Here is a 143522-nt window from a genome sequence, read left to right as displayed (position 1 = left end):
GGCACCACTTCACAGAGCCTGCAGCAGCGTTAAATAACTGTTTTAAGACGCGGTGCTCGACCTTGGATCTGTGGTTCAATTATGTGACTTCATATTGAGTATTATGGCATTTTATTTCCAGTATTATGCATACAACAACGATTTTTAAGATGTAAAGTGACTCATAGTCAATTTATGATAGTGTTATGAGAAAATTGCCAAGTTTTTTTGACATTACTGTACTCAGATGTGAGTTTGCAGACCTTAGAGTACTTGGTGGATATATTACAAAACAACATATGCCATCATATTTCTTTGGGAGTTTCAGAGCTTGAGACCACATTTACTGCGATTTTATTGCACTTAATTAGCATTTTTTGTTTGTGTAATCTGTTTACGACACAGAAACCTCACGGATAGTTCTGCTGCATTTTACAGCATCCCTCATCCTCACTGCAGCAAATGCTACCAGAAAAACAGCAAATCCTCCTTCTGTAAACTTGCTGCACTCATTATTACATCTCAGTTTCGTCCCCGGGTCATTTTCCTTTCGCCCAAAGTCGAATCTGCAGCAGCTGAGCGCCTTTAAATCATTTCCTGGTTCCCTTCCTCCTCCTCATCATCATCATCATGCAGCACCAGCAGCTTCTCCTCGCATGAACCCTTTACAGTATTCACTCTCAGCTCCTTGTGCGGTGCAGCATTTCGGCACAATCACACTAACGTCACCGCAGGCTACGTATGCTCCCTGTTAAATGACTGCACCAACGAGCTGATGTGCGTTACATGCAGGCTGATAGGAAGTGCATGGAGGTGCATCTTTGACCAAGTGCACCTACCTACCTACCACCATCCGGTCCCGTACAGTAAAGCCACATACACACTCACACAAACATCCGTGTCTCAGGTTGTTCGGACATCGCTTACCTTTGCTTGGATCCTCCTCCGAGTCGTCAGCCCTCCAAAAAGCCTCGTCGTCGCAGCAGCGGTATAAGCACCCTCCTCCTGCTGCTTCTTCTTCTTCGGTAGGGAGAAAGAAATCACAAGTTGTGCGTCTTCACGGAGGGATTGTGTGTCAGTGTGCGGCTCTCAGTGTGCAGACATGCCGGTTGTGTCAGAGTCAGGCTGCAGCGGCGGAGGAAGAGAGTGTATTCCTGCAGGACGAGATGAGAGCATGCAGAGGGAGAGAGGGGGAGGGAGAGAGGGAGCACATGAATGTAACATCACCCGAGAGCAGCTTCGACTTTATTTGCACGATTTTAACAGAAAATACACAGAAAATAGCACTTTATAAGGACCAAATTGCACCCTTAAAACTCCTGCACCTGCTTGGATTCATAGACAAAATAAATATCAAACCGGCATTTTTACAAAATTGTCTCCACATCCTCACAGTTTTTAATTAATTAGCTGTCACTCCAATAAGACATGCCTTTAAGGTCGGAGGTTGTTTTTATCGTCTCCTCGAAGACAATCTATCTTGAAGTAGCTGCTATAGAAATAGTTGCATAAAACACATAAATATCCCCCATAAAGGCAAATAACAGATTAAGACACTGCCCTAAACTAGGTAAAGTGAAATGCACATGCACATTTTTCACACAAATATGCTAAAATTTTATGATGTTATGTATTGGAGGTTTAAAGCTGCAGTGTTCTGGCCACGTGGGGGCAGCAGAGCAAGTTGTCAACACAAAATCCACAAATTATCCCCTTTAAACCTTTTAAATTTATACATTCAGCAGACAAAAAGTCTGAGTTAGCAAACAAAAAGTCCAATAACTCAGGTGTCTCTGTTTTTGGTCACCACCAGCTCCTTAGAGACCTATCTGGCTCTTTAGCTGCTCAATGCTCCATCATGTTCACCGCTAGTCGCTAACTGTGTCTGCTGTTGCTGGTGTACAACGATGAACGTGTTAAAGGGGCCATGTCTTTTGAAAGGATATTCTCATAGTGTACATAGGTTTCACATGTCTGGGTGTTTATTGTTCACAGTGAAAAATGCATAATTCCGTGTTTTTCCAGAATGACATTTTTAAAAAGCTTGTAGTCAAGTCGTTGTCAAGATTTCAACTTACCATTCTGATATATCTGATTCTGATATAATGACAAATAACCGATCCTAGAGCAGCCATGTTTTTCTACAACTTTGGAGTGACAGTGCAGTGCGGCCGCTCCCCCGCGTGGCATCGCACACGTGAAGATGCTAAGAGCAGCCACAGAGTCGGGATAAGATAAGATAAAACATGGATACATGGATAACTATCTTGGTAAGGGAATGACATTAACTTTAACTAGTCACTGATCATCTCTCTTGTAGTGACAATGAGGCTCTTGAATGGTTGAAATAAAAAGAGGCTTTGGAGGACCGTGTTGAGGCTTCTCTCAGCTAAAATCACGTCCTGAGGACATTTGAAACCTTTACATTCTTTTTTTCTCCGGCAGACCAGAGATCTACTTTGGTGTAATGTCAGCTGTCTCAGCGGTCCCTTGAAAATATTTTCTTGGCAGGCTGGAAAGACTCTGCACTGCAGCACTTAATGTGATGCTACAGCAGCCCACAGAGGTCAATATTGGGTTCTTCTCATTTCCCCTAAACAGATGCATCACCTGTTGTCCATATGCTCTCTTTTTAATAACTCGGGTTTTAGGTTTGCAGTTTTATCATGAATTTATATCAGTCATATAAATGCAGTACTTGTGATGCTTGGATGTTTATAGGACCAAACCAACAACCAAGAAAATCCTGACAAGCTATAAAGGTGTTTAAGGTGATGATGCAGTGTTATAGTAGCATGCCCTTGCCTTGTTATACTCCAGCAGACACAGTAGAGGACAAACATAAAGGACGGAGACGGTTATATTTATCACTTCAACCTAACCTTGTTGTTGAGGTTCCCCTAAACCTTCATCTCTAAGAAAAAAACCTCTCCTGCCCCTGCAAATGCTCAAATGTGTCCTTGCGTTTCCCCTCGTAGTAACATCGCCACTCTGCACACGCTGAGGCAGACAAGCAGAGAGCACAGGGAGGACCAAGGGGAGCTTAAACTGCTGTATCTCCCATCAATTAATCAGGACACAGGAGGCTGTGTCCAGTCAACACGCTGTGGCAAGAGCATCCATCACCCTGTTTATAGCCTAGAAACACACAAACACATGCACATACATACACACACACGCTGGCCACCATCTCCTCAGTAGTTTATTTTTTTATGTGACAATGATTTATGGCCTCTCGACTTTAAGGTCAGAAGTTTGCAATTTTTGCTCTTGACCCATATCCACTGCTCGAGAGTTTCAAGGCTGAGTGACAAAAATATTCCCTCTAACCGTGTTTCTTCACATCTTTCTACTCGACCTTTTACTTGTATGAAAATATGGGAAATTTCACTACCACTGCGCTACCACTGCACCCTGTCAGCCAGGATGGAGACACAACAATGTGTGTCAACCCAGTCCTTCAAATATGAATATATAAACAAGAAAGCGACTGCCAACATGCCAAATTTGAGGCTCCAAAAAGGTAGTTCAAGAACAATTGGGTCAAGATCAAGACATCTTTATTATCCACAGAGCGGCAAATTCTTGTGCAGCCAGCAGATGTACATTTAGTGCAACAATAAATACATAAAAGACAGCACAAAACAACATAAATAAGTTACATTTTATGTTGACAGGTAACACTGGATGACAGCAGGGACAAATTAGTTTTTAAATCTGTTAGTCCTGCATTTTGGCTGAATGTATCTGCCAACCGAAGGGAGCATACAGAACTCACTGTGGAGTGGATGGCTCCGGTCGGCCATTTTTGTGTATTTGCCTGAAGAATTGGGTCCATTTTTTTTTAAACCTATAACATAACAATTGATTAATGGAAAAAGTACTCGTAGTTCAAAGCAACTCAAACTTTGATGTAATATCAGTTCTTTAGTAAATGTTTAACTTTACATTAATACATTTGTTCTTACAGTTTTCCCATGAAGACAGCGGATGCATGTAACTGAAACAAGCAAGGAAGAAGATACCAGTGTTGTTTTCTGCATTATTGTAAACTAATGTGAGTTTATCAGCGTTACTCGTGCGCTCCTGTGGACGCTTTGCACTTTTAATAGCACAATATTCAAACAGCCAGGTGGTACCCTGGCACCACGCGCTGTTCTGTCTCTTTGTGTCATGTTATGTGAGGATTTCATTGTTGTTTCTTGAGTCTTTGTTAGTCTCACAACGGGAGTTCAAATGTTTGTTTTTCCTTAGTAGTCCACCTGTCAGCATGGGGCCTGTGTCCAGGTAATGAGTCACCGTGAGTGTGTGCCAAAACACAAGAAGTTAGACGTCTATGTCTGAGCTACTGGAATGGACAAACTTTTAAAACTCTGGATACACTGATGCTGCAGAAACCTATGAAACACGCTAACAATTACAGTGAATGTCATCTGAAAACTGCATTAGCATTTTATACCAAAAATATGTATGGCAGAGCTCCACAGGGACTGTATGCCATTCAAAAAAGGGCAAATTAACATAGCACTGCTGTCACACGAAAACACAGCTGGAGTGCTGCTTTTCTTGCTTGTCAAGAACGCACTTAGTTAGTCTGAATATTTTGAGGAAAATAATATATATTTTCTCTAGCATATCTGATAAAATAATAAAGTAATAAAAAGGGAAGATATCAGAGCTTGAAACTTTCACACCAGATCAGCATCAAACATTAGTGCACCTTTCACACAATGTAAATTGTTTAAAACAATGTATTATATTAAATTAAAATTAATGAAAAAATAAGTGATCATTGTAAGACCGCAGCTCCTGACATTTGGCTTGAAATTGTAAAACAGCACATAGACATTAATAACTATTACAAAACCTCGGGGGGAAAACCTGCTCATGTAGCTGTTTAGACCACTTCTCATGACCATGTAGGCGTTGCATATCCGGTTTTACATTGACCTCTCCCTGGCTCTGCACGTTACAATCACACATATGATAATCAATGTATAGTGCAGCCCAAACAGGAAGTGTGAGTCGCCTAAGGTGAGTTACGAAATACCTTGTTATCCACATCATAGTTAACAGTTAGTTTACACATTCAACGTTAGCTGAGCTGCCCCTGCTTGATGTCAAGGTTGTACAACACCATTAGATGGCTCTAAGGGGTTAGCTTGTTATTGAGGAGCTACACCCCTGATAGTGAAATTGGACCATCATTGGGTTGAACTTAAGTCAAATCAACACCCGAACTGTCCATTATCATTCATGGCCGCTAACAAACCCTTGCAGAAGATGCTAATGCTACATGTAAACAGCTCAATGGCTGCTCAATTCGGCTGCTGAATAAATTACCTATATTTTGTAATAAATATCTGAGCTTAACCACGCCCAATTTAAACTCAACAACAGAAAGACTTTCAGAAACTTAAATGACAATATTCGAATCCATCCATCTATTATCTATACGGCTTATCCTGTTCAGGGTCACGGGGGGCTGGAGCCTATCCGAACTGTCATTGGGCGAGAGGTGGGGTACACACCGGACTGATTGCCAGTCAGTCACAGGGCTGACACATTCAGACAGACAACCATTCACACACACGGGAAAATTAGGAGTGTCTTTGGACTGTGGGAGGAAGCCGGAGATGACATGCACAAACAAACAAACTCCACACAGAGAGGCCCACAACATCCAAACCAGGAATCGAACCAAGAACCTTCTAGCTGTGAGGCGATGGCACTAAGCTTTTACACGAACATTTAAATTCTAATTTTAGATACTTTAAGATGCTGCTGTTAAATACATAAGACACTAGTGATTCCTTAAGTGCGGGTTGCGGCATTCTTCCGTTTGGGAATGGCTCATGTGTGGCTATTGTTAGTTTGGGTTTCTGGTAGCTTTAAGGCAGTACAATACCGCTCTTGACAAAGGGTCATGTGTGCACAGCAGCAGAGTACTTCCAATCGTAGAAAAACTAACCTGTGTCTGCTCTGCTGAAGCTGCTGCCCCGGGACAAAGCGGAGCCGATATTGACATTCAGCACGGTGCAGGATGCTGAACTCCTGCCTGTTGGCACCGCTGCAGCCAAATGAAAGGTGGATTATGTCACAGGACAGCACCTTATTACCGATGCACCATTTCTTGAGGCAGAATGTCGCAAAAAGGGAGAGATTTAGGTTTCTGCATCAGTAGATCCTCATTGAATGGCCTTTTGAAATCCTTTCAAGTCCTTATGAATGCAATCAGTCGTAGTCACCTGCCATCAGCACCTGGTTGCTTATATTGTCTGTATTTTTTCTGCTAATATTAGTCTTTATGAGCTTATTTTCCCATAAACAAAAGGTAAAAGAGCTTATAGATTGTTTCATTATTCCAGTATCTCATTTAACAGTCACCTCTACACAAAGCTTTGCTGACAAAGAGCGACCAGTCTCACCTCCAGGCCCCTCTGATTCACGGGATCAACTACAGAGGCATGCAGCGGGATATTTAAGGGACATGTATCGAATCCCATTCATTGTGTTGCAATATGCAAGCCAGCAGAACGTCAGCTCAATGCCATGGGGACGCAGTCACTTTGAAGCCTCGAATTGTCTGAAGCACACTGATGCACGCGGAGAAAGGTTATTGAAAGGATGATACACGTATGCAGCGACAGCAACGTCCTTTGAGGTCTGATGCGTGAAAAACCTTTAATCATACATGCAGTAACACCGAGCTGACGGACACAAACGTGGGATCAGAAACAGACTCAGACGTGACAGTGCTATAGGATGATGGCATGACTGTTACTGCTGTGTTAATACAAACTGCTATGTGTCATTTAAAGGCGTAGTTCAAACATTTTAAGATAAGATAATCCTTTAGTGATCCCCAGGGGGAAATTCAGATGTTACAGCAGTACCAAGACAAAGTAGCAAGTCAGTGAATACAGTATAAAAAAATAAGAATAGATAGATGAATAATAAATACGAGGGATACATATAGAAATACAAGGTATATACAGCTGTTATACAAACAGGAGTAATTGACAGTATGGTATGAGCTCTAAGGTTTATGATATGGTACAATATAAGGTGCAGTTTGTAGTGCGTAAGTAGAATAACGGTAATGATTGACCCAGATGAAGTATTTTCCGTGTACGTTAAACTGGGTACATGCAGCAGCACCATTTTCTCTTCATTCAGCTTTATCGATGTAGTGAAAATTGCAGCTTTCATTACCAAGTGCAGCGACCTCGACTATATACTGTAATCATAATTGCAAAGTGCTTTACAACCCAGGTGGGACTCGAACCCACAATCCCCAGCTCCGGAGGCTGATGCCTTATCCATTAGGCCACTGGGTCTGCAAAATATGATTTGATTTGTCCATTGATTATTTACAGCCCTTTGACGGTTTAATCCCACTGCCCCGAGCTTGGCATGTGTTCATTAAATGAAATGATACAACAACCAGGCTTTGAGAGGAGCCAAGAGCAACTCTTAAATGTGTAGCTCAAGTGTTTTTCAATACACAATGTTCATTTGGCAAATGTCGGTCCTATTTTGAGTTAAATAGACAATATATCAGGGTATGCTTTAGGCTGTCTTCTGATTCACAAGTCGTGACCACAGGGACCTAAAGAACGCCCTTTTTAGTGTTTGGTTGTACTAAATTAAGACACTCTAAGGAGTCTACATTAAGTTTGAGGCCTGTTTTTTTACTAGCCAAAATTAGCATCCTAATAAATATCAGTTCAGTTCATGTTTGTAACAGTTTGAAATGTTTATTGCAGCAGCAGAACATAGCTTGTATTTGGTGTCCAGGCTCTGACCTCATCACTCCTCGCAGATTTATTTTACATGCAGAAATCTGAGGAGTGACAGATAGTATCTTAGACCCCTTAGCCGGGGCCTGCAGGTGGATGGAGAGCGCAGTACTGGTGCAGGGCAGAAGAGACCGGAAATCATGTAGCATAAATAAACCACCAAATTGGGAGGAAGTGGTTTGTCAGGTGACTGTCGAGCGTGATGCATGTCAAGTGTGAAATCAGTGTAGGTCGAATTGCCTGCCTGAACTTGCACGTAGGCATCGCTCCATTTAATATCAGTGTTTTGGCTTGACTCTCCAATAACAGTTGAAGTTGTCAAACAACATGTGAAAGTCTTCCCAGCACTTTGTCACCGTGCACAACCCAAAGAGCATTTCTTATTCTTTGTCACCAATTGCTACATTTGACCACATTTAGACAAATGATTGAACACAATTGTTTAGAATGGGAACAATTTATGGTTATGTATGTCTTTGTGATCAAAATATGTTATTCTCAGTTGAATCGTTTTACTCTCTAACATGTGCATCGATTTGGACTCACATGGAGTGGCCATCATGTTAGCGAGTCACTACCACAGGGACCTGAAAAATAGCTTGTTCAGCATTTATTTGTATATAAAGACTCTGAGGAGTAGGCTGTTCATTTTTAACTGACAGTACCCATTGTTATATTGTTGCTTAGCCAAAATTAGCATCCTAATCAATATCAGTTACCATGATTTAGTGACCATGGTGATAGTGATGTTGTTAGCTGTGTTTGCTACATCCTCTCCACTCTCCAGCTCCACCAAATTTGACCAAATATGGTTAAAAAAAACGAGATGGTGATCTACGTCCACTTCTTACAGGCTGTGCATCATTCATTATTGTACTCTCCACTACTCCACCAACAAACTAAGAAAATCAATGGGCCAAATATTCTGTCGTTCATCTTTTGGTTCGGCTCTTTGCGTCTGATGGCCGCCCAAGTCACAGTTGTTTCCATTGTGCCACCTCGCTTCTCTCAAAACTACCTCAGCTCATACTACGAACCTCTCTTCAGTCCTTGACTCCTACGAACAATGAGACCATGTACGCACCAACCAAAAGGCAACACAGAACCATTAGCCTTTTGTGCTAAGATAAGTAGCTTTTGGGACATTCTTTCACTGTATCTCCTTCAAATGAACTTTCACACATCAGCTGACTGGATTACCATCCTGCACGCTGGGCCGTCAATTTCACAAACGCCCTTGAAGCCAAGCGGACAGGGTTAAACTATCCGTCCCTATTAAGCGGCTGCTCTTAGCCCATATTCTCCTGTGGACCAGGCAAATGTCTACACAGTAACCGTCCCAAAATAGCACAAAGGACTCCTACATCACCGCCTGTGTGCTTTTAAAGGTACCTATCAAAGGAGCAGAGTGATCCACTTCACATCTGTGGAAAATCAAAAGCAACTTTTGAGGTTCTTGGTCTGAAAATGCAAATTAAGAGGATACATTTTATAATGTATGAACATGATTAAGTAAAAATTCCTTTCTAATTGACAGTAACTTAAAATCTGAAACTCTTTGTATCAGTGCTTCGTGAGTTCATGTCCTGGCCATGTCTTCAGTGCCTGCATGACTCTCTAATGCTGAGGCTCAGTATTCATATTTTAATACAATATTAATGGCTTCACAGTGTGTCCCTTCTTCTTCTTGCTCACACTTTGGAGCTGTATCGTCGCTAACGTTTCCTATATACTGTACTGGCTCGTATTCCTCCATGTGAAGGGCACAGTGGCCTCTGTCAGGCTCCTCTGTAGAGTCAGAGGGGAGGAGCCGTTAGCTTTGGATATTAGTCTTCTGTCCATCATCATCTCTGCTGCACTCTGAGCTCCCCAGAGACTCTGAATGAGGGGAAAAAGGAGGAGGCGAAGGGAGGGAAGAAGGAGGAGGGATCGCATGTAATTGTGAATGTGTGTGTGTGTGTGTGTGAGTGTGTGCATGTGTGTGTCCATCAACCCGTAGAGGACCTCCGAAGCCCCAGACAGAGGGAGGTGTGTGCTGCTGCAATGCGTAAAGGCATCAAAGCTTCACGGCCTCATGCAGCGCGCAGACTGACAGACTGAAACGCTGACTGACTGACTGTTTGACTGACTGCCTCTGGGATTTACAGCTGGCTATAAAGTGGTCTCTGAATGTCTTGCAGAACAGCTGATTAACAATCTGGCTCTTCAGGTCGGTCACACATCTCGTAACAACCACAGATAACACTACCGTGCTCGCCTACCGCAGAGTTAGCTGTGCACAAATAAAACTAAACATGATTGGAGAGGAGCCCCCTTCGATAACCTAGTTTCAAGTCCTCCTCAATACATGATCTTTTTGAAGTGAAGGTCCCATTAGAGTAAAATAGAGGATAAATCAGGCTATGCTTTAGGGTGTGGCTACCTTGTAATCGACGAGCTGCTACAACAGGGACCTGGAAAGGTGCATGTTTTTCACTAGCTAAAGTAAGTATCCAAATTAATATCAGTTTCTGTGAATTACAGATGCAGTTTGCTAACCACTGAAGTGCTAGCATTAGCTAATAATGTAGAAAAAAAGTCTTCCTCACCAGCTCCTCCTGTTTGTCCTAAATGGTCAATAATCCAAGATGGCACCGGTCATTATCCCAGACTTAGAAATGTAGCCTAGAATGGCATCACAGTGGCGTCCAGTTGGTACAGTCTATAGCAGTGATGCAGGATTAATTTATTGATAACCAACGCCCCATCATCGTAACAACAACAAAGAATAACTGAAGAAGAGAAATGTATTAAGTTCATGGCGTCCATTTCTGTTCCACTATACCTCCCTTAAACAGCTACTTCAGTAGATATTGAGAATACTTCCTGACTCCTACGAACAACATTGAGACAGTGCGTGCAGCAACTAAAGGCAACCCCCTCCCCCATAAAGAATATGTTGTATGCAGCTCATCTTTCACCACTACCAGAAATGGCTAAAGCTGGTGAAGTGAAACACTTGTAGTGTATTCTTATTGTAGATGTATTAAACCTGCTATGATTTAAAATAATGATGGCTATGTGTTCAAATCTGCATCAGAGTTGCTTTTAAAAAAGGAGCATTTCTTCCTCTTTCATATGTTTCATGACAGGTGTGACAGTTTTATGAAGCTCACACAGTGTTCCTTTCTTTATATGGGTTTTGTTCTATATATGTTTATGTGTGTGTGAGTGTTTGTGTTCATTGAGTTTTTATCCCGTCACTAGCACAAGAATTCTGGGTTAAACTTACTTTAATAATTTATCCAAGTTCTGTACTTATTTTTCGTAATCTGCAGCAGCATATATAAAAGAGCTGTAGCTCAATTCAACAGTATAATCACCTGAATAGGAGTAACATGGTTTTAACTCCAGCTTATTACTGCGCTAGCCATATTGTGGTGTCAGAGATCATTCATTCCCTGAGGTCCGGCAGCAGGCCTGAAGGAGTGCTGAAGGAAGCAGCTCAGCGTGACTACTGGAAACACTCCAGAGTGAGAACCCGAGGATCGCTTGTGTTTAAAACAAAAACAAGTTTAAAACCGGTAGATTTCTGTCTATGTGGGACAAAAGGAAAGGAAGGGTGCAGCTTGGGGACTGAGTCATAGCTTCGTCACAGTGCAGCAGGTATGGTCGCGCCGTCTGTCGATGGAAAAACATGACAGGTACTCAGACTCAGAGAGGACTCTGTGTCCTCCCTGTGCCCCGATGTCCCAGTCACTGGACTGTGTAGCCCACACACTCTGACTGCAGGATGTGAGCAGCGAAAACTCTCTCGCTGCCTTCACTTTCCTCTGTATCTTCCCCTGTACCTGTCTGAAATAGGAATAAAATACTGCAGGAGGCTAGGCCCCCCACTCTCCTCTACAAAAACACTTGGAAAGCATCCAGAGCAGAGCGCATCGTGCCCTAGAAAGCGAGTGCAGTAGAGCTGTCACGGAGCAATGCAGGGAAGAGGAGGACGTGACAGGACAGCGGGAGCTGGATTTACGCCCACCACACAACTAAATATGAGCACAAAGGTAGTGCGGTGGGTAGCAAGAACAGAGTATGTATTTATGTGAGTAGATTTAAGGTACATTTGTGTGGTATAAAACCTGCAACAATCCCTTAAGCTTTGAAAAAGTGTTATGCAGATGGAGCTACCCTGCCCTACTAACCTTCATGGGGTCAGAGAAGCTACAGTGACCGAGAACGACCTTAAAGCACTTAAAGAACTCGATCCAAGCAAATGGATGCACATATTTCCTATATTTATTTTTACACTCGTGACATCTTTAATCGGATGCTATAAAACACAGAGACAAAGGTACAATAAATCAGGCTTTGTCTGAGGATGTATCACACGTTTAAATGAAACTGTGGGCAAAGTGCAGCAAGTCAGAGGCCCTGTTTACACCTGGCATTAACATGTGTCTCTTGTTAATAGATCTCACTTCTCTGCGCTATATGCAAATAAATATTAAGATCATTTACATTATCAAAGACAATATATATATTTATAACCGTCCTACATGACAATCCATTTTATATGTTATATATTTTTAATGCTCAAATGCTTTATTGATTTCAGTATTTATTTCCACGTTAGCAGAGGATGTCAGCTGAGTTGGCAGTTCAATCGACAGCCCTTTTGACACTGAGGTTCCGCCTCAGCGCCGTGACGAAGCTCTGTCATCATGCTGCCTTTGTCATTTTACATTGGACCAAGCAATGCACAGGAAAAGCCATTCTGGTGTTGCATTAGCAAAACATGCGCGAGGTATAAACCAACAGCGCATGCTTCACAAACACACACACATGGCACTGTTCCGCCCTGCCGGCTCCGCTGTTTACACAGACGTCGTTTCACCTGTTACTACCTCCGATGCCGGCTCCTCCCCCTTAGTTCCGCCTCTGTGTGTTTAACGTAGAAGACAAAACGTAACAGAGGCGTAATAATCCAGCCTTGAACTGGCGGTGTAAAAGGGGCTAATGTGGCATAAGACGCTTGTAATGCATCTTTTCTGTTCAGAAATGACCCAACCACCAATTAAAACAGCTAGCTCACAGACTGCTTTAAATGCCTACCTTAGCTTATCATCAAAAAGTGATACTGCTTTCTCAGCCCTCATTTAGGGAGCTGGGTCAGGACCAAAGTGTCGTGTTGGCCTGCGTAGACAAAGTGCACTGACGGCAATTTCCTGCAGAACACCTCTGACAGGTCGTCCCTGTCCGAACAGATGCCGCTTTGAGGTAGACAAGAGGAGGTGGCTGTCGCCCGTGCTGCACTGCAATCCTTTAAACGCAGGTTGTCTGTTCTTTTATTCCACAAGAAGAGAAGTTTTACACAGTGATAAAAGCTTAGAGTGGAAATGGGACACATCTTCTGATATTTCAGCAGGGTTGGTTGACGTAAAACTGTCCTGCATGAGGGTGGGTGTGGATTTCTGTTCGATCTGTCGAGCGATGGCAAGCTTGGCAGCAAAAGACGATACAACTTTTACCTTTTCGGCTCAAAATTAATCTTTCATGTCTATTCAGTGGAGACAAATCAGACAGGGATTAAACACACAGATCTTTTTTTTTTGTTCCAGAAAGCACATTTGAAGCGTCCAGCCTGGTATCTGTTTGATGTAACGGCTGAGCAGAGAAGCCGGACTGACCGCAGAGCCGAGCAGACTTCTGCTTCAGGTGAGAGGAGAGCACGAGGGGCTGGAGAGAAGGCAGCGTGGAGAGTGATGCATGAGATGTGAGACTCACCACCCCCATGCAGCTCTTAGAGTGCCTCCTCGTTTGTGTGTGTGTTTCTGTGTGTTTGTGCATCTATGCGTATACGAGTATGTGTGTGAGCACGGGAGCATCAAAGAGGGAGCCAGAAAGTAAGAGAGAACAGAAAAGAGACAGCGAAATGTGTGTGTTTGTGTATGTGCGTGTGCGTGTGTGTTGGCTGTTCTGTGAAGTCATCCTAATTAATAGCCGGGAGTGTTTGGCTGAAAGCAGGTTCCTTAAATTAGAAAAGCCTCTGTTGTCCAACTTGGCGGGATAAACCAGCCATATTAGCACCATTGTTCCTGAGAGTCGTAATAATGATATGTTAAATATCTCTGCAGAGCGCTTTCCTCAACAAAGCGCTACAAACTACTAGTAGTAATAGTAAGAAATAAGCAATAAAAGACATGTATTTGTTTTTATAAGGACACCATTTGCCTCGTATAACCCGTTCAGCTGCAGGGTGAATCTGCATCCACAAGACAGAGAAAGGGAACATATAATGGTATGAGTGTGTGTGTGTGTGCACATTGTGTGGTAAGTACTGATTAAAGCAGGCCTCGGCGCAGTGATCAATACTCCATAGGTCATAGTTAGTGGCTTTATGAGCTGCAGTCATCCTGCTGCTTGTTACTTTATGTGTCACTCACCCAAATCCTTCTCTCTCTAATAGTCTCTCTCTCTCTGTGTTACACACACACACACACTTACACACACACACACACAGGTCTCTCCATCCATGCCTTCGGTGATAAAGATTGTGCTGACGGAGCAGTCTTACAGTAACCACCCATGGCTCATGTCCAATGAGAAAGGATGTGTCGATATGTGTCCATGTGTGTACGTGTCTGCATTTCTCCCATATGTTGCCATAGGATCTAGCAAGCAAGAAGACATACTGAGGTTTCCCCCTGCTGAAAACTCTGTTTGCATAAACATTTTTTTCTGCACTGCGTTTAAATAAAACAACACAAAATAAATCTAAAACATTAAAGAACCTCATAATTTCCCTCATGTTTTAATAAACTGTATATTAACGAAGTTTGCTTTGGTGCATTTTACCGTAATCACGATGACATCAGGATCCTACACTCACTGGTTTTAAAACATGGATGTATTGTAGTGATGTCCCTCAAAGCTTTCAGAGGGTAAATTAAACTTTGATATTGGTGCACTTCCTGTCTTCAGCTCTGTCAGGAACTTAAGTCAAATAAAAATTGAAATTTGGGCAAATTTGTTCCAAAGTGAAGCTGCAAAGGATGGGCGAGTGTTATGAAGGCTTACTTTCTTCCATGTTAGCCTTGATATTTCTTTATTGGATGAATTATATCTTTCTGACTCTTTCGAGGGAAAAATTGACTTGGATTACCTTGTGATTCATTTAACAGAAATCATTTAAGGGTTTTAAAAGTATACAATTAAAATGTGTGGCTATATTTAACACATATTATAATATAATTGTAACATTTAAAACACCATTGGATGCTAAGTTTATTTCGCTGAAAATAGGCCTTTACCTTCACTTAAACTTATTTCCACCAAAGCAACATATTTTCTGTCACCTTTTAAGTCAGTGTCACGAACTTGAAGCTCACGGCTACGGCGCTACGGCGCAACATCATCATTTATTTGCAGTCATGTTTGTGTTACTCATTGACTTAAAATCAAATAGTCAATCTCTTTTAGGTCTGTTTTTGTCTCCACTACAGCCCCTTGTCAAAAACAAAAAAGTGTTGAGTTTGGGTGATAATTGTCACAAGCGACGTCACTCTGACACCTCTTGTTGTCACTATATTTTCACCTCCTTGGTTGCTGCTCTTATATGATAAAACTTTTAATTATAGATAGTTTAAATTATGGACGCGTATTGCATTCACTTCAGAAAGAAATCTGCAGTTTTTCTGAGTTAACGAGATAATTATCTCAGAATTACGAGGAAAGTGTTCATGAAAAAAAAACTGCTCTGTTTTTCTGAATTAAAGCTATTGTGAGGAGTTTTTAGCTTGTTATAAAAACTGACTGAAATTTGTACAGATGCCTCTTTATGAGCTACAAAAGCAAACAAGACCATCAGCGACAAGTCTTTCTAGTTATTTTTAATGCCTGAAACCACTGCCAGGGGGAAGGTGTCAGACAAGACAATTACCAAGTCAGCCTTTTTCCGATATTATCCAAGGCAAAGGTTCAGAGCAAGTGATAAGTTTGACTGTTAAAAGAAAGAAGGATGAGATTTTTTGTTTAAAACACTGCTTACACATGTACAGGACAAAATCAGCCAAGAGATAAAAGGTACACTTTGTCCAAAGGGGGCGCCAAAATCAACACAACCGGAATGTTCCTCACAGCAGCTTTAACAAGACGCTTGAAAACCCTGCGAGAGGCTCTCATGTGCACACGCTAAACAGGATTAAACTCAACAGGCGGGACATGCTTGCTTTCATAAAATCAGTCTTTCGTGTAATGAGAGCTAATCGCAGGATTTTGAGGTTCGTTCAGAAAAACAGGGCAGATTTACACTGAAGAATTTTCACCTTGTGGTCTCACTACTTGTACTTCAGGTTATTTTTGCTTCCTCTACCACTGGGGATGACAGAAGGTCAAACTCTGTGGTTGAATGGACTGAAGGAAAACTCACACGGGATGCCCAGTAGTACAGTGAGACACAGGGAAACAGGAGGGACCTGAATGTGGAGAAAAACTCTCTTTCAAAAATGTCAGCAGTCACTGAACATTCTCTCAATCTGTCTTTTTATTTGCTTTATGATTTGAAAATTACCTTTTAAAATTACTGTTTTAATTAGTTAGAAACACACTATTTACTGACAGATACAGAACATGCCAACAGCAGACTTATCCTTCCCTCCTTTGTTACTCCCTCCTTCCAGCCGACCATGAATCAGTGTTTATTGATTATGTTTTGTGTCTTGTCCTGGAGACACGCACTCACAATCACACACACACGCACACACACACACACACACACACACACACACACACACACACACACACACACACACACACACACACACTCACAAACTGCTGATAGCGAGCTTTCCAGTGCAGCGGAAATCAGTGAATACATTATACGTACACTCAGAGGGTCCATGCATATTTGATGGCTATAAAAAGGTAAGACTGGAGGAGAGTTATGATGGACCTTCTGCTCACCCTCACTGCAACACACCATCTACCTTACAAACTACGAATCATTATTCATAATATCCCACACACTTTAACTACACAGAGCACTGTGGGAACATTGCCCTGATCGAAAACTGTATTTATGATGAATAAATAGCTGCAAGGATTGTAAGAGAAAGTCTTATATGTCAGCAGTCTTGCTATAAAACCTTCGTCTACACTTTCCTGTGATTATAATTTAATTTAGCTTTTATTTAAAGTTTCAACTGCAGCAGAGTGTGAACTAATGTGACAGTCTAAGTGCAAGATTTATGTGCCGAACGTCTAGACCAAAAGCACCTTTTCCCCTGTTGTAATACTCTGTGTGCCCCAGCTGAAAACGCCCATGCAGCCTCTCCCTGCTTTACATGTGACTTTGCAGATATGATGCGTGCCCTTGAAAGAGCCCTTGGCTTGCATTGCAGTGATGGCAACGAGAGCAGCAGCCTGGTTACACTGCTGCCCCTCTGTGGACGACGTGGAGACGTGCATCCCACTGCAGCAGATCTTTGCGTGGCATGATAGAGGTACAGTTTGGTCGTATAGGGGTGGAGGGAGTTCTCTGAATGAGGATGCTTAATATACTGAGTTGTACATTACATATTATATGGGGGTAGAGAAGCTGAAAAAAATTTTCCACTCTGCTCTGAAAAATAAATTCAGATGCTTTTAGTGTTACATGACCAAATAAGTGAAACGCAGTGTGTTGAGATCACTTTTTAGATGCTTATTTCAGCCCAGTTTCATATCTCTGTAACTGCCCCTGTCTTATTAATAGATCACAAAACACTGCAGGGCACTGTAGTCCTTTGAATTGCTCGTTAGTAAGTCTAATTTTTGGTCTTGTCATGCATTATTGATGCATAAAGGAGTACAAAATAGGACTGGAAGGACATTAATTATGAATTGATTGCATGGTGGTTACAGCTGTTAGTCATGTGTTTTTGTAAAAAAGATTCTTCAAATTTAGTAAGATTGTGTATTTTGTAAATTGATTCTTTGCGAGATACTGCATATGTAGCATTGACGTATCACAGCAGCAGGCCATAAGAAAATAGTAACTTCACATTCCTCATACGAGCGACTGACAGTGACCCCACCCAAATATTGCAGCTGAGAGGGGGGAAAAGATTCCTAAGTACTTTATATCACACTCGCCTTAGCATGGTGCAAGTTAGAAAAATGGTCCCCTTAAGGGATCATTAAAGTTTCAGTTTTAATCTGATAAAGAGTCACAGCCAATTCTACGCCTGAGTCTTAATGTGGAGCTCCTCTTAAAATATCTGATAGTATTAATGGGTTGGTAGTTTTTTTAAATGAGTTGATGAGATTGACCCATTTCACAACCAAAAACCCTGATGCTAATATCATTGGAGGCCAGAGGTATATGCATCTTATTTGTGGCTGTCAAAATCATCCCCAAATGTGACATTTCTGGATGTAAAAAGTGCTTCCTTATCTGACTGACTAAGATGCTGAGGAAGAAACAAACTCACCAGTCCTCCTTTTAAAAAGAAAGAGAAAAGAGACTTCAACGTTTCCTTTTATTGGCAATTCCTTGCCTTGAGTCCTCCCCTTATTATCTCCTTATCAATAATGCAGCAGGAGCAGTGTTAAAGAGAGGTGACCAAAGAAAAGAGAAAAGGGCAGAACATTAAACGGAGAGAAGATAAAGCACTGCAGAGCACCAACAATTGTTAATCTGTGTTTCTAGATGGGGAATTGTTATTCTGCTGTGTTTGTTTGCTGTTGTGTATTTGTTCAGGCAGGGGAATCCTGGGCTCTCTGTTGCCTGTTATCTCACACAGCTGCTGAGATAAGCGTTCTCTGCACCCACACCTGTCCCTGAAAAATACAAAAAAAACAAAAAACTACAACTGGGGGATTCTTTATGCTGCTGCAACATTCAGGTGTGTCTGCATGTATGGATGTAAGAGAGGAAGAGAATGAGGAAGAGAGAGAGAGAGATGCCTTGTGGGTGTTCTGCATCACATGAGCACAGATATATACTAGGGCTGGGTGCTGGATGCTGTTGCAGCACATTTTGACCTGGTTGTGCATATGATGTACATTATTCTATATAACTTTTAATTTGATATTGGGTGTTTTACCGCTGAGTTACATGATAAGCAGAAATTTACAGAAGAAATTCAGAGAATCCCGATCAGAAATGGATCAAAGGACCAATATTCCCTCTAAGGTGGTAATTTTATATTTTATGCTTTATAAGACTGATGGTTTCTTGTTATCCATCATTCACTGCTTAAGACAAGACAAATTTCCCTATGGGGACAGTAAAGTTTATCCTACCGTATTGCATTGTACCGCATCCTACCTTATCATGTCGGATTGTATCATATCACATCCTACCGTATCATGTTGCATTGTATTGTAGCATATCGTATCACATTGTATCGAACCAAATCGTATTGTATCGTATCGCATCGTGTCCTATTGTATCGTATTGTATCGTGTCCTATTGTAGCGTGTCCTATTGTATCGTGTCCTATTGTATTGTGTCCTATTGTATCGTATTGTATCGTGTCCTATTGTTTCGTGTCCTATTGTATCGTGTCCTATTGTTTCGTGTCCTATTGTATCGTGTCCTATTGTATCGTATTGTATCGTGTCCTATTGTATCCTATCGTATCATGTCCTATTGTATCGTGTCCTATTGTATCGTATTGTATCGTGTCCTATTGTATCGTATCGTATCATGTCCTATTGTATCATGTCCTATTGTATCGTATTGTATCGTGTCCTATTGTATCGTATCGTATCATGTCCTATTGTATCGTGTCCTATTGTATCGTATCGTATCATGTCCTATTGTATCGTGTCCTATTGTATCGTATTGTATCGTGTCCTATTGTATCGTATCGTATCATGTCCTATTGTATCGTGTCCTATTGTATCGTGTCCTATTGTATCGTATTGTATCGTGTCCTATTGTTTCGTGTCCTATTGTATCGTGTCCTATTGTTTCGTGTCCTATTGCATCGTGTCCTATTGTTTCGTGTCCTATTGCATTGTGTCCTATTGTATCGTATTGTATCGTGTCCTATTGTAGCGTGTCCTATTGTATCGTGTCCTATTGTATCGTATCGTATCGTGTCCTATTGTTTCGTGTCCTATTGTATCGTGTCCTATTGTTTCGTGTCCTATTGTATCGTGTCCTATTGTATCGTATTGTATCGTGTCCTATTGTTTCGTGTCCTATTGTATCGTGTCCTATTGTTTCGTGTCCTATTGCATCGTGTCCTATTGTTTCGTGTCCTATTGCATTGTGTCCTATTGTATCGTATTGTATCGTGTCCTATTGTAGCGTGTCCTATTGTATCGTGTCCTATTGTATCGTATCGTATCGTGTCCTATTGTTTCGTGTCCTATTGTATCGTGTCCTATTGTTTCGTGTCCTATTGTATCGTGTCCTATTGTATCGTATTGTATCGTGTCCTATTGTATCGTATCGTATCATGTCCTATTGTATCGTGTCCTATTGTATCGTGTCCTATTGCATCGTGTCCTATTGTATCGTATTGTATCGTGTCCTATTGTAGCGTGTCCTATTGTATCGTGTCCTATTGCATCATGTCCTATTGTATCGTATTGTATCGTGTCCTATTGTATCGTATTGTATCGTGTCCTATTGTTTCGTGTCCTATTGTATCGTATTGTATCGTGTCCTATTGTTTCGTGTCCTATTGTATCGTATTGTATCGTGTCCTATTGTATCGTGTCCTGTTGCATCGTGTCCTATTGTATCGTATTGTATCATGTCCTATTGCATCGTGTCCTATTGTATCGTATTGTATCGTGTCCTATTGTATCATATTGTATCGTATTGTATCGTGTCCTATTGCATCGTGTCCTATTGTATCGTATTGTATCGTGTCCTATTGTATCTTACCGTATCGTATCGCATCCTACCATATCGTGTTGCATTGTTACATATTGTACCGTATTGTATTGTATCGTATTGTATCGTATCATGTCCTATTGTAACGTATTGTATCGTGTCCTATTGTATCGTACCTAGAAATCTTTGACACAAAATTTGCACCAAATTCATGGCGAAGACAAAATCAAATCAGCATAAATGTAATTAAATTGATTATGGCAGTCCGACCTTAGTGGCAAATTTATCCAGCTCTGAATGAAATAACAAAACACGATTAAGCCTCAGATCTGTACTGACATGTCAAGTAACACACTTTCAGACTCTCTTTTTTCCTCTCTCCCATCACTTTTACAGTACATTGCTCAACGTTCAGTGGTTGTGGAAAATATTGCAAAAAAATATGAACACATGGTGTACAGTATGTAAAGTATTCAAATAGCCACAACTACATAATTTACATTTTTGTTTTAATTAACGTTCATATTTATTTCATGCAACTTTTCCCACATGTTGTTTTGTGCACTAAACAGTAACCACAAATAAAACACTATGACTGCAGTGGGGTTCAGCCCATTCAGTGCAGCCAAGCCCTCTGTATAGGTTTTCTGTTTAATGCATCAAAATGGCTCGGCTCCTTCACTTTCCCTCCACAGCAGCAGTGAAACTGATTCCATAGATGTCAGGGGAAGAGATAAGATTACATTGTGCAGTTCTTAATAAGACAATTGTGCAGTTTCACCCAATGCAGGGTAGAATTATATGTATTTAAGTGGTAGGAACAAGTCCTTCAAGAATGGACATAGTTTTGTGTTTCACTTAATGACAGCAGCAATAGGAGTGAAAATCAGTCCAGGAAACCAACAGTGAACGCCAGAATAAAAGATTCATCACACAGACATCAACCATTTCTAAGTTACACTTGATCTTTCAGGTTTTGTGCAATGACGTGGCAAGTGTAACCAGTCATGCTTGTGATGTTACATTCTCACATAACTCATACACTACCAGTCAAAAGTTTGGACACATTTTCTCATAACAGTGAATCGGAAAGTGTGTCCAAAGTTTTGACTGGTAGTGTATAAAAATGCTCTTTAAGCATTAGGGAGTGGTTGTTTGGAGTATTTGTTTTTTTTGTTTTTACAGTTAAGTGTCACCAAATTGAATCAGATGATCAACTGTTAGTTAGTAAAAAATATGACATATTGTGCTCAAATAATTGTGGAATTCAAAAAATGTGAAAGAATGAAATGTAGACAAAGACATCCTCGGTTTAAAGGGCTTTTGAATGGCAAAAAATAACCCCTGTCACCGCTGGTAATATGTGTCAGTTTGTTGCATAAGAAAGCCCTCATTTTGCTGAATAATAGCAGGTGTGTCATGTTGAGACAGCAGCCAGTCCTGCAGGGCAACGTCACTGTTAAAAGCTGTAACACAAAGTGCTACACTCCAAAAGTATCCCTGCGTATCCCTGTGGACTCGCGTACACACACAAACACACAAATAAAAGTGCTTTTGTGATATCTCAGAGCTGAGTGGAAGCAGGAGGAGAGCAGGGGGAGATAAAGTAAGTGCATTTCAGTCTCTGTGCACGTCCTAATGCGTCACACATACACACACATACACACACATTCCAGACTGTGACTCAGCCCCCCCCCAAACTCGGCTCAGGCTCCCAACAATCAATCTGTCAGCGCACTGCTATCTGCCCCACTCTTGCTTCCTCTTTCTGCTTCACTCTCCTCCTCAGCCCTCAGTCCCTCCAATAACTTTGTTTATTCTTCCCCAACTTTATTTTTCTCTTCTGGCAAATCCCACCCCGGCCTCCTCCACCCATCTCTCCCCTCTCAGGGTTCCCTCTAAACCACCATCATGCCGACAGTTCTTATGCAACCACAGCCATGGTAGTGGGGGGAAATAGCCCTGCAATGCAGCACAGTTATAAAATAGCAGCAGATATTATGGGGGCTGCAGCTGAGACAAAGCTCTGCCACTTCCACCACTGCTGTGTGGTTACTGTGCTGCTGTTTATTTGTAAGTGTATCTCTGTGGCATGCTGGGTTCATACACTTAAACAAGGGTGGTTGCTATTATTGCTTTTCTGCAAGGTCAAATCAGTGTTACCTTGCGCCAGGTTTGTTTTATAGACACAGTAAATCATGTTCAGACGATAATGGATGATTTATTCTGTATTAAAACTAACAAGTAATAACACCTCCAACAGTGGTTTCACCTGTTTATAGACTGTATAATACAACCTTGTAGACGAAATAAACAGAACCTGTAAATCTGTCCTGAACAAATAAAGTTAATATACCATTTTGTTTAATTATTTTCCCTCAGCAGGTTTAAAACTCAGAAATGCCTCAGTGCAGTGACGTGCATTTACGTGTAAGGTGTTGTCGCCAGGTATCGATAGATCACTCCACCGGTATAGAGGGATAAAGCTTTCCGAAATAAAGCAATACCACTTCCGTCCACGGTTCAAGAAAATAAATGCTTAATCAATCCTGGAAACTCAATATTTTTTTATGAATACTGCTATTCATTACTGTTGCAACAAGCCGGTTCCACTGCAAGAGTCTTTTTGTTTTAGTACTGTGGCCTTATCCTTAGCTAGCGATGTGATGTAACATGCAAGGCAGCAAAAAATGCACAAAAACTCACACTTGATAGGGCTTTTTTCTTTTCATCAGTGGTCCTCAAGACAGTTTTCACAAGCTTGAATGCACTAATGGGAGAATTTTTCATACCCTATAATGTTAGTTTTACTACAGTATACAAAGTACTCAAGTGCAAATAATGAGTGTCCATACATATTTTTTTTTCCTCAGAGAGTGTTATGTGATCATTAATATTTTATTTTGGAATGATTTGTGTCGATGCATTACACCTTAAGCAGCATGTTGATATTGTAGATTCATAAAATAGTTAATTTTTTTTGCAACATATACTGTGCAGTACTTTACCAACTGTGCATCACATGTTACAAAATCATGTAATATCCTAATGGTGGATAAGTCTACATGTCGAAGTGTACCTGGGCAAGACACTGAAACCAACTTAGTTAACAGTGTGTGAATGTGATGACTGATTGACAGTTGGGCACTTTGGGTTGCAGCCTCTGCCATTCAGTATGTGAATATGTGTGTGAATGTGACATGTAGTGTAAAAGTAGCTTTAAGTGGTCGCAAGACCAGAAAAGTGCTATATGAGTACATTCCATTCACCATTTACAATACACCACGGACCATCAAGCAAGACCAAAAAGCCATCTGCGACTTGTTGCAGGTCTTCAGATGTGTTCTGATATCAAGGTTCTGTCTTGAAGAGGGACTTCTGTGTCAAAGTCTAGTTTTGTAAGCTCGATTATATCAGCTAATATTGTGATAAACTGTGCATTTTCCTCTCCGTTTTACATTTTTTGTAGTGGGTGTTTATTCTGAAGGTCAGATCCCTGCACTTCCGGTTCCGTCCTCGCGCTCTGTGTTATCTTGACGATTCGAACCTGCTTCGTGTATAGGTGTCCAGATGCCCAAACATCGTTGGCTGGAAGTAACCACTAAAATCCGAGGAGAAAGAAGTCACTGTAACCATCAATAGTTTCTGTCTGGATAATTCAAGGTAATAAATATTACGTGGGGGACCAGTACGGTGCAATAAATTATAGCTTAAAGGGGTTAATAACTTAGAAAAATGCGAGGGAGGGTTCATAAGCTAATGTTAGCTAACTTTAACAATTAACGTTACTCGCTGTAAAGAGTACAGTCCATACGTGAGGATAATTTGGGCAAGGTGTCTAAGAAGCAACCTGTTAAATCCTTCATTGATGTTGCATAAATATTGTTAGACATGGTATTATTCCACTTCAGTCTATCAACGCGCTAACTGGTCCTAGCATAACTTTGTAGCTAAAGTCAGACCGCATTCGAGTTGTGTAGAAGAACAGAAGGTGGCGGCATGGGACGCGAAGAAAGTTCGCCTCCATTCATTTTCGCATGGCATTCTGGGATTCAAGGCGGCCGGGGCAGACTTTGTTTGCTTAAAGTTGAAATTTTAACCTTTAACTGTATGCACATGAGGGCGAAATTCTATTGGAAGCAGCAGCGTTTACATCTGCCGAAAAGCTGATAACGAAAAAGTGAGACAGTGACTGACAGGAAGTGAGGTGTTCACCTGAAGTTGATGGATGGTTGTGGAGGAGATCTCTGTCTCTCTCTGTTTCTGCTTGACAAGAAGATACGCACATAATTTGAGCAAGTGCAGGTTGGGTACTTACCGTAAATGAGAGAGCCCCTCGATAACGAGAGGTAATGGAGGCAACGTTTCGAGATATGTTCGACTGGAGTGAGTTAGGTAGGAAGGAAGGAAGGAAGAAGAAAGTCGTTAAGATACAACCAACCTTAATAGCATGCTTGCGGTTTGGTTTCCTGCAGTGGCATCACGTTGCGGCTCATAAGCGGCTACCTAGAGTGTAGCACACAGACTAATACAAACTACACTGTATTGTTGTGCGACGTAAGGTCACGTTACGCAGTTGAATGCACACCTCTGGTCCTTGCAGCAATGCTTCTTATATGCATCTTATAGCTTATACTAAATACTACTCTGTTTACAGCACTTAGGCGTGTTTTGCTCTATTATTATTTTATGTGCCTATTGCCTATCATCAACATTATTTCAGTTAATCCTGGATAACAGAAATTAAATTAATGTGTGTGGACAGTGTTAGTTCTTTGTAGTGGACATTAGATGGCAGTATCTCATCAACACATAGCTTCCACACCTTCATCTGTATCCAAGAGCCTCTATTGTAACCCTGTTAGAAGATTATTTTTTATCATGCTTGATTGTTATCTTAAAGCCATGCCTTGAAAGGATCTCTAAAGCATTTATCAGTCCTGAAGGTTAAAAAATGAGGAGAGGAAGTGAAAAATACAAATACTCCAATTTAAATAAGTAAGTTACTTCAGTAAGTTCAATCAAAAGACAATTATTACATGTGGTAGCTGTTTATTATTAAACATTTTTAGAAGCCTATCATCTCACATGGTGGTTAACAGATTTGCCATGTTTCATTTGTAGTTGGTGTGATTTTATAGTAGTCTCGCCAAGAGATGTCGAGGGTAAAGTTGATGGCCCATTGCTTTGTTTGCTGTTTGCTTTGTTTGCTTAATCAAGGTTAATCTACCTTGTACCAACTCTGTGGGACCTGTGTTTGGTTTAGTTTGACGTGGCATAACCTGTGTTCTTTGTAAACCAGGATGCCCCTACTGTGTCAACACTGAAGCTAGTTTATCCAGTCCACCTTCATTTGTTCAGACAGTGTGTTAAGGTGGTGCCACCATGGTCATTGAGTCACATCAAGTACAGAAGCCCCTTTTACACTGCGGCTCCGCCTCAGCGCCGCAATGAAGCTCCGCCGTCATGCAGCCTTTACCATTTTACATTGGACCAAGCGACGCTCAAGTGTCACTTGACATGTGACATGTCATTATGTCTGTGCTACTGTACATTATTTTTGGCAATAGTCTCTACATGACTGAGGTCTCTCAACAGCCAACCTCATTAATAAGCAATGAATGATTTAAAGTTGATAATCTGCTTATTTTCTAAGTGATTCTGTTGGTTTAAGTGGAAGAAAATAGAAATACGAAAAAACTCTGCGATGTGCAAATACATATTTCAATATATAAAGTGCATTAAATGAACAAACATGCATATTAGCTATAACTCTTAGTTCCTATGTCCACCCCATGTAAAGTGTATTGTGTTGTCCCACTTGTCTCTTTACTTTTTGATGCGGGTGTCAGAGTCTCTGTGAGAGGGCCAAACCAAGTGTGGTAAAAGGAGGAGGGGGGCTTTGTTTTGTTAGCAGGAATAGACTTAAAGTAAAGTAAATGTACATAAAAACACACTGCATCTATCTGGTATAATATTTTTTCATATCATAATATATGTTGCAAAAATTAAAGATATTGTAATGTCAGTTTTTTCCCAACATCATGCAGCCCTATTTTACACAGCACCTGTGTTTGCACATGTCCTTCCTGAATCCAAAATAAATCCAAAATGCTGTACTTTTTTTCACCACTAAAGTCACACTAATTTATCTGAGGGTAGCTGATAGATTGGGCTTCTTCTGATTGAGTCAAAATGGTGTGAAAGTGTGGTCATTATCCCCAGGGATCCATCCAAATGCTTAGTGAGAATGCATGGCTTGTTTACAGGGTTTTCCCTACCATATAAAATCTTAGGCGCAGCGCTAATTCAGAATCTTAGAAGATAAGAATCCCGATTTTTACATGAACCGATATTTTTTGCCCACCCCTACTGTCAGAGCACCGCTGTTTCTACCCTCTAATCATCTAATCAGTGAGACGAGTTCCCCTGTGTACAGTCTTGCTCTGAGATAGTTTTAGGTTTGATAGTTACGAAAGGTACCGAAGCTTTAAGCTTTAATTTCTGCTAGTTTCACAGCGGTTACGTTCTAAACAAATAAAGATGTTTTGTGAAGTCCCTTAGACGTCTCATAAAGATGCTTAAGTTACGATGTTACGATGTTACAGACAGACGGAGAGCAGTTTTGACCAGACCACTGCTCAGCGATGGGCGTACAGAAATGTCCCAAACACAGCAGAATAATAAGAACAATAGAAACACAGACGAAGAGCAGATCCTCCATAGACATATGTGACGGAGGGCGGAGTAGACAGACGCACACACCTGGCAGCAGCGTGACGATGGCTTATTAAAACAAAACCCTGTGTCTTCCTGCGAGGTTGTACGGAGGTGTAGACGTGTAAGCTGGTTGTTTAGAGCGTAACCGCTGTGAAACTAGCAGACAATAAGCTCCTGTACCTTCGTTTCTATCGAACTTAAAACTAACTGAGAGCCAGACTGTGCACACGGGATCTCTACTTATGTTCCAAAATGCAAAAAAATATTTTCCTAGGGTTTTTAATGTGTCTGTTTATAACATATGTTCAGTATATGTTGGTAATTGTGCTGGTTTCTAGTTTAACCATGAGTGAGGTGGCTGTTAAAAAAACAACTGTCAAAATTAAATATGCATCCTCTGTTAGGAGGTGTAATGACTTTATCCCACAGCACTGCTGAAAAAAAATTAAATTAATTTATATCGGGGCATATTAGTGGACATATACGCCGATACCGATATATCTGCGAAGTTTGAATATCGGCTGATAAAATCGGTTGACCAATAAATTGGTCGGCTCTAGAAGGTGGGAAATTAAAAATAGGAATCATTTTTTTGTTCCTACTTTTTCTTTATTGTTGTTAAAATTATTTCCCAGAAATGAAATAAAAAAGAGAGAAAAAATGTCCTTGAACAATTTTGGTAAATCTAACAAACCAGAGTCCCTTGAGTCCCTGACCTTCCAGGGTCACAGTGAGTCAGAGACGTGGCAGACTGCATCGATTTTTATTGCTGTGTTATTACTTGACCTCTGACCACAGCTGTGTCTGATCAAGGTAGGCTTTTAAGGGCTGTTAGGCGGTTCTGACCAATGAGATGAAGGTGGTGCAGTCTGTTAGTAGAGCAAGGCCAATGTGCCACTATGACTCCCTCTGGGCTTATCTGTGTTGGTTAGTGGGAGTGTTCAGATCTGGACAGAGGCTAATTGTTACTGGGATGATAAACAAAATGCAAGGGAATGAAAGTGATGACCTCATGCTCGGCCCTTAAAAGTAGCCTATATCGTCAAGAATTTATTTTTAACATTTGCATGACGAACACTCAGAGCGTCTCCAGGCTCATAAGGATAACAGGCATGAGCTGAAATAAGAGAACACCTCTGACGCACAAAAACAACTAAGTTAAAGTCAAATACATAATTTAGGGTATAATTTAACATAAACTGTGCTCAGATTGACTTCAGCTGTGCTTGAAAAAACAGCCTTAGTTCTCACTCATTTGAATGAGGCTAAATACAAAAATGTCCTGTCAAAAAAAGGTGGAAGTACTGGATCATTTTTGTCACACCCATACCTGAAGCTAGGCAAAGAAAGCCTTGGAAAAAAGTGGAGCGGAAAGACGATTGTGATTACATTTACTTAAACAGTGTTCCAGCTCCCATTGAAGAGATCTGGACACTTGAGCAGCAACAGGTTATTCCAGCGGAGAGGGGGGAAGGAGGAGGCCACTTCAGAGTACCTCCAGGGGAAATCTAGGTTAGTGACAGTGTAATGGAGATTGAATAAAAAGGTTTGGCCTGAAACTCTTTTCAGTTTTTCGTTTGGAAAATGTAGCAGGTGGAACTATGTTTTGACTCATTTTCGGGTGGCACAGTACACAAACGCGTTGCCTAGCATATGTCAATGATTTCTGTGAGAAGCACTTCACATGTAGACTTCCACGCTCTGATTGTTCTCTTTTCTTCACTGTATTAAGTTTTAATTCACAATCTACTTTAATCTGATCACTTTGCTTTGCTTCACTCCCCCTACACACCTGCACCTCTGCTCTCTGCACAGCTGCTGGCCCTGCCCCCCTCTATCTGTCTGTCTCTCTGTCTGCTGTGTTGACTGCCTTCATCAGCAGTCTGTTTCATTAAGTTACAAAAGTTAAAAATGTTCTCTCTCAATTCAAAACACCACGTGAGCCGCGTGTGCATGAGGGACGTTATTAATGACGTAGCGATCAAAACGATCGATCGATTGTTACCAAATGACATCTGCACCTTTTTATAAGCTTTACAAACAGCGACAGTGTCGGACCCTCTTTTACCGTTAGAACACTGTGTGAGGAGTAAACTAGTCCCGCTGGAGTAAACTGGTCCCGCTGTTGTTTATTTGGTTGCCACGACGTCACGTGTGATTGATGTCCTGTGACTCCTGTCACTGTTTCAGGGCCGCCACAGCAAAATGTATTTAGCGGAAACACTGTATTTTTTTAGCACTGATTGAACTTTATTGTTATTGTTCTGAAAAAGTTATTGCACATTTTATTATATTTCTAATTGGTTACTGTATCAGATCAATGGATTGACTCTCACACTCCCTGATACTGTCACCCCATTTTAGGTAGTATCGAAGGCCAATACTGATTCAGGTACTGGTGTCAAAACGACACTACCCGTAAATGCTGTGTCATGGCAGATGGACAAAAAAATTACAGTATGTTTTGTTTTGAAAAAAAATTCCAGAGCGAAGGCTGAGTTATTAAAGGGATAGTAGATTTTTTTAAAGTGCTTCCTACACAGAAGCTAAGCTAAGCACCGCTGCAGATGGTCACTTAAAAGAGTCCTACATACAAACAAACATTTCAGTTTAAGTGTACGCTGTATTTTAGTGTTTTGTCACCGCTTCACATTACCGTCAGATGTTTGTTTATATGTAGGACTCTTTCAAGTGGCTAAAGTATGTGGTACTCCTGACCCCATCTGCAGCCGTGCTTAGATTAGCTTCCGTGTAGGAACTCCGGCAGGCTTCTCCTAACGGGCTGTGCTGATTATTATCTACCGTCAAAGCACACTTACTATTGATAAGTAACTCATACAACCCCACTTAAAAAAATCAGAACTATCCCTTTAACAATGTTTTATATTTTCTGAACACTCAAAAACTGTAAAATATCACAATGAACACCTATTTTACTACTTTTTTTGTAATTGTTGGGGCAGATAAGGGTTAAAAAAACTAAACTGCAGGTCTGATGCTGCTGACATACAGTTGACAAGGCGGGACTTTTCTTTGTCATGAAATCTAAGACATGTTGAAGCCCTTCATTCAGTATCAGTGAGAAACTCTTGTCTGACACATCCACACATCTCCCCCTCCTCATCCTCTTACCCACTTTCCTTGCATACAGAACATTTTAAAATCAATCAGTGGGTGGAGTGAAGTTTCGTCCTGGGTGAAGTGACACTTTAAGTTTGTACCCTGATGACGACACAGCCCCTTGCATTTTTTTTTTTTAAAGGGCAGTACTTCAGCCAATCACGAGCTTTGGTCCAACCCAACCCAGCCCCTATCCCTTGCAGCCCCTCCCCCAGCTGTATGTGTATGTCACCCTTCCTCCCTCTCTTCCTTTTCTCTTCCTCGCTGCTTGCTGGCTCGCGCATGCCCGCCCTCCACTGCCTTATGCGGCTGAGCTAAAGAGAGCAATAAAAGATAAAAGGATTTGTAAAAAAAAACAAAAAAAACAGCAGAGAGTGATTTTAGCGGAGAATCTGCAGAGACGTGGGATGGAAAAGCATTCGGGTTCTTTGTTCATAAACCCTCATGTGAGTCAGATGGCCTTCCTCAGTCTCTCCGTACTCTGATGTATATTTCATCTTTCGCTTCATGTCCCTCCTTTCTTTCTTGCTGTCTATCAGTACCTCAGTGTTTTATTCTGACTGTACATCTCTGTCTGCCTCCACTGCTGTGTCATCCCTGCCTTTGCTTCCTGCATGTGTCCCTCCCCCCCATACCATAACAACGGCTGCTGATGCTGTCTTGTGATGCTTGAGTAGAAGTCACAGTGTGCTGAATGAGAATCAGGTTAAACCACAGGATTTAGTCCTAAAGGCTTTTTTGTTTGACCTGACACATGAGAGGGTGTTACTGTCATAATCTCACTGTAGCTCATCTAACAGTGTGTAGACTATATATTTAGATGATTAGCAAAACTAATATGACTTTGACAAAGATGATAAGCATTATACGATTTAAATTACAAAAGTAATGACTTTAATTTAATGACTTAATGAGAAAACTTACAAACATCTCTCCAGAAGCTGACATTGTCCATCGTGAGCATCTCTCAGACACATCTGTAGTGTTTGGAGATGTAGGCGTACCGCTACGTTTAAAAAATGCGGCCCTGTGGGTATCGTATGCATGTGACTTGGTGTGGCAGGTTTGTTATGGGCAGTGAGTCTCTCCTGTGTGCCCTTAAGAGAAGTACAAGAATGTACCTCAGATACATTGAAGCTAATGCTTTCCATGGATTTCCAGGTGCACTCAGGTTCATGGATAGCAGTTGTGAAAAGGGCCAACTAGTAAGTTAGCTAGCTAGCTAGCTAGCTAGCAGCCACTAGCCAGGCTAAAGCCAATTGAATTGAATTTAAGAAACCAAAGCTGGGGAGGGATGATATTATACTGCATTAAAATAATTGTTAAGTCTATTTGCAGTCAGAATCATTAATGTTTCCACTCTGCGTTTGCATTGTCGTTAACAGGCGGCTTGTTCTTATGTGTGCTGGTAAAATATATAGTTCAGGAACTGTTTAATACAGATTTGTACATCTCCTTGTATTGTGGCCCTGGATCTCAAAGCATATTTTAACTCACCAAAAATATATATTAATATTGATTAAGTTGATATCGTAAACCTGCAACAACTAGTCGACTATTGGCAGAAACTTGCAACTAGTCAACAAGGAAAATCTTGAGTTGTGGGCAGCCCCAGAGCTCAATGACACTGGGCAGGCTGGGGTTGAATGATGGCCAATTATGACTGGGCAATGATTTAGATATAGAAAAATCCAGTTTAAAATAAGAAGAATGTTTTTTTAATATTTTAAAAAGAGTAAAAAGACAGTGGGGGCAGTGTTTGCCTGGACACCATGTAACCCCAATATAAACAACTACCACGGCAAGCCTAAGCCCAGCTTTTATACCACTTTCTTGTGTTTCCAACTTTTGTTCAGTGATGTTTTTCTTAAAAAATACATACATGGGAAAGTTAAATTGCTTTAGTTTGTTGGTTTAGGGTCACGCTAGTGTTTTAAGTATGAAGAACACACACATTTGCTACTTTAATCTTTCTGAGAGGGAAACCACGATTTTAACATGTTTGCTCTCAATTTCAGTGAAACCACAGTAATGACAGTGTTGATAGAGAGCACAAGACACAAATCAGCCTGCACATGTCTGTTGTTAGCTTTAAAGGTACCACGCTCCTGCAACATCTTGATGTTTCATTCACGGTCCAAGAATATCTTTTACATTGGTGAAACCCTTATTTGGGCACGGCCTGGTATATAGCAATGAGCTTGCATGCTAGTGAATTGCTGTTATATTCATACTTTAATGGGCTACATGGAGGCAAATTTGTCAAGAGTCTTTTCTTAGAGATTGTCTGATATCACTCCTATAAAGTGGACATGTTGCTGGTATAAGTTGTTTTCACATTCACCTGTTCTTCTGCATTAGTGTGATCAAGATAATTGGCAAAAACAGCATTTACAGTGATATAAACAGTGCACTTATCACTCACTATACGGATGTGTGATTGGTAGCTGGCTCAGTAAACCTAGGAAAAACAGAACAGAGAGCAAATGTGGGTTTTGGTTTAATGTGTGTACCATTCCTTCATGCAAATAAAAAGTAAAGTACTTCACTATCTGTCAGGTAGAAAACAGTGAACTTTTTAAGAGAATATGCACAGAGGAGGGTCATAAAATCACATTGAATGACAAGTCGGTCATTATCTACAGATAATATTTAAAGCACTTTTTTCATATAATATAAGCTTCATAGTTATACCTTATGGGATCAGTATGATTTATGTGATAATCTGCTGGGACAGTTTTCTTGAAAAAACGTTTCTTTTTGAATTTCCATTTCTTCTTTGGTATAGGACGAATAGAAATTCACCCTGAAAAGCTTGGTGATGCTGACAAAATGAAATATCCAGAGAAATCTCAAACACTATCTCATAATTTGCATGTTATAACCCAATAGTAGGAGGTGTAGACATTTACAGATACATTCTGTATCTCTTACTTACTTATCAGGTCACTATTATGAATCTATAACTGCCTAATGTCAAAGATTTCAATAATATTTTCAACAGTTTCAGTTCCACTGAGAAACTACACTTGTTTCAATAAGGAAGTATCGCTTCAAGCAGCATCTCTGTAGCTTCCGTTATTCGTTGCTTTTCATATTTTCACACACACGGACGTGTTGAGAATGTCCCAGAAACGTTACAAGATCCAAAACCTACACAAATTGAAAGTCAGGCGCTTACTTATACCAACAACGTAAATTGCCTTCACAGTTAACTAACCTGGGGTGTTTCAAAAGGGAGGCTTATCAAACATGTACTACTTAAACATACATAAGTTCATATGTCAACCTGTCACATATGAGCATGTTTGCTGTGTCTTGATGAGCGTATGGATGCTAACCAAACACAAGCAGCTTGTATTAATTTTGGAAGATGCTGAAAAGTCTTAATGGTTAAACCAGGGCTGGGCTATATGATGAAAGTATGATCTGCATATGTTTTCTATCTTTATCTGTATCAACTGTTTCATGATATGTAATTTGATAATGCTGCTAGTGGGGATTATCTTTATTTTAAAGCAGAGTTTCCGTTATCTGGTAATTTACGTTTTTTTACGAGATGCCATCGCTCCGTGGCTATGGAGGAATTTCTCCACAGCCTGTAAAGTCCTCCTCAGGGATTTCAGTGAAATATATCCTGATTAATAGCCTATATATTAACTAATATTAATATGTATAATGAATTGCATTCCCTCAGGGAGAGAGAGAGGGAGAGCGAGAGAGAGAGTGTGCATGCATATGGACAGCGCGGACGCGGCGGGGAAAGTGGTCATTTGAGCATGAGACATGTTCCACTGTACAAATTTCAGTTTAGTGAAGTGTATGAACTGAACTGTAGATGGGAGTCCTTGTTTATAGTGGGAGATAGAGTCATCGCTGTCTCATGCACGAGTAACATTGAAAGCTTCCAGGACATATGGACCGGCACAGAAACCCTGTCTTCCATCATTATAAAGTTTGATTACAAGCGCTCAAGTTGTCTATCGCACATTTGTGAGGCTGTTTCTTTCCGACGCTCTTCATAGGATATCAAGAGGGGCTGTGTGCCGAGCTGCCGCTTAGATCAGCTCAGCTTGTCTCCAGGAGCTTGGTTTGTTATTAGGTTAGAAGTCTGAAATTCCATGTTCAGGGAAGCAATTCATCCACAGCCGTCTCTCGCTCTTAAATCAAATGGACTTGTTAATTAACACCAGAAAATACACTAAATAAATAAGCTTCAGGTTAAAACTCTGTGTCTCTTCAACGCTGTTCATCAGACACAGGATGTGTTGTCAGGCGGCTGCATGCCATGTGGCCTCTAACATCCATATAAGTGACGTCATGTTACTATTTTCTGGCTGCAATTTCCTCGTCTTCGGGGGTTACTTGGAGAGAGAGCTTTGCAATAGGAAGTGGGTGTGTACCCCAGGATGTACTTACACATGCTTAAAAAACCTGCTGAGTCACTGGCTGTTGTCTCTGTTTCTGCTGTGTGATAAGCTGTTTGAGCTATCCATATCTAGTAAAAGTTTATCTGCGTTATCAACATAAAGGTTTTTTGATATACGTTTTATTGAGCCTAGCTCTACCTTAAACACTCTTGTCTTTAACGTAGACTGCTCCTGCTGTCCTTTTGCAACAATCATCCACTAATCTCTAAAGTCGTGAACCGCCCCGAGGCGTCGTCATTGTCTTTTTGTCAGTGACACAGATCTCATGCCATTCTACTTGTTTCATGGGCCTTGTTGATCCAGTACAACCTGTTCATGGTTGTAGAACACAGACAATACATAATATTTAGCTGGATGGTGACGTTAACATTGTGAAATAATGGTTGGATTACAACCAGTAATGTTATGTCATGAATGAAGTTAAGACCGTGTCCTGATGTCATGTGTATGGCAGCATTCTTTAAGCAGCTGAACTCACATGACACACCGCAGTCCTCTGAGAGAAAAGCCCTTTTATTCCCAGTGTCGAGATGTTCGTAGCTCTTCTTTGATAAAAGACTCTATATTTTACAAAGAGGAAATAAAGCAGTCAAATTAATCATTAGATGATAAAATGCATCAAACATGGACTTTGGCAAGTAATTGATCACACCATGGAAAACATCATGGAATTTAACATTAGTGCCACAGTGGGAACCTTTTTTTCTAATCTTTGTTTGTTGTTCACTCTGATGTCAATGACCCTCCATTCCTCTTCCCAGAAAGCAAAAGACTGAAAGAGAGAGAAAGCTCAGTCTTTGGACTAATCTAGCCTCAGGGGGTTTGTAAATTCCAAACACACAATCCGCTCTGGAATCTGACGTCCCTGTGACTTTCTACATTGACCTGAACATCTACAGTACACACTGTATGTTCTCTTAAAATACACCTGAACGTTGGTGTTTTATTTTAGAGCTAGACTTTAAATGGTTCATTGCCAGAATGTCATAATGCATTAAGAGCAGCAGATGGCAGCAAGTATTTGTAACATGAGGACTATCTGTTGACTTCAGGGCTGTTGAGTGCTGATAAGAATAGAGCCATTGTTAAACTGGTGTTGTTAACGGCAACACCTACTTTTCCAGGAGTTTTCAAGAAATGTGGCTGTAAAACCACCAGACAAATGTCTTTTGAAGCTGTTTATTTGCATCTTTGTGTCGGGTATGTACCATTCTTAGCCTATCATTAGCATACCAAAGATTCTTGTTGTACTACTTCTATTGTTTCTGTATGACTGAAGTATTTCAGAAGTCCCCAGTGGACTCCCACCCTCTAGTATACAAAGGAGAGACTAATAGAGGTATCAAGGTGTAGACATAAGATGTAGTATACGGATACAGGTTTTAACATATCCTGGTACTACAGGAGGTTCACCATGTGAGGCACCCTGTCATTATTTCTTGTGGATATAGTCCAGCCCCCATGCAGCTGATGGCAGCCAATAAACATAAAGCAAACCTCTTTCTTTTGCTTCCAATCCCTTTGTGACACTTGTCAACACCGCATCAGTAGTCAAATGGCTCATTGTCTTCACATGAAGGCTATTTGCTGTGATGAGCTGGTAAAAGTAAGTTGGTTTGGTACATATGAAAGACACTGTTATGTGTAAGCTTACTTTTTCATCTCCAATGTATCTTAATATGATATTAGCTTCTCTGTTAACTTCTGTCTCTGCTAATGAAACCAATAAGTAAAGTTTCCACCATCAAGACCAACTTCCTTCCTTGTGTGTTGGTGTTGATGTGACCAGAGTCAAGCAGGTGTGAACTTGGCCTCTACATGCAAAGCACTATACTGCATAATATTTCCCACCTATGGAAATGTCAGCATGTTTTCCAAAATGTAAAAGCTTTGTTGTGTTTTCATGCAACAACTGCAAATGCTTTACTCACGCATTACTGGGTCTCACCCTTTTATTTTCCATCTTGTTTCTAGGAACTGTACTATTTGAGAATGCAAAGAACCAGAGACAAGATGGAGAGGAAAAACATGGATGAGAAGAATCAGGTAAGACTTTGTGTCTTGAGCTACATGTGAGTTCATTGAAATAAAACTTGTTGGTTGTGTGGGGATGTTTCTTTTCCTGCAGAGGAGAGAGGCATATGTTTCTATGTGTTTTGCCCCCCAAAAAATCAAATAAACTAATGTTTTGTGTGTGTGTGTGTGTGTGTGTGTTGGTTACACCTAAAGTGTCAGAGTAAGCTGAGGGTGTGTGTGGCGACATGCAACAGAGCAGACTACTCCAAGCTGGCCCCCATCATGTTTGGCATCAAATCCCACCCCAACGAGTTTGAACTGGAAGTTGTGGTGCTCGGCTCCCATCTCATTGATGACTACGGGTAAGACCAGCTGCATCAACAGAATCTTTCTAAAAAGCTTTTTACATATGGAGCTATTATTGGGGCAAAACTATTTGCATATGCGTAAATAGATCCACAAATGCATACACAGGTTCACAAATGCTCTGTACGCATTTGTGAATCTTTGTACGCATTTGTGGATCTTTGTACACATCTATGGATCTTTTGTACGCATTTGTGAATCTTTGTACACATTTGTGGATCTTTGTACACATTTGTAAATCTTTGTACACATTTGTGGATCTGTGTACGCATTTGTGAATCTGTGTAGGCATTTGTGGATCTGTGTACACATTTGTGGATCTTTGTACACATTTGTAAATCTTTGTACACATTTGTGGATCTGTGTACGCATTTGTGAATCTGTGTAGGCATTTGTGGATCTGTGTACACATTTGTGAATCTTTGTACGCATTTGTGAATCTTTGTACGCATTTGTGGATCTTTGTACACATTTGTGGATCTTTGTACGCATTTGTGAATCTTTGTACACATTTGTGAATCTTTACGCATTTGTGGATCTGTGTACGCATTTGTGGATCTGTGTACAAATTTGTGGATCTGTGTACACATTTGTGAATCTTTGTACGCATTTTTGGATCTTTGTACGCATTTGTGGATCTTTGTACACATTTGTGGATCTGTGAACACATTTGTGGATCTTTGTACGCATTTGTGGATCTGTGTACACATCTATGGATCTTTTGTACGCATTTGTGAATCTTTGTACACATTTGTGGATCTTTGTACGCATTTGTGGATCTGTGTACACATTTGTGGATCTTTACGCATTTGTGGATCTTTGTACACATTTGTGGATCTGTGTACACATCTATGGATCTTTTGTACACATTTGAGAATCTTTGTACACATTTGAGAATCTTTGTACACATTTGTGGATCTTTGTACGCATTTGTGGATCTGTGTACACATTTGTGGATCTGTGTACACATTTGTGGATCTTTGTACGCATTTGTGGATCTGTGTACACATTTGTGGATCTGTGTACACATCTATGGATCTTTTGTACACATTTGAGAATCTTTGTATACATTTGTGGATCTTTGTACGCATTTGTGGATCTGTGTACACATTTGTGGATCTGTGTACACATCTATGGATCTTTTGTACACATTTGAGAATCTTTGTACACATTTGAGAATCTTTGTACACATTTGAGAATCTTTGTACACATTTGTGGATCTTTGTACACATTTGTGGATCTGTGTACACATTTGTGGATCTTTGTACGCATTTGTGGATCTGTGTACACATCTATGGATCTTTTGTACGCATTTGTGGATCTGTGTACACATCTCTGGATCTTTTGTACGCATTTGTGGATCTTTGTACACATTTGTGGATCTTTACGCATTTGTGGATCTTTTGTACGCATTTGTGAATCTTTGTACACATTTGTGGATCTTTTGTACGCATTTGTGGATCTGTGTACACATTTGTGGATCTTTACGCATTTGTGAATCTTTGTACACATTTATGGATCTGTGTATATGTAAAAATAGATTCACAAATGCAGACAAATAGTTTTGCCTCAATAATAGCTCCATATTTACAGATTTAGTGAATCATGAATTAGATTTAGTGATTTACCAACAGTGTGCAGGTTATAATGCACATTTGGGTTTAAATGTTCATTCATTATGAAACTCCACTCTTTTCTTGAGGTTTTTCATTAATTTATTTTTTTTCCTCCTTTTCGCTCTGCAGAAATACTTTTCGTATGATCGAGCAGGATGACTTTGACATCAGCTCCAAGCTTCACACAATAGTGAGAGGAGAGGATGAGGCGGCGATGGTGGAAAGTGTTGGGTTGGCACTCGTCAAACTCCCTGATGTCCTACAGAGGCTGCGCCCTGACATCCTGGTCGTCCACGGTGACCGTTTTGACGCGCTGGCTCTGGCCACGGCTGCAGCGCTGATGAACATTCGAATACTTCACCTGGAGGGAGGAGAGGTGAGGAGGCGAGGCTCGAGAGCATAATTTGGTTATAAATCTAAATATACAAGACTACACAGAGTACATGTGGCATTGCACTTTAAATCGTGTATAAGGTTATACATTTCCTTCCTTTACCTGTTAAAGCTCACAGACTACAATAATGGATGCAAAAAGTGCATAAACCATCATTAATTCCTTACACAATGTAAATGAGAACAGTACTTTTATACAAAATGAGGAATAAAATTCAAGATCTTCTCTCTGTTTCTCCTTTTCCCAGGTGAGTGGTACAATTGATGACTCAATCCGCCATGCAATCAGTAAACTGGCTCATTACCACGCCTGCTGCACACGCATGGCTGAGCAGCACCTCATCGCCATGTGTGAGGACCACTCTCGCATCCTGCTGGCCGGCTGCCCTTCATACGACAAGCTGCTGTCCACTCATCGCCGAGACGACTACATGGATGTAATCAAGAGCTGGCTGGGTATGCAGGGACAAAGCCGTGGCACAGAAATATATATTGTGAGACATTACAGTAGAGTGATATTAGATTTTAATGTGTGGGTGTTCATTCATGTTGCAGGTGACAACGTGCAGGACCATGACTACATAGTGGCTTTGCAGCACCCAGTTACCACTGACATCCAGCATTCCATCAAGATCTACGGGCTGATGCTGGACGCCCTGATCACCTTCAACAAAAGGACCCTCATCCTCTTCCCTAACATTGACGCTGGTTGGTTCCTCTTACTGGTTCTTTAGTTCCTTCCTGTTTTCTTAGATCACAAGGATTTCAGTATTTTTGGATTGGGGACTGGAGAACGAATAAATGTATCTGTGTCCCGCCCCTCCCGTGTAAACAGGAAGTAAGGAGATGGTGCGTGTGATGCGGAAGAAGGGCATCGAGCAGCATCCCAATTTTCGGGCAGTGAAGCACATCCCTTTTGAGCAGTTCATCCAGCTTGTGTGCCACGCTGGCTGCATGATCGGAAACAGCAGCTGTGGGGTACGAGAGGCCGGGGCCTTCGGTACGCCTGTCATTAACCTCGGATCAAGACAAACTGGCAGAGAAACAGGTAGGTGTGTGACAGAAAACTAGAGTTTTGGTGTTGATTTCTCTTGGACAGAGCAAGAGGAAGGTTGATGTGCTTAAGGAAGTTGTTTACAGTTTCGGCTTGTTTTAAGATTTTCAAAATGTATATTTAAAACAGTGTTACTTTTCAAACAATGGCGTAGATGTTTTGTTGTACTGAGTAAAATGGAAATCCAAAAATGCTGATTTAATTAACATTATTGATCTTTAATATTCGTATCAAAGCAAAGATTATTCTGTTAAATAAATCTGCCTCAGGTTGTTCATCTTAAAAACTGTGTTCGTGACGTTTCCCTCTCTGCCAGGTGAAAATGTTCTACATGTCAGAGACGCCGACTCTCAGAATAAGATCTACCACGCTCTGGAGCTGCAGTTTGGAAAGAGATACCCCTGGTATGACCTGTTAGCTGCCTGTCTCTGCCTGTCTCTGGGTCTTTGTCCTCCAGTGTCTTTCTTCACATTTTTTCTTTCTAGTTCTGAAAGCATTGTTTTTTCATTCTAAGCATACATTTATGATGCTATTAGTTTGGCTGGTTAGTCAGTGTGGGGTACGCAGGTGTTTTAATTATTCCAATGTAGTTGTTCCTGCTTTGCCCAACAGACCAGTTATTTATTTGTATGACTGTTAAGAAATAAAGCATAGCTTACCATCCTGATAACAAAAAACGTTTTTGTAAAAGGACTAGCATTAATGATGTCCGGAGCTCTTACAGGTACATTACAAATGCCAAAAAGGAGCTTTTTTTTTCATTCATTAGGTATTTGTCTAAGAAGCACTGCCCACTGTGTTTGGTGCTGTCAATTTCCAAAGCAGATCTCTATTTGTACCTTTACATCATGCTAAAGAAGAACAAGCTTTAGATTACATAAAACCACCACAGAAACGTGCATCATTTTCTGTTTTTAAAAAGTAGATGAATGATCACTGTACATTTGTGTTTCCCATCAGCTCTAAAATTTATGGTGACGGCAATGCGGTGCCTCGTATTCTTAAGTTTCTGCATACCATTAACCTGGATGAGCCCCTCCAGAAGACTTTCTGTTTCCCCCCGGTGAAAGACTCCTTCTCCCAGGACATCGATCACATCCTGGAGACGCAGACGGCTCTGGCTGTTGACCTCGGCGGGACCAACCTCAGAGTGGCTATCATCTGCCAGAGGGTGAGCTGCTATGACCTAAATCTAACACAAATCATTATTAGGTTTTCATAAATTCTAGCAGTATATGTATTTAAATAACTTTGAACATACATTGCATTAACCCCTCTATATTCTTTTAATTTCCTCTCCGAAACATGAAGACTAAATGCTATCAAACATGATCTTCCTTTCTTCTTTCCTCACCACCTCTTTGTCTCTTCCTCCCCTCACTACCTCCCTCTGTTCAGGGTAAGATCGTAAAGAAGTACACTCATCCCAATCCCAAGACCTTCGAGGCCAGGATGGAGCTCTTATTACAGATCTGTGCAAATGCCACACAGGACGCTGTCGGCCTCAACTGTAGATTACTCGGTGTTGGTAAGAATAAACACTCACATTCACATCAATTCACAAACACATCATGGAGCTTTCATCTTAATTCTCTTCCTCTACTTCTCAGGAGTGTCCACAGGCGGGCGTGTCAACCCACAGGAAGGCGTGGTCCTACACTCCACAAAGTTGATCCAGGAGTGGTCCTCAGTGGACCTGAGGACACCCATCTCTGACGCCCTGCACCTTCCTGTCTGGGTCGACAATGACGGCAACTGTGCGGCGCTGGCTGAGAAGAAGTTTGGTCACGGCAAGGGAGTGGAGAACTTTGTCACTGTCATCACAGGAACAGGTGAGGAATTTTTTTTTATTGTCAGATTTATTTATTTTAGAATTGTTTCAAGAGAAAATGAGCAGCTTTTATAATGTCACTATTGTCTCTCAAGCAATAATAACAAGCAAGCTGCATGAAGAAGTCAAGTTTCAGATGTGTGCTTTAAACACTGGCTGAATTTTTGTATTTACTTTTAAAATTGACCATCATTAGAACTTTATTTGGAAATAATTGATAGGTAGAATCCACTGACTTCTTTTAATTTCTCATTACTGCTTAATATCTCTGAGTTAATATCCTGGCTTTATGTGTAGGTATTGGAGGAGGGATTATCCATCAGAATGAGCTCATACATGGCAGTACCTTCTGCGCGGCAGAGCTGGGTCACATTGTCGTTTCACTGGATGGCCCAGAGTGTTCGTGTGGCAGCAGGGGATGCATAGAGGCCTTCGCGTCCGGCATGGCTCTGCAGAAAGAGGCCAAAAGGCTGCATGACGGTGAGTGTTGTTTTTTATCCAGTGTGTGTTTAAATGAATAGTTCACCCAATAATGTTATGCACACATAGTACTAAATTAAAAAAGGATGTGCACATGAGACTGAACATTCTTTTAAAGATCATTTGTGGCTTTTAGGGGGTGTTGAATTGAACTTGTTGGATTTATTGCTTGGAGGAACTTTAAAGTAATTTCTTTGCACATGTTTTAATCCCTGCACAGCAGATGGTGGCAAAACATTTCCTACATCCACTCACTTCTAACTATTGTTCTGTGATTTTAAGTGTCCTCAGATTGTATGACTCTTCATTGTTGAAGCCTAGCAGGATCAAGTAAACATAGCAAAGTAGTCCAAGTTAATTAAACATAGCTTCTTCCCTCACGTTTCAATAAGCTTCATACCATCATTTATTATTTACATGCTTTCATCTGCATCTGCAGAGGAGCTGCTGAAGGTGGAGGGGATGGATTTGAAGCTGGCTGAACCAATCACTGGTGCCCACCTCATCAACGCAGCCAAACTGGGAAACTCCAGAGCTGAGGCTGTTCTCAACAAGGGTGAGAGCACAAAGCAAACACACACACACACACACACACTAAAAAATGTCTAATTTATGCTCAGAGACACAGACCAGCCTTTATGTTGTTATAGACAGAAATGTCAAATGCTTTACATTGTTGAACAATATCAAGTTGTTTCCCTCCTCCTCTCACCATCCCCCATTCATAAGCGGTAAAATATCTGCCATTAAGATAAGAGAATCAAATTTGCCGTTCTTCGTCTCCCTCTCTCCAGCCTCCACAGCGCTCGGTGTGGGCATTGTTAACATCCTCCACATGGTGAACCCTTCTCTGGTGATCCTGTCGGGGGTCTTGGCCTCTTACTACCAGGCTCCAGTGCAGAAGATCATCTCTGAGAGGGCCCTCGTCTCTGCCCAGAACATCAAGGTCGTCGTATCACACCTGGAGGAGCCCGCTTTACTCGGAGCAGCCAGCATGGTGTTAGACTACGCAACCAGGAGGATATATTGAAGTCCTCATTTAATTAATGCAAAACTGAAACTAGTATTTATACTGCCCAGATAGGTACATGAGCATATCTATGGGATATTTTTTAGAGTGAAAGACAATGCAGTTAAACTATCATGCCAGTGCCACGAGTTAAGTACATTTTTAAAATGTATAGATGTCCCAGACATTGGCAGATATCCAGCCTGTGGTGTTAAGTGGGTCCAATGCAGGGGCCAGATATCCCACCACTCTTTCTTTTCCACATTGTCAAGTGTAAGGAAGTCGCAGAGCTTCATTGAGCAAATGAGCATCATCCGTTTTGTACACAGAAAAGCAACCTTCAGGCCAAAATTACCCATCGGTAGAAGGACTCATTCACTCTGCTTGTAATGTGATGTCAGAGGAAATACTGTGCCGTTATAGAAAGTTTGTGACCAAAATATTTCTGAGACATTCTCCTGTCGCTTCCTCATAATTCTTCTATTCTGCTTTTCATCTATCTTTCTATACAGTTTATTTTATTATTTCATTCTCAGTTCTGGGATAACAGTTTCTGTTATTATGTTAGTTATTGATGAAATTATGTTACATTTCCATGTTTTATTAATTTAATTATTTAAGGTGTTTGGGAGGAAATAAGTACTTTAAGATGAAGACTACTGTAGTTTTTGGGTCTTGAAGTCTTTTTAGGAAATTTAAGTTCTATACTGTATTAAATTAATAATACATTAATAATAGATGCTACAGTAGGACGAGGACCTGAATCTTTTGCCTGAATCAGGTGAAAGTGTTTTTGTTTGTTTGTTTTTTTTACATGTCATTGCCACAGACCTTATGAAGATATGAAGCGCTCTTTGAAGCTTCCGAAGTTTTCTTCATGCCTTCCTGAGATATAATTTATCTCAAACAATACTTACTTTATTTGTATGTATCTATATTATACATTACATGCTTATTAAACATTTTGAATGAATTCATTTTTAATTTGGTTTGGTTTGTGTCCACATAAATATAACTTTTCTGTTTTAGATGTGAGGAATAAATGGATGTTCAGGAGAGTATCAATCAAAACCCTGCCCACAATACTATATTCCCTTTTCGTGTTTTATACAGCTTCTCTTACGTGGAAGAGACTCACTTTGCATGCCCCACAAACCACCACAAAGCCACCATCTTTAAAGAGGAAGGATTGGCTAACAGATGTACAGACAACACATAAGGTGCAGCTCCTGAAAGGATTTTGAAGGATTTTTCAGCGACAATCTGGCAAATAGATACTTGGCAGGCTAAGGCTCTTTCTTAAGACTTGTAGCTATTTAATAGAGTTGGTTAAATGTCACTGATATGGATCCAATGTTTTAAAACCAATATATTCTCTCCAAGCTGCATACCTTGAGTTAAGTGAGTCCTTTCTTGTCACCTGAGCCCTTTGTTAATAATTAACCACCATGACATTGTGCCTGGGCTGGACACAGCAAATGTTACCCAGGTACTTCACCTGCTTTATAGCAGAGCTGGAAAAGAGACTGAAAATTCAGCTGGTGTTTGACAGAAGGCATGTAGCGTGTGTTGTCCAAAGATCTGTGATCACTGGTCAAGTGTTATTTCGCATTTGTTTGGAATATAATAATATTATATATAATAATATAATAATATTGGTAGGGTTAAAGGTTGAAATCTTTAATAAATGTACATGAATATCTTAGCTTTAGATTAGTCCCTCTTTTGATTTATTGACAGCATACGCTCAAGCTGCAAAACCCAAGGACTCATGTTATCCCAGCATGATTTGGAAATATTTCAGAGGCTCTTTTGATGTCAGAGAATACTTAGCTTTCTCAGTCTTCACGTGCACACATAAATGTTCAATATGGATGAGGTCAGGTGACTGAAGTCAATGATACTCAAGAATCAATTTTTTTTAATTTTCCGATTAGTTCTTCCTAAGCTTTGAGATGTATATGGGGCCATTATCATGTATTAAATATATTACAGTAGACATATGGGCATATATGTGATTTTCTTTTACGTTTTAGTTAACTGACAACAGAATATCACTATATAAAGTGCAGTGGTAGGGCTCACATGGAATTATAATAAGGGCCAGACAATGAAATGTATTAAATTATGTCAATGTTTAATTTCGCCTTTTTACAGACTGCGGATTTGTCTCATATATCTGACAGCACGTAGCGGGTCATGGGACCCGTATGCGGGAGGCTTTACAAATCTGATTGGTCCCATTTTGAGGCAGCTCTTTTGTGATTGGAGCTCTGAACCGTCAGTCAACAATCCTTGTTCGTGATTGGTTACTTATGCGTTTCCGCTTCGCTGGTCTCGAGGTTCTCTTTTTTTTTGGGTCGTCCTTCTTCCCGTTGAGCTAATCGGTTTCGGTCAACCGCTACACCTGCAAACCGTTACTGATATTTACCATCTAACAAATACATAAAACATGGATGACTTTGACATGCTCAACGCACCCTCAGCTGGAAACGGTGTGGGTTCAGACGAGGACCCCGCTGCCGCTTTCTTGGCCCAGCAAGAGAGCGAAATCGCGGGCATTGAGAACGACGAAGGCTTCAGCATCCTGGACGGCGGAGAGGTGCCTTCGTCGCTGGGAGACTCCAACGGTGAGTAACTGCTGCGGCGGAGCAGAGACAGTTGCCACCATTTACTTTTTACCTGGTCCGTCTAGCTAGGTATCTTTAAATTGGGTTTGGGAAAATGTTGCTAAACTAAAACTTTTCCTTTAAACCTTAATTTGGTCCTAAATGGACTGAAGTCGATGCTCATTCAGTCAGCTAACATTAGCTGTGCTAGCAAGTTAGCCAAGCTTAGCTAACATTTTCATTAACCTGTGTCAACGTTATCTAAAACACACACATGAACACGTTAGACAGCAGGAGGCTCAGTCTGTGTTTGTGTGAAGAGTTTTATTTTTTGGTTTTGTGATGAATGAAGCTGCCTGACAGCATTTACTCCACCGTGCTTGGATGTGTCATTCATTGCTTCCTTTCAAGCCTGAGTAACGTTACTTGCTGGCAGCTCGACATTTTATTTGCCAGCCAACCTTAGAGTCACAAGAGGAAACTGATGGAGCTTAATGACCTTTGGCCATGACTACCTCATTTCCTTGAAGGTGTAGCTTCATAAAGGTTTAGCAGTTGTAGCTATAGTCTGAAGTGCTGACATATCATATTGTGAAATGTGTGTATGGAAATCTTTTGTAATAGATACCCCATTAGCTTAGGGCACACACTTGATCCTGTGTGTGGCTCTCTTTGTATGTCTGATTCCTAACACCTTTTCTCCTTGTGTTTTTCAGATGGCACTGTCAATGGAGAACTTCATGGGGTAATGCGTTTTCAGATTGTTTTTGTTTTTATTATTTTGGCTATTCAATTGGCACATCGCTGGGTCATGTTTGTGATTTCTATATTTCTTGTATGGAAATGGGTATTTTACTGTACAAACCAAAAATCTCTGTAGAGAATGTAGAGCTTTTGCTTGCAGCCTTTTAACAACTGTGTAGTTTTCTTTCTGCTGACTCGACACTGGCTTGTTGTCAGGATCCTAATGTTATTGTTTTGGTAAATAGCCAAACCGTGCTGCTATTGTAACATTTGTTTCTATAATGAGGCAATGATGAAAAACTCTAAAATTGCCATGTCGTAAAGTTTAAACGTGTAGGTATTGCCCATGCACATGGTTATTGTTTGATGGCTGTGTGTGATAGCACAATTAAAAATTCATTATTCTTATCAGAAAATCATAATCTTGTGTCCAATTTTCTGAGATCTAGGAACATAGCACGTCTCTTAAAAGAAGTCAAATGACTAAATAAAAACAGGCAACTCTTAGCAGTGTCACATTGTGATTTGAGTGCTAACTGCAGAGGTTTTAATATCTGGCTCTGACATTCGCTCCAACTTCCTTTTCCTGTGCTGTCATTGCAACATTGCAGCCAGTTTTGCACAGTCAGGGCTTTTCAGTAGCTGTGAGAGAGGCTCAGCTGATAAAACTCAGAGTGGGCCAAACTTGGTTTGAATAAAGCCTCTGAAAGGCTAAATGACAGCTAACTTTAAGGAATGGATATGTTTTATGCATATTGGAATGAGGACAAGAACACTAAGTACAGTAGCCTGTTCCAAATGTACTTGTTAGATTATTGTTGCAGAGATGAATGATTTAGTATGACGTACTAATAAGTCTCTTTACCACATCTCTGTAAACGACATTTAATAAAATGGTTATAAATGAAGTGACACAGGTATCTCTGCCTTATCACCGTCCTTGTTTCTCAGGAAAGCAACGGTCCGTCAGACGCCTATGCAGCTATTTCCAATGCAGACCGACTGCAGGCTGAACCTGAAAGCCTACGCAAGTGGAGAGAAGAGCAAAGAGACCGGCTGGAGCTGCTAGGTGAGCACACACCAGAGCATGTTTTTTTTCTGAGGGAACTGGACAGACTCGTCTTAGGTGTGACAAGTAAAGATCAATATCAAGAGATGTAAGCCAAGACTGAAACCAAACAGCTCTTCCCTAACTTCTAACTTTCCTCCAGTGTCCATCCCTGTAATTAATATAATTGTCCCATGTTGTTGTCTCTTCATTTCTTTATCACTCATCTCCCTCCCCAGATGATAACTCTCGCAAGCAGGAGTCAGAGTGGAAGGAGAAAGCGAAGGTAGAGTTGGAGGAATGGCACGCCAGGCAGAACGAGCAGCTGGAGAAAACCAAAACCAACAACAGGTACTGGCCTCATAGAGGGGAAGGGACAGGAGAACAAATTTACAGTTTGTGGCTATACAAAAAATGTATTGAATATTGAAAACAGGCATTACTAAACTACTAGCGGCTGACTTGGACTCAGTAACGGCGCATGTTACCCAATACTGAGGTTTGGCTCTCTGTGCAGGAAAAGAAGCGGACCCACCTCAACCTCGAGGTTTTAAAGACAATGTGCTGTTGTCCCACATTATTACAAACCCTCCAGTTGGCAGGTTAAACTTTCACACTTACTTGTGGACAATAGTGTAAAATCAAGCCTTTTTTCTTGAGGAGGCAACCTGAGATGCAAATTCAGATGAATAATGGTCATGGTAACAAACTAGAATCAAAGCATCCTGTGCTCTGCCACACACACTGTTCAGTTTGAATAATTTTAGACCTCGACATATGTGTTGTGTTACTTTGCCATTTCGGAGAGAACTGGCACAGTTTCTTTTTTGTAATGTTTTTTTTTAATTGGTGAAAATATAGACATATCAGTTGTGTTATGTATTAACATTTTTCAACAGTATGGATTGGAATAACGAAACACACACAACAAAGTAGAAAACAAAGAAAGAAAGAACGGGAACGTTCTTGGGTTTGTCCTGCAGTGTAATGTAGCACTGCTGCCCTATTAATAATACACCTCTAGCACCAGGACTTTCCAGTGTTTGGTGGAGAAGTGTTTCACACTGCTGGATGGTCTTTGTCCAGTAAGGATAAATACACATGAGTTTTCACCTAAATGTAGGGCTTCAACTAACAGTTATTGTTCATTATTCATCATTTCTTCTTTTCTGAACTAATGAATTAATCAGCCTCACTTACTGTATAACATAAACAAGAAAAAGACAAATCCCTTTCCCCTAATTTACCAGAGATAAAGTCAGTACTTTAAAATTGCCAGTTTTTAGAGAAGCTGTAATAAGCAAATCATTTTCTCGATTGATTACTTAGGTACAATATAAAGCAATGATTCAGTTTACTTACTAATCTGTTTGGAAGTTGTGTAACTTGTGAATTTGATATATTTTGCAGCTACACTTTTGCTTGTTTTAGTTTCAAATGTGCAGAGCAGATGTCTGGCAGATCACCAGAGCCTTGTAATTAAAGGTTTCTTACACACAATGAGCTAAGCGCTTCCCTGAGCCATCGAAACCCACTGACGCTGTATTTATCTATCCAAAACCTGAGCCTGATTATATGCCTTAGCCTTATTATTGTGTGGTAACATATAATGCTTGTCTTTTCCATCCTCCTCTCCCTTTTATCGCTCTCTCTCTCTTCTCTCCTGCCTTCTTGCTGCTCTGTCGTTTGGGCGGATGTTTGTCCAGGGTGCTGGATGAAGACTTCTACAAGCAGCCCTTCTCTGAGCTAATTGGTTATGTGTATGTTGCTCCAACTAACATCCTCCCTTGTCATTTTTCTTACATTTCTTTTCCTCCGTTATCATCAATTCCCTCGCATCCAGCCATGACATCATATTCATCTCATCAGTTAGGGCATTAGTTACCTCCCCTCGTATTGCCATGTGTTCATCTTTTAGTTTTTCCTTTTCAACTATTTCTTATTGTTGCACCGCTCATCTAGCTTGTTTTTCTTACTCAAATAACTGCAGTTATAATTTCCACCCAACATGTCTGCATGTTATCCGTGGGTGGATGCCTGTCAGGATATTTCAGTAAACAGAATGATTGCATGCCTTCACACTCACACTGCCTCACATCCAAATGAAAGCTTTCATAACTGTGCCTGTGTTGGTTCTCCTCCATCCCTCACTTCCATAACGTTTCCCTCAGACTCATTTCAGCAGAACATTTTGCAAAGACATTACATACATTTCTAACTATTAACACTTGCTTATATTAACTGTATGACCTTTCACAGAAAGTGTTTAGTGTCTATTTCACACGATTATTATTAATGTGATTTTGCCCAAATTAACCTGCAGAGTATTATTCAGGAGTAGGATGCCTGTAGACATTGTTTGAAGCATTTGTGTGTTTATAATTGGGCTCTGGTGTTTGCGTAATAACATCCAAACTTTCCTTGTTTTTTTAAATCTTGAGGGTTTAAAAAATTGACAAATGATTTCACCATACAGTGGCTTGGTTGGCTCTGCTGTTGGTGGAAGTTCCCTCTTTTGAATCTCTAAAAGTCGGATTTCCTAAGTCGTCAACCGAACTTCCTAAATTGGCAGCGGTAGCCACATATAGATAAGACTATGCATTATATGTAACAGTGCAAAACTAACCATGCTACATGTGAAACTGAGGTTTTAAGTACAATCTGCGAAGGTCACGTTGTATTATTTTCTGCACATTACAAATATAAGTACATTTACGCTCAAGTTCAGATGTTCTGATTTGTAATTCAGATGAATTGATAACACCAGTGTTCACATCATGGTGACACAACTGCTTCAAACTAAACTGTGTTCATGCTTTATTAGAATTTTAGCTGCTCTGTAGCTACTGCTCTCCTACAGGATGACATGCTAATTTGCCCAGCTAGCTATCCATTAGCCTTAGCTGTACAGCCTTTGGTTTGGCTATCAAATCGATTCGGGAAGCTCATCAGCCTGCATTGTGGTGTACACGCGTTTTTCTTGTTCTTACTCATTAGCTTTGTTTTTCAAGGTCAAGAGGTCATTCATTTTTAGATTTTTTTAATGCATTTTTAAAATGCATGAATGTCAGAAAGCGACCATGTTTGAAAAGTTTTTGATTCTTTCATTAGGTTGTTAGTTAAAGTGATAATCTCGAAGATCTCAGTTTCGTTCTCTTTGGCGGTACCTTTGGCGATAAACGGTAATTGCGGGGGGACACTTCCCAGATATCCAGACAGTGTTGCATGTGTGACGTCCACGGTTGGCTCCGCTTGTAACTCTTGATTATCCTCGCTGACGGTCACTTTCCTTTTTAGACTGTTTTCCTTCATCTGAGCGTCCAATTTGTTCCTCTTTCTTAGTATTTTCACTTATTTTTGAAGTTACTGTTTGATCGCAACACTTGCAGAGACCGGAAAAGCAGCCGCTTAGCTCCGCCTACCCTCTCTGGCAGACCAACCACTGCTGGGTGATGGAAAACACGTCACTAACTGGGCGCAAAAGTCGCCACCGACACCCAATCCATCATAATACTATTTACTGCAAATATTGTTTTAATGTGCACACCTCAATGCAGCTAATGCAACATGTTGTTGGCTTTTATGTGGATTGAGCCAATACTGTAGAAGGAATAGATTGTCAGCCTCAGTGTTGATGTAGAATGACACAGAATCACACCATTTCCTCCTCCTTCACAGTGTTGGTACAAGTCAGTAACAGGAACTGCAGGGGCCTCATTTAAAAACATTCACTAAGAACAAATGAAGTGAATAACACTTCCCATACAAACGCTGACAATGTGACAAGAGAATGAACTCATTTCCACAGAATCTCTGAATAATGTCTATGAAGAGTTGGGTGGGTGGGGGGGGGGTGGGAGCTAGAAATATTATTTGTTCATGCAGGAAATGAGTAATGAACACAGTTTTATAAATGAGAGCCCAGACCTTAATGCTCCATGTATATTACTCACGGAAATATGGCACATGTCAGCATTCACACAGAAATCTAGCCAAACCAAAGGCTGCACACTGATTATTTTTGTAGAAGACAAAATCTATATACAATTTAAAAAATGTCGCTTTTGCATGCTGGCTTCCAACATCTGCATTGAGCTCATTTTTGTTGTCTTTCATTTTGTTCCCTCCCCCCTCTCTCTCTTTCTTCTAAATTCTGACTTGTGAAACTGTTTCTCCCTGTTTTCTTTTCCTATGCACCTTAAAGCACACACATTAACCATCCTTGCTACCGCCTAGACCAGTTAAGTAAAAATACAAAACCCCAGAACCCCCGAATACTTTATATTTCTGACAGGGGATAGATGCAGTTCTCTGTGTGTCCGGTGCGTGTGTGTGTGTGTCTGCATATGTGTGCGTGTGTGTAATATAATTATTTGTTGCACAGATTCCCAACAGTTAAATCCACTGCCTAGTTAGAGGTTTGTTATAATGTCCCTCCTGTGATGTTGTGGTCCTTCTAGTCCCTTCTGTGTATTTGTAGTTGGTTGTGACGGTGAATGTTCATTGGCTTCTCATCCCCATCTTGCTCTGTGTACTCTGTTGTAGTTAGTAGCTGAGTTTGTGCTTGCAGTTTGGGTGGGGAATAGGAAAAAAAAAAACTAGTAGGAAACTTCCTGGCAGTGGAATTATTACTAAGTTTGTGGGTGGGGCGTGATGAGGGCGTGCATTTGTTTAGCCATAATCTGTGGCTTGCACCTCAAAATGTCTTGTGACAGTTGCACTGATCCATTTTTCAGTTTGACCTTTTCTTCTTTTAAAACTTTTGATTTTTTTAACCTTAAATGTAATGTGGTAACCCATGTAGTTTACATGTCTTTTTTGGGGTTTGATAGATGTTTAAAAACAACACAACCTTTACCAAGAAGACATCAATTGATCTTTTTGATAACAATTACATGTAAAATGAAGGTAAACTCATTTTTGTCATATCTCCAAACAGCCTGCTTCCAGCCGCAGCACAGTGCATGGCTAAGGCCCAGCAAGGCTTCAAGTTCTTTTGGGCTTGGTTAAAAAAACAGAACTTGCCAATTTTGTTCCTTTTAATCAAGGACAAGCATATAGATAAGCTTATCATCCCTATGCTTGGGTCTTGCTATGTAAAGAGAACATTGTAAATATGCAGCCATAGGGCAAGTTGAAGTGTAGGGGTGTGGGCAAACTCCCCCAGTTCTGTACAGAACTGCATTTTTAACCAACCAAAACTGCTTATCAGACTTTCTAATTACTCTGTGAAGCTTTTTTGTTGTTTATGTTTGGATTTCTCATCATTGTTCTATATTTATCACCCTTTACTGTTGTGGCAAGTCGACCTACAGGTGACTGTACTGTAATGTGTAAGCAGAGTCGGGGGCATGCCGTGGGTAACGAAACTGTTGTAGCTCCTTTCTCTATGTGGACGTAAAGAAAGATGGATGTTCTGTGTTATTCAATTGCCCCCGAGGTAGACTCTGCTGAACCAACGAAGTCTCACAAAGCCAAGTAAGGGTCAGTAGCTAAACTGTAGAGATGTATTTTAATAGATTTTGTATTTCTCTAATCTTTCACTTCAAGTTAACCTGACTCATGAATTAGTCATGCTAGAGTCAGCACCGTGGAGCCCAAAAGGCATGACTACATTTTCAGCCAGAGCTTGAGTGTTGGCGTTCAGCAGAGGACTTCCTCAGGGCTGTAGATAAACTGGGTTGAATTGTACCTTTTCCTCAACTGACTTCTATTCCATCTCCTTTCCTTTTTCTCTTCCCTGTTGCATGCAGGGCGGCTGAAGAGGCCATGGTTTCGGATCTTGATGAGAACAACCCTGGCACAGAGTGGGAGCGTGTGGCTCGGCTCTGCGACTTCAACCCCAAGTCCAGCAAGCAGGCCAAAGATGTGTCCCGCATGCGCTCCGTCCTTATCTCCCTGAAGCAGTCCCCGCTAGTCCGCTAAGCAGCGAAGGCTGCTCGGGTTGTCATTCCATATCATTCTCACCACAAACAAACCCAACTACTGATGTTCCAGCATCTGTACTCTGACGTAAGGGGTCCTTACACCCCGTCTGATATCTGTTTGCCATTCACAGCCCTGTGGAAGGATACAGCCAGCGGCCCTGTCCTCAACTGTCTCCTCCTAGCAGGGCTTTAGAGATTATCATTAAACAACCAGCTCACCATTCTCTCTACCCTGAAAGGTTTGTAAGCACCAGTGTGCATCTTTTCCACAGACCAATCATGACCTCTTAATTCCTCTTTTCTGTTGATAAATATTCAAAGATCATGCCTGTTAGTTCAACCACAGGTCTCTTGGTGTGTGGAATTGTTTAACACGTGTGTAAGGATGGTGAGTTGGGACACTAAAAGGGAAGAGTCAATTGTTTGGGCCTACAGCTACACTACAACCTTATAGCATGGCCCCCCAAACAATATCACTCCCACAATGCTGTATTCTTAAATCCCTTAACCTGTCAATCTTATTAATTGTCCTCTGACCTACCTGGTTTGATGGTGTGTAACTGTTCCTGTTCTGCCCTCCAACACATCACCTCATGTTTTGCCATCTATACAAAAACAAGTATCTTCAAAGCTTTTCTTATTGTTGTTTTTTAAGGACCAAACTCTTAAGAACTCCAAATTCAGTGTGTGTACTTTGAATTGTGTGTAGAGCCTACCTGTGGCATATTGTGTACAATTTTTCAATCTATGCATTTCCTTTCATAAAGACTCTCCCCTCTTCGGTCAGGAACTGAACAAGGTCCAGTCATTACAACTATTGTGACCCGTCTCTGTGTGTTCAAACCTCATCTGTGTGTGTACGTACTCTATGAGTGTACCTATGTACATATACAGAAGGCAATATATATACAGTATATGAAATGTTTATGTCACTGAAACTAGACAGTTGTGGTTTTAAAGAGAACTAGATATTAGCCGGCTGTTGCTTGACCATTGTTCATTGTCCATTTGATTTCAATATCAGTAAAACCTCGATGAAAGTTGTCGTCCTGTCTTTCTTTAACTTGATAATAACTGATAATCTGTAGTTCAGGAATCTTACTGCATTGAGTCGACATTTAAGAATCAGTTTGAGTGTTTCCTAGAAAGAAGTGATTAGCTGTAACCTGTTGTCAGCCTTACACACCTAAACAAGACTACAGAAACAAAGCGTTGATAATATTCCCTCAAGTCTGGTCATCTCATAGATAGAGGTCTTGTATTTACTTTTAGCTCAGTTTTGGTCACCACCAACATCAAAGGTTTGGTGATCAGCTCGTCCTGTTACCTCAATGATCCATTTTGCTTGCTAACTAGTTCGCTAGCTTTCTGACAACAGTTATGGCAATATAGTTTTATAGTTTTCAAGGCTGCCATCCTCAGTGTTTCAGCAGCTTCTGCAGCCAATGAACTGAGAACGGGTGGTTCAGGTCTGCAAAGAGGCTAATAATGGTGAACATGGGAGGCGACAATTGCTAAAAAAGAATGTTAAAGCCTTAGTCTGAATCTTTTGCCTGAATCATGTCCTCTTAAATGGAAAGAGAAGCTCCACGGGGGAGCTTGCATCCTGACTCAACTAGGTTCAGACTAAGCCTTTAATGTTAATAATGTATGACAATGCCTCCACTTTCCTCCACAGTCACCTGACCCCAACTCCATGTCCAACACATGGGAGCCATTTTCCTCTGATGACGTATATATTGATAGTGAAAATCCAGAGGTACGCCCAGCCATAGTTACAGTTAAAATAACTCATTAGCCCTGGTTAGTTCCTCACAGTAGCGTTAATTTAAGTCTCATCAGTCTGAAGAACCTCAGTGTTTACTTCATGCCTTCTGTCAACCACCAGCTGACCAGCTTTGGCCTTCTCTATGCCACATAAAGCAGGTGCACCTGGGTAACTGACTACCAGGCACTCACCTGACTCAAGCTATGCAGCTTAGAGCAACTATACATTATAAAAACCATAGACCCTAGCCTTTTGCCACCAGTTGGGAACATTTTGCAAGAATGACAAGGAAAAGAATGTATTCATCCAGCTGTTGCAAACTTTTTAGAGGTCAAAGAATAAGGGGAAGTCTCTTTGCTAGCGCATTTTTCAGAAGCACTATAGCATCTCGTATGACTCAGTTTTCTTAGCTCTAGGACCTGAAGTGGGAATGTAATACTGTACTTAAAGATCACTCCAAATTTCCTTGCAATTTGAACTGAGATCACACTGATGACAATAAACAACTTTGAAAAAGGCAAAGAAAATAAAGCCCATGACAACTCCCATCTTTTTTCTGTAACACAAATTATTGTATTTCAGGACATAAGACTTTTTACTTCATGAGTGAGCAGCGCACTTTTTGAAAGGGCTTGACTGACAGTAGACCGACCAAAGCAGCAGGGACTATAGGTGGAGGAGTCAGAGCTCTGTCTGAGCTCAAATCATGTTCCGAAACATGCAGCTCCAATTAAAGACAAAAATCAGCAGGGTTATAATCAGCGGCCACGGCAGGTCCCATGTGCAGTACTTTTCCCGTTAACAATGCAATGTGATACACAAACCCAGTTCAAACTTAACTGGAATGGATATTCTCTGTGAACCAGCTGCTCAGTAAACTACTACACATGTCATTCTACATAAAACCGGCAAGAACCTCATTTGGGTTTATTTTACAATTAACTTTGACATGCATTGCTATGTTGTGAAATTAAGCTTTTTTGCAACAGCGTCAATTTGATTTGTTCTCTTATGAATATTCCATATTTTCATCACTCTGCATAAAAAAATGTATTTTTCTGATGTATAAAGAAAAGAATGTTATTTATCTGGACACATACCAAACAAGTAACAAAGAAAACAATTATCATTTATTGTACATACAGTGTAGAATAGAACATACAAAACATGTAAACAAAATATCTCTTTGGTAGTCATGAAGAAAAAGTAAAAGATTCAGTTTTAGACCCTCGTATAGCAGCTATTAACATTATAACAATATAATCATGTATAGTAATTAAACTCATTCATTCCCCTTAAAGTCTTCAGGAACAAAAACTACTGACCTTCATCCTGAAGAATTACGTTTTTTTTACCCAAACACCTTAAAGATACAGTTCTTACCAATTTATAAAAACCTGCATTTCTTGGGTTGGAAATGCAACTCAAACACGTCATCTACTGTTTTAAATCAAACCTGGACCTTGCAGCTGATGGTGACGTAGAGACGACCGCCTGTCAATCAGAGGTGGGCGGTACACCCCCCCAGCCCCGTCTTTGAGAGGGAGTCTGTGAAACCACGCTCATTTTCAACTAAATCCTGAAGGAGACACATCACTCACTGAGTTTACACTATTTTTGCTTGCACACTGTACTTTAGCCTCCTAGCTTACGTTACGTTACCACTCACAGACTGCACCCATTCTCTCTTCAGAATCAGAATCAGAAATATCTATAACAGGCTGCACGAGCATACGCACTTGCATGGCCTGTGCTCCGAAAGCTCTGGCTTCAGGCATCAGTGGGGCTGGAGCCAACGGCTCGAATTGATAGGGCTCGGGACCACCACGGTCCTCCACCACACTTACGTGCTCTTCTGGGGACTTTGGAGGGGAGAAGTCCTCCACCTCAAAAGAGCCCTCTGTGGCATATGTGCCTTGTGACACCCCCTCGCAGCCCTCTCTCAGCCCCTTAGCCACTTTCAGCATTTTTCAAAATTGTGCAGTGGGTGGAGTTATGGTCAGACCTGTGGGTGCAGTTACACTTTAAATAACTTTAAATTTAATGCAAAACATGGAAATGTAACATAATAACTTGAGCTAAAATAATAACAGTTACTCTTATCTCAAATTGATAATGACAACTCATTCTCATTTTTCTACAGCAGAATGTTTCAGTGGTATTTTGGCTACGTAGACAAACTTTCTATAATGACACTTTTTTCATCCTCCCAGATCACATTTAAAGCACAGTGGGTGAGTCCTGCCCTGGATGGGTAATAATAAATAAAAATACATCCCATAGATATGCCTAAGTATATCTATCAGGGTAGTTCAGGTTCTAGTTTCAGTTTCAGTCCTCTTGTTGGTAGCAGTCATCAGTAATAAGGCCTTTATATCCTTCAATATGTCCTCCTGGTTGCGTAGTCTAACACCATGCTGGCTGCTCCAAGTAAAGCCGGCTCCTCCAGGTGTGATACGACGACATTGATGTTCTGGGCAGAGACGAGGGCCCTCTCAGAGATGGTCTTCTGCACTGGAGCCTGGTAGTAAGAGGCCAAGACCCCCGACAGGATCACCAGTGAAGGGTTCAACATGTGCAGGAGGTTGACGATGCCCACACCGAGCGCTGTGGAGGCTGGAGAGAGGGAGACGATCACAGAATGATCAAAAAACCTGCTACATTGGAAGTTTGTAACAGCACAGACAAAAGGTTTGGCTTAATCCACCATTATTCTTTGACGTGTAACTAGAACACATCGCATAGGTCACATTTTTACATTTGTGCTCTCACCCTTGTTCAGAACAGCCTCCGCTTTAGAGTTCCCCAGTTTGGCTGCTTTGATGAGGTGGACAGCAGTGACGGGCTCCACCAGCTTCAAATCCATCCCCTCCACCTTCAGGAGGTCCTCTGAGAGAGACAAGATAAAGGCATGTAAATTATAAATGATGTTATAAATAATGGTGATTAGCACTGTGGCCTCGCAGCAAGATGAATCCAGGGCCCTTTTACTGTGTGGAGTTTGCATGTTCTCCCTGTGCATGCATGGGTTCCCTTGGGGTACTCAGGCTTCCTCTCACAGTCCAAAGACATGCTTGTAAGGTTCATTAGTGACTCTAAAATTGCCTGTAGGTGTGAGTGTGAGCGTGAATGGTTGTGTGTCTCTATATGTGTCAGCCCTGTGATTGACTGGCAATCAGTCCAGGGTTACACCCTCGCCCAATGACAGCTGGGATTGGCTCCAGACCACTGTGACTCCTGACAGCATAAGCAGTATACATAATGGATGAATGGATGGATGGATGGATGGTATGCAGCCCTTGGAGACGTGTGGTATGCAGCTATATTTAATTAACTTGAGCTACTTGGCTAGGTTTCTTCATACTGCTTCATTACATTAAGAATAACTGTAAGTAATCTTGGATGCAGAAAAATGCTTTGCAATCATCTACTGTGTAGGGAGTTCTAGTTTAAAGTTAAAAAATGGGGATATAAATTACACTAAAGCTCCTCCAACTTACAAATTCAACAAACCCATGTTCACTTCAGCACTTAGTAAGAGTCTAAACTGTTTGTAAAAACATTCAGACTCCATGTCTTTTAAATTTGGAGAAACCTTTGTCTCCTGTCTGTGTTATGTGGACGTTACATTTTTCGGTCAAACTATTCCTTTTTACACCTGCAGGCCAAAAGGGGAAGAAGTCTACAAGTCGTTTTCAGGATGCAAACAAACCTGTCATGAGCCAATCTAGTTTAGTTATGTTTTTGTCTTGTATTTCAGTGTTCAGTTATCATTTCTTGTTTTACCTTGTCTCTTTGTCTCCCTGTCATGAGTTCTTATTGTTTAGTTTTGTATTTAGTTTATTCTGTGTTCTTGTCAGTGTTTAGTCTTGTTTAGTTAAGTATTTCACTTGTGTCTCTTTGGTTAGATCATTTCCTGTTTTACTTTGTCACCTTGTCTCTCGTGTTGGTCCACTTCCTGCCTTTGTGTGTTTTCCCGCCTGTTTGATTCTGTGCCCTGCCCTGATTGTTTTCACCTGCCCCTTGATTGTCTCACCTGTGTCTGATTAGCCTCACCTCCTAAGTTTATTTAGTCTTTGTGCTCCCCTGTCTTGTTGCCTGTTCATTGTCATCCATCGTACGTGAGTCTATGTCATCCAACGTGTGTTAGTCTATGTCCATGACCTTTCCCTGGATATTCTTTGTGTTTCCCCTGACCCCTCGTGTCTTTTGGATTCCCTGTTCCTGGTTTTGTTGTAAGTTTTTTGCTCTGCCTTTTGATTTTCCTTTTTGCCTTCTGTTGGAGTTTAGATTTGGTTTTTGCATTTTTGCCTTTTGTTTATTAAATCCATTATTTCAGTCTGCATCTGGGTCCTCACCTTTTTTGTTTAAATCAAAACCCTGACAGAATGAACAGGCCTAACATGGACCCAGCAGACTTTGAAGATTTGGATTGTTTTGCAAAGATTACTTTTTTTCAGAACATTTTTAGAGCAATGAGAGGGGAATATGATTTTGAACAGTCTCCTTGGAAGGGGACTCGCTTGGCCATTTTTCCTGGCTCCCGCGGAGGCACCAGGAAAAGACGTGGCCATCGTGGCTCTCGTTTTCCTCGCCCCTCTCCCCAGCCCAGAGCCCCAGAGCCGCCACTGCCTAGCTCCCCAGAAACTCCTGCCCCTGTGTTCCTGTCGGAGGTCCTGCCGGCTCCTGTGTTTCGGTCGGAGGTCCTGCCGAGTCCTGTCCCTGTGTTCCAGTCGGAGGTCCTGCCGAGTCCTGTCCCTGTGTTCCAGTCGGAGGTCCTGCCGGCTCCTGTGTTTCGGTCGGAGGTCCTGCCGACTCCTGTCCCTGTGTTCCAGTCGGAGGTTCTGCCGACTCCTGCTCCTGTGCTCCTGTCGGAGGTCCTGCCGGCTCCTGTGTTTCGGTCGGAGGTCCTGCCGACTCCTGTCCCTGTGTTCCAGTCGGAGGTTCTGCCGACTCCTGCTCCTGTGTCCTGGTCGGAGTCTCTGCCGACTCCTGCTCCTGTGTCCCAGTCGGCTCCCCGGCCGACCCCTGCTCCCCGGGTCCAGTCGGCTCCCCGGCCGACCCCTGCTCCCCGGGTCCAGTCGGCTCCCCGGCCGACCCCTGCTCCCCGGGTCCAGTCGGTCCCCAGGCCGACCCCTGCACCCCGGGTCCAGTCGGTCCCCAGGCCGACCCCTGCACCCCGGGTCCAGTCGGTCCCCAGGCCGACCCCTGCACCCCGGGTCCAGTCGGTTCCCAGGCCGACTCCTGCACCCCGGGTCCAGTCGGTCCCCAGGCCGACTCCTGCACCCCGGGTCCAGTCGGTCCCCAGGCCGACTCCTGCACCCCGGGTCCAGTCGGTCCCCAGGCCGACTCCTGCACCCCGGGTCCAGTCGGCTCCCAGGCCGACTCCTGCACCCCGGGTCCAGTCGGCTCCCCGGCCGACTCCTGCTCCCCGGATCAAGATGGCTCCTCTGGTCCAGCAGGAGGACTCCCCTCCTGGCTCTCCGTTAGTGTCTCGACCGACACCCCCTCTGGCCCAGCAGGAGGACTCCCATCCTGGTTCCCCGTCGGCGTTCCGGCCGACACCCCCTGTGGCCCAGCTGGAAGATTCCCATCCTGGTTCCCCGTCAGCGGTCCGGCTGACACCTGCTCCAAGTTCCCCGTCGGCGGTCCGGCTGACACCTGCTCCAAGTTCCCCGTCGGCGGTCCGGCTGACACCTGCACTTGGATCTGGTTCCCCGTTGTTGGTCCGGCTGACACCTGCTCCTCGTTCCCTGTTGGTGATCCGACCGACACCTGCACCTGGTTCTGGTTCCCTGTCAGTGGTCCGGCTGACACCTGCTCCTGGTTCCCTGTCGGCAGCCCGGCCGACCCCTGCCCGTCCTCCGGAGAGTCTCCGCCGGCCTGCTCGGCCCCCTGCCCGTCCTCCGGAGAGTCTCCGTCGGCCTGCTCGGCCTCCTGCCCGTCCTCCGGAGAGTCTCCGCCGGCCTGCTCGGCCCCCTGCCCGTCCTCCGGAGAGTCTCCGTCGGCCTGCTCGGCCCCCTGCCCGTCCTCCGGAGAGTCTCCGTCGGCCTGCTCGGCCCCCTGCCCGTCCTCCGGAGAGGATCTGCCTGCCTGGTCGGCCCCCTGGCCGCCCTCCTGACCTGCTTCGCTTGCCTGGTCGGCCCCCCGGCCGCCCTCCTGAAGGCATTTGCTTGGACTTTGCCCCTCAGCCCCTGGCTGTTAACTGAACTTTGTACCCTGAACTCTTGACCCGGAGTCCCTCCTCCGGACCCCCTCCACCCACCCTAGTTAGGGTACCACAGACATTTTATTTTTTGGGACGTCTGGAATCCGTCCCTTGAGGGGGGGGTTATGTCATGAGCCAATCTAGTTTAGTTATGTTTTTGTCTTGTATTTCAGTGTTCAGTTATCATTTCTTGTTTTACCTTGTCTCTTTGTCTCCCTGTCATGAGTTCTTATTGTTTAGTTTTGTATTTAGTTTATTCTGTGTTCTTGTCAGTGTTTAGTCTTGTTTAGTTAAGTATTTCACTTGTGTCTCTTTGGTTAGATCATTTCCTGTTTTACTTTGTCACCTTGTCTCTCGTGTTGGTCCACTTCCTGCCTTTGTGTGTTTTCCCGCCTGTTTGATTCTGTGCCCTGCCCTGATTGTTTTCACCTGCCCCTTGATTGTCTCACCTGTGTCTGATTAGCCTCACCTCCTAAGTTTATTTAGTCTTTGTGCTCCCCTGTCTTGTTGCCTGTTCATTGTCATCCATCGTACGTGAGTCTATGTCATCCAACGTGTGTTAGTCTATGTCCATGACCTTTCCCTGGATATTCTTTGTGCTTCCCCTGACCCCTCGTGTCTTTTGGATTCCCTGTTCCTGGTTTTGTTGTAAGTTTTTTGCTCTGCCTTTTGATTTTCCTTTTTGCCTTCTGTTGGAGTTTAGATTTGGTTTTTGCATTTTTGCCTTTTGTTTATTAAATCCATTATTTCAGTCTGCATCTGGGTCCTCACCTTTTTTGTTTAAATCAAAACCCTGACAAAACCACATTTTAGACAAACCAATTTAATGGGTGCAACTGCGTCTCAGCACATTCCCTGAAGCCTCAAACGGACTCACCGTCGTGCAGCTTTTTGGCCTCTTTCTGCAGAGCCATGCCGGATGCAAAGGCCTCCACGCAGCCTCTTCTGCCACACGAACACTCTGGGCCATCCAGTGAAACCATAATGTGACCAAGCTCCGCAGCGCAGAAGGTGCTGCCATGTATCAGCTCATTCTGATGGATGATCCCTCCTCCAACACCTGCACACACAGAACCAAGATATTAACTTTGACTTGCAACACATTTTGCATGATGTAAAAATATATATATATATTTCTGTTGTGTTGCATACACAACTTCCCAGGCACAAGTTGTGATCCATAAATCAAACCTCTCTGAGAACGTGTGCACCTTCGCCCCACACCTTTAATTCCCTTATTATTAATTGTGGGATGGCCCGGAGCTGTGCCTATGCTTGTTTCTTTCAAGCTAAAATAAATCTTTACATTTTTAATATGGATCCTCCATACTGCAGGCCCCAGATCAGCTGCATATTTCACCATTGCAATCAATTCATGGGTATTTTTAGGTTGCATTAATGCATACTGAGTCACAGAAAGACGCACACAAAGCAGAGTTCATCAACAATGCAAAACACTTAACTCATTTTTTTAAATGCAGGCTGCTTGTTATCTTCAGTGACAGACAATACTAATGCTCTGACAGTGACAAAAGGCTAATGATGGTATTGTATTCCACAATACAGTTGTTTTATTGGCCTACAACAATTTTATAATGAAAGCTGCAAGCAGCATTGAACACCACCTCACATGTTGGTGCAGGTCAGTGTTGGCTGCAGCCATGGGTGTGCTGCAGAAGTGTTGCAATGACTAGACACTAGACAGCTGACGCGGCCCTGATAATCAAGATTTGAGCAGCTTTTAATCCTTATTGGTTTTGTACACACTGAGCAAGTATGAGGATTATTGGATGGACAGCACAGGACGAGTTTGTTCTTGAGTTTTTGAACATGTTTAGTCTCTCAAAAATGTGATTTACTTTGGCAAAGAAAATCCTTTAACAAAAGGGCACCTATGCATTGTTCAAGCTCGGGCCTTTATTGATTCATTTGACAATAAATGACCAAATGATTGAATGACAGAAATTCCTCACCTGTTCCTGTGATGACAGTGACAAAGTTCTCCACTCCCTTGCCGTGACCAAACTTCTTCTCAGCCAGCGCGGCACAGTTGCCGTCATTGTCGACCCAGACAGGAAGGTGCAGGGCGTCAGAGATGGGTGTCCTCAGGTCCACTGAGGACCACTCCTCGATCAACTTTGTGGAGTGTAGGACCACGCCTTCCTGTGGGTTGACACGCCCGCCTGTGGACACTCCTGAGAAGTAGAGGAAGAGAATTCATTTACAACTTTTTCATTAGTTTTCAGCATTTTTTTCATTTATTTTTTTATTATATATATCTTTTATTTAGTTTATTCGTACCAACACCGAGTATTCTACAGTTGAGGCTGACAGCGTCCTGTGTGGCATCCGCACAGATCTTTAATAAGAGCTGCATCCTGTCCTTGAAGGTCTTTGGATTGGGCTGAGTGTACTTCTTTACGATCTTACCCTGAACAGAGAGGTCGTACGGAAAGAAGAAGAACGAAGAGCAGGTTTGATCACATTCCATCATCACATATCGGAGAGGAACATTTAAGGGCACGAAGCAAACTATCTCCAAAGTTATTTAAATAGATATACTGCTATAATTGATGAATAATAAATAATGATTTACAGTTATATAGAAAAGGATAACAGTCTATGCAGCTCACCCTCTGGCAGACGATAGCCACTCTGAGGTTGGTCCCGCCGAGGTCAACAGCCAGAGCCGTCTGCATCTCCAGGATGTGATCGATGTCCTGGGAGATGCAGTCTTTCACCGGGGGGAAACAGAAAGTCTTCTGGAGGGGCTCATCCAGGTCGATGGTACGCAGAAACTTAAGAATACGAGGCACCGCATTGCCGTCACCATAAACTTTAGAGCTGATGGGAAACACAAATACACCTATTTTCATATCAAAATAAATGATGCAGCATTTTTTCATGGTTGTATTGCAGGTTTATGTAATCTAAAGTGTATTTTCCACAAACCTAATGAACAAAAGTAAACAAAAGAAGTACACCCACACCCAACCCTGATGAGCAAGATGAGCTGGATGTTATCCTGTTCAGGGTGACAAGAGGGACGGAGCCTATCCCAGCTGTCATGTCTGGATGGACCAGTTAATCATGCTCACATTCACACCTACAGGCAATGCACGAATGTACTGGGAGAATAACACATTACAAATCCTGTAATGTAGAATTATATTATCAATATCAATGCTTTTAATACGTACAAGAATGACAAAATGGAAAGAATCTAGATCTAGAGAGAGAACACTGGAAGACAAAGACCCAGACAGGGACAGACAAGCAAACAGGTCATACCAGGGGTATCTCTTTCCAAACTGCAGCTCCAGAGCGTGGTAGATCTTATTCTGAGTGTCAGCATCTCTGACATGTATAACATTTTCACCTGGCAGAGAGGGAAACGTCATGAATACGTGAACATCACATGTTTTTATGATGATTAGACATGTTGATTATGCACAAAATGCTCCTACCCTTTGGTCGAATATCAATGCTTTAGCTGATATCCTATACCTCAGGGAGGTGGCCTTGCACAGGCTTAAAACACCATCCATCCATTGTCTTCCGCTTATACTGTATGTGGTCGGGTTGCAGAGGCAGCAGGCTCAGCTGGTTAGCCCAGATGTCTCTTTACCAAGAGCCTTGGCCAGATGAGATAATGATCCCTCCCAAGAGGGCTCTAAGGGAGGCATCCTTATCTATGCCTGAACCATCTCAGCTGGCTGGCTTTGATGTGACGTAGCAGCTACTCTACCAGCTCCCTCTGGATGTCTGAGGATATCTCTAAGGCCAAGCCCAGCTGCCCAGTGCTGCCCTAACTGTATATGGCTGCTAGTATCTGCAATCTCATTCCTTCAGTCACATCCCAAAGCTCATGAATATAAAGAGAGTTGGACTGTAGACCAACTGGTCAATCAAAAGCTGCACCAAACCATCTGTGGATCTCACAAAGCACCTTATCCTCACTCTTGAACTCTTGAAGACCCTAAAAAATTGGTACTCCTTTGCATGAGGATGTATTTCCATCCCAACATGGATGGAGCACCGCTTTCCAGCAGCTGGAAAACCATGGATCAGTTTGAAATATATTATAATATGAAATATGTTAGGCCTAAAACACTCTGAAATAAGGAGAGACTTAATACAACCCATTTGCACCTTGCACTTTATATTGAGCCCATAATATTTGCCGTGTCACAAAGGGGTGTCCACTGGCAAAAGGGAATCTAAACCCTCCTCTTGCATGTCAAAGAGAAAATCAGGAACACAATTATGGCACAGACAGCAAGTAACTTTCATGTTGTTTTCGGTCACACACCTACCTGTTTCTCTGCCAGTTTGTCGTGAGCCCAGGTTAATGACAGGCGTACCGAAGGCCCCGGCCTCTCGTACCCCACAGCTGCTGTTTCCGATCATGCAGCCGGCGTGACCCAACAGCTGGATGAACTGCTCAAAGGGGATGTGCTTCACTGCCCGAAAATTGGGATGCTGCTCGATGCCCTTCTTCCGCATCACACGCACCATCTCCTTACTTCCTGATTACATTGGAGGGGCGGGACACAGATACATTTATTCGTTCTCCAGTCTCCAATCCAAAAATACTGAAATTGTTGTGATCTGAGAAAACAGGAAGGAACTAAAGAACCAGTAAGAGGAACCAACCAGCGTCAATGTTAGGGAAGAGGATGAGGGTCCTTTTGTTGAAGGTGATCAGGGCGTCCAGCATCAGCCCGTAGATCTTGACGGAATGCTGGATGTCAGTGGTAACTGGGTGCTGCAAAGCCACTATGTAGTCATGGTCCTGCACGTTGTCACCTGCAACATGAATGAACACCCACGCATTAAAATCTAATATCACTCTACTGTAATGTCTCACAATATATATTTCTGTGCCACGGCTTTGTCCCTGCATACCCAGCCAGCTCTTGATTACATCCATGTAGTCGTCTCGGCGATGAGTGGACAGCAGCTTGTCGTATGAAGGGCAGCCGGCCAGCAGGATGCGAGAGTGGTCCTCACACATGGCGATGAGGTGCTGCTCAGCGGTGCGTGTGCAGCAGGCGTGGTAATGAGCCAGTTTACTGATTGCATGGCGGATTGAGTCATCAATCGTACCACTCACCTGGGAAAATAATTGTATTCTGTTATCTTTAACATTTTTGAGACTAAGAGGTAAACCATAGCACAGCTTCTTTCTTATGCTCTCGAGCCTCGCCTCCTCACCTCTCCTCCCTCCACGTGAAGTATTCGAATGTTCATCAGCGCTGCAGCCGTGGCCAGAGCCAGCGCGTCAAAGCGGTCACCGTGGATGACCAGGATGTCAGGGCGCAGCCTCTGTAGGACATCAGGGAGTTTGACGAGTGCCAAACCAACGCTTTCCACCATCGCCGCCTCATCCTCTCCTCTCACTATTGTGTGAAGCTTGGAGCTGATGTCAAAGTCATCCTGCTCGATCATACGAATAGTGTTTCTGTAGAGCAGAAAAATACAAAAACATGACAAACAATGAATCCAGATCTAATCCCAATGTGCATTATAACCTGCACAATGCTTCACTGTTGGTGCATCGCTAAAAAAGCTTTTTAAAAGGATTCTGTTGTTCCAGCGTTTCTTACCCGTAGTCATCAATGAGATGGGAGCCGAGCACAATAACTTCCAGTTCAAACTCATCAGGATGGGATTTGATTCCACACATGATGGGGGCCAGCTTGGAGTAGTCTGCTCTGTTGCATGTTGCCACACACACCCTCAGCTTCCTCTGACACTTTAAGTGTAACCAAAACACACAATAACCCACAGAAACCATTAGTTGACTTGATTTATTTTTGGCACAACACACAGAAACACACCACTCTGTCCTCTGCAGTAATATAATCATCTGCACACCACGGTATGCTCACAACCGCAGACCTCATACATGAATTCTTGCTTCTCAACAATAATGTTCTCAATAAACTCTCATTTTCTCATCGAGGCTTGAACACGGAGACATACCTGACTCTTCTCATCCATGTTCTTCCTCTCCACCTTGTCTCTGGTTCTTTTCATACTCAGATAGTACCGCTCCTAAAAAACAGAGGAAAAGGCAGAGTGAGACCCAGAAATGCATTTGTAAAGTCTGATGTCCTCCATTATTTCAGTACACACCCACGCACATGTCAAAAACTCACTTTAGCCTTTCAAATATTCAGATGCTTTAGGATGAAAACACAACATAGATACACTAAAAAAAAAATTGTTTATATATAAGAACATGCTTACACCCTGACAGGTGGGAATGCTGCAGGGCTGTTTTGCATGGAAAGACAAAGGTCACACTTACACCTGGTTATTTAGTCACATGACACCAGGAAGTCGGCCTTGAAGGAGGATGATTTACTTTATATTGCCTCCTGTTCTTTCAAGTTACAAAGAGGCCGCCCTCAGGCCCGACTTCTTTGTCTTGATTGAGGCAAGACAGTGTTTGTGTCTTCTGCAGAGAAGAGCCCCCACCACATCCGAAAGGTTCCTGATTAGCAGGCAGCACCTGTTGGGTCACTGTAACCTGCTTTATTGTTGCTTGATCATCAATGTAATATAGACAGAAAGCCATTAAGTCCTGTTCATACTGAAGGTGAAAACTATTTGTAACTTTCCATTAGATTGGAAGTGCATGAAGGTGTCTCTTTGTCACTGTCAGGTACTGAAATACTGAGCCTATGAGAGCACAGGACCACAAGATACAGGAAATAACTCGCATGGTCAATGGGAAACAGTGAGATCCTGACTTTTAGATATTTAGCCAGAGATTCTGTAAAGGTTCAAGCTAGGCTATGCAAGGCCCGGTTTGGATTTTTCAAGCCCTAATTGATTCCACATGATTCCATGAAAAAGTTGTATCAAAGTATTTAACTTCCGGCTGATCCGTGGCCATGTAATGTATCGTGGTAAGGAGAAGGAACACTGAGACAGGCTGACAGTATTAAGTTCCTCTGAAGATAATTTGTTTGTAAGCTAGTTACAGGCTTGTTCGCATTTTAGCGCTCTGATGCTGTCGTACCCACTGAGAGAAAAGGAAGCATGCATACATAAACATGAACATGCCATCACTTGCTTATGGTGACTAAAATAAATCATCTGCCTGAGCCTTATTATGGCCTGCACCGCTCTGAGATAAAGCTTGCCTTTCTGCGTCATGTCTTTCGCCCTTTTTGTTACAATAAAAGTGAAAAAAAGTCCAATACAGTACAGAAATATGGAAACACAGTACAATCAAAAGGTGACTGACATCATGTCAATCTCTCAACGTGACCTCTAACTTTGGAGTCAATGTGAACGCTTATTGCAAACATTGTTGGAGACCAGGTTCATCCCTTCATGGAGACAGTATACCCTAAAGACAGTGTCATCTTTCAGCAGGATAATGTGCCCCCTGCCACACTGCAGAGATGCTTCAGGAATGGTTTGAGGAACACGACCAGTTCAAGGTGTTGTCCTGGCCTCCTAAGTCCCCAGATCTCAATCCAATCAAGCATCTGTGGGATGTGCTGGACAAACAAGTCCGATCCATGGAGACCCCACCTCGCAACTTAGAGGATCTGCTGCTAACGTCTTGGTGCCAGATACCTCAGCACACCTTTAGAGTTGTGGTAGAGTCCATGCCTCAAAGGGTCAGGGCTGTTTTGGCAGCAAAAGGGGGGCCCACACAATATTAGGCAGGTGGTCATAATGTTATGGCTGATTGGTGTATATTCCCTTTCTAATGGCTTGTGTACAAACTGCAGCCTTAAAGAGCATATTAACATTTAAATATATTCACAATACAACATAGTCTGCATCGAGATTTTATGTTCCAAATTGAATTGGAAAAAAAATAAGTAGCTGGGTCCCTTATGAACAATATAAACATAACCATTCTTCTGAATATGCTTTTGGTGACACTGACAGGGAGGAGGAACAAGAGGCCTCACATAAGCAGGTGGAGTTACTGCAACTGTCTCTGTAGTGTCGTCAGTGTGAGCAGTTTAAGTGGCCAAACTCCTCCCCTACCTGTGTCATGTAACTTTGTTAAAATAATATTAACATCAGACAATGATTTAAGATAGCTTGCCCTTCCAAAAAATCACAGCACTTATTGAGGAATGCTCGAGTCAACATCCTTCAAAGAACAAACTGATACGTGACAACACTTTGTTTAAACTAATGGACAGGTTGTTCCAGATCCCTGACGCCTATGAAACCAGCAGACATTGCTGAAGGTCTGTGTCCATTGCAGATGTTATCAAAATGGAAATGGAAACGCCTGATTGCTTCACCATTCCACAGCTTAATGGATGTGCAAAGTAAGCAGGAGTAATCTGCATAAAAGACAAACACGTTAAAGCATAGAGACTTCTGAACATCTTCCAAGCTGTGCAGGCAGCCAGTGTTTGGTCAGCATACGCGCTCATCTGTGAGTTACAGCTGACATATGTGAGACACCTTTTTGGTCCTTCCTGGTCCCTGTAATGGCGATTTAAGTTGTTGGTCTAAATATTGATCGGTTTATTTGGACCTAGTAATGTTTCGGTGACACATCCAGCACCTCCATGTGTATTTGTGAAAACAATAGAACGTTTTAATAGACTACAAATGCAGCATGAAGTGATACTTTTATGGAAGTGTGTTTTAAAATTCAAATATTTTTCTTTAAAGCTCCTGAGGAGTTTTTGCTGGTTATGAAACAGACTGAAATTAATACTGATGCCTCTTTATGACGTGCAAAAGCAAACAAGACCATCAGGAATAAGATTAATTCTATAAAGTTGTTTTTAATGTTATCGCTGCAACTGTGTCTGATTCGTCTCTGATGAAAGCACAGCCTAGATCACACTGCACACTGCAAACTACGCGGGCTTCATGTATTTACACAACTGAAAATATCCCAAATTCTCTGACTGTATTTCTCTAAAGGCTCACATTGCAGCCGTAAAAGAGCAAAATGATGATTTAAGATGCCTTGAGTTTTGTCGACTGTTCTGGGCTCTACAATAAAACAAATACACAATACAGCAACTGGAAATTCAATTCAATAAATTCAAATATAAATGTGTTCTTTACTCTCAAATAACTGAGTTCATCTGGTTATGACGCTGACTCTAGTGAAAAAAATAGCTCTTGTGTGACCTCTAAAGTTTGGATGTGAAAGTGCAAGTGTTAGATGGAATACTTTCTTGTGTGACCATAACTTGCAATTAACTGCTCTTCTCTTGCATTGCATTTAGGTAAAATACATGAATGAATAGTTGTCCAAAACCACAGTTGATTGTTGGCCAAGGATCATCCACAGTGTCCCAACCCCAGCTTACATCAGTGAGTGGAACAACGCAGGTCAACTTCCTGTTTCTTTCTGTTTCCTGCTCGGTCTCAGTTTGCAAACTTTGTTTGATGTTTACTCTAGGTTTGAAATGTTCTTTGTCGAAATAATGTTACTTTTGTGACTGTCAAAAAACTCACTTATGAGCTACAGGAAGATGAGACAGACTGTTTCAACTCTCATGTCTCATGCCACACAAAAGTGTTAGTACAGGTACACTGTGACCTCTTCTCAAGCATCTCAAGACGGCATCAGCAGCTGACGCTATGGTGTAGGGGGAAGGAAGCAAAGGCAGGGATTACACAGCAGTGGAGGAAGACAGAGATACTGCACAGTCAGAATAAAACAGAGGTAGTGACATGAAGATAAAGATGAAATACACATCAGAGTAAGCAAAGTGAAAACTGACTCACATGAGGGTTTATGAACAAGGAACCCGCAAGCTTTTCCATCCAACACTCCTGCAGGTCCTCCTCTCTGATCACCCTCTGTCAAGTTTTTATTGAGTCCTTTTATGTTGTTATGGCTCCCTTTAGCTCATCTGTGTTTGGCAACGGAGAGAGGGCATGAGCGAGCCAGCAAGCAGGGTGGCAGAGAGAAAGGGAGAGAGGGAGGCAGAGTTAGTGTACAAATTCAGCTGTGGGAGGGGCTTTTTGAGATCACAGCTGGGTTGGACTACAGCTTGTGATAGGCTGAACTGATGCCATTAAAAATGCAATGGGCTGTGTCGTTGTGTGCGTTCTCCACTCACTGCATATTTTAAAATTTTGCAATATGTGGCATTTCTACAGCACACACACAAACACACACACACAGTTTTTTTATTGGTGAATTTTACAACATACAATTGTATCCTCTTTTCAGTAGTCTGTTGGGACTGTGTGGTGAAGAAGGGAAGCAGGAACACTTCTCAGTTCAAACCGTTGGTGGAGGCAGTTCCAGCCTAACTGGTTTTATGGACACTCCTAGAAATGTACTATGAAGTCATTGATTGAAAACATTATTTTGCCATGCTTATATTTATCTTGTGTGCCTGTGTCCCTGGGAGCCTACGTGGTTTTGTTGTAATGCATAACACCTGCAGTTGAAATCAGATCGTCAGCCCTGAGCCCCCCCTCTTGACAAAAACAAGTACTGTTCCTCTCAGGTGCGTTTCCAAGAACTGAAGTGCAGCCTGCATTTTATAACCAGTTCAACCTACAGATACCACCGCAGGCAGCGTCTAAACTGGTGTGTACAATTGGTCTCAGATGAACAGTCAGGGTCACAGTAGCGCTAGTATGCTCCTCTGTCTGCTCGGGTTCCTCACGGTGGCTTGATTGGCTTCTTGGTGCTTTGCCCCCGACTGAGGATTGGTGGTCCTAGCAAGCAGTTCATACTCAACCCAGGTTAATAGTTGTCCAGCCTTGGTAACTTGCAATGAGTAGACACTCATGGCTACATTTCTAATTTTTTACTGTCAGGTTGGTGTTTTCAACGGTACTCCCAGTATCGAACATCACAGAAAGCCCTGAAGCTAGGCATCACAGTTGAGATAATCAATTAGGAAGGGCCTGTTTTCTGGTCTCCTTTTAAGCTTGTCGTACCTGTGGTATTTGCTTGCAGTGATCAGCATACTTTTTTGGAGTTGGGAGGCTTTAAATTAATTAATTAAATGCTCCCTGGCGAGTATTTTGGCTTGTTAAAACTTGGAACGTTCTCCGTTTCAATTGTGGGTCCAACTTCTTTTTTTTTAGTGTGCAGTGGTTAGAGCTGTAACCTCACAGCTAGTGAAGTTTGCATGTTCTCTCTCGAGGTTAATTGATTACTATGGAATTGCCCTTAGGTGTGAGTGTGAAAGGTTTTCTGTCTCTGTGTGTCAGCCCTGTGATTGACTGCCGATCAGTCCAGGGTGTACCCCTGCCTCTCACCCAATGACAGCCCAATGGGATAGGCTCCAGCCCGCCGCTACCCTGAACAGGATAAGCGGTATCGATAATGGACGGATGGACAGTCAATACAACCCTCTTACACTGATGCCTCCAGAGCATCAGTGATGGGTTTTTGCATGCATTCACCTGACCCAGGATGGCACTCTTCTTCCCACAGAGGTTCTCTCGGACCCACTCTAATCAGGTAATTAAGCTAACAGTGTATGACCCCCTCATGCCTGAAGGATGAGGCTCACTAGGCCCAACTGCTCTGTCCAGTATAGGACTTGTGGCATTATGTAAACAATAACCTAACATACAAACATAACCTTCGTTTATACGCAAGTCTCATTTGACTTGTTCCCACAATACAGTTATCTTGATAATAAAACTGTTAGCCAATGACCCATAAATTGTGTGCACATTATATTTTGCGCAAAAGTAAAAACCCTCACAAATTGCAGCGACAACTGCTACTGTGATGAAAAGCAGACAACCAGGTAAGAGAAGTCCCACCTATTAGATATCAAGCACAAGCACAGGTGATTTAAGGAGCTTTGACCTCAGATCACAGAGATCGTGAATGTGACTGTTATGTATTTATTGAAAAGAGGTAACACCCAGCACACCCTGCCTTTCCCTGCTGTTTTTAATTACATTGCAAACGACACATCCTCCTTGGTTCAGGAGCCAACATCCTGTAGGGTATTTTAATTATCAAGTCAGACGTGTTCATCTTGAATGTGATTAGCAGTTCTCTAAACACATTTATGTTCCTCTTTATTAAACGTATTTGTCTCTGCCTGTCTCTCAGAAACACATAATCCTCCTATGCTCCTTCCTTTTGTTCCTTTTCATTCTCAAACTGCATTTTGTTCAGGACACACACTACAGCACTGTCTCTCTTACTATATGTCCCTGTAGGCCTCTCTCTCCCAAGGGGGATTCTTTATACTATATAATTTCCTGCAAGATCATCTTCTATGTCTTCTTTAATCTTCTCGCCCATCAGCTCCTGATCCACTTCCTATCTTATCATCGCGTCACCTTAGTTATTTTCTCGGTCATTATAATGAGGGGAATGCAACATTCTCGGTTGTGTCTGGATACATTGTATTTAATCACTCCTACATTTTTTTGCTACTTCAATGTGTGATTTGTTCCCCTGAATTAAAGTGGCGTCTGTGCACATGCAGGAAACAGCAGTATGGAGGCAAAGGCTGACTGCACTAATACGTGTGTATTGATGTGGGCAGATACTTATTTAGGATATGTAAATTATAAAATTATCTTTCTTGCACATTAATCACTTCCATTTTTTTTCTCCTATAAGTGCTTTAACTGCCATGTTGAAACTTAATAATGCGGCTTTGGATATACTAAGGATGGTATGACTCATGCTATGTTCAATGATATGATTATTTATGGTTTATTGGTATTTGTTTATTTCGGGCCTGTGTCTACTAACAGCGTTTTTTTGCGATGGCAGCGCCCACAACCTCCATTTCAGAGCGCTTCTAACCTGCGCTTACTGTTGCTAGGTTAGTTTTGTGGCACCACTTCCGCTTCCCTTTATTTGGTTTTATCCAATAAAATTTTTACAAGGAAACATAAATACAATGGAAAGGAATCGAATCCTGGCATTAGCAGCAGCACTAGACCTGGAAATTATACCCTCAAAAAACACAAAAGGATTAGCTTCTCCTCCGCCATTGTTGTTGACAAAGTTGATATCGGAAGTCCCGCCCCTTCTTGATTTTAATTGGTCGGTGAGGGAGAAGTGACATTGACGAGCATGGCGTTGTTCCAACTGAGAGCTTTGAGGGCGTTTTTGCACTTAGAACACTGAGGGCTAAAAACACTGATATGCATTGGTTTCAGCGCAAAAAAACGCTGTTAGTGGACACAGGCCCTTATTTGTTCTTTTAAATGTTAGAGCATTTTTGAAAAGTCATGTCATTTGTTTTCTTCATATTCACGACATATGCCCAGTTCTGACAGTACTTAGGATATGTCAAGCTGTTTCTGTCGTCCTTGTTCAGTAGGAAAAAATAGGACAAAGTCATCAGCATAGAAAGACACTTCACCTCTTTATTTAGGAGGGAGAGGCCGGGGGAGCACATTTATCAAGGTGAACAAGTTCTTCTTGTTTGGTCTCTCATTTCAACACTAAACAGGTTTACCAGATACATTGATTTAATCAGGTAACAAACAATGCCCCCTACACCACATGGTAGAAGTTAGTCATTAAGCCTCGGTAAAATCAATAAAACAGATATATATCTTATTATTTCTCATTTGGTGTTTATTTGTACATTGGATAAATATGTAGTCAGTGGTGTTGTGTTTTGAGAGGAAGCAAATTTAAGCTTTGCTCAAGATGTCAAGTAAATGTTGTATTCTTGAATGTATAATACTGCAGACTAATTTACATTGACAACTGCTGACGCACATGTCCCGGTAATAACTCAGGTCTGATTTGTCCACAGGCTGATGGATGGAGAAATGACTGTAAAATGACATTAGACTAAGCACCCAGCAAGTCAGTATTTTGCTGTTGTTCGCAATGGGTTTTGGTTTGGCCTTTAATTGTGTCTGCTAATGTTTATATTTTATATTTTATAATATATTGATCTTAAAAAATCCTTAATTCTTGGTTTTTCCTGTTACAAATTTTTAAATGTTCTCTCCAGAAGTAACCTCTTTAGATGGGAAATGCTTGTGGTTTTCCTGTGCTGTAATTTTTCCAGAAAATCTTAAAATTGATTTTGGTTTTGTTTGTTATTGTAAGTATATGTTTGTTTATATTTTTTTGTACCTAATCAGTAAGGCTGGTTCATGTGCTTTCTTCCCCAGGTCTGTTCTGATGGTCTTGTATCCTTAATCAAACCATTTGTCGTAGTTTTACCATTTAACCGGCCTTTGTTTTTGTCCTTTAAGGTTAGCTTTCATAGCTGCCTAATAAAATATCTTATTGACATAATCAATGGTCTTTACACCATCTTAGGGACATTGAATATGAACAACATTGATGTACAATAAGATAAGATAAACTAAATTAATCCCAAAGGAAACATAAAAGCTTGAGTGCTCCAAAATCAAAGGACAAAAGAAGATATCTTTCAAATCAGGTTCAAACTAAACAACACTAAAATAAGATGATATAAAAGTGTCACTGCAGGGATTTAGTTCTGCACTTACGAGTTTAGGGACTTGTTATAAACAGGTTTTACAAAGCATCTTTCATTAAACCCTCCTTGACTAATAAAAGCCTCAAGTGTCATTATTTAAGTTTCAGATGTACGGCACTTTGGACAAAAGCTAAACTAATCCAGGTTAATTAACCTTTTACAACTTAATATACATTGTGCTTAATGAACAGGAGTAATTATCTAACAGTGGGAATGTTAGCTTGGAGGCTCGCCTGAAATAACTCGACAAAGAAATAAAACCACAGACGACACTCAGAACATGTGATCAGTGTTCATTCAAGAACCCGTTCACATACCACATGGTTCCTCACATGAACAATCCTAGCTGATATCCAGTGACGTTAAAGCACACACACGTTTCTTAAATTAGTTAGTATTACGCACAAACGAAAGTGATGAAAGAGTGTGATAAAACAGGGAGGCAGGGCGTTGTGTCGTACAGACTAATGTCACTTCAGGATGGTTTTATGCAGTTTCTGGTTCGACTTGTTTTATGGACACTCCCAAACGTCTATCATGAAGTCTAAGATAAATTTTTTATGGTATTTTGCTATGTACAGGCATCTGTTGTGTTTATATTGATTGCCTGTTCCCTTGACAACACAGCATACACTGCTTTTAATCATCAGCCCAAAGACCCTCTCTTAATTGATTGATTGTTTGATTGATTTGACATCTAAAACATCAAAAATCTCTCTTTCATCACCGCAACATAAAAATTGAAGACAAGATACAAGATACATACATTTGACATATTGACATATTTCATATTTTCAAGCCCCTTCGACACACTTTGATCTAGGTTTAAGCTCCATATTTAGTTTTAGTTACTGGTGAACAAAACACGGCTTAAGTCTGACCTCAAACATGGGACCCTGTATCTCATAGTTATAGTTCATATTGACTGTTCAGAGTGTGGTCGCGGTCAGAGTCAGACATAATGTTTGCCCTTCTACACACGTTTTGGCTGATTCATATTCTCCCTCCCCTCTCTGATCAGTGTACAGAGATCCAGGATTAAAGGAGATGATTGTTCAGTAGGTGGGAGCTTTTATATGTGTTGATCTATCATCCCGAACATAACCTGCTGTATGGTGATCTTCCGCACATAGGTAACCGCCTGTGTTTAACCTTGAAGTTCCCAACCGGACATCCTGCTTTTATAGTACCGTCGAGTGTACCTGTGTACCTTTTCCAGCTTCCTGGTGTAAAGGTTAATGGTTTACTTTGTGCTTATTTTTTTTTACATCTAACTCTTCAGTGGTACACTCTTTATCAAACAGCCAGTGAGATATCCTTAATGTCAGAGTAACACATTTTAACCTCCCTATAGATCTGTGTTTTTTGTTTGTGGAAGGAGTTGCAGCCTCCTGACATGTTTATACGTCAGTCCTGTTAACATCTCATGACTAATATATACAACAAAAGGGCACAACAGCTACGATGTGCTTGCCAAGATCGTGACCTGACAAAAGAAGAATCACATTGGTATCAGTCTGCAACAAAGAAACATATAAAGGGATCAGTAGCCTAGAGTAGTAAATTGAATATATGTGCTAATAACTTAAGTACTGCGTGTCATTTTAGTCCAATTAATTCATTATTCAAATAATTTCATTAAAGCTCCTGTGAGGAGTTTTTCACTGGTTATGAAACAGACTGAAATGTATTCTGATGCCTCTGTATGAGCTACAAAAGCAAATCAGACCATCAGCGACAAGATTGATTATTTCTATATAGTTATTTTTAATATCTGAAACTGCTGGCGGGGGGATTTACAAAATTAGTAAAGAGAGGTACGGCTTTGTCCACAGGGGGCACCAAAATCAACACAAACCAAAAGCTCCTCAGGAGCTTTAAGTTAGAATATCAGTGACTTTTTAGGCCCCTCCTTTCATAACAATCTTCAGAGTTTAGCTCATTTTGATCAATGGAGGTCATCTATTAACAAACCTGAAAATTTCAAAGGCCTTTCAAAACTATATTCTAGTTTTACATAAACCAACAACAGTAGCACCAATAGAAAACTGAAATTTACTGCTATAAACAATCAGAAAATGTGGTTTTCTGATCCTTATAGAGCAAATGAAAACCATTCTGAGAACACAAAATCTAAAGCATTTTTAATGAATGCACAATTCAACATTTCTTCAGTTCAGCAGCTTCATCTATTAGAAAAGTCCTTTTTAGAATACACATTGCCATGCATTGGACAGTTTTCTTAATTTGCATTACAACATAAGATTTTTCTTAATTGCTTTTAGTTCTTTGAATGTCTGTGTGAGTTTATATTTAGCAATTTATATTTACCTAACAATGTAAAATGTAATAGATGAATATTGTAAAACTAATATTGTGCAGTCATAAAGGCCACTATGACAGGCCCCACCGCCAAAACATGTTCAAATTCAATGAATATTTTACCTTATATTACAGCAGTGTTTGCATCATAATGCCATAATTCAGGACTTTAAACCAGTTTAAAATTGAAGAAAAAAAACAACAACTGTATAAACAAAACTGTACTTGTAACAGGCCTTACAATTATTAATTCTGCTGTAAAGTTATGCTTTCTAACATGGGGCCTAATGGGGATTGATTGATGTTTGGATCCTGCCTAAAGTGATAATTCGATGAATTGGAGATTTTTGCATTTCAGGATTCATTTAACTGTCTCTGAGGTTGCCAATTGGTTGGATGAAGTTATATTGTACACAAAGATTACTTAACAAGTTCATTGCCTTGATATATTAGGCATTTTTCTGTTAACTATTGGAAAAGATGTCACATCATCCTTATCAATATCCTTGTTGGAAATAAATACATATACTTTTAAATGATGGTTCTTGCCTTTCAAAAGATGATTAACCAGCCAAACACCGTTCTCCCTGCCTTCACCCCTTCGCTTGCATTTAAAAAGTATGAATGTCTATATGCTTTTATTTTTAAAGAACATCCGGCTTTTACGTCGAACTACAACGCGGAAATGCTTGCACGTCCACCCAGGATGTGTGTGCATCACATTATCTGTTCCGGTCGGCTTTTCTAGGCACAGCTCACTGCTCTCCGTCCGTCCAGCTCTCTGCGAAATAATTACTTTCACTCCTCGTTTTTTGTTTCCGTATTTGTGAACAAAATGCCTCTAAAGTTTGAGCTGTGCCCCGGTAGGATGATCGGAGGAAACCATCCGTGCTTCATCATTGCTGAAATTGGACAAAACCACCAGGGAGACATTGAGATTGCCAAGAAAATGATCAAAATGGCAAAGGTAATACAAGTCAGACTTATCGGTTTATTTTGAGTTTTCCTGTTGTTCTTATCCGAAACACATACTTCGCTACGAACCTGCACAAAACTTAATTTAAAATGTGCCTGTGTTGGTTACACCACACCGTCCTCGTCTGAGTCATTACTTTGAATTAAATATTATCTTAGCCCGTGGGTCTTTTCGACCACAATTGTTGATTCAATAGTAATATCATAATGTTGCAGATGATTAATCATATAGCCTATGCTAGCTTCTCCGGAAGGTTTTGTTAAGTTGCCAGATTTGTGAATGGGGTTTGGCTTGTCTATTCATAGCTGTCATAAAGTGGCCATAGCTGCTGTAGCCTGTACTGAAGCAACAGTAGATTTTCTTTTGTGTATTCAGCTGAGCTGACATAAGGAAAATAATTAAAACGTATTATATATTATAATGTATTAATATTTTATATTTTTGCATTAGCCTTTAGTAATGTTGCATATGGCTGCTGACTGAAAGCTGTGTTATATACTGATCATTTAAAAAAATCTCCTTTAAGGACCTACAACGACAGACATTTATTTTTTTAGCAGAAGTGTATGAAGTATACTTGTACTATGGGTAGTCAAGTTTCTGGCTGTAATTTTGTCCAGAAATGGGTTAGAAAGTTAGCACATCTGAACGTCACTTTCTTGTTTAGTTTCTTATTTTCTTTCTTGATGTAATCATTATTAATTTGTTATTTAATCCTGCAAATATGTTGATAGGTGCTTTTACTTTAGATTAAATAAAGTCACACGTTTGCACATTGATTAAAATACAAATCGAATAAGTATGCAAGTAGAATACCGTCATCCCCATAATAAGAACAAAATTAATTATCTCCCTTCAGAAACCTTTCTGTTATTTTATAGAATGTTAATGAAATAATATAGAACCCTAAAGTTAATAATTATAGCTTTCAGTATTCCAACCCTACCATGTTTTTAAGACCTCACTTATAACCACCTTTGCAGGAATGTGGAGCTGATTGTGCCAAATTCCAGAAGAGTGAATTAGATTATAAATTCAACAAGAAAGCCTTGGAGCGCCCATACACTACAAAAAACTCCTGGGGGAAAACTTACGGGGAACACAAGCGCCATCTGGAGTTCACCCATGAGCAGTACAGGGAGCTGCAGAAATTTGCAAAGGAGGTGGACATCTGTTTTACCGCCTCGGGGATGGATGAGGTAAGAAAAAGACTTGAACTGATGGATTTCTGACAGTTTAATGTAAATTTAATTTTAACCTTAACTTATTCTGTCTTCAGAGTGCAGTGGAGTTCCTGCATGAGCTCAATGTGCCTTTCTTTAAAGTGGGCTCTGGAGACACCAACAACTTCCCCTATCTGGAGAAGACTGCCATGAAAGGTGAGAACTTTTATATGGAGGGAAAATGTAGTATTGAGCCATCAGATGTATATGTGAATAAACAAGCACCAAAGAATCGTCAGTTGTAACTCAGTCAGTTTAAAAACTGTACTAAGTAATGTATTAGCATCGGAAAACATATGCACAGAACACAAAACATCACAGAGAGTATTCAGTTAAAAATAGAGCCCGACCGATATTGTACTTTTGGGGCCGATGCAAATTCCGATATTAGGGAGTAAAAAAATTCTGATATCGATATATCGGGGCAGTGGTCTGGAGCTCAGCCAGCAGTCTGCAGGTGAATGAGAACAGTCCGCTCGCATGTGTGTCTGACTGCTGTAAGGAGCTGCAGGTTTGACGGAAGGCGGAGTAGACGGATGCACACACCTGGCAGCAGCGCAACGCTGGCTTATTAAAACATTAAAACCCTGTATCTTCCTGCGGGGTTGTACGGAGGTGTAGACGTGTAAGCTTGTTGTTCTGCTGTGAAACTAGCAGACAATAAAACTTAAAGCTCCTGTACCTTCGTTTCTATCGAACTTAAAACTATCTCAGAGCGAGACTGTACACACAGGATCTCGTCAGCGCAGTTTAGATTCTTTGGCTGATTACTGTGATTTTAACATGAGTTTGTTGTTCACAATGTGTCGTTCTGTATGGGAAAGATAATGCTTCCCTTCCTGTCTCTGCTGCTCTGCTCAGCTGTGACGCGCACTCTGGCAGCGATAGGGACGTCCTCATTTCCCATCATGCCTGCCGCCTAGTGCTGACTGAGTAGTTTAAGTTGTTAAGTTTGCTACTTATGTTCCAAAATGCAAAAATATTTTCCTAGTGTTTTTAATGTATCTGTTTATAACATATGTTCAGCATATGTTGGTAATTGTGCTGGTTTATAGTTTAACCACGAGTGAGATGGCTGTTTGAGTTCTTGACTTCAGCTGTATTTTGTTAAAAAAACTCTGAGAGCCTGGCTCTCATGTTGTCAAAATTAAATATGCACCTTCTGCTTGTTAGAAGGTGTAATGACTTCATCCCACAGCACTGCAAAAATTATATTTGAGCATATCGGTGGACATATATGGTGATACCGATATATCTGTGAAGTGCGAATATCGGCCAAATTGGTTGACAGATAAATTAGTCAGGCTCTAGTTAAAAATATAAAAGATTAATAATAGCAAGTTGTGAAAGGTCTTGGTTCCCAGTAGAAATAAGTAATTATTAAAAATATGTAGAAAGAAGTAAATTACCTTAAATGTTTTTCTTTTGGGTTTTGATTATTCTCTTGTCTGTGTCAGGACGGCCCATGGTGGTATCGAGCGGGATGCAGTCCATGGAGACGATGCGTCAGGTTTATAAAACTGTAAAGAAGCACAACCAGAACTTTGCCATCCTGCAGTGCACCAGCGCCTACCCTCTGGAGGCTGAAGATGTCAACCTCAGAGTGATTACGGTAAAAAGATGGCAGCAGCTGAATAAGTTAAAGGATCCTTTAAGATATATTATATAAGCACTTAGTGCTTTTAACATGTAAAATATATAAGCCTTACAATTACTAATATAACAAGTCCTGTTCTGACTAACTTTTTTTTTTCCTTTAATCATTGATTATCAGGCATCTCTAGACATGATTAAAAAAGGAGAGTTGCCATGCCAACTGTTTCTCCCTGTTTCCAGTGTTAATGCTAAGCTAAGATGCCTGCCAAGTTAACTGAGAAATATTAAAGTGGCATTACATTTTGGCAAGAATGCAAATAAGTATATTATATTAATGTCAGATAATTCCGTTAGGAGTAAAACATGTCTGGACCACCTGTACATTGCAGGAATACCAGAAGGAATTTCCAGATATTCCCATTGGATATTCTGGCCATGAGTCTGGGATCAATATTTCCATTGCCGCTGTAGCTCTGGGGGCAAAGGTCCTTGAGCGTCATGTCACCTTGGACAAGACGTGGAAAGGAAGCGACCACGAAGCCTCGCTGGTGCCCTCTGAGCTTGCAGAGCTGGTTCGTTCGGTCCGTCTGGTGGAGCGGGCGTTGGGGAGCAGCCTCAAGCAGATGTTACCGTGTGAGAAGCCGTGCCATGATAAGGTGAGATATCTTCTCTCCACAAGAAAATACACAAAGGATGTATTGAATTAAGTTTTCCAATGTTTAGAAACCTTCAGATAAATCTTTAAACTAGCACTCTTCTTTCTTTTCTCGTAGCTGGGTAAATCAGTGGTGGCCAAGGTCAGTATCCCCAAAGGAAGCACTCTGACTTTGGACATGTTGGCGGTGAAGGTTGCTGAGCCCATGGGCGTCCCGGCTGAGGACATTTACGAGCTGGTCGGTAAGACAGTGACAGAGGACGTGGAGGAGGACCAGAGCGTCACGCCAGATGTGGTGGACAAATACGGCAAGAAGCCCAAGTCCTGAGGAACACAGAGAGTTTGGAAATGGGTTAAAAAAAAAGGCATTTAATTTGGAAAGTTGGATATTTAATTGACTGTTCAATTTCTGACACTGAAGTCACGGATGATCTGTAACTCTTAATAACAACAATAATAATTAAAGCTTATAGTATTTAATTTCTCCCTTAGTTCTCCTTTGCCAAAGCGTTTTTAATTCACTAAAAGTCGCCTTAATTTAAACGACTCACTTTTTGGCTAACAGGCTCTTTGATCAACTTTTATCTGACTGTATGCTCAGTGGCAGTTTGAGATCTGTGGTCAGAACTTGTGCAGAGCTTTCAGAGGTGGCAAAACATCCAGCTCTTCCTGTTATGGAGCATCATTTGCGCTATAGTTTTGGCCTTTACGCTGAAGATTAAATGACTATTAAACACATGAAGCTGGTGCTATCTGATCACACAACGGTGAGATCAAAGAGCATGTTCGCCAAAGAGTCAGGGTCCTCTTCTTGAGCTGTCAGGATTGTCAACTTCAGTTGTATTTGTGGTATCAGGCAGGGTTTGTATTTTATCAGCTTCTTTTGAACAAGCAAAAAAAAGACGCAGCAGGAGCCAGGAGCATGACACTTGTTAGCTTAAACCCAAAAAAGAAACGTGCATACATTTGTCTGCAGAGGATTAGTAAAGTCCTGTTTATGCACTTACCTCTGTTGTTGCAGACAGTGCCTCATGCCCACTGTAACCTATAACACTTGTTTTTGTCAAAACTCAACTCTTTCTGTCCGTGTTCAGCCACCAACAGTGTCCTCTAATTGTGCTTTTGGGATGAGGGATGTTTGCGCACATAAATCGTAACATTGGGAATCATCATGGGAGTCTGTTTACATGTAAGCTGTTGGAAAGATGAAGCATCCAAATAAAATATTGCCAAAATATCCTCTCTGTTGCCATCTCCTTGCAACAACATATTGGTGTTTCGAGTTTAGCATAATTAAAAGTAATCTTATTTTTATAGTGTGCTAATTTTCTCAATGAGCGTGCACTATTCAATATTTTAGATCTGTCAGTTTTAATGTATCTGATGATGTGAGTGGACATGAAGTTCTTTAAAAAGGCCAAAATGCTTTCATGTATAGTTTACAATAACTCTCATATATTTTTAGTAGGAATTAAAAAACTTTAAAGCTTGAATTTTACTTAAAAAAAAAAATTAAAATAAATGTTTATTGTTTTTTTTTTTTGAACATAGAAAACCAAAACAGCCGAGCACCAACCCCACCAACATAACGCAGTACATCCTGGGTGATAGCAGCCACAGCCATGATTACAATTATGTTATGTTACAATGTTGTTAATTACACTAGATACAAAGCAGTGTCTCCTTAGTTTAGTGTTTTAGTTTATTTGACAGGGGCCATGCACAACGCAACTGTCGGGCCAGAGTTAGCTGTATAGTTAATTTACATCTGTGGGCAGGAAGATCTAAAAAAACACATTACAATGCAAACAATTCAAACAATACAAATGAACATTTTTTTTCAAACAGTGTATCATATAAAAACACACACACATTGCAAATATACCTTTCCTTCTCTCCTTATTGGATACAAATGTTAAAATCTGTGATCACAAGACTGGTTTGCCTTAAGCCATGTTTTAAGATTTGTTTTAAAAATACTTAAGCTTGTGCATTCTCTGAAATGGGTTCTCACTGAAAATGCTGACTGGCCAAAAGCCATCTCATAAAAAAAGGGGGATATACATAGAAGGTTTACACTTTACACACAACATTTGGCCTTACCATGAAGACTTTCAGTGAAGGGTCCCATATCTTAAAACACATTTCTTCTGTCTTCATTACAAAATCTGAGTCTCTACACATGTAGTGAGTTCGCTATTTCTCCCAACCTCAAATCATACGTTGGTACAAAGTAAACCTACCATACTCTCAGTTTGAATGTTTTAACAATCTCAACAAAATATCAATTTTTTCTGTAGGGTGTAATACTGTATGTTGTTATTGCTGCAGTCTGCCCTTGTTATCGGACACATCAGGGTGGTCTCAAATCATTTTATTCAGCTCTCATGTTTAGCAATGCAGGTGTCAGTAGTGTTAAATTAATATTTTAAAGGATTTAAAGGCTTCAACTCTATTAGATCTTTTAGACGTCAGGGATTCCAATGAAAGGAAATCAAACTTTTGATATGTGATGTTCTGTAGTCGAGTTGGTCTCCAGCTGATTTCTATAAACACCATCTGCAGATGAGGGGACATATGGTATTTGTTATTGCAGGTGTTAATGTCACATGGACTATGTTTGGACTGTTTTGCCATTACACACTGAGTCCAATTGTGATACAAGATATTAAACCAAATCCCCACTGAACAAGAGGAAGATCATATTCAGAGCTTGAAACTTTATTTAGCATTTGCATAGGCTTTTTAAAATCTGCTGCTGCTGTAGTTTGAGAGGGATTATGGCCACCTGTTTGTTTCAGTTCCCTGCCAACCAGTTTACATTTAGATATGTTGTGGGAAGAGAAACTGAAGGTTTTTTGGCCCACACATAGAAGAACTGTTGTACCTTAACCACTAGATAGCGCTGTGTCTCTGTTACTCTTCTCAGTCCCAATACAACCTGCATTTAGGCAAGCGAATAACCCATATGACTATTTCAGTTAGAGGCAGAAAACAAAATCCAGATAGTAAAGTTCGTCTGAGTAAATCCAGCAAGCATTTAGGTGAATATTCAAATGTAATAACTATTTTTATCTGGCTAAATGTCCAATATAAATGCCACATTTTCTTTTACATCCAATGAGAGATCTCTTGTGTTTTTTCTTTTGGTCAAATGAAAATTGTTTATTTCTACCACTCTTCTCTGAATCAATGCCCTGAACTCTTCTGCTGAAGGGGCTGGGACTAATCCTGCTCTCTGTCATCGAGGATCAGAGGAGATTATGAAACCTCCTCAGTCAAGACTTAGGCCTTTTACTTTCATGGTGGGACGGGGTGACGGTAAATCAGCCTGCTCAACTAGTGATATCATGATCGTTAGCACTGACAGCGACAAACTTGCATTTATCTCCAGCTGCTGACAGAAATCTGAGAAGAAACACTCAGACAAACAAACACTGAATGTGTCACATGCGGTTCAAAAGAGGAAACAGGTGTGACTCTGGGAAATTAACGTCAGTTTGGTGGTCTGCTCAAAACAAGCAGCTCTGTATGTCAGCTGTGCTGTCTTAGTATTTCAACACATTAAGGGGCAAATTAACCCACTCTAATATATGCTCACAAAAATATTATACCTTAAAGTGAAACTGATTAAACCTATTATGAAATGTAGATGTTTAATATTATTTTATATTTGTATTTAATTTTACAATGAACCCCAAAAAACCTCTATTGTCTATTAGCCCAATCTCTGTTATCAGTCTGCAATTTTGTAGATTTGTATGGCAGTTGTCTGTTACAAAAGGTACTCTACTTATATTCACATAACACCCACATCACGGAAACTGCCCTCCTCAAAATATCAAATGATCTTCTTTTAGCTGCAGATAGAGAGCGCAATTTTAATTCTTCTAGATCTGAGTGCGGCATTTGACACCGTAGACCATGCTATTTTAATCGAAAGTCTCGAGACCTGGGTTGGCGTCAAGGGCACTGCTCTTAGTTGGTTTTATTCCTATCTTTTAAACAGAACCTTCGCGGTCACCATGGGTAACCACTCATCCTCCACCTCTCAGATTACCTGTGGTGTACCGCAAGGTTCAATTTTGGGTCCACTTTTATTTTTTTACCAATAGGTTGGTTCACAAGTCTTTTCTTTCAAGTCTTTGCTCGCAAGATAGATTTCTTGACCGTAGGAATGTATTTCTCCAAGGGGCCTGCACTAAGTTTACCATTCAAACTGTGTTCGTCTGACATATTCTTCATAGTTTAGTAGATTAGTGTTAGTGTTACATTAGAGGGCAGGGCTTAGAAGATTGACAATTTCTTTAAGAGCTTAAATTCTTCTATTCTGATCAATTCTTTCAGTCAGATTCATTTTATAGATCTCGGGAATCACCTGGGCCGTCCCTGCTTACAGAGAGAGGGTCTCGCTCTAACAACTTAGCAGCTATTTCAGGCACCAGCTTTAGCCTCTAAGCTGCTGCTAAACCAAGATTCACAGAAGAGCAGGAATCCGTCTGTTTTCCCTGCCTGGCCTGTAAAAAACATCCTCTAACCTTGTTGTAAAAACATCGAATGAAATAACAAATCATGCAAATTACTTTTTAATGCAGAATGAAGGTTTTGATTTATAACTCTCATGGCAATGATTTTGCTATTGTTAGTGTTCGTTTCTTATTAGGGCACACTAATCAACGATAAACCATGCTTTCTCCAAACAGACTCATACCAGAGTTTATTAATGTTAGTAGAGAGTATTGTAAACCTTTTACCAATTGCCTGGTGAGGGTTCTTCTGCATGCCAAGAGACTTATTTTTATTTAAAGTTCTGCATGCAATGTACCTTGGCCTGCCTGGAAGAGGGGTTAGGTTAGCTGGCTTGGTTACGTAACAAGTTTAGCCTCTTCAGGACCTTACAAAGTCCCTAATATAGCAGCTTTCAGACAGTCACCTTTACATTGCCTAATTGTTTTACATAATTAAAATATAGCCATATAATATAGTGTAACCTATATAGAGCATTTGGTAATTTATGTTGTATCCTCATTTCAAATCAAATCAAATCAAACTACAGTCATTCAGCTGTACATACAACAGTGTGTAAGCAAAATGAGAGAGCGTTTCTCCAGGACTCAATAAAAGTGACAGTGATAAAATGTTCATAGCAGCAACCTGTGATTAAAGTGGAAAATACAAAAAAGTTAAAATGACTATAAGAATAAATAATTGAAACTAGAGCTATGACTCTGACTGAGGTTAAGGTGCAGTAGTGTGCATATTCCAGATCAGCAGCTTGTGGGAGGAAGCTGTTGATCAGTCTGGTCATTTACAATAGACTCAGATAGTCCAGATAAAACCGGGACATATGGCAAAAGGGAATTATTTTATTAACTTCTTTATGTTCTGCAGAATTTTTGACTCAGCTCGCTCTTGCTCCGAGAAGGTGAATGAGGAAACAGACCGACTGTAAGTCATTAACAGCAACATTTAGCTTGCAGGGGAAAGTTAGCGGCCCACTCCATTAAGTATGCTCCTGTTTAATTGGATAAGAGCTGCAGGAGGTGAGAACGATGGGTAGGTCTGGTTGGATTTAATCCCAGCTGGGTAAGGTAGCTAATGTCACATAAATCTGCATCTATATATTCACTTTTCTATTACTGCATCTCTTTAACGGTTTTAATCAAGACATTCATTCAAAGCTTCTAATCGATCAGTGGACTGAGGTTATTTGCCTTTTTCTAAATGTTTGGCTTTTATAACACTGAACTTCTCCAATTATCTGTCTCGCTGTCTGTCTGTATCTCCCCCACACACACACTGCACCTGCAGGGGATTGTGCTACGTCACAGAACCAGTCACATCATTTGAACTCACCTTCAGATGGCTACTTAAGCTTATAGTTCTCAGAGCCTGACCTGACTTGAAGTGTGCAAATGCACCAAACGCACAAACACAGAGCGCATTTAAAACTTTGTTTAAAGTTGAGAAAAGATTGATAAATACATATTTAATTTATTTGGGGAAATAAACAGAGAGAGATTTATTACAATATATATTTCTGCAAATCCTTTGCATAACTGCAAATCCTCGGCTCTTGTCCTGGGACCCACATGCTGGACTCGAGCCACATCAGCATGTGTCAGTAGGTTTTTTGCAATGATGGATGCAGGATTGTGTCTTTAGAGCAGCTGTTGCACCCAAAGCCAATTACAGACATGCGCAAATGCAAGACAGAGGACATGGTGACATCACTCCCAACAACTGGCTGTTTATGACTGAAATTGCTGTGCAAACTCTTTTTTTAAATTTTTTTAAAGAAAACGTTGAAAAATACACCGAGGGGCCATTTCTCTCTGACATCATGCACCATCATGTTGAGTTCAGCCAGAATGCTGCAAAAACACAAAAGACTTGTTGCTGTTGTGCGACTCACTGTACAAACTTTTTCAACAAGAAGTCGGAGCTATCTTTTTACAGACTACCAAACAACAAATCTTGCCTTGAAGTATAGGACCAAGCGTCAATGCTTTTGTATGCTTTCAGACTTTCCTTGTCCTCTTCAATGACTTTAAAATCAGGTACATAAAAAATCTCAGGAACCCCAATTTCTGACCACTGTGTCTTTGGTAAATATTATGGATCTCTGTCGAGTCCAACTGCCCCTAATTTAAGCAGATAGCGCATACCCTCTATATACAAATCTGGGAAATTACAGGAAGTTGACTTCCTACAACATCTGCAAGTTTGAATGCAAGCTCTCCAAAAAATTACAATTTTCTACTTTTTTAATTCTGACTATGTAACTTAACTTTAGACAACAATTGAAACTGCTCTAACTGCTCTAATGGTTGTGACAAAATGTAACTTCGGCCCAATACACAAGCCTTTATGAAATGAAGAGTCCCCCTGTATGAGACCGGGCATGTTCAGGTTGCACAGAGGACTGATGTCTAATATATAAATCACCTGATGAAGGTATCTTCATCAGTGGCCTCCTCCATGTTAACAGATGGGACATGAAACTATAAAATCAAAATACACATTAGATAAATTTTTTTCAAACATGGTTCTGTCATTATAGTCAGTTATCACTCTGATTTAGTGTGTTCATTTTTCTGACAAGTTTAGTTTTAATGAGCCATGAGTAATTTTTCTCTAAAGTCATGCACAGGTTGGGAAGCTGAAATGGTGTTTTACATTGGGCTTTTGATAATTCAATAGCTAACGTCAGACAAACAATAATGTAGCACTCAACCACTCCCTAGCATACGTTACTGTCTCATAATGTTACATGATTTGATACGAAAGAAACTCCTAGCTACCATATCATAAACTAGCTAACAGTAATGTTAGCTGGCAAGTGGTTGAATGCTAGCATTAGCTGTTGTGATGTAGCTGTTGGTACAGCAAATAGAACATTTAAATAAGTTGTGTGTCCCTAAAATATGCCCCAATGTTCCTCTGGACCTTTACTGCCCATTGTGTTTTCAGTTACAACTTAATTGATAAGTGGTTAAATGGTCATATCTGTCAGATTCTCTTTTTTAATATGATTTGCAAACATGGAACACAGCACTTTAACATTTTACCTGCATTGAGATTCTCGCACTGAGCATGACATCAGAGGAAAATGGCCACTATGTGAGTATGGAGAATTGGAAATAAGTCTACATTTATATTCAAAACTAAAATTCAAATAATTACAGAAAATCTATCAAAAACATTGATTAAAAAATGTCTTAGAATCCTCTATTAGTCGAAATACTTTGACATCCTTATGTAAAGTTATACAGCTCCTATACATACAAATATCATGCAGGATGTTCTTTGACCTGTGCTGCTGTGAGTTACATCACGGTGTGATGGGGATAGTTTTCAAGGGCTTTGAGAACACCACTATGATCTGATGGCACAGCAGGCCTCAGCTCCACCAACCTGTAAGCTCCTTGTGTAAGACCCATTTGCCCTGGGTGTGGGGACGGGAAGAAATGATACATGTCACTGAGGGAGGGGGGATCAGGTATGGGAGGGGGTCAGGAGGAAGGAAGGAATGAAGGACAGTGATAGACAGTGCTGATCCTCATTCTTGGACATTGAGAGGAAGAAGAAAAGGAGGGGAAAGGTGGAGATGACAAACTGAGCAAAGGAGGGAGGCAGTATCAAAGGGGGGAGGAACCTTGAGAGTGAGGGAGGAGCCCTCGGTCCTCGGCTCCTGTCCTTGTGTCTTGGAGATCCACTCTGGCTGAGGGAGGAAAATCTTACTGAGGATTTACTGTTGGGACCTTTAGCCTTCTGGACCCTTCTCCTTTGGGATTCGATTTACTGGAATATTCACTCAGAGACTCTGGACCTGCTGCCTGCTGGAGTCCTTCCTGCTGAAAGGGAGATTTCCAAGTGTGGTATGAGAGAGAAAAACTAAACTTAGAAAAACCTGTTTGCTTTTTGTGTAGCTGTAGTGTGCCTTTGCTGTAATGTCCTAGTAGAGTCCAGCTTGATTTAAAAATAGCACATGTAACTTCATAGCACAGTTAGTTTTAAAATTGTTAAAAAGATAAGTTACATTACAACATGTATGTCTTATTTCATTGCAGAAGCATTAGCACAGTTTTTGACTTGCGAGATTATGTTTTAAGATTGCAGTTTATACCAGTTTATTTTTTTAAAGCACTGAAGATAATGATGCTGTTTATTAGTTGTTTTATGTTCCTCATATTCACTTATTATTCGATCAGTGTCTACTTTTTGACTTTGTGCAGTGGCATCAGTGTGCAGGGCCTAAGGCTAATCTAAGTATATCTTCTCAGGGATTAAATAGCTTCCTAATGAGCTTTCACTAATGTCCAAGCTTCACTTAAAGGAGAGATGTCACTGTAGGTTCTCAGCACAATGTCAAGAAGGCTACGGCATTTTGACTGATCGGTATTTATAGATTTACATACATTTATTAGAAATTGTAGCATGTCACATAAACACCTTTTTAAATCATCAATTTTATATCGGGGCAATAACCACCAAGCAGTTAGTATTTATCTGGGCCTTATAAAAAAGGCTTCAATAACATTAAGTAAAATTATTAAACCTGTTCGGAGCAAACCCAGAAACTCACACATACTCTTCAGTGACACATTGGGCCATTGCTTAGATTGTTCAGCTAATAAGCATCTACAAACTCCAGACTCCTTACTTGGGTAATAGTATTAATAGCACACTGAGTATAGACCCTTTAAAACTTTTCAGTTTTAATTTCAATTTTGTAGCATTTCAATCAGTGTTTTGTATGAAAATCTTTTACCTGCAAAGTTTGGTCAAGTAAATTTTAGTTAGACAGCAAGTCTCTAAGGGAAAATTAACTAATTGTTAATGGACAATATCGCCCTTTGAAATGTACTGTAGTAGTAAGCAGCAGAAATGTGAATTTCTTGAGTAATGTTCAAGTGTCTGAAATGTATACCTTGCTTCAGTACTTATATTGAACATATTCATTGCTACTTTCTTCAAATGGCCTGTAAGTAGAGGGATATCAGGAGTGAAAAAAGTTGATTGAAAGCTGCTTTGAAATATATGATCCATTGCATTAAAAACTTTTTTTTTCTTCTCTGTCTTTCAGTGAGTAATATGAGGAAGCCTTTGAATGGGCTGGATCCTGGAATCAGACTGGGGGGCTTCCATTGTTTTTAGATTGGGGAGCAGCATGCAAACAAATCGGTGAACTGACGCGGCCTGTCAAACCCCCGCCCCTTGTAGCCACCAGAATCGCCAACCCAGCTTTGGGGGGGATTCTTCCGCTCTGCCTAACAGCCTGCGCCAAACACCATGGATTTCATGCTACCCATAAGAAGTCGAGGCATGATGGCTCCCTCCGGCTCTGAACCTCTTCTGGGCCCTCGAGGCAGATGCACCAGGCAGCACTACCAGGGCATCAAAAGAAAGCTGCGGCCTGGACGGATTCTGGGCTTTGTCATCAGCCTGGTGGTGGTCTGCACAGTCTGCTCGTGGAGTGCCTTGTCGCTGGTCACATCAGTGGCCAAGGAGCTGGAACCGGCTGCCGAGGGCTCAGGAGAGGCAGCAGTGCCCCAAAGAACTCTTCTACAGTACCACAACTTTTCAGATGCAACACAGGACATACCAATAGCCATGAAATCATCCGACGTAGAGATGAATCATGGGGACTACCCAACAGACTACTTCAGTGTGGAAGACAGACGCCAGGGCTATGTGGCGTTTCATATGTTTGGCATGTTGTACATGTTCATAGCCTTAGCCATCGTCTGCGATGAGTTCTTTGTTCCTGCACTCACCGTTATCACAGAGAAGCTGCAGATCTCTGATGATGTAGCAGGAGCCACATTTATGGCAGCAGGTGGCTCAGCCCCAGAACTCTTTACCTCTGTCATAGGAGTCTTTGTCTCCCACAGTAATGTAGGTATTGGTACCATCGTGGGCTCTGCTGTCTTCAACATCCTGTTTGTGATTGGGATGTGCGCCCTGTTCTCCAAAGAGATCCTGAACCTCACCTGGTGGCCTCTGTTCAGAGACGTCTCATTCTATATCATTGGCTTGCTCATGCTCATCTATTTCTTTCTGGATAATGAAATCACGATTGGGGAAAGTATCAGCCTGCTGTCCTGCTACACCTGCTATGTGACGTTCATGAAGTTTAATGCCAAAGTAGAACTTGTCATCAAGAGGCTGCTAGGAAGCAACCAGGTGGACGAGCTGGAGGCTGCACCAAGGGTAAGCTTGACTCCATCCATCCATCTATCTGTTTATCAATCCATCCATTTGTTTATCAATCAATCCAACCCTCCATCTGTCCATCAATCCAACGCTCCATCAGTCCATCCATTCATGTATTCCATACATCTGTCCGTCAATCCAGCTATCCACCAATCCATAGGTCCTTCCATCCATCCTCCCATCCATCAGTCCATTCATCCATATATTTATCCATCAATCCACCTATCAATCCACTCATCAATAAATCCATCTTCCCATTAGTCCATCCATACATCAACCCACCATCAATCAGTTCATCCATCAATTTTCCATCCATCCATCGGTCCATCCATCCATCCAGCCAGCCATCTGCCCATTAATCCATCCATTTGTTTATCCATCAATCCACCTGTCCATCACTCCATCCATCCATTTGCCATTGCCTTCTCTTTTAAATTCCCACCCTACTGATCAACATCATGGCCAATCTTGATTACCAACAGATTATCCTGTAGATTCATCCATCAGCCCCGATATTTACCCTGATGTTCTAATTCACTGATTGACCAGTCCATCTACTAAATGATCCCATGTCTCCCATCACAAATCGCCATCCAAAGGTTTTTAGTGACTTTGTAGCTTGCCAGACAGCATGAAGAAAAGAGTGAAACTCTCCTATCTAACTAAGATTTAGAATGGGAAACTAAGAGCTATTTTTAACGACCATTTTTGAATTTTGTCATATGTTTCTGATGTGGATAGGATTATAATATTTTACAGATGGAAGTGTAAATGGTTTTAGCCAGCGTCACAAATAAAATCATAGGGTCAACCAGTCGTGGCCTCTGACCCTAACGATAGACATGCCCCAGTCTTGGATTTCTGAGAGGGTTTCACTCAAGAGGCAGATAGGGTGTTAAAATAGAGTGCTGAACAGACAGAGCTCTGTCAGACGGCCAAACCCTGCTGAATTCTCCTCAGGAAGGATATAAAAGATTTGTCTTAATTTGCCACCTGGGTGGCTCACACTGTGCCAGACCGTGGCCTCCTGGTGCTGCTAAGTCTAGGTACAGGCTTCGTCTTTGGTCCCTACTTTTAGTAACCAAGTCCAGACCAGAGTCTGGCACCTCTCAAAGTAGGACTGATGTAAAAGAGCTAGTCTGTGAAATGTCTCCACTTCACCTAGATTACAAATATAACTTTTAGTGGCAGAACTCTTTAGGCGGTCAGAAAGAACAGTTTTATGTGCCGTTGATTTTCAATGTATGTGTTCCATAATGGGATATTCATCAAGACTTCAATGTTATTCCATCCAAAATCATGTTCAGGAAAGATCAATTCTAGTATTCTCTTATTTTACACAATTCAGAAATGTAATGGGGGATATTTTATAGCTTTCAGAAATGGGAACTGCTATCTAGCCACTTGATATTAGAACATTACAAATATCAATGCAAAATAGCAATTATGAAAATACTCATATGTAGTTTTCCTTAAAATTCATCTCATCATTTGCTGATGATATTAGTAAAATACTTGAAATGAGAAGATACTAAATGGACAGATTTTTGAGAAGGTTGGGATGAACTTCTGATTTCATAAAATTCAACAAAAACTGAACAGAAGAAACAGCTCAATTGATTCAGAACTCTTTTCAGCATCTCTTCGTCCTCGTCATTAGCTCCCCTTATCTTTGACCTGACATTGGGGGAAGTGGTCTCTTGACTCTGGAGAATGGTTGTAGCTCTGAGTGTTGTTTGTCCTTCATTTCAGCTGATTGCTATGGTCATTTATCCTAACATGGATTAAACAGATCCCATTAGCCTCTGTACATTAAGTAGCAATGTTAGGAAAATACAGCTATGAGACAGAAGGTATTCACTGTTCTGAGAAGTGGTCTTACTTAAGCATCCTTCAAGAGCTGCAACAGTGTTTCTCTGAAAGGCTCTTCTACAGTCGGACTATGAGGATGTTGACCTAATGACCACACACTTACAATATCAATCAAATTACAATCACCAAACCAATCACTTCATGTCACTGGAGAAAAGATGATGCGAAAGTATTATTTTAAGATTAGCTTGGGGAGCTTATTGTGCTACTCTTGCTGTGTTTATAAATAGCACATAGAGAATGATGCTGTGCAGAAAGGAAGACATGATAAAGCAGTGTCAACATATACCCATACACACTAAAAGAAGCTATATTGTTTTTCAAAACTGTCTTTTTGTCTATTTTTTGTTCTGTCTGTGTGTGCAGTTGGAGTCAGATCTGTTGCTCTCTGATGTTGTAATCTCATACGGCGCTCAGGTGACAAACACTAAAACTACATTAGGCTGATCTTAGAGCAGCTTGCCCGTAGCCTAGAGTGACATCACCCATCGCCAGGTCTTCAGGGGCGTATACAGTGCTTTTGTAGAAACATCATTTAAAGATAATGGAGATTTTTCATCAAATTCCAAATTGCTTGAAATGTATACAGAGTAGAGTGTTTGGATGCAATAGTTATTGCAAACAGTCCTTAAGAGGAAACTATTTTTATTATTGTGACTCAGGCCGGTAGAGGTTGTCACGTTTTCGGTAACACATGAGCTCATTATCACCGGCCTCAAATGTGGTCCTATCTGCTTTGAAGCTCCTCCCCTTAAAGGCTTAGCTAAGGGTAAACAAGAAAACACTGCTTCTGAAAAAGCTACTTCCATGTAGGAGTTTTATATGATTAAGAGCTTTTATTTTTTTGCACAACAATCCCTTACAGCACATATAAATCTATAATCTTATCTTGCCTCTGTTTTCTTGTTTTTTCCCTACTAATGTGTTTATAATGGCGACTCTACAGCTTTTTGATTATCTTAAGGCCGATCAACATTGTATTAAACATTCTTTATTTCCTTGTAGTCCATTCAAGATACAGTTACTGACACAACTAATTTTCAGTCAGGCTCTAGTTGTATCATCTAAACTGTGTTGTATAGTTTAAATTAATTTCACTTCAGCACATGTCCTTATGTCCTTTAATCCTAAAACTGTGAGCATTTGCAGTATGTCTGGGTGCTCCTCACTGTCAGTGTTGTTGCAGAAGCTCTGTTGACATACTTGCCCTTCTGGGAATCAGCTGTATATCAGGCTGCCTCATCTCAACCCAGGAACAGCTTTTCTCTTTCTATGGTTCAGCACTTGATGTCCACAGCCTTGCCCTCATGTGTCGGTAGCTGCCAAATAATCCCTCGGGTTAATGCTCTCTAATCCCATTAGAGCCGCTAATAATAGTCAGATGCTCCCTGGGGGAGCAGGAATCAGCAGATCACTGAGAGAAAAGACTGAATGCTCCTTCCTCAGCCTGAAGTCATGCTCATCATGTGAAATGGCTTTTAATTTGTGCATTGTTTGGGGTGTTTTTGGATGTTTGCAAAGTGCATTCGGTGCATAAAGCATGTATGATGAAAGAGAGAGAAGATCTGTTGGTTTGCTTGCTGATGGCACTAAAGACGACAATCCTCTCTGATCCCCTTATCAACTGCTTACCTGCAGTGACGACAGCAAACACACAGCCAAACACACTGTCACCCAGTCTCTGCAGAGTTCTTACAAAATGTTCAAATCTCCTTGCAGCGTTTAATATCAGACCTGGATCACAATGCAGCAGTGTTCTGCATCTGCAACCTCAAAAACTATTAAACTAAAGATTGTTTGCATTTACATCTGTTTAAAGAAGGAAGGTGTAGTTGTCAGGTTACTGATGCTAGTCCTAAGTTACTAATTACATTTCTTTCATTTTTTTGTTTTTTTTTATAAACAACAGTGACACTTTTCCTAAGAAGTTTGTAGTTGGGGTTCTGGGGTCAGCACAAAGCTGTTTGTTTTACAGACACAGCTGTTTGCTCCGGTCCATAGCAACTCTTACTTTGTAATTTAAAATCTGTGATGCTGAAACTGTTAAGTAAAAGAAACAAAACTATAACTGCTGAGGTTGTTTCCTGAGCAAGAAGCTTAAAACGAGCAGTTAAATGATGCTAAATAAAGATCGGTGGTATTGGCAGACAGAGGAGAGGGGCAGAGAAATGTTGGACATGTTGACCTGTGAAGGTTGCTGCAGGACTTCACACGCAGGCTTGAACATTACCAGTCTAAAAGTGGTGATCTCTGCTGATTAATCCTGGATAAGTCCCACAGCTCGGAGAGTCAGGTGGACACTGCAGAGACAGACAGACAGACAGACACACACACACACACACACACACACACACACACACACACACACACAGTAAAGGTGATGTGATTGTGGTGATTATTATTAGGTTAAAGGGAAAGTTTGTTGTGAATAATTGATTTTAGGATTTGGGAGTTTCCCAGTGTCCTTAGCTTGACCAAGGATGAGAGACTTCTTCTAAACAGCTTGGTATCACAGCAATTACTTTCCAAGAATCCTACGACTTCCCAAAATGTTGGTGCTTATTTTATTATTTATTATAGTTTGAATGAACGGGATCCAAGTTAACTCTAAAGAATCGTATTAATGGCGGGAAATAGCCTGTGTTGTGCTGTGTTTTATTGTTAAGAAAAATTACTTATGATAAGACAATTTAACCTTTGGCTTACATGAACTCCTGAGCTCAATATAACAAGGTTAATTCTTTACAAATGTTTAAAATGTTTTTTAAACGTGGGTATCAAGTTCTCTGTAAGTGCAAAAAATGATATGGTTTTAATACATATTTGCAAAAAGATAAATGGCCTTAAACTCTTAACAATATAAACAATGTCTTCTGTTGTTTTGTAGGAGTAAATGACATCCTTGATTATTTACAGTTATATGCAGGTCTGTCGAATTTAGCAGTTACAGCTTAGTTAAACAGTGTGTATGCTGGTTTTTGGCTCAAATTAGTCTGGTGGGGGAGGTGATTTCAGACTGATTTGTGCTGATTGGTGAGAGCTGGTGCAGCTCCGGCTGAGGACTGACAGAACTCCACACAGGCAGCAGAGTGGAGACAAGAGCTGAGTGAAATAAGGGTAAAGATTAGCAGTTAGTAACAGTGATGTCATGCAAACACGGACACGTTACAAAACACTGCTGTATCTCAGTGCACTGTGGAAAGAGGCTAAAACAAAGACTTGTTGAAGTTTTATAGAGTTATAAACGGTTTCGTAAATAAAAGAGGTTGAAGGTGTTTCTCAGATGGTTGAAAGCGTTTAGTAAAACATAAAAAAACCCTCAAGAAATACTCATAATCCAGTCTCAGCCTCAGCAGATTCTGCAGCAGATTATACGTGTCTTTTGTGGGGCCATGTGAGCCCTACCAACATGAACTAATGCCAAGCTGGCCTCTGTTATTAGAGGCAGTGCTGCTCAGCCATCACATGGATGCTACAGTTCACACGGGTGACCAAAGCGTCTTTATTTGACCTCAAATGCTTTTCATTTTTGTTTAATGAAAAGTAATCCAGTAAATGAGCAACACGAAATACCTAAAGTATAAAAATAAAGCAGCTTTTCTTTCAAAATTGTATCCTGTGTTTTGACAGATTTCGATGCGTTTTACAGTAGCTGACTGAAAATCATGCATAAACTGAAGCTAGAGGGTCAACTAAACACCTCCTCATACAAATCTGAAATGGACAGACATAAAAAGTCCATGAGAAACAAAACGCCTAGCTTTAGCCTTGATGAAGCTGCCACAACAGCAGCAACAGGTGTCTTGTCAGATGCATGCTAAAGGGATTATCTGCTCAAACTCTGCGGCCTCTATCATGAAAACGTGTCAGCATCAAAACCCTCCACCTCTCTGCATTGTGTTGGTGATATCTTTGTGGGGCTGTACTCTTTACTCTATGATTCAAATTAAGAACATGGAAGAACAGGAAAAGTTACCTGGGCTGTGCGATGTGATTGTTCCTGCAAGCTAACTTTGCCTTTACAGCTCTTTAATAATGATCTACTAATGTACTAATGACATTTAACAATTATATTTGGAAGACACTGTACCATATCCATATTTTTTGTATCCATTAAATACTAGTCTGTCACTTTGTTCACAGAGATATAATTCATACTTAAATAATTAGATATAATTCATATTCATAATTCCCAATAGCTGTGGGCTTTGTCCATTTAACAATATATTAAACTGGCCTGTGTGAATACCATAGACGGTGGTGAACACTCGATTCCGATTGGCTGCAGGGTGTCCATTTATTCCTCACAATCGGACACCTATGAAGTAGTTCCGGTGAAACTGTCTGTCCACTTCACCGTTCTAAATTAATGCACTGGCTAAGTATCAGCCTATATGTAAAATTCAACATTTTTTTTTATCCTTTTGGAGAATGTGAAAACTTTGACGACTGGGACGCAGCTGGAAAAGGAGACACTTAAAAATGCCAAGGGAAAGCTTTTTGTTATTTACCACACTGGATACAGTTCTTCAGTGCCTCCTCCTTCCAACACAATATGGCGCCTGTAACCATAGGCTTTGAGAAGTATTTACTCTACTTCAGGCTGCGACTGATAGTAAACATAGGGGCAATGACATGGCTCTTTATCTGGCTAGGTATTCGTGTTGTTAAACATACTGTCAAATTATATTTACTTTGTATCAACCCTACGCAGTCATATTTACTTTGACTCTTGCTAGCTTACCATTAGCGTTCTAGCTAATAGCTGAGCTGTAAGCGCTGCATTAACCGCGCCATGGACTGGAAACATCTCCCGTAGCCAAGTTGTGGTTATGATTCGTTCTATTAACTAGAGAGGTGAACAACGTCTGCATTGCTTTCGAACCTTATCGGTTGGGAATTACTTACCAGGTATTACTCAAACCTTTAGTTGTTAGCTGAGAATCAGAGTTGGGCGGAAGTAACCGCACGACGCCTTGCCGTTATCACTTACGTTTAAGACAACTGTCACTCTCTTGAACGGGCTTTTCTGCATATTCGCTGTAAAGTGAAAGAAACCTCATTGAGTTTTTATCACCGTGAATTAGTGCAAGCGTGTGAGATGATATGATTTGGATGATATTTATACAAACCTGTCTCAATTCATTTGGAGGGATGGGGGCAGTGCACTCAATATGTTGAGTTATCTGCTTTTTAATTAGTATTTTTTGTTTTCAATTTTTTTTACTGAATCTTTTTTTCTTAAACTTGTAACATGCATAAAACCTCGGAACATTATTTAAATTAAAAGTGACAGGATGGCAAACTGTCCACAAGTTTGTGAAGATAAGTTGTGAGATATAATTTGAGCTAAAATCATTACAGATTTATGTTACATTCAATCATATAAAATAGAGTGAAATGTAACAGACTGAAGTTACACTGAATAGAAAAAAAATAGGTTTTATTATATTGCGCCTTAACTCTGTAGATTTCTCAACCGACCTTATAACATTTTTTTGTTGAAATTTTACCAAATCTGTCCAAATTTATAAAAAAAATCTACAAATTCCTGAACCCTACTCCAAACCCTCCCCTCTGCCGACTTTTACCTCCTCTGTATCTGCACAAACCGCCACCACAGTTTCTACGTGTCCCAGCCCGTGGACGCTGTGTGTTTGTGTGTGTGTGTGTTTCTCTCTGTGGTGAAACCACTGTGCTGCTGTATATGTCCTCTGAGGAAATGGCTGGGTTTGAGATCAGCGCTAGTCTTTTCTGTGTATGTGTAGGGTGCTAGTCTTAATGTTGGAACAAGACTTGAAACTGGCTCCTCTATAAAGGAAATATAGAAGAAACAGTCATGTCAAACACACACACACAATGAAAGAACGGTGTGTGTGTGTGTTTGGGGGGGAGAATGTTTCTTAACTGGAAATGTGCTATACAGTTAAAAAGGATAGTAAACATTTAAAAAGGGGAGTAAAAAGGTAGTTGTTGCAAAGATTGTATCATGGGTCGAATGGGGCTAATTTCATCTTTCCCAAATGTCCGCTACTTCTCATGCTTTCAATATTTTAGTGAAATTCTTACACTTGATCAAGCAAACAAAAAACGATGCTTAAATATTTAGCTTCAGTTGCTGGGACAGATCAAATGTAATCTTTATCTGCTTTTAGAGCAAATGTATGTTTTTAATGTTACTAAATGGTTTCTTGCGATCTGCTTTGTAAACAGGATGTTTTCAGTTTAAATATTAGATCCACACTTCTGGTCTCGTTGAGGCTTTATTGAACTGTATTTTGACTGTATGATAATCAGCAATGAAACTGTGCAATAATGCAGTTTTTACTACAGGACTAATGTGTTAGAAAGCGTACAGTAAATGTGTTTGCATTACTGTGTCCACACACTGCATATAATGCTGTATAATTCTACATTTTCTGTGTTTGTGTTTATCCCAAAAGGCCAGCCCTGCAGATGACGAGAACAAGCTGACGGTGAGGTTTTTTGTTTTTTTTTGCTAAACTTATTGGTTTGGAACTTTCAGGCCCTCGTGCTGTTCAAGTCATGAGAAAGCAGATTTTTATAGAAAAAGGAGTTTATAGACACATATTCTCTGTGTACCTAAACAGAGAATTAAGCTACCATACAAATTTGACATGAACTCTGTGGTTTGAATTGGTGCTTTTTCGATGTGTCCCGCTTTGCAGTGTCTTACGCATTGCTTGATTTGTAAATATGATGAATGAACCCAATTGTGCACTAAGTATGTATAAGTATTACCTTATTTTTGCACTAAATATAAAATTTTTGGTGTATTTTTATCATTTTACAGGCTAAACCCAGGCTGCAGAGGGAAGGCAGCTGTGCCTCTCTACACAACTCACTGATGAGAAACAGTATCTTCCAGCTCATGATACACACGCTCGATCCGCTCAGTGATGAAGGTATGGGTAAGGAAAAAAACTCTCTTTCTTTTTATATATATACAGAACACATTCAACCAATTTAATTTACGGAAGCCAATTTCTGCCAATGTGATAGAAAAAAATCATGTATCAGTATCATGCAAGTCTTTTTAATAAGCAGCCTATAATAATGTTGATAAGATATATAATATCTTACAGGATCTTTTTTTATCACATTGGTTGAAAAAAGCTTCCATAGAAACGCAAAAAGATCGCTAATATAAGATATTGTTTTAAATCTGATAATGCTAAAGACCAATGTAAGTAAATTAATTAATCTGACTACTTCTTCATATGCCCTTTCTCTTTACTTCAGTTAAGCAAGCAGTTCCAAAAAAGCACAATTATTCAGATCAATAAACATTTTCAGCACTAACTGAACTTCCTTTGTTTCAGGACGTTTCAAAGAGAAGGCATCGATCCTTCACAAAATGGCCAAGCAGAAGTGTAAAGAGGACGCAGCCAATGCCAACGGTGTAGGTGAGTAACAGCGCTGTGTGAAACTATGGAAGTCCATTTGTCCTGCTCTAAATTCAACTGATGAATGACAAATTGATTCACACTCGTAGCTTTTGATAGATGAACGAATGGAACAATATATAAAGTGATCAGAGTTTGTTCAAATAAAAAAATGACTGAAAGGACGACAGGCAGGTTAGAAAGTAAGTTAATCAATTAATTGATTTCCCCTCATTTTAATATGCTCACATGGTTGTTATTTCCCAGATGCTGCAAAAGCTGCCAAAGTAATGGAAGCTAGCACTCGGCTAGCACTTAGCTTTCTCCACCTTGAGCTTGAAATGTCTCTTATAGATCATGATTGCATCAGTGTACATTTGTGATATCTTTTAAGCTATGTCATACAGTGTAAAGGTTTACACTCAAAAGTGAGCTGTCACAATTTACTGCTCCGAGAGTTTTGGTTATAATTTTATCTTCATAATGACATATTTCTGTAATTTGTTTACTTTTATTCCTATTATCTGACAGATTTAAATGTGATTTGCCAATTTCATCATTCAATCATGAACCTACATTTGTCATTTTATTACTCAGCTGGCTGACTGATTTGTCAGTTTATCCGTCATTTGATCTGTTCATTGTTAGTGGGCACAAAGGGGCTTCCATATGATACTCTGTTACAGCTGTCAGGATGCGTTCATTAACTAACATATTTTGTTTCTCAACATAGGAGCCAACTCGCAGACACAACTTCCAAGAAGAGCAAATTGTACTAAGTTTCAGCTTTTCTATTGATGTCATTAGATCAACACTTTTCATTTCAAATTACTATTGAAAAAATTCGCTTCAACTTCATTGACCCTCTTTCTCTTTTTCCTTTTGTCCCTCAAGCGGATAAAAACATCCCCAACAGTTCTAATGTCGCCGTGGAAGTCACGCCGCCCATGAACGGAGTTGTGGCTGGAGACGAGGTATGGCTTCAATTTGCTTTACAGGCAACATAATATGCTGGTTTCCACCATGAAAAAATGTCTGTAAAGTAATATACCTCTCCTCAGGGTGGTGAGGAAGAGGAGGATGAAGACCAGCCTCTGAGCCTCGCCTGGCCAGACACCTGCAGGAAACGCATCACCTACCTCATCATCCTGCCAATCGTCCTTCCACTGTGGCTCTCACTGCCCGACGTCAGGAGAGAGGTGAAAACACAAACACGCACACACACACGCACTCACACACAAAAACAAACAAGCAACTCAGAGTAACACGCATGCATGTCTAATGTGCATTCAAACACCATTTTCTGTGTTTTGTTATACAATTAATTGTTGTTAACTGTTTTTTTAATGGACCCTCCCCCATTGCCCCCAAAATAAAAAAACATTGAAAAACTTCAGTTAATTTAAAACCCTGCAGCTCTGCTGATAACCAGAACCAAAAGGAGAGAGCCCACTAGTCCAGTATTAGCTGCTCTTCAATGGCTTCCTGTGACATACAGATGCTATGACTGTCCTAATGCAGACTTGTACAGCATGCAGGACCAGAGAATGACTTTTTATTTTTCTATAATTTTCAGACCTCAGCAAGGTTCTTCCCCATCACTTTCCTCGGTTCGATTAGTTGGATTGCTTTCTTCTCCTACCTGATGGTATGGTGGGCTCACCAGGTACGTTCTGCACACACTAACACACATACCGGCTTCCTCCATACTCTGTTGTCTGTTCAATTCTATTTCTGAAGCCTTTCTCATGAGGGTGCAGCAGTCAGGGTGTTGAATGTGTGACCACAGCAGCTAATCCCAACTAATCTGCCCTGATCCACAGCCAGATCAACCTGTAAAGCTCTATTTTAGCTTCTCAAATGAAGCACGAGGTCATGTGTGCAAGGTCATTGGGGAGGGGCACCTGCATTTTTAGTTCCCATAGGTGCAGAGCGCGGTGTGCAAAAGTGGCAGGTACAGTGACAGGGGTGTATAAATCAGAGTGTGTGGTGATTTAACATTATGAAATAGTTCGTAATCTGGACTAGAGTTATAACATGAGTGCTGATATAAAGTGAAATAGCACTGGGACTGTTAACATGTATCACTCCGCCTCAGGTGTTCTGAATATCGTAATTCAGTACACAGCAGCCAATCTATGTCTTGATTGATTAAGCTGGTTTCTCATGATCACACAGGCCACCAAAGCAACTATCAACAGACTTCTATTTCACTTATGCATGATAAAAGGAATGCTGTACATTTACATAACACAAAGTAGCTGTTTTGGTGAATCACGTAGACACACAAAAAGCAGCAAGAGTGTTTGGGTTGCTTGGCAAAAGTAAAGTTCCAATCAAGTTGCTGAACTAGTTGTGCTGACGGATCCAAATGAATGATTAAATAAACAAATAATAATAATATGTTGCTTAATACTGATATTTGTAGAACTGTTGTATAAAAGCAATATCACACTCGTGTTTGTGCTGTTGTACTGAATATTAGCACGGCTGTGATTATCTTTGGCAAAACAGCACGACCTCCTGTGTGATGTTGCTGAATTATCCTCTCTTTCTGTTGCCTTTACTGGTCTCCTAAGTTTTGAACTTCTGGACCAAAGATTCTCATTGTAGCTGCTTTGTAGACCTAATATCTCTGCTGTCAGCTCATTCTATTCATTATTACGTTCAAACAACCTCTACAGTTTGATCCTGTCTGCCTCCTGTTTTTTACTTTTGGTTTGTAAAGTGATGCCAGCAAAAGGCCATAAAACTCCCTTACAAAAAAATCAATTCTAAACCCCTAATATGCCAACTTCCTCTTCCTCCTTCCAGGTTGGAGAAACTTTCTGGATCACAGAGGAGATCATGGGTTTGACCATATTAGCAGCTGGCACCTCAATCCCTGACTTGATAACCAGTGTGATTGTGGCACGAAAAGGCCTCGGGGACATGGCCGTTTCCAGCTCCGTGGGCTCCAACATCTTTGACATCACAGTGGGGTGAGTCCAGCAAACACAACCCACAGTGTAACATCCATTTTCACATGAGAACATTTCAACTGTTCATCTCTCATAATGAAGCTCAGAGATAACATAACCCCTCTTGTCCCTGCAGTCTGCCATTCCCCTGGCTCGTCTACAACATCCTCAACGACTTCAAGCCTGTACAGGTGAGCAGCAACGGCCTTTTCTGCGCCATCGTCCTCCTCTTCCTCATGCTCCTCTTCGTCATCATCTCCATCGCTGCCTGCAAGTGGAGGATGAGCAAGTTTCTGGGCCTTCTCATGTTTATGCTCTACTTCGTCTTCCTTGTCGTCAGTGTCATGTTGGAAGACAAAGTCATCGTCTGCCCAGTCAGCATCTGAAAAAATGTGCTTCATGATGATCTCCAAGAGGCAGAAACAAAGCGAAATGTGCTCACGTGTACCACAACTTACTGTAGGAGAGGAAAAACATGCTCGACACAAACTGTCTCACATACATACTCAGTAGAAACACGCACACACAAAGAGGGAGAAAAGGGTGAAAAAAGCACACACACACACACACACACACACACACACACAGATTAGACAGAGGCAATGACTGACAGCAATAGCTCGCAAGCCTGTATGTCATATACGGACTTCATGCCACCCAATTGGAGGGACTCCTCTATCTTTGTACCATGTGACTACATTCAGCAGACGCTACTGGTTGAAGGCTGCTGCAAGAAATTGATGGACAGGTTGTGTGAACAACACCAGGATGGACATTTCCGTATATCACCAGAGATTGTTGTTGTTTCTCAACAAAAGGACTGTGTGGCAGTATTAGAAGTACCTCCACTGTTCATGAAGGGGTATGTGTTGAATATGGGGGCTCAAAGAGACTTTGTTTTTTGGTTTTAAGAGATATCTTTTATTTCATGGGGAAAAAGAGAAAGGACAACACAGAAGTGTGATAGCTGCTTTAAGTACCTTTAGATTTAAACTGTGCCCACCAGTATGGCTTTGCATCATTATAATAAGGGATAACTTCTATAAACAGGGTCTGCATATCAATACAGACTCTGCAGGCGATGGAAAAGGAAGTCTTCACCAGATGCCCTTTATCGCTAACTCCTGGCTACATCGGAAGCCCCAGAAAGTTGGCCATCGCTCCAAGAGGCTCTCTCCTCGTCAGACAATAGTCAAGGGGTTACGATACTGTATCCATTGATGATAACTTCAGAGATACAATACATATCATATGAGGACATATGCAATGGTTACTTTATATCCCAGTCATGAATATCTCTAATAGAACACATTTAACGCTAAATAGTTTCGGTAGTTGCGTACAGATATAGAATGGACCGTATGAAATTGGCAAAGGTGTTGTCATGCTCAGTACTTGTGCTTATATCCCGGTATTTCCAAATCATTTGGGTTTTACACACAATTAGCCAGTGAGCATGACTTTCTCTGATGCGTTTGCCTTTACATGCACCACTTTACAGAGAGATTACTAAGGTATCCCGACTAACAGTGGACGGTTTTTGTGCATTGAAATGTGATAAACAAGACAATGACACATTTCCCAGTATGTGTTGCAGTCTGGACGACAAGTGGAGGACGAAAGATTAGTGTGTTTTACTTATTTTTCCTTTTCCGAATTTATAAGAAGGAGTGCTCAATTTTAAGTATCAATTGGTTTCTTCTGTAATGTTTTGATGAAAAACACACCATGTACTGTATAACATACTGTGTATATACATACACAGGGCTCAGACTACAGGAGTTTAACCGATAATGTGAGTGCTTTACAGATCCAGTCTTTGACCTCCCAAACAGCACACAGACTCGTCTATCTGTATTACATCAATGTTTACATCATCACTGTAAAGCAGCACCACAACAGCCAGTGAGAGAGAAGTTTACAAGAAGACGCCGCCCCTAACGGCGTTTCAAAGCAACATTCTAGCCCCGAGGCTAACGTTAGCTAGCGTACTTCCGTTTACAGAAAACTTACAGAGTATATCACTCTATATTCACTCCAGTTCTGGCTAAAATATAGACAACTCGTCATGCTAACCACTGCTCTCTCTCCCCTTATAGTTTCTCATCCAGACTCGGTTAACCTTCTGCTTTAGTAAAGCATCACTACAGCAAGTTGTAGCACTGTGTCAGTCTCTATTTTGTTTACATCTGTCCCCAATCCTTTCAGACATGATAGTCTAATGACAATATACTGTGTTGTGGGGTTCTTTTCAAATCTTGCAGTGTGAATGTTTGAGAACAGAGAAAAAATCTGTGGAGTTTCTTTTCTATGTGTTTGTTGAAACTCAATTTCAAATTGTAAAACTCCTGTAGTCTGAGGCGACCTAAAAGAATATTTTTTAAGTTGGCCCATATTTTTATTCTAAAACTAAATGTGAACATTTGAGGAGATTTACTTTTGCAATTCCTGTTGTAGTGGAACATTTTATTTTCAATTGTGAAAAAAGGTGTGTTTACTCAACTCATTAATGCAAATATACTGAAAAGGTTGCGAAAAGATTACAGAATTAAAGAATAGAACAATAAAGAAGCCTGTAACTTAAAAACATCTGCTTCTATAACTGACTTTCACTTTGATTTTCAAAAATTAAGGTTGTTTTTTTAAGGTGCTTTTATTTATTTATTTCTATGAACAAAGTCAAACAGTGCTTAAAAACAGGCAGAAGGAGACGTATTTATAGATGCAAGGCAGATTTAGTGGTGACTTATTTAAGGCCTCACTGTCCAACCAAATAAGCTTAAAGTTGTCCATCTGGTCGTCATTATTCAAACTACCTGATGCATGCTGAAGTGCTGAACTGCCCTCATACAACTTACAGTGTACACATTCAGCACTCACTCATTTTCCATAAACTGTCTGCTCTCTATGTCAGAAATATGATCTGCATTCTCAGGGCTTTTACATACTCATTTTCTCTCAGGTACAAAGTTCATTGTGCATCATATCAGACATTTGTGTTAATGTTTTTGTTTCTGTTCGGAAACTTTTCTATTTTAAATAAATGGATCAGATTTTCCCGTCAAGATAATCATGGAAATATCAGTTCAAGACTTCCCAACTACAGCATGTTAACCCAACCAGTTTTTATTGTTGTTGTCACATACATTTTTGTGTCCTAAAATAAAGAAAAGGAAATAATTTTATCTTGAAAACAAATGACCCAATCTTGCAATGTTAAAAAAAAAAGTGTTTATTATTGTGCGTTTTTGTGTATAAAAGATTTGTAAACTGTATATAAGCTCCTGTATGTAATAATAGTCAACACATAGTTAACAAACCTCATCACGTCTTCTAATCTGAGACTCCAGGTGTAGCCTGTCAATGCAGTGTCATTTCTACATCTTTCTCTCTGCGGTGGATCCGGTGAATGTGAGAAAAGTGTGCATGAGTGAGTGCATCTAGAAAGATTTATAAGAATCCATCCTTGACCCGTTTGAATACCACGACAGATGGTAAAATGCTTTTTGTATTTCCCTTGTACGTTATGCAAGTATGGAATCATATTCACGTGCTACTTGAATTGTGTATTATACTGTAAAAACATATATCATTCCACTCTGTATAAATGGTTATATGATCTAATAAATGAAAAATGAAATTTTCACTGTTGCTGTTTGATGGTCTGAGGTAAAGGTGCACCCGACAGGCCAACCAAACTGTGACACACCTCACATCCAATGAGTGAGACGTTCATCTCATAATAAATGTAGCTGTTGTAGTACAGATGCTAAGCTAAGGGCAGTGAGGCAAAGATCCAATTCACACAGCCGTATTCTTCTGATGTCACACTCGCTAAAAGCTAAAATGCTGTCATCATGGGCCACTGTGCTTCAGGTTGCAAGTCATAAAATGTAGAGAATCTGACAAATAACAGTTTTTTACCGCTTCCATATTAGGCAGCAACTGCAAAGACTGGATAGTGAAAATCCAAAGGGGCATCGGAGTATAGATCAACATATTTGTTGATTAGCAACCATCTGACAAGCTAATGTTCACAACTTCCTAGCTAATATTAACGTAAGCTAGGAAATGGCCATGAAACGTTAGTAGTGTTTTAATATACAATAAGAAAAGTGTTCATTCTTGGCTAACTGTAAAGTTAGCTTGCAACTTCTTGGATGCTAACTTTTGCTGCCGTCTGTTGTAGATATATAGGTTTATAGGATTTGCATGTTGGAACACATCATATAAGCCTTTTAGCTTCCCACCCAAAAATACATTTAGAGATGCCTCCACCATCCTGACGGCATCCTTCTAAATTATTTCTATAACTTCACATAAAAAAGACACTGAATATAATTTGTAAGACGTACAACATTTTCAATCCAACAAGCCACTCAGAAAGTCAGCTCCCTGCACATGTCAAGTGGCCTGACAGCACCAATCAGATTTGCGGTGTCATGTATCAGGATGTGATCTTCTTTACTTTGACACAAGCCTCTTACAGCGGCAGCATGCATGGCCGGCTGCCATGATCAGTGTGATGCAACAGGAATTTAGTGGATGCCAGAGGATAATAAAGGACGGACTCACCTGTGCTGCTTTTTATAGGCATTTCTGTACACACCTGAGGGTATTGATTCTCAGTACACTACACTGGGGGGTGGCATGAAGTATGTATCCACACACACGCAAATGAATAGCATTTAATTAACCCTTCCTTCTAAGCTTAATTCTTTAAGGACTCAAACAGAAGATGTGTGGTCACAGTAACAATTTAAAGTACTAAAGGAAAGGTGCCACATTGAAATGGAAAGAAAGCTACTAGCAGCCTGTTGCAAGTCCCGCCTCTGATAAGGCAAATGGCCAATCCTAGTTTAGGATTTTGGGGTGGCCAATCAGATTTCAAGGGGGGGCCAGGCCACCCCTCTGGATCCGCCCCTGAACAGGAAGTCATGAGTTACAGTTTAACAAAGCCTACTTTCACTCATCCAGGCTTTCAGGTGTCCTACATGTACTTTCAGGTTTGTGGAGGGTTAATGCAGGAAATGTTTGCTTTTATTTCACAACCTTTGTTATCACAGCAGACTCCAATATTTCACCGTCACCCCTGAAATCATTGCGTAAGATAAAAGACTCCATAACCGTTCATAACAGGTTATTATTGATAATATAATGGAGCTGTTGCAAAGAGTCCCAGTTTCCGACAGGTTGCCCCGCGTCCAGTGTCAAGGTGCAAGGAGGAGCGTCATGCAATTATCTTGTGTTGCATTTACTTGCACTCGGACATTGGAGTTTCACTCTTCTGAATTTCGGACCAGCCTCAAATACATGCATATCTACAGTACGTTTGTTTTGGATGATGTTTAATGTGATCATTCAAAATTGGAGTGGCAGCTGGGGTGGCAAGACGTTTTTCAAGGGTGGCAGCTGCCACCCCATGCCACCCTGGTAGATCTGCCCCTGCTACACTGTACACTGTAGCTGTCTAGTCATTAATAAAATCTACCCTGATGCAGACTTGCAGGTTCTGACAGCAGAGAGGCCAAACTTTAAATGAATTAATTTTTAAAGACATCTGTTTGTTGCTAGTCTGGACCATAGACTGTATTAATATTGGATCACTGTGTAGTCACCCATAGGTTTGTCGACTGTCTTTTGTAAGGCATTGAGATTGTCAATTTGGGTGTAGCCAGGTTTTCTGTAGCCAGAAAGGACCATACTTTGAAAAGAGTGTGGCGCTGGAGAGAAGCAAGGAGTTTGAAGAAACACCAAGTTATCAAAGCTAAACAGTCTGTTCCAGTGGCTAATATATTACCTCGCAAATAAGCTAGGTAAGGAGAAGACTTCCTGAATAATCTGTTAGTACAAAAACATACAGCAAGCCATAGGTCTGATATGTTCATGGGAAAAGAGCATAGAAAAGCCCAAAAAAGCATCATCACCACACCACACCAGTTAGCAGTACCCATCTGTCACTCAAACCACCACATCCCTTCATATTCATAACTTTAAGGTTTAATGATTTTAACTGTGCAGCATGAATAGAGAAATTAACTGGAGACACCAAAGCCGTCTTTCAATACCCGGCTTTAAATGTTCAGTAAGGTTGTAAAATTGGGAATTTTAATATCGGTCCATATAGGGACTCACTTTTGGAGCCAACCTCAAGTGGCCACTTAGAGGAACTGCAGTTTTTGGCATTTTTCCATTGGCTTAATTTCTCAGCTCCAAAACATCTCTCGCTTTCAATTGCCACTGTAGTAATGATGGTCATTTTTATTTATTTGTTTGTTTTTTTGGCCAAGCTCAAGAATAAGAGACAGATCTTTTGACTACCAAAGGCTCTTCATTTTCACCTGTTTCAGTCAGACAAATTCAACAATGTTTGGACCTACAATTGATATGTGTGCACATATATCACTTAAACTATTCAATGGTATGATACTAAACCTGGTTATTTCCAAAATACCATATTTTACATTTGATTTTTTGAAACATTTTATCTAAATTGATATTGATTTTTATTTTTGTGACCACAGCAACATATAAACGTCTCTTGTTTGGCTTTTCTTTATTACCAAAGCAAAATTTTGCAAATTTTTAAGGGTCATCATTTAATTTTCTAATAATTTATTTATTTACATAAGAAATAGAGTCTATTAAAGGAACCGAATCATAGAGTGGACTTAGTGGACATAGAGAGCATCACTACATTTAAGTGTGACTCACTTGCCATCTTTAGCTTGTCAACGACTGTGCTCAAGCGCAGTGAGTGCACAGACTTTGTACATGCAGGTGGAAAGGAAGTTCACTGGACTATTTTATTTATTGATTACTGTAATGATTCAAAGAGGATTTCATACAATATAATAAAAATGCTTCTAAAATATATATCCTTCTCTAGTTTTCGTGCAGCACTAATGAGCAAGATCAGTCACTGGTACTTCCAAAGCAGAAGGTGGCAGTAATGCCGCTATAACAGACAAACAAACAAAAAAAAAAACAGTAGAAGAAGAAGCGGCCGGAAGCATGAAGCTGTCACTTTGGTAACATCAGTCCAACACTGCACTTGAATGGGTCACACCCGGACTGCTGTGCAGATTCATTTCATGTATACTTTATTTAATGATCGCTGTTTAAAATAGCAGCATGGACCCGTCAGTTTCCGAGGGACTGGGTTCTGCCGGTCCAGGCCCAGAACCGTGTCCCAAACCCGAGCTTTCAGCGGCGATGCGGGCTAAGATCGAGCGGAATCGGCAGCGAGCGTTGATGCTCCGGCAAGCCCGACTAGCGAGCCGTCCTTTGTCCGCTGTGGAGGGAGCGACCTCGGCTAAAGTGTCCAAGACCATCGACTCCGGAGCCGGCTTCTTCATCGAGGAGGAGGAGGACGGAGAGGAGGAGCAGAGGACCAGGAAAGTTGTGCATCAGCCAGGTATGTGTGTCTGTTTGTGTCTTCGTGTGTTTGTTTTATGACTCGAGTGTGTTTATGCATGTCTGTTTACATGTGTGTGTTTTGTTTGCAGCTCCAGTGATTGAGCCGGACTACCTGGTGTGCGATGAATGTCAAAAACCATTCATGGACTCATATCTCAGCAACAGCTTTGACCTGTGTGTCTGTGACAAGTGCAGGTACACAAACACACCTTTATTATTAATTGTTTGTATTATTTTGTGAGTGCACCCTTTTTAAACAAGCGAAATTGTTGCAAGTATGGTACCATTCATAGGTTCATAGTTACCATATGTTTAATCTGTGTTATCCTATTCTAATACTGGAATCCAATGTCTGCAATTATGCTTTTATGATTTTTTCTTAGATTTAATTTATTTGTTGTGTTGTTTGTATTGTGTTATTTGTTCAAGTGACCCATGCTGGTGTTTCTATCTCTTCTTTTTACCGAGCAAGTAGCCTACACTGCAATATGTTGTACCATTCAGAGAGGGTATAATATGGATTTGGCTGGATCTCAAACATAATGCAAATTGAGATTCCTATTAAGCTGAGCCTCTTCCTCCCTTAGAGACAATGACGAGAAACATAAGCTGATCTCCAGAACTGAGGCCAAGCAGAACTACCTGCTGAAGGACTGTGACCTGGACAAGAGAGAGCCTCCGCTCAGGTTCACGCTGAAGAAGAACCCTCACAACCCGCGCTGGGGAGACATGAAGCTCTACTTAAAAGTACAGGTAGAGTGTGGAGGACAGGGGGTGTGACACATGTTTAGGACAGTGGGGTTAACTCTGGGGATACATTACACACTTAGAAAATATTGACTACTATTGATGGTTATGATTTAGATGCTAGTTTATTTTTCAACAACTCTTACGACTGAAGCCCTAAAACAGAGTCCCAAACATTTTGTTCCCTAACACAGGTGGAGAAGAGATGTATGGAGGTGTGGGGTTCGGAGGAGGCTCTAGAGGAGGCCAAAGAGACAAGGGAGGAGAACAAAGAGGTGCAGAAGCAAAAACGCTTCAATAAGAAGGTCAAAGGTCAGTCTGTATCCTGAGCCAAACAAGATCAAAGTCAGCTCCATCATCTATCATGTAAACATTAACATGTCGGCTCAATCATTCCTAATGTTTCATATCTCTGTCCGTGTGTCAGAGCTGCGCAGGGTGGTGAGGAGCAGCATGTGGACCAAAGACACAAGCGTTCACCAACATCAGTACGGACCAGAGGAGGTGGTGGATCCAGAGGAGGACCTCTACAAGAAAACCTGCACCACCTGCGGACATGAACTCACCTACGAGAAGATGTAGACTCACACACACACTGACTGTTACAGGTTCAGTCTGCAGGGAAACCACATACCTCACAAACGCTTTTCTCTCTGCAGTTATATTAATTTTTTCTGTTCTGGTATTTTTGTGTTTTTCTAACTCATTAATAAAACACTTGATCACACACAAGGGGCCAGAATAACTATTCTGCCTGACACATTATATTCCTCAGGAGTAATTTCTACGAAAAACGACTGTTATTGACCTCAGTGTGACTCTGTCTAATTTTAGCATTAACATATTGCCTTTCCGGTCCACTGCCAATTGCTACACTCCCTGTTTCTTTTACAGATTCCCTCTTGCGATGGGCAAACCAGGGAAGGCACATTAAAACTTGAAAGTACTGTCTTGTGTAACAAATGTGAATTTCGGGAACCATTTCTAACCGGAACAGAAATATTCACAATGAATGAGTCTCTGCTGCCTCTTAAGAAAATAGAGGAACTTTGAGTGGGAGGGATTCAATTTTTATAGATTATAGATTTCTTTTTTCTGGCCTGGGGGCACTGAATCTAAATATCCACCCGCACAGTGATGTGTTCACTGTCACCATATCAAGCCTCAATGTTGAAGTTTATTCCTCATCATCTTTGTGGCTTATTGTTATAAGGAAGGCGTACAAATGTATAGACCGTCTGGACTGAAAATGCTGGGAAATAGTTCAGACATCCGTTGATTTCAGATTGTTTCTGTGAACTAAAGTTTGAACTCTTTGATGTCAGCTGTGAGGAGACAAGCTGTCATTGTCCACATCTTCACTTGGTATTGATAAACGACTGGTGCTAAAGACTTATTTTTATCTCTTCTGAAGAGACTGTAATGAGAATTAATCATGTTTGTAAGATGAATTATGTTAAAAGTTCCTCTGTCAACAAATGTTTTAAGCTTTGTCTCCTTTTTTTCATCTAGTAAGCTATTTAGGGGCAGTGTAGGTAACATACATTCTCTGGCTTGCAGTATTCAGAAGGCTTTGGTGTGTCATGTAAAGAAGAAAAATGCAAGCCTGTACTATCATTTATACAGAAATAATATATTGGAATATCAGTGGATTTTTCTATAACTTGTGGTTGGACACACTGGTATTGGTATTAGTTTGTTTATTGTAATTATTTTCCCAGAAACCATGTGTCTTTACATCAAATAGAAACATTCACAACGTTTTCCCTCTGATAATTATAAGTGGCAAAAAGAACATAAAAGCTTATGACTTCACATTTCTTGATAATCAGCCCTATATTGTACATTACTTGTGATAGTTCATCGATTTCCCTATTGAACAAGGCAGTAAGTGGTAATATAGTCCCTCTCCTTAGCAGCTAGTGGACTTTATGGTGAGCTTATTTCATCCACTGCTTCCTACAGGGGTCAAGAATAAACTTTAAATCTCCCCCCAAAAACATATTTTAATTAATTCAGGACAGTAAGCCCTAAAAAAAAAATCAAACTGGGAAAGACACTTTGAGCTTTTAAAGATCGACAGCCTGACAGTTGAGACTGCTGTAAACTCCAGCCGTCTCCAGTTTGTACACAACATCACAGTGTAAATCATTCTCTCCTGACATGTCCACAGACACAATATTAAACATCTCATATGGAGGAATCAGCACTTCATCCTCGTCTGAGTCAAAGTCTGAGTAGGACTTGAGATATGCTCCGAAACACGTGTGGATCTCAAAGCAGGTCCTCCGTCCAAACTGCCTCAGGTCCTTGTTGAGGGAGCTGGAGGCGAACGAGCCGAAGCGAACGGTTTGTCCAGATTCACCGCTGAAGAGCAGCTTACTTCTGCGGTAGGAGGTGTAGCAGCTTCTCTGGTTGAGTTTGAGGAGCCGGATGGCGTCTGAAAGCAGGAAGTGGAGGGCGTGGAATTCAAAGGAGGTCTTATAGGAAGCTTTCCCCTTGCGTAGTGCTCGGTTCAAGTCATCGTATGACCCCGCTGTGTACGCACACAGGGCCCTGAAGTGGTTCAAGGACAGCGAGTCATAGACGTCCTTATTCTTCATGGCCTTCAGGGCACAGAGTGTTGTGTACGTGGAGTGCAGACCCTCCCTGGTGCTCCTCGGGAGGTAGTGACGCTTCACTTTGATCAGCATCTTCTGGGAGCAGCCGTAGTACATGTCGTCTACAGAGTCAGGAAACAAGCTCAGAGGGATCCTGATGAGCAGGGACAGAGCTGACGAGATACCAGGTGCCTTCAGGGAGGAGTTTGTGGATTTCTGTGCGGCGGCCTGGATGGAGATGTTCTGGACACTTGGAGGATGTTCAGGTGCTGAAGATGGTGTCATTGTAGCCTTCAGTGGAGATGTCATCGCAACATCAGAGGTTTTCAAAACAGCTTTTATGGTTTCCTGTTCAGGCAACTGTGGGAAAAAGAGAGCTTATCATCATAATTGTAATCACCAAATCAATTTTAACAATAAAGCGGTTTGAATGGTGTTCATTCAAAATCTACGAAATGTGCAAACACAAAATTAAACAAAAATACTGTTTAACAATCTTGTCCTCTCAGATTGAGACTGCAGCTACTGTTGAGGACTCTAAGATAATTTTGTCTGAAACTGGTTTAGGAGAGTTTTCAGCTTTATCTTTGGAGTAATTTCAACAATAAAATGGAAACAAATGTTAAACGGACTGTACTTGTATCAGGCTTTTCTAATCTCCTGACCACTCAAAGCTGCTTTTACACTACACGTCACATTCACCCATTCACACACTGATGGCAAAGGCCAAAGTGCCATTCTCCAATCAGATCTATTCCCATTCATATCCGAAGGCCATGCAACCGAAAGCAATTTGGGGATAGAGAACGACCGACTGGTTGACAACATATACGGTTCATTTCAACTATTTTTAGGCATTTTATCCCCTCATATAGAGATTCAGTATTTCAGAGGCAGTCTGTACGTAGGCAGCTTTAAAAGATACACTTTAGAAATGTACTAACGCAGAACTTACAGAAGGAAGAAGAGACCAAGATGTCCTGACCTTTTCCCTAATAATGGTTTCAAGCTTTAAAAATGCTTAAACTGAGGGCACTAACTAAGCCTTCTGTTCAGAGATGCAAAAAAAACCTTTAAAACGTTTACAAGCTTTGTAGAACTCCAGATGAGAAAGAACCTTAATGTAAATTTGTGTATTCAGTGGAGAACTAAATCTTAATCTACATCTAGATGTTAGTCTTAAAAATGAATATTACAACAACGGGCTGGTTAACTACTAACTAAATACTTTTCTTATCTGATTGTGAAAAGGGGCCTAGACTCCCCATCTGAAATTTTGCAAAGCTCCAGTCATCAATTACAGATCATTCGGCTCTCATGCCTTTGGTATAAGATAAGATATACTTTGATTGATATTGATTGTACCCGTATATGTTATTCAATCAGTTAATACGGTTCAGATGATGCTCTGCATGTTTTCTTACCATCTTTGCGTTCAGAGGTCTTATCCTTACACAGAGGCAGCAGAGGACAAATAACACCAACATACTGTCCTTCAACATGATTTAATATACCTAAAAAGAAAAACAATGACAAAACACATTTACAGTATACAAATTTAAACAGGATACAAAGTATAATAACGAATCTGTTGTATCTTACCAGGTAACGGTGCAGCAGAGCAGGTGCCGTTATGTCAGTCTGTCAGGTCTTTGGTCTGTGTAGCGCCCGTCACCCTTTTATTTCAGAGCTGCTGGAGGGATTATACAGAGTCAGGGTGGGGTCGAAACGAAACCTCCGCTCTTGTAGGTTAAGGATTTCCAGGAATCCAAGATTATTTTAAGGGCGGCTGACAAGACAAGTCCATTTCCACAACTTCAAAAGATGCAAGTTTTTTTATGTAATTTCCAAATTACATAAAAAGATTCCCTCACTTTAACTGGTATTCGCCCATGAAGATAAATTTGGTTCAGTTTGCCCAGGTTTTTGCAACACCCATGTGAAAATACTCAAGTTGTAGAAATTAAAACAGCTGACAGTGCATTCAGAGTAATGAAGGGATAATGCTACTGTAATGACGTTGCTTTGAATGTTTTCACCTTAATGCTGTGACCACTGGACACTTAATACAGTTTACCTCCATTTTATAGGCAAAAACATATACAATCGGTAGGGCTTGATGACAGCTGATAAACAAATCAGACTTCACCATCAGACATGAAAGTAGTCAACCAGACGTGATCGATCTATTGTCATGCCTTTATTTTATAATTTATTAGATATAGATTTATGAATCTGTAAAATAAGGAAAGGTTTTTAATATGTACATTAAACATTTTGGGGAAGAAGCAAAAAAGCATGTGTAGTCATTAATATAAACTAATGAGGAAGTGAGTTCTGCATTTTAAGAAAGGAAGTCAAAATTCTAAACTAAATTTAGATGACAGAAACCCACTGTGGTGAAATATGCGACTGACCCAGTGAGAGTCAGTGTGGGAAGTCTTTGACCGCTAGCTTAACTTTCCTTTTTCCTTAGTCATTGCTCACAAACTTAAGGTAAGCACTTTAACATTACCACCAATAGTGGACTACTGAAGTTAGATTCACATCTTTCTGTACGTGTGTATTTTTCTTAAATCTTTAACAAGCACCGTTAATTTTGTCTTAATATAAAATCTCAAAGTTTGAAAAAATTAATTTCAACTAAAAATTAACTTTTCAATTAGTTCAGTGTAGTCATCTTTGATTTCTGTTACACTACCAAGTTCATTGTGAACCAGCAGAGCACATTACCAATCTTAGCTTTTGCCACTCTAACCTTATACCAAGTTACATTTTGGACTCATGAGCATTAATAATGCAACCAGAGTTAGTAATAGCAATTTAACAATGTCAGACCACTACCCATCTCCAATGTAGAAACATTAAATACACCAGTAACAGTAAATTTACTATATCAAAACTTTATTCATTTACTTTTTACATGAATTCATGAAACACACAACAGTAAAGTTGAGTTTAAAATTCAAAGGTTCTCTGAACATCAGAGCTCTTAAACACAAAAGCGTCCTCTGTTGAGTCGACCTTGACGGACTCGACCTCGCTCTAGGAGAGAGGAAAAACAAAAGCAATTGTTAACAACAAATATGCCGACTTTCAAGTGGAAACAATTCAGCTGCTCTTCAAGCCATTAAACCTAAAATTAACAATGTAGGTGAACGGCCAAGCAGTCGGTCACTTACATCACAGAAGTACTTCTCTATGAGGGTATGAGCAGCCCGGTACACCATCTCATTTTCATGGTTCTGAAGCATCTCGATGCGGTCCAGTCCTCCCAGCTCCTCCACCAGCAGGCTCAGTTTTTCTGTTTCACCGAGCTTATCTGCTGCCTGTAAAGTCATATTAAGCAACTGAAACCATCTGATCACCCACCCATTTTACGCCCTCAAGCCACAACATGTAGAATAAGATTAACATGCTATGAAAGGTTTTGCCCTGCTCACCATGAAGATATTGTTAATGGCATCCAGTATGACCAGAATGACTTTAGCGTCTTTGACCTGCAGCAGGTTGATGATCGCCTCCAGGGCTCCACTCTGAACCAGATGGACCACCTGCTCCACAGTGCCCCCACTGGTGAAGTTTGTCACTGCCCACACCGCCTCCCTTTGGGTCTTAAAGTCTCCCTAAGATTGATCACATATCAGAATCTGTGTTTAGTGCCAAGTAGGTTTACACATGCAAGGCATTTGTTTGTGATTTTGGTGCAGAACAAAAAACAGAACTAGAATAAAATTAAGTACAAAAAATTGTATTAACAAACAAAGCACACCAACACTTTTAGATGCTTTGAACTTTAAAAGTTCACTGAATCTAAAAACCAAACTTTTTATAATGTCAGCGAATGAAGCTTCAAAGATGAAGTGTTCCTTAGGTGTTCTTAAGCCTAACATTTAAAGACCAAGTCAGCTCAAATACAATTTCAAAGGAGAGTTTTGGCCATTAATCTTTAACGTTTAATGTGCATGTTTTTTTACAGGAGAGTGATTTGTCCAAATTTCTTATCTTACTAAGTCTGCCAGACAATGTTTAACAAAGCTAAATGTTTAATCCATTTTTAATTATGTTGTGTAGGGAAAAAAAAAACGCAGTTTGTTTTAACCCATTTGAAGGATGCAGAGGGACATTTAGAGGCTTTATGTAGTTAAAATAAAGTCAGATAAGGAGTATTCTAAATTTTCCTGTCCCTAGTCCCTGCATTATAAATGTAGAACAGACATTTAGACTTTTATAAAAAAGGACAAGCACAGGTGTCGATAGCTTTTATATTCAGGCATCCCAGGACACAAGAGTTGGCAAATATGCACATTAGTAGCACCTTTAAACTGAAAGTACTTTGCCATTTACAATCTTGTGTCTTAACGATGCATGTCCAAATGACTTTGGTGAAATGAGCCGATACAGACAATACTGGTTACAAAGTAACTTCAAAGCCTAGCTACCTTTATTGATTTACTCACATTTCTGAGCTGTTCTACCAGAGGCGGGAGCAGGCCGCAGGTGATCAGCTGTTGGATTTGCTTACAGGGTCCTGCAGCGATGTTGGACAGTGCCCACGCTGCCTCCTTCTGCACGCTGGCCTTCTGGTGCCTCATCAGCTGAGGCAGGATGTTTAAGACGCCAGCATCGACCGCCACCTGAGTCTGCAGGTCTGAGCCACTCACTATGTTCCCGATTGACCGGAGAGCTGGGGTCTGCAGGTTTGGACAGGTAAAAACTTTGAACACCTCACTACAGAATGTTTAAAGTAAGTAAATGGTGTGTTTAAGAAGACCTGGAGGCTTAAATGAAAAAAACAAACAAAAACACCTTACCATGACGCTGAGCTCGTCGTGGCCCATGAGCTCCACCAGCCGAGGGACGATGCCAGTTTTCACCACGACATCAATACGCTCGTTCTCACCGTCCGACAGGTAGGAGATTGCCCAGCATGCATCAGACAGGATGTCTTTATCACTGAGGTGAAGCAGCTGGATCAGAGAGGGAAGCACCTGAGGGAACAGTTACAGCACTTAAGTCATCATGTTGGTGTTATGATATCCTTAGGCTCAGATACCACTTAAACACATTGTTATGGAGCTGTGATTCCACTAACCTGCATGACAGCAGACAAAGGGGGACACGGGTTCTTATTTCGACACAAGTTTGATAACGTCCATGTGAGGTTACGCAGGTAGCCAACCTGGAGAGAGAAAATATTATGGCTAAAGAGGACTACACGTCAGCAAAATTTAGGCCAGCAGCTCAGAAAATATTTTTAAAAAAAAAGGAAATCCAATTTTACACAGCACAGTCAGTGGTCTAAAGCCTCGTTTTGGGGGGCCTCTAAGAAATCAGATATGGACAAAACTGGAAATTGTGTCCTCATTGCAGCTTTAGGCTCTTGCATGAGGCTACATTAAACAATAATGCCTTAACATGTTCTGAATATACTGATGCCTCTACAACATTTAAAACCAAACTATCAGTGAGAAGATTGACCATTATAGCAATTTTTAATGTATGACAATGCAACCAAGAAGTCTGTGTCAGACGAGGTAGTTAACTGCACGCTGCCAAAAAAAGGCCCTCTACATTTTCACCCCGCAAAATAATCTGACCTTTTACTGTTAAAGAAACAGGATTCATTTTTTGTCAGAAAACTATGCATGTACAGGACAAGCAAAGAGATAAGCCCACAGGGCTCACCAAGAGCGACACAAAAATGAAAGTTCCTCGTTGTGGCCTTAATTAAAACAAGATTTATAAAGCAGTCTGTTAAAGGCCGTTTGCCCAGGACTCAAACTTTAGTTGACCAACAAGTGAAATTGAAAACATACTTCGGATGCACATTTTGAACTGGTCTTGTTAACTTTGACTTACTGGTGTGTCTGGGCAGATGCGGGCCAGTAAGGCTGGGATAACATTACACTCAATGAGGATGTCTCGAGAAGCGGAACCATCACCTGTAGAGCAGAGATTTTGTTTTAGGACAACAAGCCAAAGACTGAGTTTATACCACTACTAGATTTCCATTACTGCACGGAGCCCAAAATGTACAGTTCAAAACAGCACACAATGTAGTTAGCCTTTCAAAGATGTGACCCTCAGTCAGTTTTTAGCTTCACTACTGAGAGTGTTACTGGTCCATTAAGCTTGTAATTAGTCTTGTCCTTAGGTAAGATTGAGATTCTCTGAAACCTTTGATTTCAGATAAGTTCCGATTGAATTAGACATTATAAACGTGCAGGCTAATCAAACAAAACATTTTACCTGCAATGTTTCCAAGAGCCCACACAGCCTGTTCACTGATGTGCAACATGGGTGAGGCCAGCAGGGAGATGAAAGCTGGCACAGCGCCGTGTTCCACCACCTGAGACAGAAACGCACAGGTTTGTTTAACCTTTAATCTACACCTTTAGTAAAATAACTGAAATTCAGTTCAATTTAGTTTTTAAAAAAAGTCAAATTTAACATTATGCTTAAATGTTTAGCATTTTGTTCCTACCTGTTGAGTGTGCCAGGATGTTCCAGAAGCAATGTTTGTGAGAGCCCAGGCTGCTTCAAACTGCAGCGTGGGCTCATCATCCATACACAGGAAGGACACGAAGCGGGACAGCAGACCTGCGTCTATGATCTCCTTCAGAGGAGGGTTACGCTCCTGAGACAGCAGCTTCCTGAGGGACAGGTGGAGGAAATGTAGGCCTACATTTTACTCCAGTTTTTCCTATGTCAATTACTTTTGATGGATTAACCTTGGAAAGATTGTAAATTATCCCAGTCTCATGCTGTAATGTGAGCAAATTTTGAAGAAAAAAAAAAAAAGCAGTTACAATTTCAAGACAAAAGGTGTAAACCTCACAATTCAGTGAAGAGGGCAGTAAAATGTAGTTATTTCTGCTTTATACACGCTTAAAAAAAGGCAGGGCCTATAGGGGGGCCACTTAAGTTCTGTTGAACATCTCCTAGTTTGACCAGTTCATCATTTCGGTACCAAATGGATATACAGCAATTGCAGCTTTGATGTCTCACCTAGCTGCCTGACAGCCTCTGGTTTGGGACTCCCTGCTATCGCTGTTCACTTCCTTGATAATGTCCTCAATGGAGAAGACGTTCACCTAAACGATACACAGGACGTGAGAAGATGCATGTTAATATATTAAATGGTTGAGTTACTGTGAACTGACCGCGTCGTTGCTGAGGTAGTCCGGAGAGAGGGCCTCCTCGTCCGGTAGAGACGACAGCGTCACATTTCTTCTCTTCATGAAGCTCTCATTCTTGTGAGCTTTACGCAGCTCCACGCACTCAGTGATCCTTTTCTCTCGAAGTTTCTGCATGAGGTCAAGATACAGTGTCGGTAAATTAATTCACACCCATGACCGCAAGAAAAAAAGAACTAACACACTTACTGCTGGGTCTTTGCCCTTGTTCTTGAATTTGCCGAGCCGCTCGTCAGTAACATTTTTGGTGGGCATGGTGGACTCTTCCTCTCTGCTTCACTGTCAAGATGGAAACTCAACGAGTCGCTCCTCAGGGACGCTATAAAGTGGAGAGCCTCCACAGGTGAATCTAATTGCTGTGATTGCCGTAACGCCCCTGTTTGTGTGATCACGCGCAACTGTGCGCGTTTCAATCAAATAATACAATACAATACAAATACTACTTTCAACACAACCTATGTGTCAGTAATATTTATTTTATTATTCTATTTATCTTTATATACTTAAATTATGTAATAATAGTATCAATAATAATAATAATAATAATAATAATAATAATAATGATATAGCAGTCTGGCGGATATTAATAATTAGTATTAATTGCTAATATCCACAAATAAGTAACAAACTCTTAAAAGGTCAGTGTGCCTTAGAGGAAATAAAGTACAAAATGCACACTAACAGTCATGACGTGTCTTGGACAGTAGATGGCAGCACAAAACAACCTCACCTATTCAACATATGAGAGTGTGTGTCGAGGTTAATGTGATCAAATCTGATGTTAAAAAGGAAATTTACGTGATCCCGCTAATAAACTTTGTGTCTATATCTTTATATCTGCCAAAAAGTGTGGTGAATTTCTCTCTACAAAGCAGGTTTGAGTTTGTTTTTTATAAAAAGTGTGACAGTGATGGAGTCATGTCTTCCTCTGTTATAACCAGGAAGGGCCGAACAATGAAAGCTGAAGTGGAGGTTTCCCCCTGAGCAGGCCATAATCATAATCACAATCACACACACACACACGCACGCACGCACGCACGCACACACACACACACGGCCATATGATGTGAGTGCTCAGACTCATGTATAAACAGCAGTTTCACCACCACCCTGAGTGTAGGTCACAACCCTCATCATGGTTGTTTCCTCTAATGCACCTGAAACTTTCTTTCTCACATCTTACTGAAACACACACACACACACACACACACACACACACACAGGCCATAACCACATTAATATGGATACATATGAAAACATTGTTTCCCTCTCTTTTTTTGGAATCCTGATCTGGACCCTTTAAACGCTTTTTTGTGAACAAGAAAAGCTGTCTACTTTAACTGATGTCTGTGCCACCATGACATTAAGGATAATGTTTATGAACCATAAATAATTATGCCTGAAAAAAGTTGAATCCAATGAATAAACAAATCATTCAGTGTTTATGTCCAATGGACAGAGTCATGAAGAATCGGGAGGATGCTAAAGCCACCTCGGGCTTGTTGGATTTGACAGCAACCCTTCTTCATAGTCTTCATGAATGCAGCTTTAAGATTCCAAACTCCGGCACCATCAACCCTCTTTGTGGTCGATCATTTGGGGGTCTTTTCAATATATTGTGAATATGTTGATTTATCAAGTGAAAACTTTGTTGAATGAGGCTCTTTATTCCCCCCCCTAGGACAGCAGAGTTCCTGGTCCAACATTCAGGTGTGGAAAAGAGGAAATGGATGATTTCATTTGTTCTCATGCTCTGTGGAAACCTTTATATTATCATTTCTGTAGGGGTCACAATATCATTCAGAGGTCAGCTCTGCTTTGGAAAAATAGCAACATTTGCCGTCATAGAATACAGGTGCACAACAGCTCCCCTCTTTTTCTATACAGACATTCATATAACATTTCTACACACAGTATCTGGTATGATGACCTGATGAACCTGTTGATGTGGAGTTTTTCCGCTGTGTGTGTGTGTGTATGTGTGTGTGTGGGGACTGCCCGTGAGATCCTCCTGCTGGCCTTTTGACCTGGAAGTGTTTATGGTTCCTCAGAGACGCCCTGCAGGGTGTGGATGTTTCTGTCCCGCCTGCTGTCTCTGGCTCCTTGTTAGTCCGAACAATGTGAGGTGAATGGAGGAAATTCCACTGAGCAGGTTCAAGGCTCCTTAAACAAACACACACACACACACACACACACACACACACACACACACACACACACACACACACACACACAAACACACACACGCACACACACACACGCACACACACACACACACACACACACACACACACACACACACACACACACACACACACATAGCTACATGCATTACAAACCCACAACAATATACATGGAAACATCTACTGTTTCAGGATTGCATATTTCAACCTACTGTGAGGAGTTTTTGATGAACTAAATGAAACTAAATTTAAAACTAAAGCTTCTTTATGACCTTTAAAAGCAAGCACAAATTGATTATCTCACATACTTTTACTTAATTTCTGTCACTGCTGATATAGGTGGGATTCTGACAAAGGGATTTGGAAAGCCTTTATTTTCATTGCAAAGCTTTGCAGTGAGTATTAGGCTGTGTTAAAATGAAAGTAGGAGAGCTACAGTACAAAAGCAGGTACAGGGCAGGATCAGATAATAATGATCAGGTAACACACTAAAGAAATGGACAGTTATGGAGCAAAGGCAAAGTTTGGTCAAAAACTAAGTATGAATTTTTCACTTATTTTTGAAGTTGTATCTGTAGTCATCGATCTTTTCTTTGTTTGTTCAGCCATAGTAGATTACTGTTTACTCACAACACTTGCATAATACTATATACTGCAAATGCAAAGGCTTTCATCAGTGGGCCATAGCAATCACCATTGTGTTGCCTCATTCGGCGATAGACAGTGACTTAACAGACATTTATTTACATGAAAATATTCCAGATTATCACTTTGATATATCCATCTTAAATACATTTAGAAAAATTGTGTTGTGAGCTGAAAATTTTCTCCTCGTCTGAGGCACCTCTGATTTCTTATTCTGGATAATTATTGTCAAACAAAAGGAAACAGTCAAAGCTAAAAAACATAAACAGGGAGACACTGTGTTCCACTTTGTGTGGGTTTATTAGTTGTATCTAATATTTTATTTAACCCTTCATACATAATTTGTCGAGCTTTTTGTTTTGAATTGAAGGACATCATAGCCACGATCAATTTATTATTATTATTATTATTATTAGCTCTTTTTTGTCTTCTTCACATTTATAATAGCAGAATACTTGCTTTTGATACCCTGATAGGACCAGCAAACGTTAAGTACTGCAGATTGCATGACATTTAGAAAGCAATTTGTTAAATGCCATTGGTGAATCAGCGAGACAGATTTTTCACAACCTGGCAACCCATAATGCTATTTATCAGTGCTACCCATAGACTGTATATAAAGATGGATGACATGACAGCTCCCTAAAAGTGAAGCCAAAACATTTGGAGTGCCCCCTGCTGACTGGCTGCAGTATAGGTCATAAAGCCCGCCTCCTCCATGTTAACAGATGGGACATGAGTCAAACTATAAAATCAAAATACACATCAAATAAATTTCTCTCAAACATGGTTTCTGTCATTATAGTTAGTTCTTATCATGCTGATTTACATCCAAGTGTTCATTTTTCATTCGTTATTTGATGCTCTAAAAAGGATGATTGACAGCTCTGTTGACAAATACAGCCCCTGCAGACGATCTGTTCCGGTTTAACAGAGTAGAGGACGATCGGCAAGAGGAGACGTAATCAAAACTCTCACTACAGTCATTGAAGTTTCCATACCTGTTAACGTTAGCCTCAGACCAACACAAGAAGCTGTTCTGCTGTTAAACACGCCGGCGTGCGGGATCTTTGCTGTTTTTTCAGTAAGTTAAGTGTGTGTGTTTTGGTTAGGAGAAGTAGCTACGGCAGCTCCACCCTGCCGACCTCTACTGTGCAGACTCTGCCTCCAAATAACATTGCAAGATGGCAGCACCATACAGGGGGGGTATTTTGGCATCAATTACGTACAATGAGAGCAGATGGAGACGCGTTGTCCATCTATATATATAGTCATTGGTGCAACCTCAAAAAATGTCTTATAATTAATATATAATAATACACTTTATTTTTATAGCAATAAAGTATTTGCAATTTATTTCTAAACTTCTAAAAATATATTTTTCAACTAATAAACAATGTAAAGAATGTGGCTTTGTTACCAACTGGCAGAAAAAGTAGCAAATCCTTTTGTCAAACCTTTGTGACATTATTTTAACTTCAGCCTCTTCCTTCGTCTCTTTTGACTCCCCTCCCTCCCAACGTCCTCCCCGCTTCCCAGATCAACTTGAGGTGTCTATGGGAAATCATTAGTATAGATTGTTCTGCAGTGCTGCGTCAATACACACACACGCACACACTTGTGCATAATATGGTCTCCCTGCATCTAATAGTGCAGGGATGTCTTTGCTGTTGAAAGTGTAATTCTGAGGACAAATCCTTGGCATTGGATTACTGTGTGTCTGTGTGTGTGTGTGTGTGTGTGTGTGTGTGTGCGTGCATGTGTGCTATCATTATAGTAGGAAGAACTCAAACACATACGCAAAAGGAAAAAGAGATTGCACAAAATGATGACAAACACTCGTGCAGGGTGGCAAAGACAAAGGTGTGCTTTGTCCGTCCACGTAGGTCGACGGTTCTCAGATATCAAAGCGGAGGAGAGAAAAAGAAACACAACAGGATGTGGGTAAGAGCGACAGAACGAGAGAGCCAGGGAGGTTTGAGTGTGTGTTTGTGCTCGTGAAATGTATCAAAGATGGAGGGAATTTCCATTGAGAAAAGAAATAATGTGATACTGATATCAGGCATATTTAAAATTCTCAGACACGTGTGTGAATGCTCATTTCTCTGTTTGAGCTGCACGCTGTCATGGCTCAGATAAAGCTCCTGTCATTGCATTTTTCCCATTTCAAACATCTCTCACTCTCTTTCTTTGCCCTTCTCCTTCTCCTTCTCTGCTTCGCCATCAGATCGGCGTTTAGCTCCACTCTATTAATATTTCATGCTCCAACTCCAATACCTGCCTATCAATATCCCAGACAAGACACACCTCAGGTCCAATCCATCATACTCACACTGACCAGGCTGTGTGTGTGTGTGTGTGTGTGTGTGTGTGTATGTGTTGATAGATCATTTGTTTCTGCTGACAAAGCCCTGGTCGTTGTATAAACAGGGCCGAGAAATCAACAGCTGACAGATCGAAATAAGCCATTTATCATTTCCCACAGACACAGGCTTCCACACAGTCACGCACACACATGTTTTCACACACACAGATACGCACACTTACACAGATGTTTAGTGACATACAGGGTTGAAATATAAATACAGATTTTCCTTTCTTGATTGGTAAAAAAAAAAGTAGTGTAGAAACAGGAAAGAAAACTTTCAAATAGCCAATAAAAAAGTGAAGGTCACAAAATGCCTTAGGGAGTAGAGTTGAGTTTTATGTGTAATTATACTTTGGAAAACATTTCCTATATGTACATGCATGGAAAAAAAGTACACACTTGCTTTGTTGGGTAATCATTGTGAGATTTAAGCTTACTTTTTGTCAAACCTATGACCCGATTAAAAATGTGTACAATTAATTTATTGCTAAAAATATCTATTTAGCTACTGAGTGTGCAAAACCATGGGCTTCCAGCACCTCAGCATTAGGTCACAAGTGAGGTTAAATTACAGAAAATGAAGTAAAACAGTGAAATCATTATTTGTCATTATTAATATTTTGGAATTTGAATCCAATTGGCCTTTTTTCCTACAAATGATATCATCACAATATCATTAAAAACACTGCAGAATACTCCACATTAGTGTCAGCTGATCCAGAGCAGCGACTCAATATATGTTGTGCTGACTTTGTTTTGTTAACTCCAGTTTGCCAAGGTCAAAAATAAATGCCAACGTGGAGGAGACTTTAGAGCGACAAGAGAAAAGGTCATTTTTCTACAATCCCACGACAAATGAAAAATGATCGGTGCAGGCGAATAACTGTCTCAGTCAATCTAACACCATGATCACTCAGCAGAACTCGGTGTAATCTATCAGGTAATCGGGACGATCTTTGTTTCAACAGTCCAGGAAAAAAAACACAAGCAAGCACCACCTGTGATATCTTCAGAAAAGTGAAGTTTGATTTCAGTCTGTGCTCGCCGCTGAACTTTCTGACACAACAGCAAACAGACATGCGGCATAAAACACCTCACACATGAAGGAAAACAATGTCCTCTGGTCCCCACCGTGAACGGCACTTTGTTGTTTTCATAATTTTGTATTTTCTTTAGTTTGTTGTCTCTTCTACAAACCGCTGACACAAACAACTGATCCAACACCGAACGCTGCAGGCGTAGTAACACGTATGTTTTGCGGTCCACACAAAGTAGTGCCAAATAAAGAGGCCTTCTTATTGAAAAAGTGAAACACGGTGAATTATTCAAATATAGCGTACAATTGTAGCCACTATTGATTTTTAGGTGGGACGTCCTTATAAGTGGATAAATAATGTGTGAAAGTGACCCTATCTGCAGCAGCATATCGCTTATAGCCACTTTCTAAACACCGAGGCCGTGCTGACCGGCATCCACTGTAAGTTGTACACTTGCTATTGATTAGCATCTCATACAACCCCACTTCAAACAAACCGAACTATCCCTTTCATGGTTGGGTTGTCATTAGCTAGAGTTATCAAGTGGTTTATAATAATTGGGTAAAAAAAATCACATGGTGCATCTGTTAAATCCTTGAACAACACAATTTTACTACATAGTGGATGGCATCTCATCTGCAGAGTGTTCAGGCCAAAACAACAGCGATTTATCCAGAAAAGAAAGATACTACAGCACTTACTAAAGAGTGATGCATGATGGGTAACTCCTGTGATAGTTACGTCTGTTTGTGAATGCAGTAAAAAGCAATGAAACGGTTCCCCTGTATTGTCCTTGAGCCAGTGCAGTCAAACTCTCATCAGCATGCAAATTTGCGGCTTGCTATAATCCACCTGGGTGCCTTCAAAGAAACTGTGCAGCTCCAGCACATTGGTGACACGCAGTAAAAAGAGAGAGCAGCAGACTGTTTGTGGACAAAGCACGCCAACGATCCAGCACAAACAGAGTTACTGGGAGTGTTTGCAAAGCATCCATGCACGTTTCTTGCACCCAGTTATCTTGTAGGGGATTGCAGGACAGAGGGGAATTCCTGTCTTTTTTTAAACTAGGTCCTATTTTTATGTGTGTAGGTGTGAAAATGATGAGTAGGTTCAAACTGTTTTGGAATTACTCCAGTAGTTTGCTTTAGCCTGCAGCTGTGACACGGCTATGATAGCTACAATGTAATCCTTTGGGGCAATTACAGGAGTGCAAGTTAAAGCAAAAAGTGCTTTTTTTTTTGCAAATGACACAGATTGTTTTTCTAAGTGTCAAACAACATTATAAAAAAGGATTCATCCAGTATATGACAGGATATTAAACTCTTGTGGGGAGGAGACTTGTTGTAGGAAGAGGCCAGTGAGTCAGAAAGTTTGATGTGCTACTTTTCAGAAGTAGATATCCCCTTGAGTGAGAGTTTTCTATCCAGTCAAATACTGGAGGCATCCTCTCCATGATGAGACATACCTGTAATTGCCCCAAAGGATTGCATTGTAGCCATTGCAGCTGTTTCTCATATAGGAATTCCCCTTTTACCCAAATCCTGTTTGGTACTATAACTATAAACTCACATGTGTAAATGCACAAATAAACATAACAAACAGATCACCAGTTCTCTATTTGCTCTGCACCTGAACCATGCATGCTTATTTTTTCAGCAACATGTAGCCGAGAAGAGACCGAGTGGCATTATCTGTGGATCAGCCAACTCCCCGTAACAAGAAAGGGAATCAAAGCGGCGGAGGAGAGACGGGGAGGGGCACAGGGGCCGCAGAGATGCATGGTAGAGAACTTCAAAGGTGAACGCAGAGTTCACACAGATATGAGGCTCAGACAGCGGGGCCAGGCCCACATAGACTCTAAAAGAACTGGGGACATACACACAACATACTCTCGGTGGGGGGGCGAAGCTGCCAATACTGTCAACAATAACATCCTTCATCCTTGTTGTGTGTGCGTGAAGGAGCAGCTGGCAGGCACACAAGAGGAGGAGGAGGAGTTGGGGGCTTGGGGGTCCAGTGGGGACTTTGGAGGTTGGGTGGGTGTTATTGTGGGGGTCTAAGCCAGGTATCAGGTGTATCTGGGCTGAGAGGCCCCTCGCATGGGCATCCTATTCACCTGCTGCCCGGGCCCGGACAAAGGCTGGGGCTCTGGGGCTCGGCCGGGCCGCAGACAGGCCAGGTAACACTAGAAGCTCTTAATGGCTCCAAGGTGAGGGGAAGATGGTAAGAAGAAGATTACAACATGGGAAAATGTTGGGTTAATATACAAGCTTTTTGAGGATCTGAGGCTCCACCATCAACACACTCACCTTTTTCCCATGCAGATGTTTTGAACTGGGTAAGGCTTCACAGGAAGTTTATTATTGTTTATTTATGTGCGGTTCAGAAATGTCCTCATTTATTTATGTAGCACACAAACAAAGTGAAAATAAGAACAAATGTATGATCAGAAAATCTCAAGCTCAAAGCAACAGGTAACAGGAGATGTTACCAGGACCCGTTTTCCCTGTGAACACGAACAAACTTTAGATAAAAAAATGAGCAAAATGACAAGTTAAAATGACAAGTTTGAGATTCTTGGAAATTCACATCTATGGTGAAATGTGATTAGAGGTTCAATGCAGCTCTCATGTCTGAGCATTACATATGGATCTGGAGCCAGGCGGCGATTATCTTTCGACTAAAGTCAGGAAGCTGAGCAATTCAGCTCTCTCTCTCTCTCTCTCTCTTCATAATCAGCATACAGGTAGGACTGTAGTAGTGTTATTTTTGGCTGACTGCCGGGGTCAGCCCTACACATGGGTCTGTATGTGACTGACTGAATGACTGAGTGAGTGAGTGGCGGTACTTTCACAGCCGTAGAGAGAAAGAGTTGCGACATCGCAATGGCGGATCGTGGAGCACATTGGACCTCAACTGATGCAACTCTCTGTCTATACAGCTCTGGATACTTCGGGGAGTAGGCGGGGCCGCTCGTGCGCTGCTCGTCTGCTGTTCGTCTGCTGTTCTCACCTACGTCTGCAGCGCGCACCTGCTTTCAAACACATTGTCATCGGCCTCATAAGGACAGTCCACATTGCCCACAAAAGCGCACATTGACCCGATGCCGTCAGCCACATACTAGGTTTTCACCTGGTCTTGTTATCAGTTAACTCTTGACAAGAAAGCGATTCAGTGTGTCATAATTTCAAACTTTTACTTGAAACTTATTTATTATTTTTATATAAACTGTGAATTTCTCTGTAAAAAACAAATTTACAGAAATTATGGTGTTAAATTAATGATTGCACATTCTAGTTTGACATTATACTGTGTATCTGTATTGCAATTTAAAGTCAATCTCTAGTTTTTCCGAACCTGATGAAATAATCGATTTCCTCTCACAAAGCCTTCAGTGTCATTATAATCATCTAGCTGTGTGGAGCTCATTGATGTCATATCCTTAGTTTTCAGACAAGACCAGGCTGAACATGTTTAAACTGGATTTGTTTTTTTTTAATGTCCTTACTTCAAATATTTCAAATACTCATCCCTCTTAAAATGAAATCGACAAAGAAGAGTGAACATGAAAGCTCACATACTTTGGTTTTGTGTGTTTGTGAAACTGATCCGTGTAGTAGCGCCTGGATGTCCCTGTGCAACTTCAACAGTGACATTTATGAAAGAAAACAAAGGCTTCTACATTGTTCTGTACATTTTACTGCAGACACACACCTCCTGCAGATGCTGGATCTAAACAATAATTACCATACCTGACATACAGACTGTGTATGTGTCTGTGTGAGTATCTGTCACGTTTGCTGTAAATCATTGACGGTGTTGGAGGGTAACTTCTGAGACAGCATTAACAAATAATTGTAACTGAAACTTATAACGGTTGTTACAAAAAAAAATTCTCAAGATTTCAAGAATAAAGTCGTAATTTTACGAGAAAAAAAGTCATAATATTACGAGAATAAACTCGCAGTGGTAGGCTGTGGTTAGCCTGTAGCTTATTTAGAAGGGTAATATCAGAAGAGCAGCTGCCTGCGCTAAAATGACTGAGACCACGAGTCATCAAATTTTAAATTTCAAATAAAGTCACTTTTCAGAGTCCTGATGACAAAGTGGTGCTGATTTTCCAAAAGATTAAGTATTTTGTATTTGTGAAATGTATAGTAATGTATTGACATATAGCTGTATAGTGTGCTTGTGCATTACTAGGCAGGAGATCTCGCATGTTCTCGTGAGGTACATCTGTGCTATGCTTCCATGCTACTGGGTGTGTTCAATAGCTCCACCTCAAATTGTGTTCAGCCTCCTGTGCGATCATTAACAAGCAGAACTTCACAAGATGTTCACTGTGAAGATATATTTCACACGCTCCTCATTTTAGTGAAGGAGGCTGGCTGCTCTTCTGATATTTATAACATTTAGTCTAAAATAACGACTTTATTCTCCTATTTTTACGACTTTATTCTCGTAATCTCTATTCCTTTTTTCTTTAATGTGGCCCTAATACTCGTAGTAGTCTTAGTCACTAAACACATTCAATTACAGTAAACGATACCAAAATGTTGGATTTCAAAGGCCTTACATCCAAATATGCATTGGAAGTTAGTTTCTGTAATTGGTTTCTCATGACACATTTCTGTATTATCGTCTGCAGTTCAAATGAATGTGCATTGCTTTGGCTGGTGGCTAAGTCATCACACAAGTGTCTAAAGCTTGTTTATTTCTTTATGACTTTCCTGCCTTGTTTTATCCCAGTTTAAAACTTTTGTTAGAATAGTAAACAAACAATTTAAAAGCAATAGGAGATTCGACTCACAACATTTTGACAGGCTAACTAGCACTAGTCAGTAGCCTATTACATACAAAAAAATGTCCTTCCCATTATTGCTTAAACACACACTTTATAATTATTATTATTGTTATAAAAAGCACCCGTAGTGAGATTAAATTAATATCAAACAACACTTTTTCGATTCTATGACATTCAGATTCACTTAAATTAACATTTAGTTTGTGTTGTTTTATCTTTTATATATTTATATTTTTGCAGCTTTTGCAGTTAATAAGTAATAATTTGTAAAAGTTATAAACAGCTATTAAAGTGTAACAATATAAAAGATGAGACGATGATACAGTAAAGACAGAATGTGAGTTCTTAAATTCGTGTGTGTGCAAGAACGGAGGTAGGACGGAAAAAGTGGAGACATCAAAGAGTAGTGCAAGAGAGAAACAGCTGGTCAGTGTGTGTGTGTGTGTGTGTCCCTGATGTGTGTGTACATGAACACATCTTCAAAGGGGACCCTAGATATGCCGGCCCACCTGACTTCAAGCGTCAGTATAGGCACAGATGCACACTCATGCACACGATCTTGCAAACTCACAAACACACACATGCTTTAAAATACAAACACATCCACATGTTCTGTACAAACCCACCTGTCACTGTGTGTGTCTGCATGTGTGTGTATGCGTGATTTTTTCTTGTCAGCGATTAAAGCACACTAAAGTCACACACACATAAATCACCAGTTCTGTGGATGTTCAAGGCTGGTGTTCGTGTCCTGACATGTCCAGACTCGATGCGCCACAGCTGGGCAGGATCGGCCTGGATTCAGCCTCTCTGGAGGACAGAACCAGACTGAAGGAGGCAAATGACGCATTTTTGCTGCGCATGGTTTCTGCATTATAGCTGGAGCGGTCTGCATTTCATCTGTCATGATGCAGAAGAGTTTCATTGGAAACTTTTTTGTCCTTACAATTTTACAATTCATGATCAGTTTAAGTCATCACAACCATAGCTGGTCCTAAACCTGCTGCTGCATGTCCAAGTCTAAAGTCAGCCCTGAGATTGACTGACGATCAGTCCAGGGTGTACCCGGCCTCTCGCCCAATGACAGCTGGGATAGGCTCCAGCCCCTGTGAGCCTGAACAGGAAAAGTGGTATAGATAATGGATGGAAGTCTAAAGTCATTAAGGCAAGTTTTGCAGGACGACCATTACATTTTCACTAATTTAAAAAGCTGTGTTACATCTATAGTGTAGGTTTCCTTTACTGCCTCGACTTACAGTAATGAATAAATAATAAAAAATCAAGTGTTGCTCTGCACAGGATGATAGTTCCAGGATTTCACTACTACGAAAACTGATTCTCTTATTCTCTCCAATTTCCTTTGGATAGTTGAGCCTCACAGCAAATACATCCAGGTCAAGTCTCAGGTCAAGGAGTTTGGGGGCTTTTTTTGTTTGTTTTTTTGTTTTTTTTATTTGCCTTCAGGTGATTATTACCCGGGTATACTGCAGAGTCATTCGACCCGGGTCTGAGTTTCGATTCCAGCCTTCCCCATTAAGCAAAAAAGCCCGGTGTTAGCGAGTGTTTGTGGGTTTTTTGACCAATGGGAAAGCGGCTCATTTGTATCACTCTGCCTAAGCCAGGTGTTCTGAATACTGATCATGAAAATTGTGGAACTAGTTATTTTGGTGGAGCTAAATGAATGATTTAGTAAATCAAAAAATAATCTTTTTTTACTTTTTACGATTTAATGCTACTTGTAGAATTGTTGTATAAAAGCAATGTCACGCTCGAGGGCGTGCTGTTGTAATGAATATCAGCACGCTGTAATTATCTTCCTGCGACCAAATCACAGCACACAACTCCCTCTCGTGGGACATTGCTTAAATCATCTCTGGAGCAGCGAAAGGTTGTGGACACACGGGGTGAAGGAAGGTTTACTATTCTACAGAAAATTGTGTGCCCTCATAAATCACAGTTGTTGTGTTGAAGCGTATGATTTATGGTGTCATTTACAGCTTTGAAAGTGACAGAAATACTGAATGAGGCTCCTGATGAATGAACACTGCTCTCTTTCACTGTCAATGATGAGCCAAAATATGATACAACCTAAGGTGACAATGTTGTTTATCTCCTGGCAGCACACACACACACACACACGCACACAAACACACTAATTTAACAGAGCTGCAGCCAGGAGAGGAAATTCCCTGGCCGTGAAACTCAGTGATCACTCATATATATATCCTGATCTTCTGATAACAACACGCATGTGGTTTCCTCGTATGTCTGGGGGAGCGTGTGTGTGTGTGTGTGTGAGAGAGAGAGAGAGAGAGAGAGAGAGTTTGCATGGTTCATACACTGTTTCATGTGTTTCTATTACTATGGTTATAGTCTGTCTTCATTCATTAGTACAGCAGCTAAGGTGCATTCCATCGCTCTGCTACCATCTCTGCCAGCACACACACACACACACACACACACACACACATTCGCGTAAGGATGCTTTTCCAAATATTGCCCGTCACCTCCGCATGTCGTAACGCCTCAGGTATGGATACTGTCATCACAGATGAACACCTCACTCTGCCTCGCTCGTGTCTTTGTCTCTCTCCACTTAGTGAGAAATCATCGGTGAGGCAGAGGTGACACAATCACAAAACAAGACCTGATCAGAGTTCACCTATTATCTGCGTATGTTTGTGTCTGTTTTCGCACAGCTGCGACTGACATGAACAAACCCAGTGAATAATAATATTAAGTCATTATAGTTTGTTTTACATTAAATCATTTTTTAATTGTATTAAGTTCATTACCTTTTGATGTTAACTGTTCTGTAAACAATCCAATAAAACTAAGTCATTAAATATTGAGTATCTTTCATACCAAGTTTGGGTGCTAAGTTGATACAGATGCACAATGTAGACAAATACGTTAAAGGTATTCAAATGAATCCAATGTAAATGCTTGATTATTAAACAGCTCTGCAATACACCAACAAATCAAATGCTTTTGAAGCTGTTCTTCATCATTATCAAAATTAAAGGTATAAAATAAAGATTCTGTTTTGATTGCTGGTTTTTGTTGCCAATCCATGTAACACATTTAATGTAACATTACATTTAATAAGTACTTTTGTTGGCAATTTGCTCACTTTTTGGCAGCGTAGTATCGTTGTCGCTGTCACTTCTTGTTTCTGCTGCCCCCAAGAGGCCAAAAGAAATCAGTTATTGTACTGTGAAGTTTAAGTAGGTACTAATTGTCATCAAACGTATTCGTACTCATGAAAACACAAATGTTAGCTATTGATTAAAATGTTTTCATATTTACTTTAGTAGACTGATACATGCAGAATAAATCCTGCATTGTTGCATCAGCACATAATGTCCTGAACTTGCAAACAAGCTTTCATCCAGATATATTCAAAAATCCGGACCTGCTGCACCCTGTCTGTGTGTGTGTGTGTGTGTAAGGATTAATCCTTGGTGTTTGCACTGACAGCTACATGTTTCATAAAAGAGCTACAGATAAAAGCAGTGAGGAAGGCTGTGTTGTTGTGAAGTCATGTTTTGTTCTCAAAATCTGGCAACCCTTCAGCCCGGCCGCTGTCTACACCTCTCCCAGCTGAGAACACACACACACACACACACACACACATTTGCTTTTAGAAAAGGTGTAATAAAACTTCCCTGTCAGTCTTTCATGTGTGAGGCTTAAGAGCTGTCACACCAGCAGCAGGAAACCACCATGCTTTGATAGGCCCTCGAAACTGAACAGAACTCTGCACACGACGTGCATGGACGTGTGTTTGTGTGTCTGTGTCCCGAGTTCTCTCAGGTTTTATTGCTCATAAAGTTAACTCGATATCTGAATATATTTTATGTAGAAGGACACTCAGAGAGTGCAGACCTCCTCCAGGGCCCATAAACTATACTTCTATGAGATGCAAATATCACAACATCGGATATCCGACATGCAAACACTATTCATGTCTGGATATATTTCAAACACTATGAAGACATGTTCAGACCAAAATCAAAGAATGCTATCACATACAAAGTCAATGACATATGTTAATTCTGAATGAGAAATTTGCATAAAGGTATCAAAGCCAATCGGCATTGAGATTTTCATGATGTTCTGAAATTGCGTCAGAAATGATCGATCCGTTTCTAATACAATAATTGCTACGTGGATGATACCCAACTCTTCCTGTCAGTCCCACCAGAGGACACTACAGCCTCGGCATGGAGCTCGTCGTGCCTTGCCGATATCTCTAAATGGATGAAAGAACGCCTTTCAGCTTAACCTATCCAAGACTGAGCTCCTTGTCATCCCAGCCACTCCCTCTATGCAACCAGAGATCAATATCCAGCTTGGACCAACCGTACTCGCCGACCATGCCTCTAAGGTTCATGTGGCCTCGATTGCTCGCCTGTTTCGATTAGCCCTGTACAACATCAGGAAGATCAGACCCTACCTGTCAGAGCAACACAGCTGCTGGTACAGGCTCTCGTGATATCACGCATTAACTATTGCGACTCCCTACTGTCAGGCCTTCCTGCACGCACATTCAAACTTCTGCAGATGATCCAGAACGCAGCAGCGCGACTGGTCTTCAACTTATCTAAAACAGCAAACCCGCCTACAGCGTAATTGTATCACAATTAAAATGGTATTTTGCAACATTTCACCTTTATCAAATATTGCGCCTCCTGCGATAAGAAAATTGCTGTATAACATTAGGTTAAGCTTGCTACAAGCAGGTGTGCTAATGATTTATGCTGCGGGTTAAGCTTAGTTTGTTGTTTGTTTTTTTCATTTCCAATATATTCCACTAACTATTTCTAAATGATGACAACTTGTGTTGGGTTTTTGATACCAAACAGGTCCAGGTGTGTACATTGTACTGCATGGGGAGCATATTTTGATACTGTACACATATAATAACAAATAAAGATTTCAGGAGCGGGAAAAACTGATTTGATAATAATAAAAGAAAAAAGTATTATATTTGCCGAATTAATGAGACAGGACAAATAATAAAGGAATTTGTTCTTAAAGTGTAAAAAGGTGTTTAACGTATTCCAAATTCAACAAGTCACAAAAGAAAGTCTGGTACTTACTCCCTTCCTTTTTTTATTTCCAGATAAGGACACCATGAACCTCCTACCGAAGCCCCAGATGTCCTAAAGTCCCAGAAACACCCCTGAGTGCTGCATCCATCCAGATGCCACCTCATCTCATTTTTGTAAGTGACTTAGTTTTATTAAGCAATCCATCTTTGTTTGCTTACAGGAGACATTTAATTAGGTTTTTTACCAATTTTTTCTATAAATCAATCAAATTAAAAAGAACAAAAATATTGTTATTGATCAGCCTTTTAAAAGTATGCATCACATCAAACAAATAACATCACAATAAAACTGAATAAATGGAGAAGGAAAGGGTATATATGAGCAGAAGCTCAGCCACACAGAGGAGAGACCGAGCCACATGATGCAAACCCACTTAGGATTGATCCCAAATCGGAGATAATCAATTCAACTCCAATTGAATTCACATCAAGAAGCGGGCGGAGGCATTTCAACAGAGCAGCCGAGGCCTTCTTCTCCTCCACCATTGATGCTGTCTTTGACACACATTTGTCATGTCGGGACCTTGTGGAGAAATCCAACCGATTATTCAGTAAAAATCCATAACTCTCTGCTCCCCGGACGTTTCTGGAAAACCTCTGCTGTCATTTTTTTTCTTGTCATTCCTCATCGGCGGGGCTTTGTCCTGGGTGCAGTGCAGAGTCACCGGGGGTTTTTATGATGACTATACAGTCTGTGTGGACCAAGCAAACACACACAAACAGGCATCTCCCCCATGATGAACACACACAAACGCTGTCCTATTGATCCGTTAATCTAGTGGGGCGGGGAAGTGCAAGACTCTCATTTAGTTAAAATCATTACCCCTCCCACAAGATAGATGGAGATAAAGGGATTTGGAGAAAAAGGAGAAGCATGGAAATAGAAAAAGAGAAGAGGGGTAGATGAGGTGACAGAAAGATGTGTGTGTGTGAGAGAGGTGAGAAGAGAGCGAAAAGCATGAAGGACAATATTAAAGTCAGTTTCAGATTCTCTTGCTGAGCATCACTTTCTCTATGTTTCTAAATTCCACCGCTTCTCCTTGTTGGTCCATTTCTCTCTTTCACTCACTCACATACAACACAACACACATGTACACAAATACGCATACACACACTGCAGGAAGGAGTGTTTTGCAGAGGGAAGTCTTTGCAGCGGTCGATAGCACTTGGCGAGTGATCTATCGACAGAGCGGGAGCGTGTGAGAGATGAGTTCAATATACTTCAATTTAGCTCCACTTGCTTTAATTACTTCCACCCTGTGTGTGTGTGTGTGTGTGTGTGTGTGTGTGTGTGTGTGTGTGTGTGTGTGTGTGTGTGTGTGTGTGTGTGTGTGTGCATGTATACCCCCAGAGGCTGAGTGCTGTTAGACTACCCGTGAAGGCTGATAATAAAAATACAGCTTGGGCCATTATTGAATTCAGGGCCTGCTGAGTATTTAGGAGGGTCCTGAGGGCTGTGACCCCTCAAGGTGTGAATTTATTCAAACAACATGCATTTTTAAACATTATTTCCACTGTTTCGTGAGTTATAAGCTTTTTTTGAAGGAAAAAATACTGTGCATGTTTGCAGCCTCCTGATTTGTTCCTGTGATTAGGAGCATGTGACTTATAGGGTCATGGCAGCCTGCCTGAATTGATAGCAGCTTTCATGCTATTGATGAGCCCTGAAGGCTAAATAATAACAGCAAACATACTGATCTCCTGGCTTTAGAGTCATTTATGTAATTCTGAGTTATGACCATGGTAAATGGACTGTACTTATAGCACTTTTCTAGTCTCCCGACCACAACATGTCATATTCACAATGACCTAAGTGCCAATTTCCAAACAGTATCTATGCCCATTCATACCCAATGGCAATGCCTGTGGGGGCAATTTAGGGTTCAGTGTCTTGCCCAAGGACACTTCAACATGTGACTGTAGCAGTCAGGGATTGAACCACAAACCTTCTGATTGAGAGATGACCAACTCTACCACTGAGCCACCTTGATAGCAGAGTGCCCATTAAGATGTTGTTCTCGAGGGTTTATTGTACATATAAATGCTTTCGTCAGCCTTCAATGCTTGAGAGGCTAGCATTTGGCTACAAACCACGTAGCTCTTCCATTAGAGGCTGTGCTCATGAGAAAAATCACAGCATCAGTCATTTTTCAATTTCAATTCAAAATATACCCACAAGCACTTACAACATATATCTCTATACGTAACTTCCCTGAAAATGTTTCTGTTCGCTGATGGCCGTGTTAGCTTATGTAGGGACCCAGCAGTAAGGCACAAGACAACAGGAGGGTTTTAAAGAAAAGCTGGGTTTTTATTTTACCCTAAAAAGAATATCAAATGTACAAACCCAAATTATAACGACTAGGCCTATAAAAGAGGTCAACTTAATGTAACTCTACTTAAGCTGATGAGAAGTAAAGTGTGCACTTAACAAACAGACTGAACACAATAAGACAAAAGGGGAACAAAGGGGTAAACTAAATGGGACACGAAGTGAAACTTAATACAAAGCTAAACTAACTAAGCTCAAATCCCCCCCATGACATCAGAGCATTTGGTCCCTTCCAATGAGCTGGCTCCAGCATAAGAGTGTGACAGCCTTTGGCCTCGCCTTTTGCTCCAACCAGGAAGTGCCATGCCCCAACAGCCAGGTAACTCAAAGGCAAAGAATTAATGATTAGTACATCAGAAACGTGCGTGATCTTACAGTGTAAAAATGTGAGCACTAAATTTAAACAATGTAAGATTAAATGCAAACAAAGTAATACCAAATCAAACTAAGTGTATAAATTGTTTGTGTGGTTGGCTGTACCAAATGAACAGGTTTTGTTGAGGTGAGAGTGTAGGTGGAGGTGATGTTAGCCTTGTGTGGCTGTGGCCATCACAGTAGGTGATAGAAACACCTCAATTCTGATTTCAGTCTGGTTCATAACCAGCTAAAAACTCCTCACAGGAGCTTTGAGTAAGTGAACTTTAGTGGACAGAGTCAGGCTAGCAATTCCTAGCCTGCTTTAAGTCTTATGCTAAGCTAGCCAACTCCTGGCACTAGCCCTCTTCCTATACACCTTTTGGCATGAAAAGGTGTAAATATATTCCCCAAAATGTCTATCTCTTTGATCATAGTGTCCAGGGTTTAATTTCTAGCTCTTCTCATCCATCTGTAAAAGTCCCCATAAGCATGATGCTGACCCCAAATGCTACATGTGTACAGTGAGTTCATAAGGAATGTTATGGTTTGGGGGTCGCTGAAACTGAAACTATGTTTTGGCTCTTTCTTTGTAATTTTATGAAATGTGTGAGAACATTGTTGATATTTAA

General features: G+C 40.8%; 9 protein-coding genes and 1 non-coding gene across 13 annotated transcripts in view; 5 read left to right on the top strand and 5 right to left on the bottom strand.

Moving 5' to 3' along the window:
* Positions 1-1150, bottom strand: part of cplx2a (complexin 2a) — a 20623-nt gene extending 19473 nt beyond the window's left edge. Inside the window, exon 1 of the mRNA XM_069666597.1 lies at positions 907-1150. The gene's annotated coding sequence lies outside the window, so the exon portion shown is untranslated. The remainder of the gene's footprint in view (positions 1-906) is intronic.
* A 6096-nt stretch (positions 1151-7246) lies between these two features.
* trnar-ccg (transfer RNA arginine (anticodon CCG)) lies at positions 7247-7319 on the bottom strand. Its single transcript has one exon. It is a non-coding gene; the product is annotated as a tRNA-Arg (tRNA).
* Positions 7320-24163: 16844 nt separating this feature from the next.
* Positions 24164-44570, top strand: gne (glucosamine (UDP-N-acetyl)-2-epimerase/N-acetylmannosamine kinase). Of its 2 annotated transcripts, none has more exons than XM_069666405.1 (14): positions 24164-24252; positions 36834-36905; positions 37089-37237; positions 38987-39233; positions 39499-39706; positions 39806-39958; positions 40086-40298; positions 40621-40708; positions 41265-41475; positions 41703-41832; positions 41915-42136; positions 42433-42615; positions 43055-43171; positions 43410-44570. In XM_069666405.1, the coding sequence occupies exons 2-14, from the start codon at positions 36852-36854 to the stop codon at positions 43643-43645; spliced, it is 2211 nt and encodes a 736-aa protein (XP_069522506.1). In that variant the 5' UTR covers positions 24164-24252; positions 36834-36851; the 3' UTR covers positions 43646-44570. The 2 variants fall into 2 exon arrangements, with proteins under 2 accessions (XP_069522506.1, XP_069522505.1); XM_069666404.1 differs by lacking the exon at positions 24164-24252 and adding an exon at positions 30715-30875.
* Positions 44571-45968: 1398 nt separating this feature from the next.
* clta (clathrin, light chain A) lies at positions 45969-54986 on the top strand. Of its 3 annotated transcripts, XM_069666023.1 has the most exons (7): positions 45969-46254; positions 46950-46978; positions 47929-48046; positions 48265-48376; positions 49732-49785; positions 52230-52265; positions 53779-54986. In XM_069666023.1, exons 1-7 carry the CDS (start codon positions 46077-46079, stop codon positions 53948-53950), a joined length of 699 nt encoding a protein of 232 aa, XP_069522124.1. In that variant the 5' UTR covers positions 45969-46076; the 3' UTR covers positions 53951-54986. The 3 variants fall into 3 exon arrangements, with proteins under 3 accessions (XP_069522124.1, XP_069522125.1, XP_069522126.1); XM_069666024.1 differs by lacking the exon at positions 52230-52265; XM_069666025.1 differs by lacking the exons at positions 49732-49785; positions 52230-52265.
* Positions 54987-56851: 1865 nt separating this feature from the next.
* LOC138594915 (bifunctional UDP-N-acetylglucosamine 2-epimerase/N-acetylmannosamine kinase-like) lies at positions 56852-71838 on the bottom strand. The gene is made up of 14 exons (XM_069666193.1): positions 71670-71838; positions 67917-67988; positions 67538-67686; positions 67146-67392; positions 66837-67044; positions 66585-66737; positions 66245-66457; positions 65220-65307; positions 64562-64772; positions 64230-64359; positions 63902-64123; positions 62806-62988; positions 58493-58609; positions 56852-58336 (listed from the first exon to the last, which is right to left on the bottom strand). Exons 1-14 carry the CDS (start codon positions 71706-71708, stop codon positions 58101-58103), a joined length of 2268 nt encoding a protein of 755 aa, XP_069522294.1. The 5' UTR covers positions 71709-71838; the 3' UTR covers positions 56852-58100.
* Positions 71839-79414: 7576 nt separating this feature from the next.
* On the top strand, positions 79415-84357 carry nansa (N-acetylneuraminic acid synthase a). The gene is made up of 6 exons (XM_069665774.1): positions 79415-79646; positions 80639-80854; positions 80935-81034; positions 82336-82490; positions 82864-83130; positions 83248-84357. Exons 1-6 carry the CDS (start codon positions 79515-79517, stop codon positions 83455-83457), a joined length of 1080 nt encoding a protein of 359 aa, XP_069521875.1. The 5' UTR covers positions 79415-79514; the 3' UTR covers positions 83458-84357.
* An 8567-nt stretch (positions 84358-92924) lies between these two features.
* slc24a2 (solute carrier family 24 member 2) lies at positions 92925-106472 on the top strand. The gene is made up of 11 exons (XM_069666118.1): positions 92925-93845; positions 96087-96137; positions 102164-102196; positions 102535-102652; positions 103064-103147; positions 103860-103898; positions 104021-104100; positions 104188-104325; positions 104703-104792; positions 105941-106107; positions 106223-106472. The coding sequence occupies exons 1-11, from the start codon at positions 92925-92927 to the stop codon at positions 106470-106472; spliced, it is 1971 nt and encodes a 656-aa protein (XP_069522219.1).
* A 6656-nt stretch (positions 106473-113128) lies between these two features.
* xpa (xeroderma pigmentosum, complementation group A) lies at positions 113129-115692 on the top strand. Its single transcript, XM_069666483.1, has 5 exons — positions 113129-113503; positions 113595-113700; positions 114093-114258; positions 114447-114564; positions 114680-115692. The coding sequence occupies exons 1-5, from the start codon at positions 113221-113223 to the stop codon at positions 114832-114834; spliced, it is 828 nt and encodes a 275-aa protein (XP_069522584.1). The 5' UTR covers positions 113129-113220; the 3' UTR covers positions 114835-115692.
* Positions 115693-116321: 629 nt separating this feature from the next.
* On the bottom strand, positions 116322-117137 carry LOC138594354 (NAD(P)(+)--arginine ADP-ribosyltransferase 2-like). The gene has a single exon (XM_069665422.1). The coding sequence runs from the start codon at positions 117135-117137 to the stop codon at positions 116322-116324; it is 816 nt and encodes a 271-aa protein (XP_069521523.1).
* Positions 117138-119810: 2673 nt separating this feature from the next.
* kpna7 (karyopherin alpha 7 (importin alpha 8)) lies at positions 119811-124306 on the bottom strand. Its single transcript, XM_069665684.1, has 12 exons — positions 124241-124306; positions 124019-124162; positions 123864-123949; positions 123340-123508; positions 123105-123204; positions 122715-122797; positions 121948-122034; positions 121667-121843; positions 121313-121546; positions 120317-120478; positions 120035-120202; positions 119811-119897 (listed from the first exon to the last, which is right to left on the bottom strand). Exons 1-12 carry the CDS (start codon positions 124304-124306, stop codon positions 119811-119813), a joined length of 1563 nt encoding a protein of 520 aa, XP_069521785.1.
* Positions 124307-143522: the final 19216 nt, after the last annotated feature.

The sequence above is a fragment of the Semicossyphus pulcher genome, unplaced genomic scaffold (assembly GCF_022749685.1).
Source record: "Semicossyphus pulcher isolate SPU_LCO1_2020_fin unplaced genomic scaffold, fSemPul1.0.p SCAF_17, whole genome shotgun sequence".
Classification (NCBI taxonomy): Eukaryota; Metazoa; Chordata; class Actinopteri; order Labriformes; family Labridae; genus Semicossyphus; species Semicossyphus pulcher.
The sequence above is the reverse complement of the archived record's forward strand: the minus strand, read 5'-3'. Positions and strand labels throughout refer to the sequence as shown.

Coding starts and splice junctions, on each gene's coding strand:
- gne (XM_069666404.1), top strand. CDS start 30,837: ATGGAAAAGCATTCGGGTTCTTTGTTCATAAACCCTCAT. Junction 41,476..41,702: donor TGGCTATCATCTGCCAGAGG/GTGAGCTGCTAT, acceptor CCCTCTGTTCAG/GGTAAGATCGTAAAGAAGTA. Junction 43,172..43,409: donor TGAGGCTGTTCTCAACAAGG/GTGAGAGCACAA, acceptor CCCTCTCTCCAG/CCTCCACAGCGCTCGGTGTG.
- slc24a2 (XM_069666118.1), top strand. CDS start 92,925: ATGGATTTCATGCTACCCATAAGAAGTCGAGGCATGATGGCTCCCTCC. Junction 96,138..102,163: donor TAATCTCATACGGCGCTCAG/GTGACAAACACT, acceptor TTATCCCAAAAG/GCCAGCCCTGCAGATGACGA. Junction 104,793..105,940: donor TGGTATGGTGGGCTCACCAG/GTACGTTCTGCA, acceptor TCCTCCTTCCAG/GTTGGAGAAACTTTCTGGAT.
- LOC138594915 (XM_069666193.1), bottom strand. CDS start 71,708: ATGGAAAAGCTTGCGGGTTCCTTGTTCATAAACCCTCAT. Junction 66,738..66,836: donor TGTAATCAAGAGCTGGCTGG/GTATGCAGGGAC, acceptor TTCATGTTGCAG/GTGACAACGTGCAGGACCAT. Junction 64,360..64,561: donor TGGCTATCGTCTGCCAGAGG/GTGAGCTGCATA, acceptor CTCTCTGTTCAG/GGTAAGATCGTAAAGAAGTA.
- clta (XM_069666023.1), top strand. CDS start 46,077: ATGGATGACTTTGACATGCTCAACGCACCCTCAGCTGGAAACGGTGTG. Junction 46,979..47,928: donor TCAATGGAGAACTTCATGGG/GTAATGCGTTTT, acceptor CTTGTTTCTCAG/GAAAGCAACGGTCCGTCAGA. Junction 48,377..49,731: donor AAAACCAAAACCAACAACAG/GTACTGGCCTCA, acceptor ATGTTTGTCCAG/GGTGCTGGATGAAGACTTCT.
- LOC138594354 (XM_069665422.1), bottom strand. CDS start 117,137: ATGACACCATCTTCAGCACCTGAACATCCTCCAAGTGTCCAGAACATC.
- xpa (XM_069666483.1), top strand. CDS start 113,221: ATGGACCCGTCAGTTTCCGAGGGACTGGGTTCTGCCGGTCCAGGCCCA. Junction 114,259..114,446: donor AGCTCTACTTAAAAGTACAG/GTAGAGTGTGGA, acceptor TCCCTAACACAG/GTGGAGAAGAGATGTATGGA. Junction 114,565..114,679: donor CTTCAATAAGAAGGTCAAAG/GTCAGTCTGTAT, acceptor TCCGTGTGTCAG/AGCTGCGCAGGGTGGTGAGG.
- kpna7 (XM_069665684.1), bottom strand. CDS start 124,306: ATGCCCACCAAAAATGTTACTGACGAGCGGCTCGGCAAATTCAAGAAC. Junction 121,547..121,666: donor ACGACGAGCTCAGCGTCATG/GTAAGGTGTTTT, acceptor CCAAACCTGCAG/ACCCCAGCTCTCCGGTCAAT. Junction 119,898..120,034: donor TAGAGAAGTACTTCTGTGAT/GTAAGTGACCGA, acceptor CCTCTCTCCTAG/AGCGAGGTCGAGTCCGTCAA.
- nansa (XM_069665774.1), top strand. CDS start 79,515: ATGCCTCTAAAGTTTGAGCTGTGCCCCGGTAGGATGATCGGAGGAAAC. Junction 80,855..80,934: donor CCGCCTCGGGGATGGATGAG/GTAAGAAAAAGA, acceptor TTCTGTCTTCAG/AGTGCAGTGGAGTTCCTGCA. Junction 82,491..82,863: donor TCAACCTCAGAGTGATTACG/GTAAAAAGATGG, acceptor TGTACATTGCAG/GAATACCAGAAGGAATTTCC.